At 47.8% G+C, this 141731-nt stretch overlaps 8 protein-coding genes, 1 long non-coding RNA gene and 6 pseudogenes across 12 annotated transcripts; 9 read left to right on the top strand and 6 right to left on the bottom strand.

Annotated features, from left to right (window-relative positions):
- Positions 1 to 11044, bottom strand: part of LOC136514301 (protein argonaute 1B-like) — an 11610-nt pseudogene extending 566 nt beyond the window's left edge.
- LOC136514303 (uncharacterized) lies at positions 956 to 2346 on the top strand (annotated as a pseudogene).
- On the top strand, positions 2348 to 4239 carry LOC136514302 (uncharacterized; annotated as a pseudogene).
- Positions 11045 to 13783: 2739 nt separating the features above from the next.
- Positions 13784 to 16289, top strand: LOC136512246 (ras-related protein RABA2a-like). The gene is made up of 2 exons (XM_066506222.1): positions 13784 to 14192; positions 15456 to 16289. Exons 1-2 carry the CDS (start codon positions 14025 to 14027, stop codon positions 15948 to 15950), a joined length of 663 nt encoding a protein of 220 aa, XP_066362319.1. The 5' UTR covers positions 13784 to 14024; the 3' UTR covers positions 15951 to 16289.
- Positions 16290 to 16429: 140 nt separating this feature from the next.
- LOC136512534 (ras-related protein RABD2c-like) lies at positions 16430 to 19906 on the bottom strand. Of its 3 annotated transcripts, none has more exons than XM_066506500.1 (8): positions 19570 to 19906; positions 19409 to 19481; positions 19254 to 19301; positions 19105 to 19152; positions 18420 to 18531; positions 18030 to 18166; positions 17540 to 17643; positions 16430 to 16945 (listed from the first exon to the last, which is right to left on the bottom strand). In XM_066506500.1, exons 1-8 carry the CDS (start codon positions 19587 to 19589, stop codon positions 16849 to 16851), a joined length of 639 nt encoding a protein of 212 aa, XP_066362597.1. In that variant the 5' UTR covers positions 19590 to 19906; the 3' UTR covers positions 16430 to 16848. The 3 variants fall into 3 exon arrangements, with proteins under 3 accessions (XP_066362597.1, XP_066362596.1, XP_066362595.1); XM_066506499.1 differs by having other exon boundaries at positions 16433 to 16945; positions 18030 to 18185; XM_066506498.1 differs by having other exon boundaries at positions 16435 to 16945; positions 18030 to 18185; positions 18420 to 18491.
- An 11261-nt stretch (positions 19907 to 31167) lies between these two features.
- LOC136510236 (cytochrome c-type biogenesis protein CcmE homolog, mitochondrial-like) lies at positions 31168 to 32390 on the top strand (annotated as a pseudogene).
- A 22860-nt stretch (positions 32391 to 55250) lies between these two features.
- On the bottom strand, positions 55251 to 59001 carry LOC136510235 (G-type lectin S-receptor-like serine/threonine-protein kinase At2g19130; annotated as a pseudogene).
- Positions 59002 to 59826: 825 nt separating this feature from the next.
- On the top strand, positions 59827 to 60860 carry LOC136511817 (uncharacterized). The gene is made up of 3 exons (XR_010772862.1): positions 59827 to 60069; positions 60180 to 60241; positions 60764 to 60860. It is a non-coding gene; the product is annotated as an uncharacterized lncRNA (long non-coding RNA).
- A 2735-nt stretch (positions 60861 to 63595) lies between these two features.
- On the top strand, positions 63596 to 66475 carry LOC136510234 (uncharacterized; annotated as a pseudogene).
- A 490-nt stretch (positions 66476 to 66965) lies between these two features.
- Positions 66966 to 105075, top strand: LOC136512555 (D-glycerate 3-kinase, chloroplastic-like). Its single transcript, XM_066506527.1, has 12 exons — positions 66966 to 67328; positions 67450 to 67808; positions 84939 to 85018; positions 85105 to 85156; positions 85281 to 85322; positions 85420 to 85498; positions 85666 to 85697; positions 85776 to 85844; positions 85927 to 86001; positions 86082 to 86198; positions 86289 to 86339; positions 104669 to 105075. Exons 1-12 carry the CDS (start codon positions 67172 to 67174, stop codon positions 104831 to 104833), a joined length of 1278 nt encoding a protein of 425 aa, XP_066362624.1. The 5' UTR covers positions 66966 to 67171; the 3' UTR covers positions 104834 to 105075.
- Positions 105076 to 105819: 744 nt separating this feature from the next.
- LOC136509973 (MACPF domain-containing protein At4g24290-like) lies at positions 105820 to 109899 on the top strand. Its single transcript, XM_066504554.1, has 7 exons — positions 105820 to 106665; positions 106804 to 107042; positions 107251 to 107452; positions 107647 to 107715; positions 107801 to 107990; positions 108445 to 108611; positions 108988 to 109899. Exons 1-7 carry the CDS (start codon positions 106399 to 106401, stop codon positions 109678 to 109680), a joined length of 1827 nt encoding a protein of 608 aa, XP_066360651.1. The 5' UTR covers positions 105820 to 106398; the 3' UTR covers positions 109681 to 109899.
- Positions 109900 to 110153: 254 nt separating this feature from the next.
- LOC136509972 (uncharacterized) lies at positions 110154 to 117556 on the bottom strand. 2 transcript variants are annotated; one of them, XM_066504553.1, is made up of 8 exons: positions 117074 to 117556; positions 114757 to 114871; positions 114591 to 114658; positions 113538 to 113936; positions 112547 to 113407; positions 111482 to 111694; positions 110845 to 111021; positions 110154 to 110469 (listed from the first exon to the last, which is right to left on the bottom strand). In XM_066504553.1, exons 2-8 carry the CDS (start codon positions 114869 to 114871, stop codon positions 110416 to 110418), a joined length of 1887 nt encoding a protein of 628 aa, XP_066360650.1. In that variant the 5' UTR covers positions 117074 to 117556; the 3' UTR covers positions 110154 to 110415. The 2 variants fall into 2 exon arrangements, with proteins under 2 accessions (XP_066360650.1, XP_066360649.1); XM_066504552.1 differs by lacking the exon at positions 117074 to 117556 and adding an exon at positions 115468 to 115538.
- Positions 117557 to 119565: 2009 nt separating this feature from the next.
- LOC136509974 (uncharacterized) lies at positions 119566 to 122637 on the bottom strand. Its single transcript, XM_066504556.1, has 3 exons — positions 121823 to 122637; positions 120363 to 120607; positions 119566 to 119965 (listed from the first exon to the last, which is right to left on the bottom strand). The coding sequence occupies exons 1-3, from the start codon at positions 122329 to 122331 to the stop codon at positions 119733 to 119735; spliced, it is 987 nt and encodes a 328-aa protein (XP_066360653.1). The 5' UTR covers positions 122332 to 122637; the 3' UTR covers positions 119566 to 119732.
- Positions 122638 to 127554: 4917 nt separating this feature from the next.
- On the top strand, positions 127555 to 128889 carry LOC136512170 (protein PHOTOSYSTEM I ASSEMBLY 2, chloroplastic-like). Its single transcript, XM_066506150.1, has 4 exons — positions 127555 to 127994; positions 128111 to 128173; positions 128307 to 128353; positions 128479 to 128889. The coding sequence occupies exons 1-4, from the start codon at positions 127827 to 127829 to the stop codon at positions 128564 to 128566; spliced, it is 366 nt and encodes a 121-aa protein (XP_066362247.1). The 5' UTR covers positions 127555 to 127826; the 3' UTR covers positions 128567 to 128889.
- A 184-nt stretch (positions 128890 to 129073) lies between these two features.
- Positions 129074 to 132087, bottom strand: LOC136512171 (transcription initiation factor IIA subunit 2). Its single transcript, XM_066506151.1, has 4 exons — positions 131902 to 132087; positions 131638 to 131773; positions 131493 to 131543; positions 129074 to 129546 (listed from the first exon to the last, which is right to left on the bottom strand). Exons 2-4 carry the CDS (start codon positions 131764 to 131766, stop codon positions 129406 to 129408), a joined length of 321 nt encoding a protein of 106 aa, XP_066362248.1. The 5' UTR covers positions 131767 to 131773; positions 131902 to 132087; the 3' UTR covers positions 129074 to 129405.
- Between the last annotated feature and the right edge of the window lie 9644 nt (positions 132088 to 141731).

Genomic DNA, 141731 nt, shown 5'->3' with positions numbered 1-141731 from the left:
TAAACTCAATGGCCCTGTTTGGATCCAGGGGCTAGAGCTAGTTTGTGCTAGTTTGAGCTCAACTAACCCAAAAGTATTCAAACAGGAGGGCTAGAGTGAGTTATTTGCAACTAGCCCACCCCAAAAAACTATCCCCCAAAAGAGGTGATTATTTGGTATAGTTCTGGTGGGGCCCCCTGGAAACTCTTATTTTTTTTTATTACTCCACCCGCACCGGATCCTCGCGACTCCCATCCCCCCATCGCGACTCACGCCGCCACCGGTCCCAACCGCGCCGCCGCCGCTTCAATCCGCCAAAAGAGCAGCGCCGGCGGCCCCCCGAAGGCGGATCTCGATCGCCCGCGCCGCCTCCCTCCCTCCCGCCGCGCCCTTCCCCTCCGTCTCCAAGGCCGCCGCCGCCGTAAGCTCCGGCCACAGCAGGTCGCCTCCACCGGGCCACTTGCTGCGCAGGTGAGAGTGAGCCACGTCTCCGTACCTCCAGATCGGCCCCGCTCTGCTGTGCTCTAATCTAGAGAAGTTCGCCATCGACGGAGACGGATTCGACGACTTGTGGAGCTCGCAGCCGTCGGCGAGCGGCCCTGCCCGCGCCGGTCTCGACCTCAACTCGTAAGCGCCGACGGCGGAGGGGTTCCCGAGGCTTCAGTTGTACGGAGACTTCCTCCAGGGCGACGACGTCGAGCTCCTTCCTGGACGCAGCAGGGGCTCCGACCTCCCTCCCTATCGCCCACCGCGTGCCGAAGCAGGAGACTCGTGGGCGACTCCGGCGCCCCAGCATGCCCGACAACTGCTCTTTGGCGGCTCCTCGGCGGCAGTCGGTCGCGGAGGAGGAAACGGTGGCGGCTACACCGGCAGGTCGTCGTCGGGGGCAGGCGGTGGTGTTCGGCAGCGCGCGAACTCGGCCGCCGCAGCAGCCGGCCAGCGTCCCCAGCGCACCAACACGGCTTCCCGTGGCAGCGGTGGCCAGGGCGTACCGCTTCCCCGAGCACCGAGGGCACCGAGGAGTGGCGTCCGTGGGCAAGCATCCGGCTCCGGCGCTACCTTCGACATTGACGATGAAGCAATGGAGGATAACGTGGAGGAGTTAGCGAGCTCCGGCGGTCCCTCGGTGAGCCATGCCAGTCGAGCCCAATGGAATGATGCAAATAATGCTTGCTTGTTAGAATTGTGCATAGAGCAACGTAGAGCAGGAACGTATAATGGTTCACAAATGAGTGGTGAAGGGTACCAAGCCGTTGTCGATGGCTTACTTGCTAGAAGAAGGTTGGTGTACACCCGTGGACAAGTGAAGAACCAAATAGGCGTACTCAAAAACACCCTACGCTTTCTGGCGCTACTTGCAAACGCACACAGGGTTGGGGAGGAGACCAGATGGATCCATTGATGCAGATCATGAATTTCTGGCTAACTCACACAGAGGTACAATATTCCTAGCATATTTTTGTGCTCTACATATCTTAACTAGTATTAACTAGTATGCTTGGTTACTCTATGCTTGCTTCAAATTTGATCAATGCAAGTCGTTGCACATAGGAACTTATCACTGTCTTCTGTTTTACTTGGTTGTACATGCTGTTATCCTTTCGTTTGGACTGTCTTCTGTTTTACTTGGCTGTACATTAGTGAGTGTGAAGTGCAGCAACAGCTAGTGCGTGTGAAAAAAATGATGCTTGTGCTATGTTGTGGTGCCTGATTATACATCTTTATTGTAAGCAGCTGATATTCTCCTGTCATAACTAGTTTCTAATCAACTTTTGTGCTCTCATATCTTAACAGAAAAAACCATACTTAAAGAAGTTGCTGACGAGTCCTCCAGCAAACGAGGACTTGCTTGATGAACTGTTCAGTGGGTACACTGTGGATGGAACCACAGCCTTTGTGCCTGGTGATGATTATGGTGACAATGAGGGGCAAGATGCAAGGACTAGAAGATGAAGAAGAAGAAGAGTTTGCACAAACACCTACAAGTAGAAGCAGCCAGAGGAGCCAGAGGGGCAGAGGGTATTGAACAGCACTACAAGCACTTTGACCAGTCCAGTGAAGAGGAGCAAGAGCCCAATGGTGAAGATTGTGAAGGACATAGCCAGTACCTTCAAAGAATCTAGTCGCAGCCAACACTAAGCAAATCCAGAAACGTGCAAATGACAAGGCTGCATTTTCTGTCAAGAGGTGTCAGGAGCTGGCATTTGAGTGTGGCAGTTGAGAAAACCGTTGAATCTGTCTATGCTATGTCCAAGATGTTCGAAACAGAGTACCAAAGGGAGTTCTTCTGTGGCCAGTTAACTCCTGAGCTTAGGTTGGGTTACTTCAAGAAATGGTGCAGGGACAACAATTTGGAGTAGTTAGGATCTTTTGGGTCCATGTGTGTTGAACCTATCATCTATGTGTGAGGTGTTGAACTATTATATGTGCGTGTGAACTATTATCTGTGTGGTGTAATGATCCTTTATGCTATGTGTTGAACCTATTTAAATTAATCTATGAGCTGTGATGTCAAGTGTTGAAGTATTAATTTGTTGAATTAATTTACTTACCCTGGTTCAAGTTTTATGCTATGTGCTGATAGTTTGTTACATGTGTTGAAGCAGGAAGATGATCATGGCCCCATGATTGAGGAAGAAGAAGATGATGGAGGCAGCTCAAGTGAGGATGAAATTATATCCATGTGCCGCAACAATTTGGTGCAGCAACAAAATTTGATTCTGCCAGTTGGTTCCTATCTTGGGTATGTACTCTAATAACTACTTCCTGAAACTACCTAAGAGGGTCACTGGAGATTCTGGTTTGGATTGGGTGCATGAGACACTAGCCCGAGAAACCCAATGTTACAACATGTTTAGGGTTGAGAGACCTTTATTTTACAGGTTGCATAATACTTTGGTCCAGAGGTATGGGTTGAAGTCCACTAAAAAATGACATCTGTAGAGGCTCTTGCTATGTTTTTATGGATTGTTGGTGCACCACAATCAGTTAGACAGGTAATCGTTTTAGGGTCTCTGGAGACAGTAAGCAGGACATTTAACAGAGTTATGAGGTGCCTCCTTAGGTTAGCACATAACAACATTAAACCCAAGGACCCAACATTTCCAGAAGTGCACCCAAACTTAGAAAATCCAGCATTCTGGCCACACTTCAACGAGTGCATAGAAGCTATAGATGGGACACATGTGAAGGTTGTGGTGGATAAGAGTAAGAGAGTTCTATACTTGAACATGCACAATGAGACCAGTCAGAATGTGCTTGTTGTTTGTGATTTCGACATGAGATTTACCTTTGTGTTGTCGGGATGGCCTGGTTCAGCACATGACATGAGAGTTTTCAAAGATGCCATAACTACTCATCATCACAAATTTCCACATCCACCACCAGGTTTGCTACTTGAACTTCTTGCAAAAAATTTTATCCAATTACACTTGTTCATCTAAGTCTCATTGTGTGCCTTTGAAAATATGTAGGGAAGTATTATGTGGTTGATGCGGGGTACCCAAACCGGCCGGGCTACCTTTCACCATGCAGATGTACAAGGTACCATGTGGAGCAATGGCAAAACGGCCCGCCGCCACAAGGTATGAAAGAAACCTTCAACCATGCACATGCCAAAGTTAGGAATGTCATAGAGCGAACTTTTGGAGTGTTGAAGATGAAGTTTAGAATTTTGTTGAACATGCCACGATTTCCAGAGGAGAAGCAAACTAGAATTATTGTTGCTTATATGGCTCTTCATAATTTTATTCGAGAGAGCAGAATTGCGGATAGAGAATTTAATGCCTGTGATGTGGATGAAAATTATAACCCAATGCCTAGTTCTTCGGCATCAGCATGGCCAGAAGATGAACCTCTTGTTGAAGATGTCAACATGAATACCTTCCGTGATGAATTAGCTCATGCTTTGTTTCATGGAGTGTAATTTTTTTGTTTAGCTTGATTGAGGACTTGTAAGTTTGAGTGACACATCTCATATGTATGGACAAATTAAAATTTATTGTGATTTGGATGCTTGATTTGTAAAAATAATGTATTTGTATCATTTGTGTGCGGGAGGAGGCCACACAAGAGCCTGCCACACCAAATCCGGCTAGGAAAGATGGTTTAAATGAGCCAAATGATTAGAAAAGTACATTTATTGTTAATCTAACCCTTGCATCCAAACATCTCTTAGGGCTATAGTTAGTTCAAGGGCTAGTCTAGAGCTAGAAACTAGCTCTAACCTCTAGCCGAGCTAGAGTATCCAAACAGGGCCAATGTCAAGTCGGGCTTACCAATTGATACTGAGCGAGTGCACCTAGCATACCTGAAAAGGTTGATCTTGAGTTTAGAAATTGGTGCTTAGAAAGAGCTAAAAAACTAAGGGATAGAGCAGTAAAATGTTACGTGTAACACAGGTTGTTGGTGAGAGTTTGCAACCCATCAGCGGTAAATTTGTTTTCATCCCACAGAACATGATAATGGGCAGGGCGGCTTGTTCCCTGAAAGTAACCCAAAAGGAATTCCATCGTTAGTGTAGAATAAAACAAATAACTGAAATTCAGCGATGAGACAGGGAAACCAGACCTGAATGCCAGCATGGCTACAGAGGTAGAAATCAAATTCAGTTGGATGGCAGATCTTTGAGTCCACCACAGTACCTATTATTTCAGAAAAGTTTAAGGGCATACAGATATTTCAGAAAAGATGAGGGCATACAGATTATACAAGATAGCCTATTCCAAAAACACAAGCTAAGCCCAAAGTGTAACAAAAGGCACATCAAGAACTTACCAGGCAGTATGTTTCCACTTTTATCAACAGCACGTGGGTCATTGTGATTATTAGCAAACAACCTAGTGTGATGACGCTTCTGGACCACAACAAAAGTAACCGGAGGCTGGTAATCCGACTCCAATGATGCACAGGCCTATATCCATAGTTTCGCTAGGGTGGTCAGAGAAAAATAAAGGTGAAGACAGTTACCAAACTAATGCACTCAAATCAAGTTTACCCTTCTAATGGCATCAAGTTCATACAACAGAACTTGGTAGAACTGTCCCTCACTGACACCATCCCTGAAAGTGATAAAAGTGTTTAATATACAGGGAATCACAGTCAGAAAAGGTGCTCATGAAGGGATACAAACCTGTAGAATATGATCCTCTTTGGTTTCTGTCCAGTTGCCCGCCAGAAAGAAATGAGAAGTTCCCTGCACAATCAACAAAAGTTATGCGTCTGGAGGAATCCAAACACGTAGAAGTGAATGCATCTCATTTATCTTAATAAAGATCATACCTGACCATGCCACCAGAGACAGATCCCCTTTGGGGATCTTGATATACTTTGAAAAGATCCTGTATCAATTCTTGGCGATGGGCTTGAGCACTCACTAATCCTGCATACTTGGTAACCTCAGGCCAGTCCTGAGAAGCAACAACCTAGGAGGAAAATACAGTGAGAAAAAAAGAGAGTAAAAACTTCTACTGAAAAAGATAACATATCTTCTGGTATTTCTTTGCCACAATAGGGCTTCACTTACAGCTGCAATGGAAGGACTAGAATCTTCCCCAGGATGGGGATGGGTCACATCAGCACCAAAGATAATAGTTGGTACGTCACTGACAAGGGGGATTCTCCTTGTCAAAGCATCAACAAGTACCGTATTCCTTCCCCCAGCCTGAAAAGTACGATAACTGTAAGAGACGAATCGGTGTTAAAATCAAAGATTAGAAGAGTTAGTGCAATTACAAACCTTCACGTTTATTTTCAGGGCAACATTTGCAAGATACTGCTGCTTGTTCGCCTTGAAAACATGTTTAGTCAGACAGCATTGGGAGACCAATCCAAGATCAGTCTCACAGATCCTTTTGAGATCCCCTGAAGAATGAAAAGAATACTAATAGCAAAGTTTGTTCATTGAGCAAATGCTCGAGAGCCTTTCGGAAGAAAACATACCGTAAAGAGAACCATTATTGTCAGGCAGTATTACAATCAGCAAGTCAAGTTCTCGGCCCTGAGGCCTGAGTATGTTCATGGCATCTTGATAGCAGTCCCTTTAATGCTCTTTCAACATGTTCAGGCCTCGCATAGCAAGGGCGCAGCACAGGTTCAAGTGCAAAATCCTAAAAGAGATATGTGAAGAGCAAATAACACAAACGAAAATATATTGAAGTTCTGAGACACACACATACCATTCCTGATACTTGGCACATCAAAGCCAGTTCATGACAGAAACTCCTGGCAGCACCATCTTGCACATTTCGTGAGAAGTTAATGCATGCCCAGCTGCTAACTCTACCACCATTGACCATTTTCTACCGCAATAAAAAACATTAAAAACAATCATGAGAAAAGTTACAAAATGCTTAATGACTAATCAAGGGAAAACAAAAGGGAATAGGTTGAAAACCGATTTAAGTTTATGTTACAATAATGTTAAAGGCATAGGAGTAAATGGCCAATTTCAGTGGCGAGGTGGCATAAATATTAGTCACGAATTAACTACCAGGGTGATTGAAAACGGAGGCAAGACAAGAGCAAAATTTCAGGTAAACCAGACGCTCACAATAGAATTTGGCAAGTAAATCATGCAAAATTTCTGAAAATATTTTCCACGTAAAACTACACAAGCACATGTAATTGTTAGATAAGGGGATGGCAGAAACAATATGAAGTTGTCTACCGAACCCAGAAAATGGAACTTCACTAGTCATTAGCAGCTATCAAGCTTACATAAAGAATCTCATTAATGTATTGTTCATGCAATGATCAGACAATGGCTTGGAAGCATGCTATCATGCTTCAAGGGTGGGAGGCTGGCATCTATATCATGGTTGCAGGTCTAAGTTCATTTTTTTGTGTAAAATAAATATAACTGACTACACCTAAAGGAATTCACAGAGTGATTTTGTCTTGGCGGCGTAGTCATAACGAGGCATACCTTATTCATCATATTCCACTGGCCAACTCTTGGCCATACATCCCTCTCTCTGCCACTATCATGGTATTTCAGCTATTACACAGAAAGAAGAATATACCAGGACACCAGGTTAAAGTATGCCCAAATATACAAATCAACTGTTATGTGCTGTTAAACTTAAAGCAAGGTGAAACTCACTGACCTTTGGGGGAGGCAGAACACGAGCTTCAACGGATGCAAGACGCTCATCAATCCTTATACCAAATTCCTGGGCATAAGGATCCTCAGAGTAGGCATTGTGATGAACAGTCTGATCAAATAGGTAAGGCAAACAAGAGATTTAGAATCAGTCAGTTCATTGGTTTACTTTTGTGAAGGCAAAAGCTAATTAATTAAACAAAAGAAACAGAATATACCATGTCACTTAATCATTATATATGCAACGACAACAACAACAATGATAATATATATTATATAAATAATAACAACAATAATATATTATTATATACATTAATTTTGCACAAACAATTTATTCATCAAGCAACTTCATTTTATGAATGTTATACGTATAAATGCCACGCTAGTGCTACTGCTGCTGCAACTACTAGTACTACTATTCCTTAGTCAAACCAAGAAATATGATCACAATCACCTGCAAGATGTCTTTCTCACGCGTCATGGGGACGCTGGCAATGTCACCTTCAGTAGAGCAGTGATCTGTTTCTCATTAAGCCGTTTTGAGTAACGCTGTCCCTCAACTATCTTACAGACCTGGTATTTCAATGCCATAGGCAACTTATGAAAACATGCGGAAGCTGGATATGGCATTTAGAAATCATATGAATAGATAAACATAGTGCAATAATTAATACAGCGATTGCAATACAGCTGGCAGAAGACACTAACCTCCATAGGCAGATAATTTGGTCTTTGCTGATTGCCCACTTGCAAGCAAGGTAAAGTGGTGTGCTGAATACTGAAGCCATAAGTCTCCAGGAAGTATTGCACCACAGTCTTAACAGTACCATGATCATCAATAGGGAATCTATCATAGGAAAACCATTGAAATCCTGTAAGCGCATTATACCTTATGATATCAACTGATATAAGCTAAGAAACGTGCACGTACGATAACTCCCTTGTTGCCTGTGAAGTAAGGCCAGATATCCGATATTTCCTACGCATGTTTCCACGGTGTGTGACCTCGACTTTCACACCTCGTAGGGCTTTTTTAATCTATATGTACAAAGGAGAGCAAATGGAAAGAGATGAAGCATAAACCAAAGTTTCTATGAAGAAAGGTAGGGTAATAAATCAAACCTTCACACGATCAGAATCAGACAATGGTCTAACTGAGATATCTCTGTTAAGAAGCTGAGCAACAAATTCAATCACAGGGAGGGGCTCAATAAATGCAGTAGAGGACATATCTGCGAAAAAAGAAATCGAGCAAACTCAAATTTTCAGATAAGACCAAATAGTGATTCCACAAACTATGTCCAAAGGCATCATGATCTAGAATGTAGTGTATGTAGTGTGTTACCTAACTGTCATGATCATGTATCAAGTTTGAAAACTAGAAGGTAGGAAAACATGAAAACAATGGTATCTAACCAATATTCAGAGAAAGACCCATCTGTGTGGGCCTTATGCTTTGGTAGAAACCTCGCCAAGTTTCCAAACCATCACCAAGATGCTGACGTCTCCCTAAGTTGGGAGAATAAAATGATCTACCAACAGGACAATACCTATACAGGGAAATGCAAATTACAATGGAGATTTTGCCACAGAAAAAAAAAACTCTTACCGAAATACCATTCACTCAAAGATTACCTGGCAGTAGGCAATTCACGTAGCACAATGTCAAGTACTTGAAGAGCTTCTTGAGGAGCATCTGATTGCCTCCCAGCTAGAAACATAGCCAGATGGTGGAGATCAGCGCGAGCAGCAAATTTGATCACCACCCGAAATACCCTCTGGCGCCTTAAAACAGAAGGAATGTCAGTAGGAAATTTTGGATACGTTTTAAGCACAGAGACAACAGCACAGCGTTACCTTTGGCCTCCACCAAGACTGTCTTCCTCATCTTGCAGAGTAATTTCGAATGTCTTCGAAGTAAACGGCAATGCTCCAGCTGTATAAAGACTCTTCCTTCCATCGTATGCAGGCAGACGCCCATCCAAATGGGAGTGTCTATAAAGGTTTACAAGCTCTCCCATGACAGCACGATTGACCCCGCGTGAAATAACCTCAGGCGTTATTGATACCTGATGACAATAGGCTGATTATCAAAAATCTCATATAAAAACTATGGTGACGAATTATGTCATATTATTGGCTTACATCGTATTGGTGAAGGTCTTTATTAGGCAGCTCAGCAAAGAAATGATTTGCCTTCACGATGCACCTGGACCCATGCGTACCCTTGCCAGGGCGCAATGGGAATCTAACCGCTTTGCTTGACGCTGGTGCCACCTGACCAGCTTGGCTGGCTGAACTTTGGTCATGAATCGCAAGTTGCTGAAGCTGTTGCTGGACTTGTCCAGTGCTCACCTCGGCCTTCCTAGGCTGCGAGGACGAGCCAGCTCCCGGTGGTGATGGTGTTGCCACCACAGGGGCCTTGATGTTGGACATCTGGGGCTTGGTGCAGCTCGGGAACTGGTCTAGATGGACCTGAAGGAACACTTGGTCCAACACTACCTCCCACATGCCCGCCACGGTATGGCTGCGGCATTCCCCCTCTGGGACGCGGACCACCACGTCCCTGGTAGTCATGCGGTTGAGACCCAGGTGGTGGCCCAGCACCAGGATGCTGTGAAGGTGGGCCGCCACGGCCCTGGTATCCACCACGTCCCTGATAGCCACGCGGTTGAGACTCAGGCGGCCCGCCAGCAGGAAGCTGTGAAGGTGGACCGCCACGTCCCTGATATCCAGCACGTCCCTGGTAGCCACGCGGTTGATACTGAGGTGGCCCACCGCCTGGTTGCTGTGAAGGCGGCGCTCCACGGCCCTGATATCCACCGCGGCCCTGGTGTTGCCCTCCACCACTGGCACCCTGTTGAGTTGCCTGAGGACGCTGTGAGGAGCCCTGCCCAGGCGCTCCAGAAGCCTCCCCAGAACTCTCTCCAGGGACGGTTCTTTTCTTCCTCACCATGATAGACAGACACTGGCATAAGAGATACAACAAGACTGTGAGACTAAAAGATTCTAATGTATCTAATGTATATAAATAAAAAAAATTAACATCGAAATGAGGTGAAAAAAACAAACAGAAGACAGGGGCAGGTTACGTTTATATATATCACTCAATAAAGGAAATAAAAGGCCTAGCATGGGCACAGCATTTGCAAACTATTCAGCCTTGCATACACATACATCGTTTATCAACAAGACCAACCGCAACAGAATAAAACGATAGAATTAAATTTGCATAAGAAATTAACTATGCCAAGTGGATGGAGGATGACTGCGTGAAAACACATTGTTAGTAGCAAATGATGCATGCTATGTTAAACACACAAACAGCAGCGGGCAACATGCAAAAGTAAAACGAACTCGTCCCGTCACGGAAGATACTATTCTAGGACAAGTAATGTGGCGATGAGAGTCTGGGTTGTGGTTTGTGGCTACTGATCTGATGTTACGCTTCCCTCTCATACCATGTAACAACAGATTGGAATAGTAACCTACCAGGATGGACGGGTAGATCAACGATTCACAGGAGGAGGCAACAGCGCAACTAGGGAAAGGCCTGAACGGAACGGTTGGGATCGGCAGAACGAGACGGGATAGATCCCATCCAATCCACGGGCAAATTAACCCTACCTCCCTACCTCCTCTCTCTCTATGGAGGTCATGCAGCAACGGCGGCGCGGCGCACGAGAGAGAGGGGAACCCAAAAATAACCGTACGAAAGCGACGGACAGACAGATCTATCTACAAGTAAGTAGGAACGGAGCAGCGGAGGAGGGAAGGGCGATGCCGATACCGGAGCAAGACGGGCGGCGCGGTGGCGAAGGAAACCCTAGCCTAGCCCTGGGGGGCTCCAATCCTCCAACTCCTCCGCTAAGCGCGCTTTGCTTTGCTTTGCGGCCGCCCCAGCGCTCGTGCTCCTCTCTCTCTCTCTCTCTGTTTGTTGGTTGCCTGCCTTCGAGGGGAAGGAAAGGCAGGGAAGTGGCCGAGTGAAAAAGATGACGCGACGCCACTGGGTGGGGCCCGCGTGTGTGTGTGTGTGCGCGCGCGCGACAGAGCGAGATCACGACGAGGAGGACTGGCTCTTTGTAGGCCTCATTGCCCGGCCCCTGATGCCTACGCCCTACGGCCCGCAAGCAGCTTTTCTTTTTCTTTTTTTTCCACTTTCCCTTCTCCTTATTAGAATGGACAATATCATGCGCCGTGGATGGTTCGCTAAACGAGATAAAACACAAACAAACTCCTTTTGTAAGACACGCATGCAAGCCGATTTCTATAGGCGCTTTGATCATCGCATGTGCCATTCTTTTATCTTCCAATACGCCCGTTCTAGCCTGCGGACACACACATCGGATTGATCCCAGCAACTATACTAGGTCGCTCAGGCTGCCACGGACAAAAAAAACGCAGCGAGGATCACACTTACTTGTTCAAAAACCAAGAGGTTTACGAGCAAATCACCGAAGGATAACCAACGTGCTTACGTGACGAAGAACCAACGTGCTTACGTGATGAAGAACCGCTAGTTTCCAGACAAACTAGCAAAAGAACCGTCAAAGCTCTCGCCCGAGAAGGACCACGTGGGGGCAAGGACGTCGTCGGGTTGCCTTAAGTCGGCCAACAAGACTAGAGCGCCATCCTTGGTCGTCGGATCAAGCGATGAACAACAATATGGGATTGGAATATGACATAAAGGAGTTGTAGATGTAAAAGACGATTGGATTGTTGGATACCCCAATCGGCCATGTACCCCCTATTTTACAGGGAGTAGGGGTGGTCTTATCCCATTGAAAAATCAATGTGGCACTATCGTTGTGTCGCTTTGTAGATTTTTTCTTATATCGTACCAAAACTGGTATGGGGCCTAATTGAAATGAGGCCCAATTTAAATGTCAACAGGTTTATTTTGGTAGGACTCTAGCTTCCCCTCACACGATTATGTCTAAGCTCATTTAGAGAAATAGTTATTTTATATGGAGCTGAGATCCTTTTTAAAAAGCATTTGCCACCAATAACTTATCTTATTTTATTTCATGGAATGTATAGAGGAGGTACGGTCAAATGTCAATTTGTAGTATGATTATTTGGAGTGAACAAAAATTAATGGTGCATAAATTAAATTTAAACGATAAATAATGGTTCCTTTGAAGTAGAGCAATGTTTACAAAAGTAATTATGACATAGCATTTAACCATACCTCCAAACATACATGATCATGAATTGGCTTTGCAATGTCTTCATCGAATTTATCCATAAACCAATCAGTGCAATAGTTTATTTATGTCAAAAAATACAGTAAGTTATAATAAGATAAAAAAAAGGTGGACCAGCCCACCCTCCTTCCAATATGCATAACCTCGAAAAGAAAATAAAACAAACAAAACAAAACAATAACAACTAAGGTCATGGGCGCAAGAGTTGATGGAGTGACATGGGACGCGGTAAAACCAGATGTATATTTTCTTACCGGATTATATGGGGATTTTAGTTGAGGTAGACCTAAAGAGACCATTATAATATGTTATATTATAGAATCCAATAGGGAAAAAGGAAAAATTGGTAAATCGATGTATATTTTTTAAGTCGCTGAAAAGTTACACGTTGGGTCTCTCCATCGTTTCTAATATCTCGCCCTTGAAAATCAAATATAATATTATAAAGCACACACATAGAAAAAAAATAAATGAAACGCATTCATTCCAGTCTCCGCACACATAGTTTTACCAATAGAACAACACTCGGATGCTATACTTGCTTTCTAAAAACTCAAGTTGTTATGTTCCAACACTCAGATATGTGGCCCTTTGCTTTCTCGCAGCCCGTAAGCGAAGGATGCCGACATCTTACATTTGGAAAGGCTAGGTGTTGACGTCGTCGACCTTGGAGCTGTGGCGCCGCGATCGCACTCCTTGTCGACATAGACATATCACCTAAGTGCGAAGTCACACGACTCACTGAAGGCAGAAGACGGCGACGCGGAGGTCCGCTGACCATGCGGAGGATGACGACGCCATCCTCCTCATGGACATATGGCTTGAGCTTGTCAGAGAGGAAGCTTCAAGGTGTAGTAGGCTAGTAGTTACGTGGAGGGTTGGGCACCGTGGTGACGGGAGAAGCAAGAAAACCTACAGGAGAAGTCGCCCTTCACGACGTATCTTTCGACACGTGTTCACTGATTTTTTTCTAAGGGCGTCTTTGGCAAGGCTCCTGTCCAAGCGGCTCCGGCTTCCGTGTGTTACTGTGCTACACTGTGGCACTAGCAAAAACATCTTTGGTTCATTCTGTTTTTGCCCATCAAACCGACGGAGGCAACGGAGCTGCGTTTATCGAGCTCCTTTGGTTCCTGTGCTATAGTGCACGACATTGTCGGAGGCGGTGAGGGTCCGGCCAAACGGGCCCTAGGTGCGAAAAGATTAGGATAAAAAAGTTATTGGAGATAGTTTTTATATACTATACTAAAATGCATTAAGATTATGACGTTTCCTCAGGCTTAGCTTTTACTTCTCTTGCTGCTAGTAACCCCAGCGTACTCTGTAATGGTGTCGTGGCTTTATAAAAGCAGAGTTAATTCTCGATTAAAAAATATGTATTAAGATTTTGGAAACTATGAAAGATACAGCTATATAAGCAATTGAATTAACGGCAGGGCGGGGGCAGTTGACCATGGAGCAGGAGACAGACATGTTAGCGGGCCGCGCGCTGGAGCGGAGAGCAGGGGCCCGAGGGAGGTCCTTTTTCCTTGCCGCAACCGCAAGCAGCAGACAGCAGACAGCAGACAGCAGACAGCAGAGTGAGGGGAGTGGGGTGGGATCCAGTGCAGCCAGCCGCCTAGGCTTCACATCACAGCCGCACAGGTCCCCTCCTCTCTGACTGAGATCGGAGGAGGAAGAAGAGGGAGAGCGAGAGAGCAAGGGGAGCGGAGGAAGCGGGCGTGGAAGGAAATTAAGGAATGGCTGGTCGGCGCGCGGAGGAGGAGTACGACTACCTGCTGAAGGTGGTGCTGATCGGGGACTCGGGCGTCGGCAAGTCCAACCTCCTCTCCCGATTCACCCGCAACGAGTTCTGCCTCGAGTCCAAGTCCACCATCGGCGTCGAGTTCGCCACACGAACACTTCATGTCAGTCACTCAGTCCCCTCTTCCCTTCGTCTCTATTGTTCTACTACTACTGCATCATATATTCGGATCAGATCTCCGATGATCCTCTCCTCTCTATACATCGTCAGACAGATCCAGCCTCCTTCCATTCCCGTTAAAGGTCCTGTTTTTTTTTATTATTAACAATTTATCGACCAATTAGCATCTATTACTAAACTGGCTGCTTCCTTGCCTGTAATTCGTTCGTTCGTCTATTCCATCACACTGTCAGCTACCTAGCTTGCTGGATGCTGGATCTGCGCGCGCTACCTTTCCAATTCATGACTCATTCTTCTCACTTCTCACCATCCATCCATCCATTCCGTAGCTACCTCAACTCAACACTCAGTTGATACATAACATACATACATACATACATCAACCAAATTAAAAGGCAAACAGTTGGGGGCAAGCTAAAAAAGTTACTGTCTTTCCTGCTAAGCAAATCAACGAGTGGCCTCGATTGAATTCAAGTCGCACTGCACATGGGATGGGTGGTAGCAGATCCGCACGTAAGTCGTCTCCGCCTCCGCCGGTGCCGCACGTGCTCATCTCATCCCATTACTATGTGCATGATGGATGATGATTCATGTCAGTATCATATAATAGTCATCGTCAACCAGCACCACCACTACCGCTAGTGGGGTACACTATTTTACTTGTGGATAAACGTTAGCTTCAACATAACCAGTGTCGCTGTCAGCTCCGTAAGCAAGTGGCAACTGTGATCTGTGCTGTGCCCCTAGTGCAGAGTTAGCTAACTACCCTCCTGCCCAACGACCCTCCATGCCCACCAGCCATAGAATGAGTATGGGCAGGTGCCTACCACACCACACTGAGCTCAGCTGTTTTATCTTGCTTGCTTGCTGTGTTGCCTGAGACTGGAAGACTTCCTGCTGTAAGCATCAGCAAGCTACTCATTGTGGAAACTACACCTCTTGTACAGCAACATTCTCAGTTAACCATATCTGTTCACCTGCTGAATTTTTCCTTCAGCTGCAGCCTCCAGATCAAGACCCTTTCCGAATTAAGGGCGCATTCTGCATTTTTCAGACAGTTGCCAGTTAGTGGACCTGATATAACTAACCTAATCTGCTTCCCCAGTTGTTCCTAAAAAAAGTTCTGTATATATCTAATTTTGCCTGTCTTGCCCTCTATCGCAATCTTTTCTGTCAATGTGTAAGCAGTCCAACTACAGACACTAATCCTCCAGTCCCTCACCTGTGCAACTTGGTAATATTGTAGGTTGAGGGCAAGATCATCAAGGCGCAGATCTGGGACACAGCAGGCCAAGAGCGGTACCGAGCAATCACAAGCGCCTACTACCGCGGGGCGCTCGGCGCGGTCCTGGTCTACGACGTGAGCAAGCCCACCACCTTCGAGAACATCAGCCGGTGGCTCAAGGAGCTGCGCGACCACGCCGACTCCAACATCAGAATCATGCTCGTCGGCAACAAGACCGACCTGAGGCACCTCCGAGCTGTCGCCACCGACGACGCGCAGAGCTTCGCCGAGGCAGAAGGCCTGTCCTACATCGAGACGTCCGCGCTGGAGGCGATCAACGTGGAGGAGGCGTTCCAGCTGATCCTGGGCGACATTTACCGGGCCATCAGCAAGAAGCCTGTGGCGTCGGATGAGGCTGAGCAGGGCGCTGCTGGAGGCGTCAAGGAAGGTAAGACCATCAATGTGGCGACGGGTGGTGATGCCGCTGCTGAGAAGAAGCAATGCTGCTCAGCTTAGAACCCATGGTGATCTCGTTCAGTGGCGTATGTGTTGTTGTGATGGTTCTTTTTTCTTAAAAAAAATCCCCTCGTCTGTACCACGCTAAAGCATAGGTCTAAGGACCGGTCCATTCTCGCATGGGCGACAGTGCCGTTGTGTAGGGTGGGGCAGAGGTTCGGGGGTTTTCTAGGCCTGCGTGAAGGGTATTCTTTTTAATGCAATGCCTGGGGTGGTCATACCCTCGCAGGTCCAGTTTTTTTTTCTTTTCTTTCAGGTCCAAAGTTTGTTGATTCATTTTGTCAGATAGTACCTTCGTTGGACCTCATGTTCACATATATTCTCTAAAGCAAGCAGTTATATATGATTATACCATCACCAAGTCAATTGTCTTCTAGTACCAACATGCCTACATATATTCTCTAATTGCATTCTCTAATTGAGATCTGCATTCCAAAATTCAAGTACAGAATTGTCTGAAGACACTGAGAGGCTCCGGCTGACAAAAAGATGAGGTAGATGACCTTAATCATCATGTTCAACAATCAAAACAACCAGCACTTTACACCGGTTATCATTCAATTAACTGCTAATTTAAAGATTGACTGATGGTACATTTTGCTAGGTTATACAAACTGTGGCAATTAATGCTGATCTGTATAAGCCAGAACTCACCATATATCATGCAATCAACTGCAGGTTTTAAGATTAACTGATGGTACACTTTGCTAGGTATAATAATACTGGCAATTTATGCTAATCTGTATAAAGATGAATAACTGACGCTGAAATGACACGCTTATAGTATCTTAGTATCCTCCGTTCCACCCAGTGCCTCCTCCAATATAATCTTGATTGGACAACATTCTGCGGCATCCATCTAACCACAAGCCAAATTTAAGTGCCCCCTGAACCCTGACTATGATGAGCAGCAGCTGCTCTTCTGCTGTATTGGCTGCCCTTTCATGTGAACATGGACGGTGGGTCTCCTCTCCACGGTTGGTTGGGTTGCCATCCTGCAGCAGTAGCACGGCATCAATAGTAATTTCAATCAGTCAGGACGCTCGGTCTAAAATCCAACTCAGAACAGCACAAAAAGACATTATATCACCTATACAACTGTCACATGGGGAGCATGCACACTCCATATTACTAGAGCACCGAAAAGAAACATAAAGCCACATCAATTGCACAACAACCCACCTACATCACTTGGGAAAGCTAACATTAATGTCAAGAGGATATCCTGAATTTTTTACCTAAAGAATTCGAAGTTTTAAAGCTTGAGTCTCAAGTAGTTTGAAAGGAAATCTACATGTGAATTTGTGGGAAAAGCTTCATCATCTGGCAGGCTCGCATATATGAATAATGTAACTTCACCCAAGAAAATATGTAATCAAGTAACGAGTGGAAGAGCAAAAATGCAAGCACTCAGTTGTGCATAATTTTCCTCCAAAGAAAGTGCATCAAGAAGCAGTAACAAATCACCAACAGAGTTTTATGTAGCTTGCATTTCTGCGCCATGCAGAAACTTCAGTAATTTACGGTGCTGAGTGTAGCAGATAAATGGGAACAAAATGGCTTCTAAAAAAGTTTACTTTTTTCCATACCTTTTCTTGATTTCTGATGACATGGTTAGGAAAGCTTCCTCCACGTTGATGGATTCCTTTGCACTTGTCTCAATAAAGGGAATTCCTAACGAATCTGCAAAAGCCTGCAATTGATTTGATTGTCAGGTTTAGGAAGAACATATAAACATGTACATCTAATTATCTATCAAGAATAAAACAGAATCGTAGTGATCACTTTCATTTTTTTTATCGAACACGGAATAGAGCTATGTATCATTGCATCAAGAAGAATGTATGAATACAACACACTCACACCACACCCACCCACCCGTACACACCCTCAGTTAAGCATACACGCCTTTGGATAAAAACAAATCATTGTACTTTCATAACAAACAGAGATTGCATTCTTCCCTTCGTTGTGTTAATTCTTGTTTGCTACTTGTAAAAGTTGTCTTAGTTAGCTGTTACCCAGCATCACAAATACGGCTAGTGTTTTAAAGAGCAAGATAAGAAAAAGGATCTTTACCTTCGCCTTTTCAGTGTCAACAACCTTACTGTCAACCAAATCACACTTGTTCCCAACTAGCAGCTTGCAAACGTTGTCACTGGCATACCTATCACTCTCACTCAGCCACTGCTTGATGTTATTGAAGCTCTCCATGTCTGTCACATCATACACGATCTGAGAAGAGCAATGCACAATATTACAAGTCCATACCAAGATTGGCACATTGTGTAAGGTCAAAAAGGACAATTAACTACTTCAGTTCAATAACTAAAAAGAGTGAACTGCAAATCTATTCAAGCCATCCTAGCTCGCTGTATTACATTGAATAAGTGAAACAGGAAAGCAGAAAATGATTGTGTGTAAATACAGATCAGCGCGAGCTGCAAATGACGAGTTAAGAGGAATTACAATGATTCCATGAGCTCCTCGGTAGTAACTGCTTGTAATTGTCCTGAACCTTTCCTGGCCTGCTGTGTCCCACTGAACAGGAAACACCGACACCATTATCAGCAACTGGTGTCTGAACAAACATGAGTATATTTTGTAAAGCAATGTGTGAGCTAACACATCAGTGTCACCAAATAATTAGTAATCAGTACCCCAATTTCCAATTTCTAGATGCAATCCATCATGAGCAATCTAAGTACTGAAGCTATCTGATGTAAATCATTAGTATTTAGAAATCTCCTACAAAGAAAAATCAGGTAAATTACGCGCCATAGTTCTAAGATTTCCTATCCATCACAGCCCTACAAACACATTATCCCCACTTTATTATGGCCTGATGTTATTCCTACATCCAAATTGTGTTTGAACAAATTTTGCGCAGGATAATAAGTGAAGGCACGGCAGAATGCATCAAATTGTGTTTGAACAATTCCTACATTCAAATTGCATTTGAACAAATTACGCACAGGATAACAAGTAAAGGCATGACAGAACGCATCAAGTTGCGTTTGAAAAATGCTTCGAGGCAATTGACTATGATCTAGTATGATGTATAAAACCACATATTTCTGATACCACAGGACATGAATGAATCCAATTGTCCTATGGCAAAAATAAATAAAAGGGTGTGAATGAATGAGCTTACAATCTGTAGCTTGACAGTCTTTCCATCAAGGTCGACAGTGCGGATTTTCTGAAAAGCAGGGCATGATCGCAGTAAGTTGATGATCCAGGAATAATGAGTAGAGGCGTAGAGCAGTATATAGTAAGGACAAAGAGAGAGGGTGTACTGACGAAATCAACGCCGATGGTACTGATGTAGGTGTCAACGAACGAATCATCCTGTGTATACATGGATCAAAATCAAAGGAAGCCGCTTTTGTCAGGAGCAGAAGCAATCGCGTACGGCGTACCCAATCAGTAATTTGCAGGAACGAGGGGAAGCTTACAGCGAATCGTAGGAGGAGGCAGGACTTGCCGACGGAGGAGTCGCCGATGAGGAGCAGCTTGAAGAGGTAGTCGCTGCAACAGGAGGCGAACTGTTTATGTATCCCAGGCACAGCAAAGTAAAGAAGAGAAAGAGTTGGATGGCGGAGAAGGCGGGACTTACTACTCGATGCCGCTGGCCATGGCGGCCTCGATTCGACGACGATGATGATGGAGTTTCGATGTGGGAGACGAAGAAGGGGAGGGGAGGGGTGATTGAGTTTGACACAACACAAGTGCGGAAGAAAGAAGGCAGGGACTCGGGGAGAACTGAGAAGCAAAGGAAAGGGGGCAAGTCTGCAGCTTTTCTTCCTCCGCTCGCCACGGCCACGGGTCGTCGGACGTCGGGTCAGCGGAGCTGGCCAAGTTAGGGCCGTTCTGGTTACGGCAGTGGCGCCGGCACCACCCGCACCCGCCGCACCCGCACAGGGGAGGGACCGGACGACCTCGGCGTCGGCTGCTGTGCCTCCTGCACAATCCAATGGGAGTGAAGACGAGATTATTTACATATTTACCATCCTTACGAGGTGAGTGGTATAAAAAATACCATGGTAGTGACTCATGTATTAGTGATATAGTGTAAGATGTTATCTGTAATAATGGTAAATATGTAAATACTTCGTGAAGACGGGGCGTGGCCCCTTTTTTTTAAAAAAAAATTATTAGGTAGCGTATCCGTGCGTTGCTACTGGATAACTAAATTTTTGTATTAGAAACACAAGGATCGCACGATAAAATAACAATACTGTAAGACATTAAACTGATATTTAATCTAAAAAATAAAGTTTGTGAAATTAACAGTCACTAAGAGCACGGCACCGTTGACCCACAAACTCTACTGTATAAACCTTTGGGTGATACGACTAAAATAATGTTTTATATCGGCATGAAGTCTTCGATATTACAAACTAAATGAAGCAATCAAATATATCATACAAACATTACCCAATCCATATATTTTGAACATGTTTGACCAATGAAAATGCACAAAATAACTATTATATTAAACTAAATTCATGTCCATCATCTATTCAAAGTGTATGTTACAAGCATGTAAATAATTTTAATCTATAAGACGCGATACGGTGTCCTTAGCAAATTCTTGAACTCGACAACGTCTGGCTTCATCAACAAGTAGACGATTGTGTAGGCCTATAAATAAATAAAAAAACTTTTGGGATCAGTGTTGTAGTCAATAAATTAAATCAATGAATTACCCAAAAGAACCCCACTTTGAAAATCATGTGCCTAATTACAAATAGGACTGAATACCAATTCGCTGAAATCGTCAGTAGTGGTCACTCCGCCTATCATACACGAGCAAAAAAATATAATAACTGATACTTTATTTAGTCAATACATATGAGGACATCAATGATACAATACCTCTTTTCTATTCATTTGTACAAAGAGACCAGCTAAAATGCGCAACTCTGATGTCGCTCGTCGCCATTTCCGATAAGTGACGGCATATGTGTGTATACTTGACGGTTATTATGATGCAGTGGTACCTACGAGTTACAAAATTGATTAGCATCAAACAATAAAAAATTGATAGCATGGAGCAATGATAAAATTTTCAATCTAAGTACCTTTCATTCATCAGCACCACATATCTATACGGTTGCATCCACACGTCATCCCTTCCTCAAATATTAGACACATGCACAACTATACCAATGACATCTACAAATACAAACGATAGTTATTGACGGAATAGGAGCATCAACAGTTAACTACTGTATTTTTAAATATAGGACATATGAGGTATACCTGCAAAAAAGTACTCAGCTTGAGCGTATACATCCTCGAATTCCATAAGGGTGAATTATGTACTTAGCACTGAAACAAATCAGTCTTCCACATTTGGCATTAAAAAATTTAAACTTTCTTATTTGGCACCAAGTTAAAATTTTCTTCCCTAGATAGCACTGCCGTCCATTTAGACTAGTAACGACGTCAAGTGGCTGGTAAAATGATATGAATGCCCTTCTTTATAGCAGAAATATATGATGCCAAATACAGAAATAATAGATGGCCAGGTTGTCAAATAAGAATATTATAAATATCACAAATATATTGTGAACTAAAACATGGGAATTTTGATAATCAGAGTCTACAAATAAATAAATAATAAATTTCAAATTCTAAGGCAAGAGTAGGTCCCGCTGGGTAGGCTTAGCGCGGGAGGGATTTGCCCTGTCTAATTAGCTTGGTTAGAAATTATTTGATGCAGTTTAGTGACGTGGCGCACTACCATTGGTTGCTGTGACGTGGATGGCCAGGTGCCTTTAGCCGTTCGTGATCGAGCCGTAGAGACCGGGTGTAGAGAGACGGAAGCCGTGGGTGGCAGCAGCGCGGCGTCCATCTCGGTGCCACGACGGCTTCCAGTGGCGGCGTGAGGGCGGCTTCGACGGCATTGGGTCGGCGGCCTGAGGCGTTGTGCTTCGCTCTGGTGGCACTAACTGATGTGCTCGTGCTCCACGCCAGCGGCGGCCTCGACTGTAGTCTAGCGAGCGACGGTGGTGGCTTCGAGGACGCCAAGTAGAGAGGCAGAGGGGCGGCGGCGGACGACCTCAGTAGCCTGGCGATGCGCTCTGGGTGAGCACGGCATCACTGGTGGTGCTTGGCTTCGGCATAGAGCGGTGTTCGGCTTTGAACGACGTCCGTGACTTCCCGTCTCCATAGTCCAGAGAGCAGAGGAGGGGAAGGAGCAGAGCGGTAGCATCGTGGCATAGGGCGACGGCAGTGCTCCTAGGCTCTGGCTCGAGTTGAGAAGGGAATCAGGCCGAGTACAGCGTTCGACGTCGTCGTCTTCGGTCTTCTCATCCACGCGCGGAATAGAGGGGAAAAGAGGAGCAGAGCAGAGAGCGCCGAACAGATAGAGAGAGCGGAGCAGAGCAACAACGGGGGCTTTGTCTCATTGGCAATTGGCGCTAGCGGCGTGGCACCGGTGCGAGCCAGCGGGATGCTCGTCTATGCGGCCGTTGCGACAAGTCAAGGCGCGGGCGGCTCCGGCAATGCTTAGCTCCAGCGTGGTGGCCGGCGGCGAGGTCAGGAAGCAGCTCCGACGGCGTGGCTTTGGCGAGCATGGCGTGGAGTGGTCGGCGGCTTCAGGCTCCAGCACGGAGATGGTTGAGGTAGCAGTGCGAGGACGCTCGACGCTCCTGCGAGCCATGGTAGCGGTGGCGCTCCAGCTCCCGAGCAGTAATGCTGCGATGGTGGTGTCATCCTGCGAGCACACGAGCTCCATGCTGGCTTGGCTCCGCGGGAGCCATGGTGGGATGCCTTGTGGCCTATGCGCCGGGAGCCGCCACCGCATCGCCTCTGCCACGCTGCTGGCTGGCCGGAGGGGCTGCGCCGCCTCCGCCACGCCACGGGCTGGCCAAAGCGTCGGCCCCGCCGCCGCGACCGCGCCATGGCCTGGCTCCGTCGGGTGAGGTCACCCCACTAGAGGGCACGTGCAGCTGGTGCTGGGCGCCACCGCTCGCAACATCCTCTGCTCCATCATCCTCTCCTCCTCGTTCCATCAATCTAGGGTTTGGTGTTTTTTTTCGGGGAAGAAGGTCACAAACTCACGGGAGATAGGAGCGCTCGGCCGCTCAGGAAGTCTAGGGAGAAATTGCATGCGTGAGTAACAGAGGGTACGTTGGTCACACTAAGAAAAAACAGACACGGTCAAAATAATCAACTAATAGATGAATGGATGAAATGGATGGTAGTGCCATATAGGGAAGGAAATTTTAACTTAGTGCCACATAAGAAAGTTCAAATTTTTAAGTGCTAAATACGAAAGACTGATTTGTTTCGGTGCCAAATACATAATTCTCTCATTCCATAAAGGTACGAGGACACTAACAAATCCATAGCTCTTTCGATGGTGCATTAGCCTTTGTGGAGATAGAACCACAAAGTAGTCGGCACATAAACGGAAGATGTAGCCCAATGGACCAACATGAGTAGGCGCGAAGCCAACTCTCATGAAGTCATAACATTCTCCTACACGAAGCAAACTGATCGAACCTCATGGTTTGGTCGCTGTACGCAACTACTTCCATTTTGGTTCCCTGTAAGAATATTAGATCCAACAGATAGATAACAATATTCTGTAGAAAAAAAATTAGACATTGTCCAAAAAGATGAGCTCAAAATGCACCTGCTCATCCTTCAAAATTACACGCAAATATGTATCACCATGGTGATGTCGTACGTTGCCTTTCCAAAAAACCATGGCACTCACATCCCATATAGAAGATATGTGTTCTATTCCTACTTCATGGAATTCAACCCATCTACAATCCCGTCATGTCAATCAAAATGATAAAACACACGAGTAAACCTATGTTGATAGAAAATGATTGCCTCGATCAATTACAAGATAAATGTAACATAGTTACCTGTAGATGTGTGTATCGGTGATTGTAGGCGGCGGGTCAGCGTACACCCTCTTTCTTTTGAGTGACCGACAGCCAGAACCCATATTGGCAACTGAGAAACCAAAATCATGAAAAATAAACAGGATGACATTAGTCAGTCTAAACATAATATACTATTATTCTATGGAGATCGGCAAGCAATTAAAGATTTAAAGTTGTCCGTGTGCTCTATGCCTCTATCCTGTTATCTTGATGACGTCATGTGAGGCCTTTGAAATAACTACAACACCTACATTGTTAATTTGTTAGCATACATGATCACAAATTTGATGCCCGTGCGTGGCCACGTGCCAACAAAATTTGAACTGTTGTATACGGTGATAGATCATGATGCAAATCAAACCACCAAAATAAGATCATGTTTTGGTTGCTATCATGATGCCTTAGAGATATTTTTTGGTTTATATGATTTATTATTGGAGTTGTGTAGCCTCCAGAAATCCAATCCAAGTAGGGCCATGAATTTTTTAGGATTTACATTCTCCAAGAAGTACAGGGAATAAATTTTATAAAGAGATAAAAGGAGCTAAGCCTTGCATTAGCTAGAGATCCCAACACACATCACATAGCCTCTGCACGTATCTATCCAAGACTCTTAAAGAGGCATGATTTCAGATCACACAAGCACCGGAGGCAATAATAAGTAAAGAAACACATCAGGGCAGGATGGGATTCACTAACAGAGTGGACGCATTCTATATAACAACCATATTTTGTTTATCCACATGCGCTGAGGGCGCGCGCATTCTACTATTTTTTTATTTCTTTCTTGCGCCGTGGGAAACAAACGGATTTGGGGGAAGGCGGACAGCGGGCGCCTCTGGTTTTCTTTCTTGGAGCATGGGAAAGAAGGACGCACGACCAGGGCAGGGACGGTCGGATGGGCTAGAAGGATCTAAAACTGTCCACAGTGGTTACATTTGGTCCTAAACACGACTACACGTGGGCTATACATTCGTTGCGGGCTTGCGGCAGCTCGTGGGCTCGTGGCAGGTCCACCGTTCATTGCCACGGCTGCAGCACAGCAGCAAGCAATGCGCTCGTTGTCTCATCGACGGTCGCAGATGCCGGTGAGCGCGTGCACAACCGAGATGAGACGCAGACGTCGAATTGTTGAAACGACTCACTAAAATTGGCTCCGGTCACTTTTGTAATGTGGTGTGTGTGCTTTGTTCTCTCGTTCAGTCGTTCCGGAGGTGGCGCTTGTGCAACGGTGCAAGTGACACGGTTGCTACTTTTTTCCCCCTTTTTTCCAGATGGCTTGTGTTGCTGCTCCAGCTATTGTTGCAGGTTTGTTAGCAGTTGTAACTTGCATCAACGGCATCAACCCAATGATGAACATCTCAAAAAATAAAACCAGTGATGCAACTGATGGTTACTGTAAAAGTGATTGTTTGCTGAAACTTTTACTCAATGGTAAAAGAAAGTTAAGCAAAGGAACTGTTGCTACGGTAGACTTGCAGAACCAGATCATGGAGCGATCGAGCCGGTGCTAATCATCATTCAATTAAATGGTCATAACAGGAATACTCAGCCATTTGAATCTATAAGGATCATGACAGCTCAATGGAAAGATGGAACACAGGCAATAAACATCAAATCAAAGTAACCAGAAGCACGAAAATCATGGCAAATGGCTGCGGTAACGATTCGATTTCATGCACAGATAGAGGTTCACAGTCTAAGAACTTGAAGCAAAAACAAAGAGGGTTCATGACGAATTACTGGACCAACCATTCCCAAACCACTACCATGACAACACGCATCACATAGCCTCTGCGCGTATCTATCCAAGACTCGAGGCATGATTTCAGATCACACAAGCACTGGAGGCAATAACAAATAAAGAAATGCATTAGGGTAGGATGGGATTCACTAACAGGGTGGACGTTTGTGGAAGACAGAAGATGTTGGAAGCTCCTTGTGGCAGTCTGCAGTCCTCCTCGAGGGCACAGCAAGATGGCAAAGGCGACGATGACGGCGACGCGCTATGGCGAAGCACAACCGGTGCGCAAGGGAGGATGTGAGGGCGGAGGTCGGTGCGAGCGAGGGCGAGCTCAGCTGGCGAGGGTGGGTGCTATGGCGAGGCCACATGATTTATAGCAGAGGATTGATAGCAGTCTCTCTCTTTTCTTTTGTCTTAATTCTCTTTCCTTCTGTGTTACTTCTCTTTCCTTGGAGCAAGGCGCAGGGAAGCCGGGAGAGGCTCGTTGCCATATATGCTGGTGCATGCAAATATGCAATGTGTATATGGATAGCCTAATAATTTTCTACTTCCTATTTTTGCCGTGATTCCATGTAAATTTTTTTGCAAGTGCTAGCTTTCTCCCATGATGCAAATATGCTAGTGCTAGCACCCTTCTTCATCCACGTTACAATTTTCAAACAACAAAATGTAAAAAAAAAAGATTATTTCTATAATTATATCACAATACTAAACAAAGTAGCATAGTAGCATGGCCAAATAAATTTGCTTATAAATTGCATTAAACACATAGTGTTTCCCTCCAAATTCATCGATCAAGATTGTGATTCATTCTAAATTAGAGAAGATATATATATAAATGTCACTTTACCGCAATGGCAACAAAAACAATATCATGATCTAGTTCTTACCATGACAACCGTATTCATTATGACAATCTATACTACCATGCCTTGTCTGTGATTCGCTTAAGATAGTCTTCTAATCCTATGTGTATGTAATTTCTTGTTTGCATTTGTAGTCATGCGTGTTTGTAGTCTCTTAAGGTCATTTTCACATTTGTAATAATTTCTTAATTCTCCATGACATGCTAATACCATAGTCCAACCCTTTCGATTCATTGATGTAAGTTTTCTTTGAAGTATCGCTAATCATTAACCATGGAAGCAAGGAAACACGTTATAAACAATAAACATCACGTTACAAATAAACACCAAGTATTGATCATTACAATGAAATTATAGTACAAACAATCATTGGTGATAATAGTATAATTACACCACCGTTGCCAAGTAGCACCACAAACTAAAAGCACTAGTATAGTACCCGTGCTAACGCTACGGTTTTATTTCAGGGATGTACATGAAAACAACCAAACAACGATTTTTGTTTCTAGAGTTCAACTTTCACACAATTGTATATGACCATGTATATACAATCCGAGAAACACTTACACGTAACAAGACATAATAAAGTTATTTCTCACATTAACCATATAATTTACAATCTGCCTAAGTCCTTAAATATTCTTGGAGATCTTCATGGCCACTTCATGCAAACTTCATCCCAAATAATCAAAGATGTCGTAGCAAGCTTTTTAAAGTAGATATATCTTCTTAAAGTAACTCTATAATTCACTTTTGATAAATGAAAGAAAAAAATGTATTTGATCTTTTTTAAAATTAAATAATAGATATAGTCGTAAATATATGTGCGCAACCGCGATGGATATTTATCTGGTTATTCCTTGGTTTCTCTCTCTCTCCCATCCTGTTTTTCTTTCTTTAGATGATTTTCGGGTATTAGAAAGCTAACTAATGAAAATTATTGGACAAAAGAAGAAAAAAGTATTTCTTCTTGGCATAATCAACTGATTTATCAAGTAAGTTTTAAGTACTCCATCTATTTTAAATTATAAGTCGTTCTAGCTTTTCTAGATACATACTCTATCCATTCCAAATTATAAGTCGCTTTGACTTTTTTGGTTCATTCATTTTGCTATGTATCTAGACATATTATTATATCTTAATGCATAACAAATTAGATGTACCAAAAAAATCAAAGCGACTTATAATTTGGAATGGATGAAGTAGTTTTTACTATGTATATAGACATAATATATATTTAGGTGCATAGCAAAAGCTATATATCTAAAAATTAGAACAAAACTAATTGTCTCTAGCTTGCGTGTTCTATTTTCATGAATGGCCTTTTATTTTCATAATCACGTGTCAAGTCGGTTCGTTTGTTTTGTAAACTCGGTCGGAGCGTGTAGTGTGTTACTTTTGTAACACAGTGGTCTAACTCCTCTCTTTGGAGGATAAAACCGGATATTTCTTCTATTTTTTTAAAAAAATAGGCAAAACCAAACGTGCTAAACCTCTTCATCGATCTTCTCTCTGTGGGCCCGGATTGTAAGTGACCCGTTTTGCTTCTTTGTTCGCCGTTGGTATTTTATGAGAAGAAAGGGGTAGACCTTTCCAGGTTTAGCGACGCTACAGACGCTCCACTGCTCCTTACTGACGCGTGGGGTCACCATACCAGGTCCCACAGTGTTCTTGACGGAAACATGCGAGTGGGTATGTTGACAGGCCTGTCGCCATTTCTTGCTGACGCAATACCAGAACTGACACGAAGAGTTTTGGAAGGGGCGCGTCAGATGGGGCCGAGGCTCGGCATGGGTTTTTCCATTATAATGATAATTCTGGAAATTGCCTTTATCGGAGTCACGGATCCCTCCTTCCTATTTGCCTTGACTGACTTCCATATTTGCTCTAATTGACTTTCATTGGTTTCCTATTTTACCGTAGACTGTAGGATGTGCTGGAAATTGCCTTGATCAGAGTCACGGATCCCTCCTTCATATTTGTCTTGACTGACTTCCATATTTGCCTTGATTGACTTCCATTGGTTTCTATTTTACCGTAGACTGCGGGATGTGTGAGGCGTGCGTTGAAGCCTGCGTGGGAGAGATCCAAATAACGTTGGCCATCGGATCAAGTCGAAGCCTGTGAGAAAGGATCAAGGGCCATAGATTTTAATGATACGGTAATCCTGAATACAATTTCATTGGTGCACAATGGTTGTAGTCTCTTAGCGGGGGACTTTTTTTGAGAGACCTAGTATAATTTTGATTGGTCGCTTATAGTAGAGATTAAGTTGTGTGAATAAACACCAATGTTCCAATAGCCACACAGACTGTACAGGAACGGTTGTAACTTACAGAATCAGGAGTGTTGAATTGCCGCGCAAGAGCATCTCCTCCAGCGACCATCTGAACCCGGGTGTGGTAATGGATAAACGTCGAGCTTGATGGTGTTACTGACCAACAGCCTGTTCGTTTGGCCGTGGCTTGTCGTAAACGATCGTAAATTTTTAGCCGGAACAGTATTTTACTCTTACACAAACCAGCCAGCAGTACTTCTTCACGAACCAACAACGATACGAACCAGCCAACCGAACAGGTTGCAAGATGCAGGATTTATTGATATAAAATCCCATCACGAAGTTAGAATGTTGCTTAGAAATTAAATTCTACAGCAGCAGCAGTATAATCTCCATGAGCAAGGGTGCCAGCAGAGCTCATCTCAGCGAGCAGAAGTAGCCCACTTCCTTTAGGCAAACCCTTCAAGGGCAGAACACAACAGTAACTTATATGCAACAGTAACTTATTCAAGTTATTATTAATAGTTGCAATGCAAGTAATATACATAAAGCACGGGCGAGGGTAAGGCTTGCCACTAACATCCTTTCTCAGACTCCACACAGAGCGGGAGCTCTCTGCGCACAGGGTACGACCTTTTATATTCAGCTTCAAGCCATCTATGTTTCCAGGTGTAGGTATTATATGCACATTAATAATATCGGCCTAGAATATGCAGAGTATTCCTCTGAACCAGATTAGAGGAAATTTCGTATGAAAGCGAGATTAATTCACCTATACCAGCAATAGTTGAGCTCGGCGCTGTCAATTCAAAAAGGATCTGTAAGCCATTGTTCCTCTGAAATCAGTTTGGGTGAAAATAGGAAAGATAAGTGGCTTCAATTCTTCATCTGAACTTGTCAGCTCATCTTCAGTTTAGAGCAATTTGATTGATGAGCTCGATGATGAAGAGGGCGATGATGTTGGTGAAGTACTGCCATTGGCAGTGTACTAGACGGGCGTGTTGAGGATCTGATCAGGGAGAAAGTGCCACTGGGGATGACCGCGCTGCTCCGATCTCTCGTCCGAGAGACCGGCGGCTGGGCAGGCAAGGCGTGGCGCAGGGCTGGTGAGCAGAGGACGCTGCTTCTCATGTTCCTGGCAACAGCAAACCAGGCGTATGCTCGGTGAGTGTGGGACGCTGCTTCTCGCATTTTTAGGAAGTGATATTTCTCTATTCTTAATCTGCATAGCAACAATGGAGAATTATGTTATGTCTGAACAGAACATAAGAAATGAGGCACAAGAAAGAAAACCAGAACTCACCCAACGTTGAAACAAAAAAGCTAACATTACCGGTCTTGTGTAAATTTCAAGAACTACACCTGCTGAGGCAATAAGAGGAGAATGAAAAAATATAACATTTTGAGGTTGATATTAGTTAACCGTTTTTTATATGAATGTGAATAAAGTATGACACAAATAACACTGAACGTTCCAATTTTTTCGTCATCTTTTGCTAGTGCCTACTCAAACACTGACGCATCAGATCAGGCAATGAAAAAAATCAATGTCAACCTTCTAAGCTGCTGGATTCAGAGGCTTCGCAGGTTTGTGCAGCAAAATGCAAATCAATAAATAGTTTAATGCAGCCAAAAAAAAGATTTGAGATTGTAATCCAGCTAGCTCAAACTGCAAAAAGGTGAAATTACATCTTTTCTATTGTTTGTACCATGTAGGATAAAGCATTGTCGCCGGTGTGTACCTAAGACTGAGAGATGGCAGGTTGTCTGAGCTGCAAACCAGCTCCAGGTGTAGCAGGTCAGGACGGTGCAGGGCAGGGGCATCCGCGGTAAAGGGGCAGGGAGGCCATCGGAGGGCTTCACCGGCGTCGTGGACGAGCTCCGATGAGGGCGGTGAATCGACTGCTGCGACCTTTGACCGCCGGCTCGGGGAAACGCGAGCAGGTAGCGACTCGGGGAACCGCTGGGGGGCGAAAGCGCGGGCCGGTGCGGGAAGCTTGAGCGGCCGGCGACGACGGTGAGGCGACGGCGCAGCGAGGCCCCAGCGACTCAGCGACCAAATGCGCGCGCCTGGCGGCGCCGCTCGATTCGCCGGATTCGAGCTCCGGTGCGACGGGGAATGGGCTTCCAGTCGGCTCGCGCGACGCGGCACCGGATCCGGCACACCGGCTGCTGCTGTGCTAAGGCGCAGCGAGACGATGGCGAAGCGCGGCGCGACAGCGAGACGACGTGTGTGACGAGGGCCTCATGGGGCGATTAATTAGGCGGTGATGACGCGGACGTAGCCGAGGGAATCCGCCACCACCGTGTCCGCCTTGCACGGATCTAGAGCGCAAGGGCGGCTGCCCGTCACCGACACCCGTGCACGCAAGGCCGTTGGGATGGGGAAGGGCGCAGTGGCCGCCGTCGGGAGGGGATGGGGAAGGGCACCGCCACCATGGTCGTGGAGAGCAGGGCCAGCAGCGCGGTGGCTTTGGTGTCGCATCCGGGGATGCATGGGAGCGAGCGGCTTTGGTGTCGCACCTATGACGTGCGCGGGTGGCGGCGGCGCGTCTTGCTGTGGGCGGGCACGGGCGCAGGGTGGGCGCGATGGGGGCGCGGCGGCGACGCAGCCAGAATCACGGGAGCGGGTTTTGTTTTCTTCCCGAAGCGACGTTTCTTTCCTTGGAAGGGAGATGGGCGTAAGGGGCGCAGAGAAAGATCGCATGGGCGACAGGCAGGACGATGGATGAATGTCGCACCAAAAAGTGTCCACGCTTTGTTCTTTTTAGTTGTAGGAGATTCAAAAATATGCCCTTGGAGGTATGCTTTCAAAATCTGGACCTTAGCTCGGCGCCATCGTTGGTGGCGCCGAGGTTACACATCTCAGCGCCAAAGGGTTTGATGCCTAGGTCGGAGCCACATTGGCGGCGTCGACGCTGACATGGCAGCCAGCTCGGCACCATGGATCTTGGCGCCAAGTTTGGCGCCGTGGTTATTGGCGTTGAGCTTGGCGCCGAGTTGATGTTTTAACCTAGCGCCCTCTCCACCCTCCTCCACACACCGGCACCCATCCCCACCCCACGCGCGACCGCGGTGGCCGTCGCCACCCCCACCCCCACCGCCACCCCGCTTGGCCCGTTCATGCTCACCATGCTCTCCACGTTCTAGGACCAGCTCGTCTTCTACGTCACGCCCACCGACGCACTCGCCAAGTTCACCGCCGACCCCTCCAAGCCCCGCGTCCGCCTCGGTGGCCTCGTCCTCGAGGGCTCCATCGCGCACCCCTCGCCGTCCTCCCCTGAGATTGAGTTCGTCGTCATGGACCTCATCATCGACGTGCTCGTCCGCTACGAGGACGCGCTGCCCGACCTCTTCCACGAGGGCCACTCCATCGTCGTCGAGGGCCTCCTCAAGCCCTTCACCGATGACCTCCGCCACCACGACGATGGGAGGAAGGTCACCGAGAAGGCGCGGGAGTGCGCGTGCTTCTTGCATGGCACCGAGGTGCTCGCCAAGCACGACAAGAAGTACATGCCCAAGGAGGTCGGCGAGGTGCTCGAGTGAAACGAGAAGTGGCTCGAGGCCAAGGCAGAGGCGGCCGCCGCTCAGGGGTCCATTGTGGCTGCGGCGGCGAAGGAAGCAAAGGCAAGCTCGTAAGATTTTGTCCGCCTTCTGGTTCGAGATTTTCTGGATCTTGAGTATGAGGCATCCGGCATAGGTACATTTGGATTTGATTTCACTCTAGCGCTGGGGAATATCTGCAGCGTGATTGAATTTGATTCTAAGCTGATGTGATTGTTGAGCTAGGAATCAAGCAATTTTTGTTAGGGGAATAATGACAAATGTTGATTGAACACAATATACAAACTCGTTCTGAAGTAATACTATTGGTATACTCCTTCCACTGAGTGGTACTATAAGTTTACTAGATCATAAGGGTGAGCTATAGGTGGATTTGAATTTGATTTCACACCAGAACTGGGGGTATCTGTGGCATGATTCGGTTTTAAGCTATTGTGATTGTAGTACTTTTGGCCAGGGGATAAAGCAATTTTTTTTGTTACGGGCTGATTGAGCGTGGCTTCATGTATTGTTTCTCAAGCATTATTATCAGTAATACTATTTCGACTGAGTAGTATGGTTTTTGTGTTATCCTTGAGTTTTTGTAGTTGGAAGTGAGAACCAAGTAGTCAATTATGCTGGTATTCATGCCTTCATGGACATGTGGTGCTCTAACGTGCCCTAAGTATTGGAGCGTATGTGTTGTGTAGCTTTAGAGTTCTAGAGCTATTGAGCTATTTGAGTCCTTAGGTCATCGAGTCCTCGAATTATCTAGCTTCTCTTTTCGGGGGAGAGCTAGAGCAAGCCAGAGAGAACGTCCCCTAGAGAGGAGAGAGAGCATCCCCTTTTATAGTTAAAGGGGATGGCCTTACAAGTGAGAGAAAGAGAGAATGGATACGTGTGCTACCTAGTCTTATTGCCCACGCTGTCAGGTACGTGACGGTCATCGGTGCCCACAATACTGTTTATGTCAGACACAGGTGGCAGGCTTTATCGTGTTCACTTGGTACGGCAAACGTCGGTGCCTACAATACTGTTTGTACTCTGACACGCCTGGAAGGTTGTATAGTGCTCGTCTGGCATGGCCTAGTGGCACCGTCCTAAAGGTGCGCAGGGCATGGTAGGGTACGGTCCTTGGTATTGCAGTTGACTTGAGCGCCTTACCTTATCTACTCTACCTGATCCCTGGGCCCTTACCGAGCGGGTGTCCCCGATCAGCCGTCCCTAGTTGGCCCCGACCGCATTGGTCAGTGAAGAACCGTGAGCAGATGTTCGGCGTATCTCTGGTCGAAAATGGAGGTCGGAGTTGGACCTCACCTCCACCTTGGCTAGGGCTTCCGGTCGGGAACCGGATCGTTGTCCTGGCCTATCATTATGTATATGGGCCAGCCCAGGAGGCAAGTGTTGTTGCTACGCCGTTTGTTGGGCCGAGTTTTTGTAAGGAAGCAGGTCCAATGGGGACCCTGGGTTTATGAACCTAATAGGAGACCCCGAGCCCTTTTGGGACTTCTGTGAAGTCATGAATGCGCTGTTTATACTCGTTTTGCGAGCACCTAGTGGGTGTAAGATTGTGGGTCGCCATTGGCCGAGATGGAGCGTGGACCCGAGGCGTCGGGTGAGACGAAGCACCAACCTGAGTGTCCGACGTGGCCAAGGGGTCAGGCAAGATGGAGCACAGACCCAAGTGTCAGGCACACCCAAGGGGTCGGGCAAGACAGAGCGCGGACCCAAGTGTCAGGCGTGATCGAGGTGTCAGGCAAGACGGAGCGCAGACACAAGTGTCAGGCGCGACTGAGGGGTCGGGCGAGACGAAGCACGGACCCAAGTGTTGGGTGTGGCCGAGGGGTTAAGTGAGACAGAGCACGGACACAAGTGTCGAGCGTGGCCGAGGGGTCGGGCGAGATGGAGTGCAGACCCAAGCGTTGGGCGCGGCCGAGGGGTCGGGCGAGACAGAGCGCGGACCCAAGTGTCAGGCGTGGCCAAGGGGTCAGGTGAGATGGAGCGCAGACCCAAGTGTCAAGCGCGACCGAGGGGTCGGGTGAGACGGAGCATGGACCCAAGTGTCGGGTGCGACCGATGGGTCAGGAGAGATAGAGCATGGACCCAATCATCGGGCATGGCCAAGGGTTTAGGCGAGACGGAGTGTGGACCCAAGTGTTGGGCACGGCCAAGGGGTTAGGCGAGACAGAGCGCCAACCCAAGTGTCAGGCGTGGCCGAGGGGTCGGGCGAGATGGAGCACCAACCCAAGTGTCAGGTGTTGTCGAGGGGTTAGTCTAGTTTCATGCGTTACCCCATCCATGGTTTCTACAACCGGAGGGGGCACTAACGTTGCTTGCCTCGATGGCTCGAGTGATGCGCTTGGTGAGCTTAATAACGGGCACGTCCGAGTGGAATCCTGATCCGTCGTTCGTAACGAGGTAGGCATAGCCCTCATGTGGCATTCTACTGCTCCTTAACCTGCCTCCTGGTAGATGCCCGAGCCATTCTAGAGACCAACTCAGGTGGCCCACTGGCCTCCCCTCAATGGAGATTCCGTGGGCATGGCTCGAGGTCAGGATCGAACAAGAAGGTCGAGATAACCCTGTTCGCTTCAGAGCAGATCAGGTGAGGGCCACTAGGGATCATTTGTGTTTTCTCCCTGGCTCTTTTTGACATGAGGCAGCCTTGAGCCCTTTGCGGGCTGGCCTTCGAACCCCGATCGGTCGTCGCTCATATCGAATGAGGCGACTACCGCTTCATGACGCAACACAAAACGTTGTGATGCATCAATTGCATATGCAATGCTTGGATGTATGGGATGAATGTATGCATGGATGTATGGATGAATGTATGAATGCATGCATGTGAAAGGATGAATGAATGATCATGCACTAGAAAAGAAAATAAAAAGGGGTTTGGTAAAGTTACCTCGATGACTCAAGTGACGGATCTGGGGAGCTCCTATCGGATATGTCCAAATGGGATCCGTGTCCATCGTTTGTGATGGAGTTGGCATAGTCTACATGGGGCATCCCACTGCTCCTTTCTTGTCTCTCGGTAGCCACCAAGGCCATGCGATCGACCTAGGTGACCCATTGGTCTATCCTCGATGGAGATCTTGTTGGTGGGCCCCTCTAGACCCTTCCTAGGAAGGTGGAGGGGTGTTTGCATGCGGTTGCACCTTATTTCCCATGCCCAGGTTGCAGTAGTGGTGGGCCATGCCCAAGCCACGTCCTGTTAACCAAGCGACGTTTCATCGGGTAGGGCACGTCCCATCAGCCAGGGCGTGTCCCACCGCACGCCTCTTCGCCTTAAATAGGGGGAACTGAGAGGGTTTTCGTCCCATTCTTTTGCCTTTCTCAAACTACTGCCTCTTCTCCTTCCTCCTTTTGCCAAGCCCGTTCATGCGCCACGGCGGTTTCTAGGAGAGAGGAGGGTAAAGCGAGGAGAGAAAAAACTCACATATTCTTCCGTAAATCCAAGGCGTGATGTCAAACTAGAGGCCTTCCAATGTGGATGAAGAGGTGCTGGCCGCCTTCATTGAGAAGGGGCTACTCCCATCAAAGGAGGTCACGCATTGGAGAGCCCCTGTGCTGAGGAGGTTGTTCCACAACCCCTTACCGACAAGGTCGTAACCTTCCTCGCCTTCCATGATCATGGGCTCAGGTATCCCACGCACTGGTTCCTGCGCGGGCTCCTCAATGAGTGGGGTCTGAAGTTGGAGCACCTCAACTCGACTAGGGTGCTGCACATCGCTGGCTTCATCACCGTCTATGAGGCCTTCCTCGAAATGGAGCCGCACGTGGACCTCTTCCGACAGATCTTTAGTGGGCAAGCCCTACCCGAGGGTAAGCCGCCTAGAATCACACCGGTTGGGGGATTCACTTTGTAGAAGAAGCTAAAGCCATTGGCCCCCTACCCTGCGTACTCCCCCTATGACTCCAATCGAGGGTGGCATGGTGAATGGTTCTACATCAGGAACCCGGTGGAGGTGCCATTCCCGACGTTTACTGAAAGAAGGCTGGAGAGGAGGGAGAGCTGGTCGTGGGGTCCCACTGATCGGCAGAACAAATTGGAGGTTATCGAGACGGAGCTTCAAAGGCTTGTGCAGCATGGCCTCGATGGGTTGCGGGTCTTCCATACCTTCTTCTGCCGTCGGGTCACCCTGTTGGCGGAGATAAGGCGGTCGATGTGGGAGTACTCCGGCCCGATGTATCCTAACCGTGCGTCACCGGAGGAGTTGCCAAAGGATGAAGTCTGGAGTCGACTCGATCAGGTGCTACAACTGAGGGATAAAGACTCCCTCGAAGGGATGCCCAAAATTCTTCACACCATGAAGCTGTCCAATCTGGTATGCCCCCTATTCCTGTGACCTTATCCTCCTTGTTTTGATGTTTTGATCGATTTCGAGTTGCCTATTTCGAAGGGACTCTCGAGCTATAAATCCCGACCGCATCTTCCGAGGGGGCCAGAGAGCGTAGCTCAACAAGCTGCCCAGAGGGAGGCGGTGCTTGCTAAGAAGAAGAAATCCAAGAAGGCCCAGAGGAGGTTCAAAAAGGAGAAGGAGATCAGCTGGTGGGTCCGGGAGTGAGAGCCGGAGCAACATGGAGGTAGAGCTCGAGTCGGAGGAGCCCACAAAGATGGGTGGCGACGCGAGTGCCTCTAAGGATGAAGGAGACAGGGGTGCTATCGTGACCTTAGTGGAGCACTGTGAGCCTATCGCCGCATCCATCAGCGAGCGAGCGTTATATGGAGGCACGCCGCGATGTTCCTAAATCAAGGAAGCGTGCCACGAGTGAAGACACCACATCGAACGAGAGGCAAAGTGAGCATGGTCACGCGCCCTTTGGAGGCGTCATTGGCTTCACACCAACCTACTCTAAGTGTGGTGGAGCACGTCGGTTGGTCGGGGGATGTGATCGTTCCCCTACATCTTTAGGGTCTGCGTGCGTGCGTGACCTCCATCGGAGAGATGCTCCCTCAGTTATCCGGTGGTTTTGCCACAAGCTGCGGGCGGTCATGACCATTCGTAGGATGATCGGGGACTAACCGGGTCGGCTCCTCCCTCGGTCGATATGAGGGGCACGGGTCGTGACCTACGAGCGGTCCTCATCTGGTCGGCTTGTCATCTGTCGGTTGGGGCTTTAGGACTCTGCCGCTTTTGTCTAGGTATGCATTCATGCTCCCTCCTGTTCTCATAGTTGAGTTTTTGAGTGTGACTAACCCATGCTTGTTGATAGCAGCCAGGGACTGGCAGGACTAGGAATATCCCTAGCTCCCATGCGAGGGAGTGGAGACCCAGCCAGTGGGTCTCGATGAGCGGCGGAGGAAGTAGGCTGGCGGTGTTGCGCGACCTTCACCTACGGGGGTTGCGTCTTCCTGAGAGGTCATGGAGTATGGTGGCAGTGGCGGGTAGTGATGGCGGTGATCCCCATGGTAATGGTGGAGGTTGAGTTAGAGGTGACTCTCATGGTCCCTCCCCTAATGGCTACGGAGTTGGAGAGAGAGAGGAAAACCGGGCTCCCTACCTCACCCGGTGGAGGAGCACACAGTTCGCCCGCTTGGTCAGAGCTAGAGGGGTCTGGAGGAGCCATGGCCAGGACAAAGGTAGTGCACCCACCAGCAAGTTGTGGAGTCCTAATGGTGGATATCCCCTTCTCCAGTGAGGAAGACACTGGGGTGGAGCCACCGGCCATCCCGCGTCGTGAGAGTTGGTGATGATCCGGTCATCGCATGATATTACGATGGCTGGATCATCTAGCAGGTTGGGGGCCACCCACAAGCTGGTGTGGCCTTGCCCTAGGGAGCTGGGAAAGGCCTAGTTCGTCCTTCATGATGATGAGGAGGCAAAGCTCTGGCACTTGCTCGGGGAGAGAGGACTGTTGATGGAGTCCGATCTTGCCCTTACCAAGGCAAGGCTCAAGGAGGCTTTGGAGATGGTTGAGCTCATCCATCAAGCCATGATAGTTGACCCGCCATGCATTGTAGAGGTAAGTTCTCTGCATTTTTAGTGTTGTCCTTGACTCCTTGGCCTTTCAATACTTGTCTTAGCATGTCTGCTTCTTGCCTCATAGGATTTAGAGATGATATCGATCCGTAAGTCTTGATTTCTTTGGGAGGAGCACCGTCAAATGGATCAAGAAACAATGGTGTCGCGGTAGGTCGATGAGCTCAGGCACTAGCTAGAGTCTACTCGCCGTGAGTCCTAAGACCGTGCGGCTGAGGTGATGGGAGCATGGGCGGTGGAAGTGCGCGTGGTTGAGCGGGCGACTACTACCAAGTGGGAACTCAATGCGGTGAACATCCACTTAGAGGCGACTAAGGCAGTGCTTTAGAAGTCCTTGGAGGCTCTAGAGGTAGAGCGGAAGGCCCGGTCGAACGCTGAACAAGAAGTGGTTGCGCTTCAGGGGTAGATGCTCGGGGCAGAGGAGTCGAACGCTCGACTGATCGAGAAGGTGACCCAGCAAGAGGAAGGGCTCTCCATTCTCAAAAGTGCTTGCCTTGGTACGTATCTGTTCCACCCTCGATTGAGCCTTGATTTCTCCTTTCCTTTGTGTCTAAATTTGTCATCTTTTTCTAGAACTAGGTGGAAAGATTGGCTCTCTAGAGTAAGAGCTAGAAATAGTCAAAGAGGCGGTCAGTTGGGGCACGGAGGTGCTAGCCCAATCCCTTGAGGAGCGATGTGTTCTCAAGGTAGAGCTCGACCAAATTCGCAACGTTGCGCAGTTGGTCATCCAGCTAGCGAAGGTCCCAAATGAAGTTTGGGCACTTATCTTCAACGGCATGTTCTACGAGACATCGGGGGTGCTGACCTCGGTGGCTACCCATGACCCCAATCTGGACTTCATGGCCATCTGCAGAGGGTATGCCGATGGGTGGAGCGCAGACTAAATCCATGCACTGGGGAAAGTTTGGTGCCACATGCATAGATGGTCACCGAGTAGGTCACCGCGCAGTGGGTGATGGAGGCTCGCCGTTTGAGCATGGCTGAAGACGTGCGCCAGGAAGAGGGAGTGGAGACCGGGTCAGAGGCAAGCGTCATCCTACCCCTAATAGAGCCAAATGTTGTCTCGACCGGAAGCGAGCTGCCTTCGTCCTCGTCGACCATACCATCAGCCGATGCCGTCGGGGGACCATAGTAGAGTTTAGAGTAGAAATAGTCAGTTTATGTAAAAATACGAGTTCATGGGGGAGCTCCTATATGAACAATTTTACATTCATGAATATTTTGAGTTCATTTTGTGCTGAAATCACTCGTGAGGGGAAGCTTGTCCCATCCACCCCTATTTTTACCCTTGTGTAGCTTTGTTTTTTGTCCTTTCTTTTTGCACCTGCCCGTTGACCCGTAGGCTGCAACCTTAAGAACCCAGGCATGACCCACGAGGCTTAGCTGGTCCTAACCGTAGGTCATGGTAGGGTGTGATCAGTTGGGAGGTTAAAATGTAAGTTACATAGGGTAATCAAAGGAACAGAATGCCCTTTCGTTTGGGCGATGCCCTTTTATTTGGGCAAAAATATTACTATATGATAGTAAAAAGGGAGGGTGGTACTGCACCCCTGTGGAGCCCCCGAGCGACCTAGGCTGAGAGTGCTCGGGTTGGGGTGCTGTAGGAGCAAACGTTGAATGGAAAGAAAAGGTAAGATCGAGCTTTAGGGGAAGAAATGGCGTAACTGTTCGATGTTCCATGTGTTGGTGAGAACGTTGCTGTTGTCGTTCTTCAGCCGGTTGGCGCCCGATCGGATCACTTTGGTCACCATGTAGGGTCCTTCCCATGGTGGAGAGAGTTTATGTTTCTCTTTGGTTGACTGGGTCCTTTGGAGTACAAGATCACCGACCTCAAGGATCCTCCCCCTGATTTTTCTTTCAAGGTACCTGCAGAGAGTTTGCTGGTAATGAGCGGAGCAGATGATGATCGTCTTACAAGCCTCCTTGAGTAGGTTGATCGCGTCCTACTGAGCCTCCATGACTCGGTCTTGATCGAAGGCCTTTACTCTTGGAGCGCCATGATCGTGGTCGGAGGGCAACACTGCTTTGGCTCCGTATGCGAGGAAGAAAGGGGAGAATCCTATGGACTGGTTTGGGGTCATTCTTAGGCTCTAGAGGATCGCTGGGACCTCTACAACCCATCGCCTGGCATACTTTTTGAGTTGGTCATAGATGTAGGGCTTGAGTCCTTGTAGGACCATGCCATTGGCCCGCTTGACTTGACCATTGGTACGCGGGTGTCCGACCAAGGCCCAATCGATGTTGATGCCATATCCATCATAGAAGTCTAGGAACTTCTTCCCGATGAAGTTTAATCCATGGTCGGTGATGATACAGTTTGGAACACCAAACCGATAGATGATGTCGAGAAAGAACTTGACCGCCTCTTCTGAGTGGATGTTGGTGATGGGCTTCACCTCTATCCACTTGGTGAATTTGTCCACCGCTACGAGTAGGTGAGTGAAGCCGCTCGGAGCATTTTTGAGGGGTTCGACCATGTTGAGGCCCTAGACCATGAATGGCCAGGTGATGGGGATGGTCTGAAGCTCCTATGCCGATAGATGAGTTTGCTGAGCATAGAACCGACATCCTTCACACCTGCGGATAACCTCCTCTGCATCTCATAGCGCGGAGGGCCAGTAAAAACCTTGGCGAAAAACTTTCCCGACCAGTGACCTTGAGGCCGCGTGATGTCCACAAATTTCAACATGGACTTCAAGGAGAAGTTGTTTCCCTTGGTCGGTCGGGATGCACTTCATGAGTACTCCTGATGGGCTCCACTTGTAAAGTTCATCACCAATGGCGACTAACGTCTTGGCGTATCGAGCGATTCATCGCGCTTCAGTCCTTTTCGGTGGGAGAACCTCCTCGAGGAGGTAGGCGAGCAGTGGTGCTCTCTAGTTGACCAGATCGAGTGCCATTATGGCGATGTCAGTGGGCGATGTTGCCATGAAGGCACTCGGGTTAGAGCCACCGAGCACATGGTTGGGGTCAGGGCATGTTGGGAGGTCGGAGCCCCCGCATGCCAGATTAATGTTGGAGTGCATCTGGATAGGATCCTCCAGAACGTAGGCAGATGGCTCATGGAGATTGTTGATGAAGACCCCATCTAGAGACGACACCCGCCTGGCAGCCAATTTTGCTAGGAAATCGGCGACATCATTGTCCTTTTGGGGGACATGATGCAGTTCGATCCCTCAGAATTTGTCCTCAAGCCTACACACCTCCTAGCAATATGCTGCCATGAGAGGGCTCTTATAGGAGGACTCCTTCATGACTTGGTCGATGACCAACTCCGAGTGGCCGCGGACATACAGCCGTGTGGCGCCGAGCTTGACAGCGATGCATAGTCCATTGATGAGGGTCTCATATTCCGCGGCATTGTTTGAGGCTGAAAATGGAGACAGATCATGTAGCGAAGCCTGCTCCCATCCAAGGAGATCAGAACCACTCTAGCCCCTGAGCCAGGTGCCATGATCGACCCATCGAAGTACATTGTCCAGTACTCATGGGTGACGTCTAGGGTCAGGAGCTAGACTTTCATCAATTCAGCGATGAAGTCGGCAAGAGCCTGAGACTTAATAGCAATGTGGGGGATATACCTGATGTCATGGCCCATGAGCTCAAGAGCCCACTTGGAGATCCATCCCGCTGCATCGTAGTTGCGAATGATGTCTCCTAGCGGGTATGAAGTGACGACCATGACTTTGTGGTCGGTGAAGTAGTGCAGGAGCTTCCGGGCTGCCATCAGCATGGCGTATAGAAGCTTCTAAACCTAGGGGTATCGAACCTTGGTGTTGGTGAGTACCTCACCGATGAAGTACACTGGTCGTTGGACCTTCAGGGGGTGTCTTGGCTCCTCCCTTTCAATGACCAGGGCGACGCTCACAACATGGTTGTTTGCCGTGATGTAGAGGAGGGGTTCTCCCTGTTCGGGACCGACGAGATTAGGGCCGACATTAGTGATGCTTTGGGGCTTTCCAAAGCCTGCTGTACCTCCTCAGTCCAAACAAATGCGTCTATCTTCTTGAGAAGTTTATAGAGAGGCATCCCCGCTCACCTAGTCGGGAGATGAACTGGCTCAGGGCGGCCAAACAGCCAGTGAGCCTCTATACGCCCTTGATGTTGCGTATAGGGCCCATGTTGGAGATGGTTGTGATTTTTTTGGGGTTGGCTTCGATGCCGCGTTCGGACACGATGTCTCCGAGCAGCTTCCCTTTTGAAACCCCAAAAACATATTTTTTAGGAATCAATTTGACGCTGAACCTTTGGAGGTTTGCGAATGTTGTAGCCAAGTTTGTGATCAGGTCACTAGCTTGAGCCATTTTCATCACTATGTCATCTACATAGACAACAATTGTTGGCTTCGGCCGCTTGACTTGGTTAGGTTGGTCGGGCGGGTCGATTTGGTCGGCAAAGCATCGCTGCATGCACCGTTGATAGGTGGTGCCAACGTTCTTTAGACTGAAAGGCATGGTTACATAGCCGTATGAACCATACGGGGTGATGAATGAACTTGCGAGCTGGTCAGACTCTTTCATCATGATCTGGTGATAGCTTGAGTAAGCATCCAGAAAGGAGAGGTTGTCACATCCTAAGGTGGAGTTGACTATGTGGTCTATGCGTGGCCAAGGAAAATGGTTCTTTGGACATGCCTTGTTGAGGCCAGTATAACCAACACACATTCTCTATTTCCTAGTCTTCTTTTTCACAAGAATAGTATTAGCTAGCCAGTTGGAGTGGTATACCTCATTGATGAATCTAGCTGCCAGGGAGTTTGGCTGATCTCCTCGCCTATGGCCATGCGCCTCTCATCATCAAAGCGACGCATGCGTTGCTTGGTGGGCTTTGAGCCAGGACAAAGCATAATGCGTGCTCGACGACCTCCCTTGGTATGCCCGACTTGTCAGAAGGTTTCCACGCGAACACATCGTGATTGGCGCATAGGAAGTCGGCGAGCTTGCTTTCCTATTTGGCTAGGAGCTTGGTCCCAATTCGCACCATCTTGGTCGGGTCGGTGGGGTCGATCCCCACCTCCTTGGTTTCCTCGATCGGGTGGAAGGCACTCGATAAGGTCGGCTCGTTGCAGTCTAGGGACTACTACAGTCGATGAATTCCGAGCTCGAGGAGCTCAGCGGAGTTGATGATGGCAGTGGCAAGCTCATAATGCTCATGGTCGCACATGTAGGCGTGCAAAAAGGTGCTACCCACAGGTGATGACTCCGTTCGGTCCTAGCATCTTCAACTTGAGGTAGGTGTAGTTGGGGATCGCCATGAACTTGACGTAGCATGGCCGCCCCAAGATGGCATGGTAGGACCCTAGAAAGTCCACCACCTCGAAGGTGAGGAACTATGAGCGAAAGTTAGCTCAGTCACCAAATGTGATGGGCAGGTTGATCTGCCCGAGTGGGTACACCTACATCCCTAGGATCATGCCATGGAAGGGAGAGCTCAGTGGGCAGAGATCCGACCAGAGGATGCGCATGGCGTCGAGGGTGTCAACATAGAGAATGTTGAGGCTGCTGCCTCCGTCCATCAGCACCTTGGTGAGATGCTTCTTATGGACGATGGGGTCAATGACAAGCGGGTAGTGACCCGGTCGGGTGATGTGGGAAGGATGGTCTCTCCGATCAAAAGTGATCCTGGCGTCCGACCAGCTAAGGAAAGAAGATGGCTGACTCGGCGGCGCATGCCTCTCTGTAGCGTACCTTGTGCTAGCGCTTGGAGTGGATGGCATCGGATCCCCCAAAGATCATGAGGCATTCCTCGGGGTCAGGGAAGCCATCATCATCCTTGCCCACCACACCTCTTTTCTTGGCCACCTCATCCTTGCCTTTCCCTTCCTTCGGCTTGCCGGCGTGCCACAAAAAGTGTTTGAGTAGCTCACAGTCCTTGTAGAGGTGCTTGATAGGGTAGGCGTGGTTGGTGCCTGGACTCTCCATGAGCTTGTCGAAGTGGTCGGGCTAGCCCTGCTGGGCCTGCTTGCCCGCATGATCGGTCGCAGCGACCAAGGCTGGGTTGGCCAGTCATCACCGATCCTTCTTGTTTTTCTTGCCCCTTTGTGTAGAGGGGCCTTCGCCTTAGTCCTCGCGTTTGGCCTTGCCCCTGTCTCGGCTGTCGCTAAAGACCACTCCGACCACCTCATCACCGAAGGCATGGTTTGTGGCGATGTCGAGCAGGTCATGGGTGGTATGGTGCTTCACATAGCCAAGCTTGTGGATCAAGGACTCACAAGTTGTCATAGAGAAAAACATGGTGATGATGTCTACGTCAATGACATCTAGAAGGGAGTTGCACCACTTTGAGAACCTACAGATGTAATCCCATAGGGACTCGCAGGGCTCCTGCTGGCAGCTCTTGAGGTCCCAGGAATTCCCGGGATGGACATATGTCCCCTAGAAATTCCCGACGAAGACCCTCTTGAGATCTGCCTAGTCATGGATGTTGTCGGGCGAAAGGAATTCAAGCCATGCTCGAACATGCTCCCCACACAGATGGGGAGATACTGGATGATGAAATGGTCATCATCCACTCCTTCAGCTCGGCAAGTGAGTCAGAAGTCTTTGAGCCATATATCGAGGTTCGTTTCCTCGATGTATCTAGTGATGTTGGTGGGTGGTCGGAAGCACTGTGGGAATGGTGCTTTCTAGATACGATAACTAAAGGCCCATGGTCTCGGGCCATCTTGGCTGAGACTCCGGCCGTTTGGTCGGCCACCATGCTTAGGGTGCATGTCCCCGCACTCCTCGATGGTCAGACCAAGGCCTGTATCGCCAGCTCTCGCCGCCACTCAATAGGCATCATCATCATGCCGGGCATGGCATCGATTGTTGATGATGCTACGAGCATCATGGTTTGGCCTAAGGCATTCACACATAGGTGGTTAGTGTGGGGCGGGCGCTGGGTCAGGCTGTGGTGCAGCTGCGGCCTCCTGCCCCACCCCCGATAATAGCAGTGGTGAGTGGACAGAACGATTCGACTGGTGCAGCCCTAGTCCTTCGGTTGGGCAAGAGGCCACAAGCCGGTGTCACAACGTGGAGCTCTCCGCCTATTGAACGGTGGTGGTCTCCACTAGTGCCTAGAGGTTCTGGTGGATTGCTTGTTCTTGGGGGTCGACCGTATTGGGGAGGCCGCGTAAAAGCATCGCCGTAGCAGCGATGTTCTGGCCAGCTCAAGCGAACTGAGGGGGGTTGTTCCCTCCATCCATGATGTTGTGTTGGACTTGATGGGCACGCCCTGGGCGCCACTCGTTGGGTTTCACATGCGTGGCATAGCGTGCTGCACCAAGCACGCCAGCGTAGGTGGCGGCTGGCTCTGTTGCCTTTGTCATAACTCCTCGTCGTGCTTCTGCGCATGCGCGAGGGCCTCCGCACGAGGGTCTAGAGGGGTGTGAATCTATAGAGACTCCGCTACCACTGGTGGCTATCCCGGAGCGTCTGCCATAGCGCACTCCTAGGACAGAGGGTGGCTAGGTGCCACAACATCGCCGATGCTGGAGCCGTTGCTTTCAACCTCGTCATCCACGAGGTCATGAAAGGAGGCAGGAGAGTAGCCCACCATCCCCACGTATTTGGATGTGAGACGGGGCAACATCAACATCCTTCAGAGCCCCTGCGCGTACGCATTCATGGGGGACGTAAAGCCATAGGGGAACCAGTCGCACGACGGTCGTGGTGGGGACAACGGGGTTCCTCCAGAGAGTCGGCGGAAGGTATTAAATAGCGAGCAAAGAATAACATGTACGTTACTAACCGTGTAGTTTGAGCCTAGTATGGGCTCAAGGCGAAGCGCGAGTGTCTCGACGTTGGGGTCATCGAGTGGCCTGGGGTCAGTGGAGAGCGCTCCTCCTCTAGTGGACGATGGGATGGGCACCTCTTCACGGAGGCACAGTACGCCGAGCTGGTCAACGACGAAGTCTAGACTCTCGAAGAGGACAGTCTAGAGCGGCTGGAAGACGGGAGTAAGCCACATCCCAACAGGTGAGAGCATAGGAAACTCCAATGAGCCGAAGCGAATCATATCGCTTGAGCCCGCCATGCCGAAGATGGTGGAAAGGTGGGCCATCTGATGACCAAAAGCGTAAACACATGACGTCCTCCCCACGGACGGCGCCAACTGTTGGTGCGAAAAGTGACCAACAAGTAAATATTTATAGTTTTACCGTGTGTTGTGATCAGATGTGGCCTAGCACTCAATGACACAGGATTTATACTGGTCCAGGCAACGTGCCCTACATCTAGTTTTAGTCGGTCAGTGACTTTATTCCTGAGCCCAGGTGCACAAAATTTGTTGTGGGGTTACAAACGAGTAGGAATGAAAAGGGGTGTTAAAGGCCCGGTCGGACCCTAAACCGAACGACAGAGAATGACGTGTGCTCCAACATGCGCTAAGTATTGGAGCGTATGCGTAGTTCTAGAGCTATTGAGTTGTTCAAGTCCTCAAGTCGTCGAGTCCTCGAATCGTCTAGCTTCTCTTTTTGGGGGAGAGCCAGAGCAAGCCAGAGAGAACGTCCCCCAGAGAGGAGAGAGAGCGTATCGCCTTTTATAGTTGAAGGGGATAGCTTTACAAGTCAGAGAAAGAGAGAATGGATACATGTGATACCTAGTCTTGTTGCCCACGCTGTTGGGTGCGTGACGGTCGTCAGCGCCCATAATACTGTTTATGTCAGATGCATGTGGCAGGCTCTATCGTGTTCGCCTGGTACGACAAACGTTGGCACCTACAATACTGTTTGTACTCTGACACGTCTGGAAGGTTGCATAGTGCCCGTCTGGCATGGCCTAGTGGCACCGTCCTAAAAGTGCGCAGGCATGCCAGGGTACGGTCCTCGGTATTACAGTTGACTTGAGCGCCTTACCTTATCTGCTCTGCCTGATCCCTGGGCCCTTACCGAGCGAGCGTCTCCGGTCGGTCGTCCCTAGTTGGCCCCGACCACGTTGGTTGGGGAAGAACCGTGAGCAGAGGTCCGGCGTATCTCTGGTCGGAAAAGGAGGTCGGAGTCGGACCTCACCTCCACCTTGGCCAGGGCTTCCGGTCGGGGACCGGATCGTTGTCCCGACCTGTCATTATGTATATGGGCCGGCCCGGGAGACGAGCGTTGTTGCTTCACCGTCTGCTAGGCCGAGTTTTTGCAAGAAAGCAGGTCCATTGGGGACCCCGGGTTTATAAACCCGACACATCTCGAGGCCATTTTAGTGCCTGAACAAAAAAGGTTAATCTTAGCCAATACCCCCATCCAAGTAGGTCCTGAGATGCGGCTATACTTCAGGGACTTTCTAGGCTTGTAAACATAAATGATATAGCATAACAAATATGCATTTGAACCTCCTACATCAACTCCTTTGAGATAACTTTCTCGAGTTAGCTGTAAAGGGATAAATAAAAATGATTTCTCACATCCTATGATGCTAACTGAAGATAACCTTGTATTCAGTTACCTGACAATATGAATACCATAAGGAGTGCATCATACCTTTTTGGCAATGGTCCTTGGGCTTTGAGAACACACGAGAGAGGAGTTTGAGACTCTGGGAATTTACAGCTTCCTGATCTCAACTGTGCTTTGAGGATGACTTATCGTAGTTACAGAATTTTGAGGATGACAAGGATATGTGGAGCATGCCGAAATAAATCCATTTATTATTTACTACTAAGTTGTTTTGTGCAGTGCCACACTATAGTTGCAAAATTTGAATAAGCTGGATATACAAGACGCTGCTTGCTTCCAAATTTGAATAGGCAGTTACCTAATAATATGTATATAATGTATTAGTATTGTGGTGTTACTGAATGAAAAAGCATCGAGAACGTGAAAATTCAGCAGTGCAGACTGCGGATCCCTTTTGTCAAAACACTTGGATCTCCTCAGACTCCAATAGAACTGCACGGATGGCAAAGAAAAAAAAAGGTTGGATGCCTCTAATGGATATACGGTAAGTGAATTTATGTAATATAATGTGCCTGTGAGTTTATAAGTTCTTCCCTTGCAAATAAGAATTAGTACAAATAGGTAAAGCGGAGGAACTGAATTTGTTTCTTTGCTGTTTCTTCGTGGATGCCCCTTCTTTCTTATGAGTTGTAATCTAACAAATGCAATGAGGTTTTGCAGCCTGTTCGCTTGCTCGTATAGGATCGTGGATTATAAGCTAAAACAATATTTTTCTCTCACACCAAACCAGCCAGCAGTAAATAATCTACGATCGTTTACGACGAAACGAACATGCTGTTGATCATTCTGTTAAGAAAATGAGATGGCTCTAGAATTCAAGGCAGCCTGAAATTAAATTATTTTTCATCAGGAGCACGTCTTTCTAAGTTGATTACATGTTCATTTTACACAAGCGACAAATTTCATTTAGCTATACATGTGGTGTGCATTAAAAGTTTGAAGTAGGTTGTCAATTGTGACTTGTGACCCCTTACGAGAACAACTCCCTCTATTGACAAAGCTGGAACTGCTAGAGGGATTTCTAAACAAATTCTGTAGATGAAGACTCACCAGATTACATTAGAAAAATAATAAAAAGGATCAAGGGGTGAAAGCAATTTTTTAACAGGTGATAAAGATTCCTTTTTTTCTTTGCATATCTCTCAAACTTTTTGCCATTTTTGGAAAATGTATTGAGTACTAATGTCTATCCTTTCAAAATGTCCCTGAAATGATCAAGATGCCCAAAAGGAGGTGAATTGGGCTAATTCTAAATTTCTTTACAATAATTAAGTCCTAAGGTTAGCCCAATTAACCCTTTGTGTCTAGAAAGTGTTTCTATTGATCTACCGCACAAAAATTTAGCAACCTAAGTTCTGATTCTACTCTAGCATGGTAATTCTATGAATGTAAATGACAAGAATTGAATTGCTCAAAGTAAATACTCATAGTAAAGTGAGAATGAGGAACACGGCGATGTTTTGCCGAGGTATCGGAGAGTCGTTACTCACCACTAGTCCTCGTTGGAGCACCCGCGCAAGGGTGTAGCTCCCCCTTGATCCGCGCAAGGATCAAGTGCTCTCTACGGATTGATTCTTCGACACTCCGTCGCGGTGAATCACCCACAACCGCTCACAATTTGAGTTGGGTCATCCACAAGCTCCGTCGGATGATCACCAAACTCCCAATCACCACCAAACCGTCTAGGTGATGGTGATCACCAAGAGTAACAAGCACGAACTCTCACTTCACCACGACAAGCCTAATGAGAAGGGTGGATGCACACTTTGCTACTCTTGATCTCACTAATGAGGGCTCTCTTTGGGATTCTGAAATCTCAATCACCTCACTAGGGCATTGCTCTTCTTAGCACTCACAAAGGTGTTTCTCAGCTGTTGGAATGAGCAAAAGTACCCCCACACACGAATGAAGTATTTATAACCATGGCTGAAAAATGAACCGTTATGTGCCTCTGCAGGGTGACCGGACGCTCCGGTCATGTTGACCGGACGCTCCGGTCAGTTCTCCCCGAGCTCCAGTGTTTAAGTGTTGACCGGCGTCCGGTCGTGATTTTCCCTCTCTAGAACCTTACTGGAGTCGACCGGACGCTGGGACTCAGCGAGCGTCCAGTCACTTCACCTCTCAGCGTCCGGTCACTTCCAGACGACTTCACCTTGATCAAATGAACTGACCGAACTCTGCGCCAGCGTCCGGTCACACCGAAGCCAGCGTCCGGTCAGCATTTGACCCTCAATTCACTTCCAACTTTCGATTATACGTGAATGAAGTTTGCTCCAATGAATCTAAGGGCTTTTTAGGAGCTACCTAGCGCTAGATTTAGCAGGTGTGCACCACACCTAACCCACTAGACTCACCTAGGTCAAGCTACCCGTCCATACCCCCCTTAATAGTACGGCCAAAGGAAAAACAAAGTCCTAAACTACTCTAAGTGTCTCTTCAACTCCAATCGACACTTAGAACTAGTCTATCCTTAACCTTGTCGTCCATCTTTTGAAAACCGAAACGATTTCCATCGTAGGGGCATGACCACCATGATAGCCCAATAGATCTCCATTACCATGACCTAACTTAATTGCCTCTGCAAAACACACGTTAGCTATAGTAATCACGTATTGTCATTAATCACCGAAACCCAACTAGGAACCTAGATGCTTTCAGTCCCTACAAGAAATACATGCATTGCTTTTTTCTGAAACAGTTTAATGCAAGAATAGCGAGGGATACACAATATATCATACTTGAACAATGTTACCTGCTAACTGCACAATATTTGACCCTTGATGAAAGCTAGAAATGTTAAATGCTATGTAGCTAATGCAGGCAGATGGGAAGTGCAAGAGCAGGACATTAGATTTAGGAAATATTTGAAACAATACAAGGATACAGATGGAATCGACTAATCAAAGGAGCAAACCAGAAGCTTAATGCTGAAGACAACGGACTTTGTTAGATCTTAAAAAAGAAAGGGGCTATGTCTTGCATACAATCAAGAATGCTCATAGGGCAACACTTTTTTCCCATTGTGTGCTGACTTGTAACAATGATTAACATAATATTTAAGGGGCATAAGTGAGCTGAAACACATCCTTACACACGTCATTATGGTTCACAAGAATATGAAAGTCAGAATTACAAAAGAGATGCAAGCAAAAACAGGAAACCTGAGTTTACTATGTATCAATAAAACACAAATAAAAACCATATCCGGAGGCAACTACTCAGTGTCATTGCAGGTAAAAAAAAAAAGCATCAAACATACAGCATGAGTCTTAACAAAAATGTAGCAAAAAAAGATTAAGCACTGTGGTTCGAACCCAGGCCTTTGAGCTAAGTCATGCATGTCCTAACTAGCTAAACCGCAATAGTGTTGTTGTATGTTCTTCGGAACAATTATACTTGTTTCATTTCAAATGCCAAGAGCTATAGGGTAACAGCTCGGCGCCAAGATCTACGGCGCCGAACTTGGTGCCAAGATCTATGGCGCCGAGGCCTTGTCCATGTCAGCGCCAAGTCACCGTCACGTCCGACGCCTCGTCAAGACCTCGGCGCCATTAGGACGTGTTTCCTCGGCGCCAAAAGCCATGTCGCCGAGATCATGGTCCATAAACGAAAATCAAACCAATAGGGGTCTATTTGTGAATATTTTCCAAAAAAAGGCCGAAAAATAAAAAATTCGGATCCAACGGTGAATTGGGTATCACCGGCCCGGCCCAGCCCAGACCAGACCAGCTTAGGCCACTGGTGGGAATTGGACGAATTGGACCAAACAAAGCACGGTTAAGCCAAGAGCAATGGGCCTCCACCAACCGACCGACGGCCTGATGCCCTCCCAGTGTGCTCGCCGCCTTTACTCTTTTGCTGTGTGCTTAAACCTTTGGTGAAGAACTTATCCCAGAGCTTTGTTGCCTCCTTTGCTCTGGTTCCCTCCAAAACCCTGGAAGCAATATTCTGCTGCAAAGATGGCATCAGTGCCATGCCAACCACAATGTTCTGCTCATCTGATTCTGGTATAATCTGCTGATCCTGGACCTGGACAGGCCCATTGTTTATGTTAATAGAGCCTTCAGACAGTTGATTCTCATTCATTTGATTAATAGGTCCCTGTGGCTGCTGTTCATCAATCATCTGAATATCTTCATCAGCATGCTCAGACTGCTCAGGTTGTTCAGGAGAACCCTCATCTTCAGATCCCATCAGTTGGTCTAGTGGGATCTCATCATCAAGATAGTTGATAGGTGAGACTGGTGGCCCTGCATTGATGTTGATGTTGAGATCTGGAGCCTCCAGCTGCATCTCCTCATCAACTATCTGCATGAGTTCTTCCTCAAGAGGGTTCAGGATATAGACCTCTCCCTGTGGTTGCAACAGATGCGGTCAATCTGAAGTCCATTCGCATTTTCTTTAGGCATGACTGGGATAAAGATAACTGGGTGCAAATCTTGATTGATGTCCTGTTCTGGAGGAGGCAGATTAAGATTTAACTGTCCTTGCTGAATGTTTTCAGGCACTTCATTTAGATCCTGAACCATGAATGGACCATCTTGCACGAGCTGTTGTTGGGCCTGAATCTCAGCTGGCCACGGATCCCAGGCATCTTGCTGCTGGATACCATTCTTCTCTTCCTAATCATTGAGCCCAATCACAGGCTGTCCAAGGCCAAAGAAGTCGGAAGGGACTCCCACCTCCATATCCACATCTTCTGGAACCGGATCTTCAACTGGGGGCCCCTGCTGCTGAGGATGATGCTGTAAAAATCTTGCATTGCACTGTCCAGGACTCACCATCAATTGTGTTAGGGTCTGAGTACACAATAAACTGAGGCACCTTTTCGAAATCGGTAACTCTGGCCCGCACAAGCAGTCGACAGCGGAAGCGATCATCAGCCTCCCAGAGAAGAACCCTTACAAACTCTCCGACTACACTGTGAATGTGTCTCTCAGTCCAGTAGTCGTTTGGCAATCCGAACAAGAGCAACCAACATTCATGATTGAACATGGCTCTACGCCAGTTGCGCCCTTCGTTATGCTTGGAGAAAGAGACCGTGACATCTCCAAAGACGTGAGGGCTCTCCGCAACAATGGTTTCCCGATCATAGGCCTTAAATAAAGCGAACCAGAGCTTGCCCCAAATGCGTGGGTTGGATATCAAGAAATGCAGTAGGACGCTCAAATCGCAGAAAGTCTCTGAGGACGGCCCTTACCGCAGCGAACTGCATCTCGTTGGCCGGCAGCGGATTGAAGGTGGTGATAGCAAGGTCCTCGTCCCTTGCCGGCGGCCTCGTCAGAGCAACCGCGCGCACCATGAACACGCGATTGGGGGATGTCTTCATGCTGCATTCCTTCGGGAGCAAAAGGAAGCGGAGGCGTAGAGCGAGGAGGTGGAGGACGGTTTTCAGATAGCACTGTTGCCGCGCTTGGATTAGTACGGCAGGAAGACGAAGAGCCAAGCGTCCAAGAAGCAGGGTCGACAGCCAAATAAGAAGTAGAGTCAGAGATGGGCCATGACCAAGGAATAGTAACGGGCGGCACCGAATTCACACTTGCCCAGGCTAGGCCCAAAGAAATGGATTTGAAAAGCTCCCCAAAGGAATTAAACACCGGCGGCTCAGATGCTGATGAAGGCCTATCAGCGCAAAGCGATTTGAAGAGCCCGGCGTTATTAGGGGCGGCAACTTTGAAGATTGCTGTCTCAGGATGCCAGATTGCTGCCGTTGGTCTATTAGAGGCGCGACAAAGCGCAGCGATATGCCCCCAACCCATGAACGCGCGACATCTGATTGGGCGACGACATTTGACACTGGGATGACCCGCCGTGAGGCAGCGCAGGCAGGCCACAACCAACCGAGGAGAGCCGGCGTGCTGCTGGTTGAGAGGGCTAGAATTAATGTGGGCGACGCGTCCAAAGACCGGACGCCGAGGAAAGAGGAGGCGGTCCCTCATGGTTTTTGAAATTTTTGGCTTTCCAAGGGGTTCACGATTGGCACCACATCAGCAAAAGATTTTCTGGCCGCAGTGCTTCGGGCAGCCGTCCAGGAAACCCGCTCCTCTTCTTGGAACGAACGAAACTCCATCTTCTAGCTCGGGCCGCCACTGCCCCAGAGGTGGAAGAAGAGGGAGAAAAGATCACAGGAGAACGATCGCAAGTTGTGAATAAAGAAACCCACAGACTTGGATGAAACGAAGAATTTGAAGGTACGATCGCTAAGACACGAGACTTTGAAATGGGGGGCAGAGTTGCCAATGGTGGCCTGAAGAATGAGACTAACAGAAACAGGGCAAAGCTTGAACTTGCAACGGCCGAAGGAGACCACAAGCGCAAACGAATCAGGGCCTAAATCCGGCCAAGAGATCGGCCGTTGCAAACTACTCCAAACATCCGATTGAACTTTACGACCCGGATCAAACGAGAGCCCCGGGAGACATCCCCATGGAGGACAAACACAAGAAGAAGGCGAGAGCGGAGCTCCAGAGCTCAAGGGCAGGACTCACCGAAAGCGCTAGGTCCCGGCCAAGGGCCCCATCCTTGGCAAAGGGACGGGCGACGGCCGCCAAACAAGCACTAGGCCATCAACACCGGTAGCCGCTCAGCAAGGGCCCGCCTGCCAGGCATGGACGCCGCCCCCAGGCCCGAACAGCAACAGAGGTCGTCGGCGTCAGGCTCCAGAACCGGCCTGACCAGCAGCAGGATGACGACGAGGGCCGGGCGCGGAGGAGGGGCAGGGCTTAGAAGAGCTTCGTCCGCACTTCCAAACCCACGGACGGAACAACCGCCGGCGAAGACTGAGGAGTGATCGGCGTGGTCAGAAGGACCAACGGCGATGGCTGGGGTGGACGCCGGGGCCGGAGTGGCCACCGGCGGGAGGGAGCGGAGGGCTCAGCGGGAGCACGAGAAGAGGGAAGCACAGGTGCCCACTCGGAGCTTAGTTTCCTCGGAATGAGGTCGCGGCCCTATATATGTCCAGTTTTTCATCTCATCTTCATCCATCCAACATGAAGGTGTTTTTGGATTATTCTTTCCAACATTTTTACGATTTTGTACAGCTAACACTATCTTCCTCTCTTATCTAGCCCCATACATAAACAAAAGTCTGTGCAAGGGTTCGATACACTGCGGTAAAGGATGGAAACATGTGCTATTAGTAAACTATATGTATGTTCAGGCCTAGAGCTACGGCTACCCAAGAGCGTCTCACTAAGCACACGCTTATACGATGCAAGAACATGCATGCTCTACCACTCAAAACTCCAAGAAAACTAGGAACAAGCCACTGTCAACCATTATATTGCACAACGGGAATATAAGGCAATGGGGGTAACAAACAATACATGTCCCCCCATCTCTGTTTCAACCAACTGGACAACTGGTGACAGAGTTTCTCTACAGGTTCACAGAAGTACACTCAACCAAAGAACCTCAAATGAGTATACAGTGAAGGCATTGCTTACGACTGTATGTAGTATATATACACATCATGTGTGTTACGGAGCCCAGAAATAGAAAAATAAATAAATAAAAGGCTCACATTGAACTAAAAAGAGACTCTCAGAAACTGTCCACATCTGTTGAATCCTCCATTCCCACATAGTTTTGCAGTGACCTGGGAACAGGTGGGACATCGACGCCCATGGCACCCTCCAGTATGTGAACAACCTGCCCCATCATCGGCCTGTGATCTTCAGCATCCTGAATGCACCAGCATGCGACTCTACAGGCTCTCTTTAGCTGCTCCTCATCAGCATCGCCCTCCAGCCTACTATCTAACAGACACATGACATCTCCTTCACTCACCTTAACTGCAGCATAGGTTGGAAAGTAAGTGAACATCCCTTCCTTGATTTTCTCCGAATTCCTTCGCCCTGATACGATTTCTAGAAGCATCATTCCATAGCTGTAAACGTCAGCCTTGTGTGTAATTGGTAGCCCTGAGATCTACTCCGGCGCGAGGTACCCGATGGTCCCTCGCATTGTCGTCAGGGCCCTGCTGAAATCTCGACCAAGAAGCTTTGCCATCCCAAAATCTGCGATCTTGGGACAGAGACCTGCGTCAAGAAGTACATTATCTGGCTTCATGTCACAGTGCACAATACAATCCTTGCATCCCTCATGCAGATAAGCCAAGTCGCGTGCAATTCCAAGAGCGATCGAGTACCACTGCTCTCAGCTTAGCTTAGAGGAACTCCTGGAGAATAGGTGGTTACTCAAAGAACCATTTGCCATATATTCATACACCAGGAACCTTCCACTGTCTTTGGCGCAAAACCCAAGTAGACGAATAATATTGGCATGCTGAATCATACCTATGGTCTGCACCTCTGCTCGGAATTGTTTGTCTTCCTGTCTCAGGCATTTTAGCTTCTTGACAGCCACTACAGTGCAGTCTGGCAACACCCCTTTGAAAACGCAGCCAAAGCCTCCTTCTCCAAGTTTCTCGGAGAATGTTTTGGTTGATTTCCTTATTTGTACAAACGAGAATACCATGAGACTTCCATTGCCACCAATTGTTGTAGCCTTGAAAAGCTTTCTTCTGCATCTCAATAAAAGAATCAAACTAACAGCAAATACAGCTATCACACCAATCGCAGATCCAAGAACCAGTCTTCTCCTGAAAGAAAACAGTGGAGCAGTTCTAGAACCTGACTGTTGGTTGGTTGCTATGCGTATGTACATACGGTTGCCGTTTGGACCAGAGTCAAGCACTACTGTATTCCGCAGCTCCCAAAACCATAGTAAGCAACTTGTATTGTAAGCAAAGGCAGTACAGGTACAGTCCCTTAAGCAAGAGGATTGGCACTCACTCATGTTTGCAGCTTCCAACTTCAAAGCATTCTGAGGATATGTATGGATGCCATCTATTGGATGAAATGCTACTTCGACACTCCTGCAGTTTAGAGGGACCTTTCTTGAACAACCAGCAGCAATCCATGCACTGGTCAATGGTGGATCAAAACCAACAGGGCGTACACAAGAGCCTGATGTTGTGCAGAGGCCGTAAGGTCCACAATATGAATCAAAGTTGCATAAGCTATCTGGGGCAGACCATAAAATAGAATCACATTCCCCTTGTTTAAGAAATCTAATAAACCCGGATCTATTTAAGTGTAGGTATGTGTTTGCGTCGTTGAATGTTAGGGCATAGTCTAATTCTTCATGAATGTCCATCCATCCAGGGAAGGTACCAGCAAATGTCAGACCATTAGGATTCTGGTGGATAATAAAACTGTTGGCCCACAGGATCATCGGCTCAGGTGAGTGAACCACTCATCAGTCTTGTCGAGCACCCGCTAGTGTTGCCAAGCACCCACTAGCCGTGCCGACCACGAACAAGCGTTGTCCGTCCCCACACACTATGACTGGAGCTAGAAGAAGAAGGGAGAACAGAGCATGCACACACAATACAAGACACCAGCGTTGGCTGAAGCCCTGTCTGTGAGATGGCAAATCTGAGCTCTCTTTACTGAGTTGCCGTGGTAGTCTATTTATACAATTCTATCTATCTAATCCTAGTACAACACACATGCTGTAACAGTAACTAGATAACATACATGGCTAACTCTGCGTCGGCCACTGCATGTGCCTACAGTGCTGCAGATGAGCCGTGCGGCGCTTGCACTTGCAGCGGCTACAGTATCACAGCAGGGGGCCTTTTCGACGCCGTCTTCCCTTGCTGTGTTCACACAAGGTAGCAGTAGATTATCTAACAAAAAACCTCTCCTTCTACTTGCATCCAGTGACACGGTATATGTAAGTACACTCATGCCAAAAGAATAGGAATTAATAGTAAGCGTAGCATTCTTGCCGGTTATCCTATTGAATCCCAGGTATCCTCCAGGGAGCAGTATAGAAGTTGGGCAATCGAAACTCTGCCAAATCACTTTGGAACTGTTTTCTTTGTCTCTTGCCACAAGATTTCCATTGTCAAGAAGCACTGCAACAGCAGAGATAGAAGCAGTCGTCATGTAGGATGATGAGGACCAAGACAAATAACCACCCGTGATCTGTAGCAATCCTTCCTCTGAGACTGAGAGGTTATATGGTGATGAGAAATAAGTACCAGGACCATAAGTATCCAGATCAGGATGCCAAACTGGAATATGATCAGATCTGCAAGATGATGAGTTAGCAAACCAGATGCCGAAACCACAGAAGTAATCAATATCATCTCCAGGGTTGGTGCAGTCAACACCCAACTTGAAGGCTCCATTTTTGGAGACTAAACTCTGGTTAGCATTCAGGAATTGTCCTGGAAGGAGGGTTTCTGTTGCACATACAAGGCTGATCATCAGGGAGGGAAGTAGTAAAACGAAGGGAGATGGGAGCAAGGACCTCCAATTGCTTGCCTTCTCCATTTCAGGGATACTCGGTCCTTGGGAGGCAGGCAACCGAATGACCAAATCATCGATGCATATATCTGCAAACCAAAGTAAGTCCTCTGCTCATAAGTCAAAGACTCAAGAGTGTGGTCACCTATTTTCTAATGTGGTGGCAGTGAGCCAGTGACATATGTGGATTGTTTCAGACACACACAGCACCAAAAGAAAAAAAAACACTTACGTGAGAATCTGGCATTACCTTATCATGATGGCAGTAGTAAGTCAAAGCTCGGGCGTATATCTCCTACAACTAAAAAGAACAAAGCGTTGACATTTTTTTTTTTTTGCGACATTTGTTTTGGTTCGTCCGTCTGCCCACGACCGTGCGATACCTCGCTTGCTTCGCCACTCTGCCTTCGCCCGTGCGAAAAAAAAATTCTGCCTCATCGCTCGCGTAAGTCACGCCTCCAATCGCTCTCTCCCCCTCGCGAGATCCCTCTCCACCGTGCGGTCGTGCCCCTCGCCGTGCGCATCGGCCACCGCATCGGCGCGAGCGGACGGCCTGGACCAGGCGTGGCGGACGACGTGGCTGAGGCGGAGAAGGTCGCCGGGGACCGCCGGTTTCTCTGGCGCTCGCCGGGGCACGGTGCAGCCAGGACGGATCCGGTCGGCGCTTGATCGGAGACGGCGTAGCTGAGGCGGAAAAGGTCGGCCAGGAAGGGAAGAAGGCCGCCGGCGGCGGCGGCGTTCCTTGCGGTGGTGCGGCGACCAATCAGCACCTGCTCGAAAGCTACCTTCGGCCATGGCTCAGAACGCTCTCCGTATCTGTTGTTGCAGCTGAACTCGACCTTGCGCTCCCCGCGCGGTGGACAGGCCCGATGGCTCGACGAGCTTGCTATGTCCGAGCTGTGCCTCCGCTGCGTTTGGCGGGGTTGCGGGTAGGCGCGGACGTAGAGGTGTCGCTGCTGGGAAGACGGATACATACAGATGCGTCTGCGGCTGCCGATCGCGGATAAGGAGCCGTCGAAAGTCGCGAGTGGCCGCGGCCGCCGCCGGTGATCACGGAGGAGCAGCCGGGGGTCACGTGCGGCCGCGGCTACCGCTGCCGGGACATGCGTGGAGGCGCCTGGGAGGGCAAGCAAGGGTGGCGCGGAGGTACGGAAATGTCCTGTGGCCGTGACAACGGCGCTTCCACGCCATGTGCGAGAACGGGAGGTGCGAGGCCGATACGCAAATCGATCTGGTTCATCATCTACGATTCTTATGTCTCCAGATCTATTTGGTTCTTCATCTTGTGTTATTACAAATCAATTTGGTTCTTCATCTAGGGTTCAGCTATTATGGCTCCAACTTGATGCCCGACACCATTGAGGTGTTTGGAGTACATGTCGAGGGGAGCATCATCGCTGCGCGTTTGCATACGATGGCGACGGCCTTTACTGGTCCTCGCCATGTCCTCTGTTTATCACACATTCCAGTTCTCATGTCGGCTTGCTAAAATATAAAACATGTTCCCAAGTTCTTCTTCAGACTTTATATTCGGATATGCCAGTTCGTTTTTCTGTAATGTATGCAAATGATATCCGTGTTTTGACGGTCCAAGAAAACACAGAGATCAGTTGCAGATCGATTTTGCTAAATTAGGATCTCATAAATAAACTGTGTTAATTTTCAGAGTTGTTTACTTTGCTCATTATGATGTCGCCTTTCGTATTCCAGTGGTGCTTCACTCTTACTATCATGTATTCATATATGCAAATATTCCTATACAATTATACACAGTTATGAGAAAACAGAGCTCTGCAGGTCAGTTGTACTTCGGCTTGGCTAAATTTGGATCCGAATAAATAAATTATGGAATGCATGATATCTGTTAATTTTCATAGTTGTTTGCTTTGTTCATTGCGATGTGGTCTTTTATATTCCAGTGGTGCTTCACTTTTACCATCATGTATTCATACATACAGATATTCCTATACAGTTATACGCTGACAACCTCAAAGTACAGTATGCACAGGTTTGAGGCTCTTGCATATGGTGATTTCTCAAATGTAAGGTGCAATTGGTGGCTTCTTAACCACAGTTATATCACTTGATATACTTCCCTCCTTTATTTCTTTTTTCTTTGTTCTCAAACTAATGTTGTGTGCCTTTCCCTCAGTATGACCCAGAGCTGTTCCGTTGCTTAATAGGCCTCATTTCAGTGACAAACTATATATGCAGGTGAGGTTCATATATAGCTTTTGTTCTCATTCATATCGTACAACATATATCAGTTCCTTGGAGTGATCAGGCAACATAGGACTGCATGCCTGCATCAATATATCATGGTTTCCCAAGTGTTCTGAGTTTATGTTTTTAGAACTTCCATCGCACTCCCTATTTTTTTGTTTGTTATTAAATTTTTAGCCATATTCATTCTGGCAGCCTCAGATATTTAGGCTGCTTCTCATATTGCTTACATCAATTGTCTGATAGTGAGCTTGGCTTTGAGATCGAACCTGAATGTCTCATTTAGTTAGGTATAGGTTACTTGGATGCATCTTACAAAGTTTAATAGATTCATGGTCTATTTTTTTTTGGGTGCAGTTCCATTTTATTTTATTTGTATTTTTGATGCTCCTATAAGAAAACTTACAAGATTCAGTTGCTTTATAGCTGGCTGTTTCCGTCACCTATTATTGTACATGTCAGTCTGTCTACCACAACTCTGAGTGCCTTCCACATTGAACTTCTGATGTGCAGGTATAGGTATATGTGCATTGGATGAATGATTACATTCTATGAACTTGTGATTCACATGTGCTCTATGCTCAGCACACCAATGCTTTTTGTACACTAGGATAGGATAAGACTTATTACAAAGAGATAAAATAAGCAGGTATAGTGAACTCAACTCCAGACCCACTTACCATGGTCCTTAGATTTCAATGTGACATTTTTAGATTATATGCGCCTTCTCTATTTATCATATGGAATATCAGCTGGTTTTGAAATTAACATTTTGCATTTTGGTTTATTCTAATTTCATATCAAAGGTTGTTTTGCATTTCAGTTTATTGTAATTTTACGCCTATCACTTTAATTGGACACCATGTATACTATATGACTCCCATACATTTCTTTCTTTAATTAAACGTTATTTTCTTTTCGCACTTACTTTGAGGTTTAAGGTCCTATCGATCATCTTCCTGGTAGTTTTTGTCATGCAATCTACATGTCGTTGCTCAAAATACAAATTAAGTCCACCTTTACAGTGGTATAGGAAGTTAATCTAAGTGATTTTTTTGTTTCCTTGCAGCCTTGTGATCTGATTTCTTCAACTCAAGATTCCTAAAATTTCATGTTCATTTTCTTCAACTCGGCTTCCAAAACTTGGAGATTTATGACATTCCACAGTAGGTGAATTGTACAATCATGACAGTTGCAGTTTGCCAATGTTACCTACGTTGCCACCGCTACAAATAAATAGATTGTACAATACACTTGATTATATATTTTGTTTTCCTGATATATAAAACAATAAACTTGGCTTCAATGTATAATAGTTACTTAAAAAGGCTCTTGAAATGAGTTACCCTACTGTCTATGGTCACTTTTGCGACTACTGCTTATGATTGGCTAAACGCTTGGCATGTAATTCAAAACATCAGATTTATTGTGCTACCTAAGCTGAATCTCAGCTATTACACATTGATTACAGGTTAATCTTAATTACTGATTGATCGTGCCATTCTCCTTGATTAAATATTATCTGTCATGTGATAGAGGAATCACGACAAAATAGGAAGTAGAAAATTATTGTGCTATCCATATACACATTGCATGTTTGCATGCACCAGCATACATGGCAACGAGCAAAAGAAAAGAGAATTAACACAGAAGGGAAGAGAATTAAGACAAGGAAAGAGAGAGACTGCTATCAATCCTCTGCTATAAATCTTGTGGCCTTGCCATAGCGCCCACCCTCGCCAGCTGAGCTCACCCTCGCTCGCACCGGCCTCCACCCTCGCGCCCTCCCTCACGCACCGACTGTGCTTCACCATAGCGCGTCGCCATCATCGTCGCCTTCCGCCATCGCCTTCGCCGTCTTGCTATGCCCTCGAGGAGGACCGCGGACTGCATAAAAATACTTTCTGCTCATCCAAGCGGTGAACGCATCCAGGTGACCATCACCATCCCCTTTTTCTGCTCTTTATTTACTTTCCTGCGCATCGGCACAAGCAAGGCAACAAGGAAAATGATTATTTTCAATACTTGCTAATTGAAAGAGTGAAAAATACTCAAAACCGAACTGAACTGCTGCTATGCCAAACCGAAATGAACTGCTGCTATATAGCGACACATATATGAGCTGAAACACATGCATATATTTTTAATCGGCAAGAGCAAACAAGGATCAGTACAGAGATTAACTTAAAACTTAACAAGGTATACACATAATACGATGCAATATCTATCAACAAGCAACACCATTAAATATGATATAGAATTTGATGTCAAAATGTAACTGCCATAAGAATAGTTGAGGAAAGCAATGTTCAGAACATAAACAAACATGGTTTCTAGCATAGTATTTTTTGCAAATTTGGTTCATTGCCCAGAATCCTTATAAGGCTGCAGCCTTGACAGTTACCATACAACATAGATAAAACTCTGAATTTTAATGCAGCCTGTACCTCTAGAGTACATCAATATATGTAAATCTGAACTTACATGCCAAAAAAAGTTGAACACAATAATTAGCAGCAAGCTAATGAACGCAGCAGAAAAAAAGAAATATTATAAAACTCACTTGAATCGTCTATGGATGATACTAGCTGCAAGCTATTTAAAGCAGCGCTTTCAGAGAACATCCAAATAACCAATTCTAGTTAGTAACTGAATTTTGGTTTCTCAGTTGCCGGTATGGTTTCTGGGCAGCCTGCTATCTGCCTTCCCCCAAATCAGTTTGTTTCCCATGGCGCAAGAAAGAAATAAAAAATTAGTAGAATGCGCGTGCCCTCCGTGCACGTGGATAAACAAAATATGGATGTTATATAAACACATGCAGAATATGGCTGTTATATAGAAACCTTTAAATTATTACTCTGTATGTTATCCTACTAATTATTGTTCTTTTCTTTTTATTCTTTGGAATGCAGAATCAACGACAAAAGGCCAGGTGCTCAGGGTGTGACTTCAAATACATTCTTTACTGTGTGGTTAGATCATATACTGATTTATGTGATAGACTTTCTTTACTGTGTGGTTATTCATACACTGATTTATGTGATAGACTGATAATGAAGTACATCTTTTAGATCTCGATGGATAGTTTAGATGCAAATGTTTCGAAGGAAAATAGAGGCCCCTTAGATGATATTGTACAAACAAAAAATTCCAGTGAGCCTATGGATAATTCTAGATAGTTGTAAGAAAGTATGAGTACAGAAGTTACCCACGAAGCTCTACCAGTTGACCAGGGCTTTAGCACGACCCATGATGAAAAAGCCCTATCAACTTCTGGGGTAGATCCGACGGGAGAAAAAGGACTTTCGGAAATCATAATCGTACAAAATAAACCCAAAAAAATCTATGTCTTCACTGGTTACTCCAGAAGGTATTGATATTTTCTTTTTGATGGATTAACCTAGAAAAACTACTAACTATTATTGTATACTTTAATTTAATCCTCTTTTTCAGATTATATTTGTACCAATACTGATATAGCCATAATTAAATCTGTCAAAAAAATTCCATCTTCACTTGGGAATGAGGAGCTTGTGCTCATAGATGATGTTCTGGTGTCGAGAAACCATATAGAATATCTTTTTCAGCCATATGAATACTTGTCTGATGAGGTAACAGATGCAAGTCATAATACTCAATCAAACATTGCCAACGTCAATGCTCTTTCTCTCTAATGGCAAAATGTATGCAGGTCATAGATGCTTATATTAAACTGCTGAAGGTTCAGGAGGATTTGAAAAAGAGGCCAGGAGGTACAGTCTATCTTAAAACTGTGTGCTTAGTTGCAATCATGAAGCGGGCTAGAGAGAAGGATGAGACCATTAAAGCCAATTACCCTAACCGTGGCACTTCACAAGGTCCTGGTTTAGTTCAAATTGTGCTAGCTTACTTGAAGCATGATATGGTAGTAATTTTTTTAAACGATCTATTGGTCTTTCATTATCAATTTTTATGCCTGACAAAATGTTTATTATTTGATTTTATAGATGTTCCTTCTGATAAATGTTACAAATACACATTGGTACCTTGCTGTTATAAACGCCGTCAAACATGAGGTTCAGGTGCTAGACTCTTTGGGCGAGATGTTCGGACGTATTGATCTCAATAAAATTATGGGTATTTTCTAACATAGCTATTTGTACACATTTTATATTTTAGAAATGATGATTGATTCGTTCTTCTATGAATAAATAGGGAGCTGGATTGCGGAAATAGATAGATTTCATATTGGAGGAGACAGGTCCGAAAGAGCACAAATAGCTAGATGTTGAGGTTGATACCTGGCCGGTTAGGGAGATTTTTTGCGGGAAATTATTACAAACAGATGGGTACGGTAGAAATAATGACATGTCATATAAGTTGAATTTTATGCATCTTTGCCTTTTCGATCTAATGTGAGCCTGAACCTCTATTAATGTTGTATATAGTTTTTTATGTGGTTTATTCTTAATAAACTTTATGGAGTATTGGACTGGGAACGATTTGTCAGATGAGTTTAATCAGGTAAACTATGCGTCTTACCATAAGTTATGAGTGTGCACTAGCTGTGGGTTTTTAATTAATAATTAATTAGGTTCATACTATCGTGAAGGATGATATGAAAGAATTTAGATTGAAGCTTGCGACGATCTTACTATCGTCAGAGTTAAACAAACGAAAGGGTGCTCCATATCTTGATAGGGATGAAAATATTGGAAGCCCACGCGACTGTGCCTTAATAGATAATCTAAAGATGGCTGATCAAGTGTCCACAAAAAAAGAGAAAATATTACGAGGAGGTCGAATGCTTAGTGGTTCAAACGGGCACCCCTCAACACATACAAACTCAGAACAAATCCCCATAAGTCCATGCCGATCAAGATCCTGATGAGTTTTGAGCATTTGAGGCCATGAAAGACATGTTAATGAACAAGGAAGAGATGACTGAGTTACTGTGTGATTACGTCATGGTAATTCAGGATGAAGCGACATTGAAGTAAGCTACACGCTTATTTTAATTACTTTATTTACTAATAATAGTGTGCTATCTTATATGACGAAAATCATCATCTGTGTCTAATGCTTTGTAGAAAGCCTTGGGTTAAAGGTTTTCATTCTTCCATGATTGCCCTAAGTGTCAAGGACCTACAAGAGTTGTTAATGAACAATCGAGACATCTCTGAGAACTGTTTCAACTTATATGTCCGTTTTCAGACAGCTCAAGAGTATAATACAATAAAAAATACAATAGTATTATGAAGCATCACATGGACATGAGATTCTGTGTAAGCATATTTTTAAAATTCTTATCGTGCTATATTATATTGTCTTATTTGTTGTTCTCCTAATCGTATAAAGTAGGCCAAGTTATACTAATCCTGACTCTCGATATCCTTCTCTTTCAGAAAATATGTGCTTTAACAAAAATGCCAGAATACCATAAAAATACACTAAGAGAGAAATTACTGCTGCGATTGGTGTATGTGAGGATATGGAATATAGCTTAGCACAATGCAGATATTAAAGTCGCTTATTCCTGCTTTTATTACTTGTTTCCTATATACTATTCTAAACGCTACCATGTTTGTAGTTTCTTTTACCATGGCTACACGTTCGAAAGTATATGCTTTATGTTTTTGATCAGAAGGAGAAGATGCTTATCATGATTAATCCTAGACCTATTGAAGACTGGTGTAAAGACACACCAGCGCTGATGTATGTCACGTACACTCTTGGATTTACCTTGCAGTACACGGACACAGTGAATGTATATATTCTTGGATGGAATGAGGATGTCTTCAAATGAAAATTTAGACGAGAAGAAAACATTGTGGAGGACATAGATGGGTAACTAACGTAGAGTCACTATAGCCTGTAATAATAATACCTACGATTTAACTATTTTTATATATCATTGATCGTGAATCTTGCCACAGACACTTAAGTGGATATCTTATTCTACAGTATATGTCTGCGTGTAATAGACCAAAAGCCACACTTATTTATATGGTGAGTATAACACTTTGTTTTAAGTTTTGTGGAAGATTTTTCAAGAGACGCAGTATTACCCATGCAACAAGCACTAATATTGACATATATAATCGAGCTTGTGTACAGGATGGTACGAAGATACGACGAAACTTATTCGTAGATTTATTAGCGCACGAAAGAAATGGATATCGGAGATTTCTTCCTGCCGATATAAAACATTATCTTAGGCGTGTCACAAAAAGGTCTATAAAGTAGAGTTTGTAAGACTGTGACGCCACGCTCTCCGTGACTGTTAATTTCACAAACTTTGCTTTTGTATTTATTAACTGTAACTTTAATATTGATATTTAATTTTATAGTATTATTATCTTATCGTACGATCCGTATATTTTTAGTATAAAAGTTTAGTTGTTCGTAGTAACGTATGGACACACTGCCTAGTTAATAGCAAAAATAACAAGGCGCTTTTGCGGGCGGCGAGGCATTTCGCCGAACACTTTCCGCTCGCTCGTCAGCTTCCCTGGCGCGTCTCGTCTGACTGACTGACGCCGCTGCCAGTAAACCGTACCAACCAGTGAACCATCTCGCCTCGCCTGATTTTTTTTTTTTTTTTTTGGACTCTTTCGCCATCTTCTGTGGCCAGCCGGCATCCATGGAGCCGCCAGCACCAGCAGGCCACGGCGCCCTGTTTGAGCTGACAGCTGACTAGCTGAGCGTGTTGCCTTGCCGTGTCGGGGAGCTGAGCTGAGAGACGCCAAACGGAATGGCGAAAGCGACCGGCCGCGCGGCGGGCAGCAGGAGCTGCATCTAGAGGCTGCCTGCGCCCCGCGCCCAATCCTCTTCGGGCCTAATCCCCTCCGCCTCGTCCCCCTTCAACCCCACGTCTCTCTCGCCGAAGGCTCCGGCCTTGGCCTCGGCCTCGGGAGCTGGTGCTGGTACTGGATCGACAAAATGGCGCCGCTCCACGCCGCGCTGCCGCCGCCCTCCGCCGCCGCCGCTCACCACCACGCGGCAGTCCCGCCTGTCTTCCTCGCCCGCTCGCCGTACCACCCCCGCAGGGCGGCGGCCTCCTGCTCGCTCGCCGCCGCCGTTCCCTCGTCGAGAAAAGGTATTCTTTCTTCTCCTCTCTTCGGCACAGCGATGATGATTACATATATATAGACAAGAAGAAAGGAACTTGGTGTTCTCCTGATTTCTTGCCTCGTCGCGCTGCCCGGCCCGCCGCCCAGCGTTCCTGTCATGCCCGCCGGACCACTGGACCACGGCCGCGCCGCCGCGCGCCATCCCGTCGTCGTCGTCGTCCCCGGCGCTCATCGCGTCCGTGCAGGACCTGTACGACTTCATCTACAGCGGCCCGCTGGTTGACAGGATCGGCTACACCGATGAGAAGATCGCCGAGTCCATCGACCGCTGGCTTCTCGCCGGGGCTCGGTTGGCGCGTCTCTTCCGCCTCAACGAGCTCCAGCTGTCGGAGGCCGAGAAGACCCGGATATACCACTTCTACATCCCCGTCTTCCTCTGGTGCGAGGACCAGGTCATGGAGCACAGAGCCAAGTACAACGACGGTGATGACATCCCACCATTGGTGGTACGCACTCCACCTCCTGTCCTCATCAAAATTTGCTTTTTTTTCATCCCATATCAGTTAGAACTATGCAATCGAGCTCATCAGAGCAGCAACAACGTAGTAACGTAGGCAGCATGAAACGTTGGCCTCAACAAAAAGCTACAGACTAGAGTCCACGTAGAAACAGATGAATCGAGGGCAATGGCAAACGCAGGCAACAACTTCCAGCTTTATGGCGGTCCCACCGCTCTCTCCTTTCTCTGTCTCCCATGCTCTGCTTTTCGGAGGAATTCTTCGCCACAACGCACTCTGGCTGCTGCTGCTGCTTTGCGAAACCACAACGTACATAGTTGTTGGCTGCTGCTGCTGCTTTGCGAAACCACAACGTACATAGTTGTTGGTGAATACACTAACTACCTATAACCAGAGTATAAGAGTACATCAACTACCTACTCCTAAAGTACAAAACTTAGCTTAGCCATCTTCACTCTACATGACTGAAGTAAACCACTACTACCCTACAGCTACAGGAGTTAGTTGGCAGAGCCGATTAAACTCCAACTCCCAACAGGGAGTGGTCGGCCGAGCCGACCATTCTCCAACAATGGAGAAACGGGAGCAGTAGATTATGTCTTGTAATTTTTTTTCCTAATCCTGCTGCTAACCCAATGTCTTGACCTCATCTATGCCAATCATCTTCTTCAGCTTCATGAACCACAGGCGTCCGAGTGACTTGGTGAGGATGTCAGCGAGCTGTCTGCCGGTCTCGACGAACTCGATGACGATCTGTCCTCCATCGATGCAGTCCCGGAGAAAGTGGAACTTGATGTCAATGTGCTTGCTCCGGTCGTAGAGGACAGGGTTCTTGACGATGGCGATGGTGGGTTGGTTGTCCACCATCAGAGCTGGCGGATGAGCTTCCTCGCCGGTCAGCTCGCCCAGCAGTCGGCGCAGCCAAATAGCCTGGCACGCCGCCGTGGCCGCTGCGACGTACTCCGCCTCACGTCGACAACGCCACGATCTTTTGCTTCAACGACTGCTAAGCAATGGGGGCCGCTCCAAAGAAGACGAGCACGCCGAAGGTGCTCCGTCACCCATCAATGTCGCCCGCCATGTCGGCATCGCTGAAGACAGTGAGCTCCGGCTCACCTTCCTTTGCCCTGGGGGGTGCCTCACTGAAGACCGTGAGCCGCAACCCACCCTTGACGCCACTGGTGGGGAAGATCATCGCTTGATCGAGCGTCCCATTGACGTAGCACAACAACCTTTTCACTACCGACCAGTGATCTTCGCACGGATCCTCCATGAAACGGCTGACGTACCCAACCGCGAACGCAATGTCCGGTCAGGTATGAGTGAGGTAGCGCAGCCCGCCAACGATGCTCCGGTAGCGCGTCACGTCCACCTTCGCAGCAGTGTTGTGCTTGCTCAGCTTCAGCCGCTCCATCGGAGTTGTGCATGGCTTGCACTCCGCCATGCCACCGTGCTCCAACAGCTTCTCCGTGTAGGCGCGCTGACCCATGGAGATGCTCTGCTTCCCCTGCCTCACCTCGATGCCGAGGTAGTAGGAGAGCGCGCCGAGATCGCTCATCTTGAAATGAGCCGCTATCTCGCGCTCAAAACCATCGATGTCCTATGCTCGTGCTCCGGTGATGATTAACTCATCCACGTACACACCGACGACGAGCTCCTCCTTCCCCCGTCGCCGCGTGTAGAGCGCGTGCTCTGTAGCGCAGCGAGTGAACCCAAGCTCGCCCAAGGTGGCGTCGAGCTTGGCGTTCCACACCCGAGGGGCCTACCACAGCCCGTAGAGCGCCTTGCGCAGCTTGAGCACCTTGTGCTCAGCGCCCTTGACGGCAAAGCCCGGAGCTTGCTTGACGAAGACCATCTCCACGAGCTCGTCGTTGAGGAACGTAGACTTGATGTCGAGGTGGTGGACGCGCCAATCCTTCGCTGCTGCCATGGCGAACAGCAAGCGAACGGACTCTATTCGTGCCACCGGAGCAAAGACTTCCTCGAAGTCGATGCCCTCACGTTGCACGAAGTCATGGGCGACGAGCCAAGCCCTGTACTTGACAATGGCGCCGCGCTCATCCCGCTTCACCTTGTAGACCCACTTCAAGCCAATCGGCCTACAGCCCACCGGTGGGTCTACCAGCTCTCATGTGCCATTGTCCTCGATGGCTTTCATCTCTTCCAACATCGCCCATCGCTAATTGGCGTCGCGTTCAGACACTGCAAACGTTGGTGGCTCCTCGGCACTAATAAGGAGTAGCTCTGGATCGTCGAGCAGCCGACTCGCTAGGCCTGTGGCCCCTACATTGCTGACGATGTTGTCCAGCCTATGGAACCGCACCTTCTCGCCATCGTGGAAGGCTAAAAGGACCTAGGATGCCGCCTAGAGGGGAGGTGAATAGGCGTTTCTAAAAATTAACACCTTTAAATGCGGAAATGATTAGTAAAGGGAATTTCGAAAATGGAAACTCAAAATAAAGAGTAATACCACCCCTCATAAGTTAAACAAAGAGTATACAAGGTATAAAGAATATATATAGAAGCTACAACCCGGCAACACAAAGTTAAAACAGAGAATAAATATTTTCAGCACATGTAGAAAATACCGGACGTGTCCAGTATACACGATTTCTGGAGAGCAATCCCAAACTTGCTCCTTTTGATTTCTATCTTCAAATCAAACTGCAGGTATCGACTGGAGATGACAATATACATAGAGAACCTGCACAAGAGCTAGAGCAACACAAATATCGAATGAAATGCGAATTGAGACACGATATTTGTTTTATCGAAGTTCGGACTCGTTCGAGTCCTACTCTTCGTTGAGGGGGGTGTGGGCGACCCAGCGAAGGTCAGCCCTAGAGGGTACCACGAAGGTCACTCTAGCCAGAGTCTTTTTCAACTTCTTTTCCTCCTTCTACTAGTTGATTCCGAGGCGACGGAATCGACTGTTACAAACTTTCCGAGGCACACCACAATCTCTCGGGTGCTCTCCGACGACGCCTAACCATTTAGGACCGAAGAGTCCAAGAGTAACAAATACAAATCAAAAGATTGATAATATGTACAAGTGCTCAAGTGGTGGCTTACTCTGTTTTTCAAATTCTCTCTTAACCCACAAATGGATTTTGCGATTTTGATCACACACTCACTAAGAGAGGGTTTAGGAGAGTTGGCAAGGCTAAAAAACGTGTATAGCAACCAGCAGGATCAGCAGCCTCCAAAGGTGGAGACTTGGGGGTATTTATAGCCCCCTTGGAAAAACTAGTCATTTTATAGCCGTTGCGATACCAGATGCATATCGGACGTCCGGTATGACTTACACTGCGCCAACGGTAACAGAGTTACAGAGACGTTGTGAGGCATCGGAACTCCCGATGAATGCCGGAACTTCCGACCGTCGGAACTCCTGACTCACGTCGGAACTCTCGACCCTCAGCACATTTGAAAACTATGGTAACTGAGTTAAAGTATGTGAGGTGTCGGAACTCCCGACTTATACCGGAACTTCCGACCGTCGGAACTCCCGACTCACGTTGGAACTTCCGACCCTCAAGGCATTTGAAAACTAGCTATTGGCCTCTGGCCGTCCATACCGGACACGTCCGGTATGACCACCACAGTGAACGCTCCAAGTCAGTTAAGCACGAGATGTCGAAACTCCCGACCATTGCCGGAACTCCCGACGAACCAACCCAAGATCAACAATATTACCATTGCTGGGCAAATATCGGACATGTCCGGTATCAATACCGGTATTGCCAGACCAGAAAAAAATAGATTAGCTCTTTTGTCTCTAAAACACTCAAAACTCACATGGGTTGGCTTGAGCACTTATGAAACATTATCTATCAACATGATACATCTCTCTTAATAGTACGGTATTCCTATTAACTTAAATTTAAAGAGTACAACGAATTTAAACCTTTTGAGTTGATCTCTTTTAATCGAAGCCGTGTATTCCAATCTTCATCAAGTGAGGGTGCCAACATGTCAACTTTGATCCTTTTCACTTGAGCATAGCCATCTTGAGCATGTGACTTGATTCCATTCACTAAATATGAATAACTCCAAATGCATCAAGTCACTTCCAACACTTTGTCCAATATAGATTTGATCCTCCACATCAATATGACCATCATAGCTTGATTAATACCTCAACTAAATGCAAGTACTTTCATCTTCACCCTAGCTAGGTTCTTCGGCCGTCAAGCCGTCGCTTGCCCGTCACCCTTGCTTAGTACCTCGAAGCCTTTCCTTGCTATTTTCACCATCTCAAGGCATCAAGTCACATCTTGTGTTGAATCATCCATTCATTTGTATTGTTATCTTTTTCATTTCAATTTAGCAAGCTTCAAATATGAGACCATTCCATATGCAATCCCTCATGTCTCATCAACTAATTTTTATCAGGCTTGCTTTCACATAGTATATTGAAATTCCACAATAAATAAGCCGTTGCATGAATTCTATTTACATTGTTGTCTTGTGCTTGAACTAGATTGTTTATACAACAACACATTATTTTGGCTTTCATTAAGTACCTATGAGATAACCTATTACATGTCCACACTTAGCAAACGGGTTAGACCATTAATCACGTTGTCATTCAATCATCCAAAACCCACTAAAGGCCTAGATGCACTTTCAATCTTCCCCTTTTTGATGATTAATGACAACTTTATTAAAGCTTACAAAAGAATATAAACATTTAAGCTTTTGAGTTCAATGATTTATGAGAGGCTCCTGCTTAATATGTGCTTATGATTAGAATTCACAAAATGACCTCAAATGTCAATTGCACATACTAAAATATATAGGAGACTCGCCCTAAATCATTGCATCCATGGGGTGCTTGTGTGTGTGACAAAGTAAACCGTGATGCATATGACAAGATATATCACACAAGAATAAATATGAAGGCATCACATTAAATATTTTCATTCTAGCATGCATAGTCCTTATGAAAATAAATATAATACATGTATGCCACACATAGCACTCATTACACATTTTCTCAAGTCCACAAGCCACTAATATGTAAATAAAGATCATGTCTCAAGAGATACATAGATAAAGCATAGTAAGTAAATCTCATCTCTCACATGATATAATCTATCTCAAACTTAAGATACATCAATAAAGCTAAAAAACTACAGCCTGCAGTACATATCTTCAGGTATAAAGATAAGCAAATAAAACAAATATCCTGAAGCTTTAATCAGTCCCTCTCCCCCTTTGTCATCTATCACCACAAAGGGGCTGCAAGCTGTGATCACTCATCATCATCTTCATCTCCACCAACATCCTCATCATCTGAGCGTGGAGCACCGGCTAGCCGAAAACCACCCGCACCAGACGGGTCATAGCCACCAGACCCGTAGTAGCTGAAACTACCTGTGAGGTCACTCCACCAGTCTGAAGCATACTCATCTGCTGCACTGGGATGTGGCTGAGAGTGAGTAGGCACATGAGCCTATAGTGGTAAATGTCAGGGTGCTCTGGTGTCTGCTGCTGCTGCTGTCGCTGAAGGAACTCAGCAAACTCTGTGTCGTACCTGCCCTGCTGCTGCTCTTCAGTCTCAGGCTCACTAGCTGCCTCATCTGATAGTGGAGATCTAGGGGGATCAAGCTCAAGTCTAGCAGCAATCTGCTTTAGAGTCCGAGTGTCCTTCCTCCTAGCCTCCCTCTCCTTCTACTAACAGGTCCGTATGTCCTTGCACATCCTAAAGATAACACTAAACATCGTATGAATAGGAGGACTACGGCAATGTGAAGAAGAACGTGAAGAAGCATGTGGTAGAGGGGAAGCTCCTCCTACTACTGCACCACCTGTAGGTGCATCTGCCTTTGGTGCTGCTGCTGCTCCTCCTAGTCCTGCTGGAGGTACACCAATCTCAGGTACATCTGCAACAATCTTTAGGGCCTTATGTACCTTGTCATACTCAAAGGTATGCCCTGTGACCTGCTCAATCATGTGCATGATGTAGGGAGCAAAACCAGAGCCCTTGAGGGGCCTCTCTCCGACAATCCTGATCTTGCACCAAATGAAGTCAAAGACACTGAAGGGCCATGCACCTGGAGCCATCCTGTGGAGCAAGTTCCTAGAGTAATCTGCAATGTTGCCCTTGTCTCCACCCTTGCAGTCAATGGTCTTCCTAAACATCCTGTCCAGGTATTTATAGGTAGGGTGAAGACCTAGAACCTTCCCCACCGCTCCTCTTTCACCTCCTGGTGGATACATATAGGCGAGCTGCTCTGGAGGCAACACCTGCTCTGTGTGGATCCTATCTTTCTGAAGATCATCATCTAAGAAGCCAAGTAGAGCTGCAAAAGCATCATAATCAACACTGTACCACTGGCCCTCAAGCATCCAGTACATACGCCTCTCATCCTCCTCAACATACAGAGTGGCATAGAATTGGGCAATCACCTCTATGTTCCAGTCATGCTAGAACTACATGATCTCATATACCCCTGTATGCTCACAAATAGCAATAGCATGATCAATGGAGGACTTCTGCAAATCTCTGATGTACTGCTAGTCAATCCACTGAGATTTGGCAATCACTGGGATCTTGGTGAGGATCACACTGGTGTAGAAGTCCATATGAAAAGCTGTCTGAAATCGATGATCAAACTAAATCCTAGACAAGCCCCTTGGATCAATTCTCCTCTCATCTCTGGCTCTTCTGGTCATGCCTTTCCTTCAATAGTCAACTCTAGAAATATAAGAGGGTACACTAGGTGGATGTGTCTCAAGTAAACCATAGTGCATACCCTGACCTGGCTGGTGCTGAGCTAGAGGTACTGGCTGCTCCTCCTCAATCTCCTGCTCATCATCTGAGCTATCACCATCTGAACCTCTGTCAGTGCTCTTCCTCTTTCTAGTACTGGGCTCCACTCTATACTCCTCTCTATCTGTGTCAGAGGAAGAACTGTTGTCTCCATCTTTGTGCTGTGGAGCACCCCTAGTAGCCCTAGAGAGTCCCCTGCTGCTGCCCTGCTCCTGTTGACTATATCTAGGATGCATTTCATGTCTTGCCTTCTTGTATTTCTCAAGTTCTGGATCATGCCTATGCTTGGACATAGACTCCTGTCTTTCACTCATGGCTGTTGTCCTGTATCCAAAGATTTGCAAGGAATTTTAGATACATGACCAAAACTTAATCTCAAATTGCAATTTGATGTAGAATCTTTTATCCATGGTTTTATAATCACCTTGACTTGCCACTGTCATTAGGTTTGCAAAACATAGATACAAAAGAAGCTAAGCCTAATAAACAATTCTCAAATTAGATTGAATCAAAGGGAAGTAGAGGGCCTGCTCTGCTGGGTCATATCAGACATGTCCAGTAGGCATACCGGACACGTCCGGTGTGCACGCCCAGCAACCCTAACCAGGGTCCCTGGATTCAAACCTTCACGGATCAATTCCAAACTTTGGGCATTGCTTCTAGACAGGTAATGTAGCATCTCTACCGAACGAATTCCAAAATCATGCCCTAACTGCTTAGATCGGATGAGGTCTGGGATTAGGGTACCTTGAGAGAGAGAATGAAGATGCGATTGGAAATCCAAGTCCCGGAGCCATCAATCTTGATGCAAAACTCCTTCGATCCAATCTCCCTCACTCCCTTTTCATGGTGGAAACTCGAAATCGCCAATGAAGGTCGAGGAGAGGCGGCTGGGTTGGCTGGACGAGAGGAAAAACTAACTTGGCCGAAGGGGTACCAGCCATTTTATAACCCCGCTTGCATACCGGACACGTCTGGTATTTATGGGCTGACTGTTCTTGTTCTAAATTTCATTCACTTAATTCCAATCCCCTTCTCTATCATTTCTTGATCCAAAAACATGTATGTCCTTGATCCAAATAAGGTGTAATTACTTTTCTTATCCAAATGCCATGAGTATCACTTCTTTTTTTTCAATTATTTGGCATATATAGATTTTGATTACATGAGAGAGAGATTGAGAGACATAGTAGATTGTGGACTTAAGAAAGCCATGTCATGTGTAATTAACCAATCAAACAATCAAGGAGAGTTATAATTATCATATGACAAGGCTAGGTCACAAAGACCAAGATTCAAATAGTTTTTCAAATTCACACCACCTACACATGCTAGCTATGGGTTTTGAAAATCATCTCTCCTATATCACATAAATGCACATTCTAACATATAAAGGGCTTTAGATGCACTTACAATGCATGTAAGTAAAAACATACCTTTGCCTTGAGCCCACAAGAATACCACTAAGAAGATACATAGCATGATAATCTTTATGTTGACCTTAATTGCCAAATAATCATGCTAGATACGAAATCAATTTTTCATCCAAAGGACTACAAAGAATGCTAGATAAATTTGTTAGTCCACGAGGTGCAAAATAGAAACTGAGCTCCCCCTAAATAAGTGTTTTAAGTAATTTAAATGACTTTCAACTAGCACTTTATTCTATTAAGAATTTGGGAGTCAATTTTCTATTTTGAACGGCAAGCAAATAATTTGCCATATTTAAACTTGAGTTCAAGAGATGCTCACAATTCACTTAGATTTGGTAAATCACAAGCTTCTGAGTAAATTAATGATATATGAAAATATATGGATTAAAGACTCAGTTGCAATCTAATTAGTGTTCTAGTTCCTGCAATACTAGACACGTCATGCAGGTATACCGGACACGTCCGGAATACGCAGAACAGAAACATTTTCTTTCTGTCGCTAGCCATACCAGACACGTCCGATAGTAATACCGGACACATCCGATAGGTGCAGGACAGAAATAATTAATTCGCTGCTTGTGATTCTTCGTTTAGCTCTATTATTTATTGTATACCTGCATCTCAACAAATGAATTGCTCTACTAGAGAGTTATTAAAAGCATCATACGGCAAACATGATAATTATCAAGTAAAACTAATTAGCCACTTTCAACTTTTTCACAAAAATGCCTATTTGTGAGTCATTGAGCACAAAACAAATAAAGTGGCTATCCTATAACGGTTTAAGTACTTGTTACCAATGGTGAAGATGAAGTAAATGATATATTCATTAAATTATCTTCGAGTCAACCATATAGGAGATTATGATGAGAATTGATTGATAGATTGAGTGAATATTTTCAATTTACTTGCTCAACCACCCTAAAGCCTTCATCTCATCACCAAGTCCCTACATCATTAACCTAAGCACACTTTGATACCCAACTCTTATTGGATCCTTTTGAGTTAGTCAACAAGTGCTTAGGCACCCAAATGGCTTTAGCACTAGTTTGTGGTGAACACATCACCTTGCTAGTGCTAACTCTATTTGTGGTCTTCCTAAGCATATCATTATAAACAAATATGTTCGGCTTAGGAGCATTACCATTTGGGCATTCATAGCTTAGATGCCCCTTTCTTCTACAAGCATAGCATATGCGGCCTTTTTTACTCTATGCTTGTTTTGCTTGTATGGACATCTATCAACCTTGTCGCCCATCTCATTGCATCCATAGCATCTTCTTGTTGCAACTTGGGCTTCCTTTCTTGCCTCTTTGTACATTGGGCATTTCTTGGTAGGATGCCCCAATTTCTTGCTCATGAGACAAGCGTTTTGTCCATCACTTTTCTTTTGGTTGACCAACTTGTTTGAGGCCTTTTGTTCGGCCGCTTCACACTTGTCGGCCCAACTCTTATGTGGACACATTGCCCACTCATGTCCATATAATCCACAACCATAGCATAACATTTTTTCATATTTCTTGCTCTTGGTTGTGTTGGCCTTGCTTGAAATGTGATTATTTTATTGGGCTTTGGAGGAAGTAAGGTTTGAACCCTTCTCAAGCTTCTTCACCATGTTATCACGGTTATCTTGAGAAGGTTGTGCTTTCTCCTTACCCTTCAACCGAATCACATCTTTCTTTATCCTTTTTACCTCTTCTTTGAGCTCTATGTTTTCTATAAGATTTAGCTCAATCGAAGATTGGCTTGCTTGAGGAGCACACTCATTAGTACAAGAAATATTTAATTGAGATGGTGTACTAGTGAGTGAATGTGTAAGAGGTTGAGAAAATTTTACCGATGTGATCACAACCTCATGAGCTACCTCAAGTATGATGCTTGATTCTACTACTTCCTCATGAGAGCACTTTAGATGAACATAGTTTGCTTGTAGCATATTATACTTGCTTGATAGTTCATCTAGCCTTGCCTTGAGCTCAAAGTTTTCCTTCTCTAGTTGTGAAACACTAGAAGAGGAGTTAGTAACTAAAGCATGCTTAATTGACAATTTTTCATACTTTTCACTTAGAGCCTTTAGTTCTTTCATCTTGGAAATGAGAAACAATTCTTACTTTTGAAGTGATTGCTCTTGCTTCTCAATTTCTTCTTCAAGCTCATTATTCTTTTCAACTATCTTCATGATGATGAACTTGTCCTTACGGTTGAGATGATGAAGGTTGTAGTTGTCTTTAACTTCAACATCACTCTCATCTTGATCATCTACTTGTGCTTTCTCCTTTTCTTGATGTTTCATGTTACTCTTCTTCTTGCTTTTCATGGCCATGAGACACAAGTGATGAGTGTCATGAGATACTGAGGTTGGCTCATCACTTGGTCGTCACTGGGCTTGAGCCTCATCATCACAGATAGCCTGCTGTCCTACTGCCACGGCCATACCGGACACGTCCGGTAGGCATGTGCAGGCAGACAACAGGTAATGCGCTGCTTGCACTTCTTGCTCTGCCTCGGTGCTCTTGAGGTCTTGTGAGGCTTCTTCGCTGCATGAAGACACAATGGACAAATTTTCCATTGACTCGATCTCAAGTGCATCATCACATTTGGATTTTCCATATAACTCAACAAGCCTAGTCCAAATGAGATGAGCACTCTCCGGAGGTGGTTGTCCATTAAAGATTGCCTCATCTTGAACCTCTACACTTAATGTACTCAAAATGACATTAATAGCTTGAGCATTGAGTTGCACACATATCTCTCTCTTTTGACAAATTTTTGTACTTACTCCAATCAACTATAGGAAGAGGTATGCTTGCATCCACAATATGCTCAACAAGAGGACTAATATCCCTAAAAGCATTGAGTACATGAATTGACCAAGGTAAGAACTTTGAACCATCATTTTGGAGAAGCACCGGCTCCAACTCGATAGGCGTCGACATCCTTTTCTCACGGCGGTGAAGCTTTAGGTGAGAACCTCTCTCTGATATCAATTGAAAGAACCTAGGATGCCGTCTAGAGGGAGGGTGAATAGGCATTTCTAAAAATTAACACATTTAAATGCGAAAATGATTAGTAAAGGGAGTTTCCAAAATGGAAACTCAAAATAAAGAGTAATACCACCCTTCACAAGTTAAACAAAGAGTATACAAGGTATAAATAATATATATAGAAGCTACAACCCTGCAACACAAAGTTAGAACAGAGAATAAATATTTTCAGCACAGGTAAGAAATACCGGACGTGTCCGGTATACATGATTTTTGTAGAGCAATCCCAAACTTGCTCCTTTCAATTTCTATCTTCAAATCAAACTGCAGGTATCGACTGGAGATGACAATATACACAAAGAACCTGCACAAGAGCTAGAGCAACAAATATCGAATGAAATGCGAATTGAGATACGATATTTATTTTACCAAAGTTCGTACTCGTTCGAGTCCTACTCTCCGTTGAGGGGCTGCGGGCGACCCAGCGAAGGTCAGCCCTAAAGGGTACCACGAAGGTCACTCTAGCTGGAGTCTTTTCCAACTCCTTTTCCTCCTTCTACTAGTTGATTCTGGGGCGGTGGAATCGACCGTTATAAACTTTTCGAGGCACACCACAATCTCTCGGGTGCTCTCCGGTGACGCCTATCCATCTAGAACCGAAGAGTCAAAGAGTAACAAATGCAAATCACAAGATTGACAATATGCACAAGTGCTCAAGTGGTGGCTTGCACTCTTTTTCAAATTCTCTCTTAACCCACAAATGGATTTTGCGATTTGGATCACACACTCACTAAGAGAGGGTTTATGAGAGTTGGCAAGGCTCAAAAACGTGTATAGCAACCAGCAGGATCAGCAGCCTCCAAAGGTGGAGGCTTGGGGGTATTTATAGCCCCCTTGGAAAAACTAGCCGTTTTTATAGCCGTTGCCGACTTACACTGCGCCAACGGTAACAGAGTTATAGAGATGTTGTGAGGCGTCGAAACTCCCAATGAATGCCGGAACTCCCGACCCTCAGCACATTTGAAAACTACGGTAACTGAGTTAAAGTATGTGAGGTGTCAGAACTCCCGACTCATGTCGGAACTTTCGACCATCGGAACTCCCGACTCACGTCGGAACTTCCGACCGTCGGAACTCCCGACCCTCAAGGCATTTGAAAACTAACCGTTGGCCTCTGGCCGTCCTATGACCACCACAGTGAAGGCTCCAAGTCAGTTAAGCACGAGACGTCGGAACTCCTGACTGTTGCTAGAACTCCCGACCATCGGAACTCCCGATGAACCAACCTGATATCAACAATATTACCATTGCTGGGCAAATACCGGACATGTCCGGTATCAATACCGGTATTGCCAGACCAGAAAAAAACAGATTAGCTCTTTTGTCTCTAAAACACTCAAAACTCACATGGGTTGGCTTGAGCACTTATGAAACATTATCTATCAACATGACGCATCTCTCTTAATACTACGACATTCCTATTAACTTAAATTTAAAGAGTACAACGAATTTAAACCTTTTGAGTTGATCTCTTTCAACCGAAGCCGTGTATTCCAATCTTTATCAAGTGAGGGTGCCAACATGTCAACTTTGATCCTTTTCACTTGAGCATAGCCATCTTGAGCACGTGACTTGATTCCATTCACTAAATATGAATAAATCCAAATGCATCAAGTCACTTACAACACTTTGTCCAAAATAGATTTGATCCTCCACATCAATATGACCATCATAGCTTGATTAATACCTCAACTAAATGCAAGTACTTTCTTTTTCACCCTAGCTAGGTTCTTCGAGCGCCAAGCCATCGCTTGCCCTTCACCCTTGCTTAGTACCTCGAAACCTTTCCTTGCTATCTTCACCATCTCAAGCCATCAAGTCACATCTTGTGTTGAATCATCCATTCATTTGTATTGTTATCTTTTTCATTTCAATTTAGCAAGCTTCAAATATGAAACCATTCCATATGCAATCCCTCATGTCTCATCAACTATTTTTTACCGGGCTTGCTTTCACATAGTACATGAAAATCCCACAATAAATAAACCTTTGCATGAATTCCATTTGCATTGTTGTCTTGTGCTTGAACTAGATTGTTTATACAACAACATATCATTTTGGTTTTCATTAAATACCTATGAGATAACCTATTACCTGTCCACACTTAGCAAACGGGTTAGACCTTTAATCACGTTGTCATTCAATCATCCAAAACCCAATAAAGGGCTAGATGCACTTTCAAATGCATCCAGGAACTCATTGATGTCGCTTGGAGGGGAGGTGAACTCGATCGGTGGTCCCCGGCCTCCCTGTTCTGCCGGAGTGGTCGGCATCGCTGCTGGACCGCTCGGCACCACTGTCGGAGTGGTCAGCATCACTGCTGGACTGATTGGCACCACTGCCGAAGTGGTCGGATCCACTGTTGGAGCGGTCGGCACCACTCTTGGAGTGGTTGGCTCCACTGCTGGAGCGCTCGGCACTGCTGCTGAAGTGCTCGGCACCCCCTCTGGAGTGGTTGGCATTGCTGCTAGACCGCTCGGCACCACTTCTGGGGTGGTCGGCAACTCTTCTCCAGCGTCTCCACCACCGTGGATGACTAAGTGTTCAACGACGAAGGTGCTGCTCAAGCTGCCAGCTTCCCCCATGCTCGGACCCTCTTAGTCCCAGACCGCCATCTCATCAAACACCACATCCCTAGGGATCACCACCTTGCCTCTCTTAGGATCATAAAGCCGATAGGCCTTGCTGCCCTCCTCGTAGCCTAGGAGCACCATCGGTGTGCTCTTGTCTTCTAGCTTGCCAAGGTGAGGCTTGGTGTTCTTCACATGGCCGACGCAGCCAAATGTCCTGAGGAAGGACACATTCGGCTTGCGTCCATGCCAAACCTCGAACGGCGTCTTGCCCTTCAGGGTCTTGGTGGGCGCGCGGTTGAGGATAAACACCGCCGTGGTCACCGCCTCTCCCCAAAACTCTGTCGGCATCTTCTTAGCCTTCATCATGGATTGAGCCATGCCGACCACTGTCTGGTTCCACCGCTCCACCACGCCATTCTGTTGTGGCGAGTATGGCGCGATGTGATGTCGCACCACGCCCTGATCCGCATAGTACACAGCGAACTCCACCAAAGTGAATTCGCCGCCGCGATCAGTCCGCAGCACGCTCAGCTTCTTGCTGCTCTCCGCCTTTGCGCGCGCCTTGAACTTCTTGACCGCTTCTGCCGCCTCGGTCTTGCTGGTCAGAAGCTGCAGCCACATGTACCGGCTGCAGTCATCCACCACCAAGATGAAGTACTTGCGCTCGCCGGGCGTCGCCGGAGTGATCGGCCCGCAGAGGTCACCATGGACCAGCTCGAGGGCCTATGCCGCGCGGTACTTCGCCATCTTCGGGAATGACAACATTTTTTGCTTCTCGGCCAGGCAGCTGTCACATAGCTCGCCTACGTGCTCGATGTGAGGCAGCCCAGTCACCATCTTTTCCAGCCGACCAAGTGCATCGAAGCTGAGATGTCCATATTGGGCATGCTAGAGCCATGGCTCCTCTGTGCGCCATGCAGCCAAGCAAATGGGCTGCTCTACCTTCAGGTTGAGCAGATACAGCCGGTTCCGGGACCTCTTCACCTTGGCAAAAAGCCACTGCTCCCGGTCCCTGATCCTGAGGACGCCGTCCTTGATCAGTACCTCGCTGCAACGCTCATCCAGCTGGCCAATGCTGATGATGCTTGAACGTAGCTGTGGGATATAATATACATCTGTCAATGCGCGGTGCTCGCCGTTCTAACACCTGAAGATGATGGTGTCGCGCCCTCGGATCGCCACCCTTGAGCCGTCACCGAACTTCACCGTGCCGGTCACGTTGCCTTCGAGCTCGAAGAAAGCTGCCTTGGAGCCCGTCATGTGGTTGCTGGCGCCGGAGTCCAGGTACCATCGTTGCTTCCGCTCGCCGCCCACATGTCCAAGGTGGACTTGGGCGCACGGTTCATCGAGGTTGACAGCCTTTAGAGTCTTCCCGTGCTCCTCCACCGCCGTCACATCTCCCTTCTCCTTGGCCTCAACATCGTGCAGTGCACATAACGTAGCCATTTGGAGAGTGGACTCATCATCATCATCAACTTGCGCCAGATGAGCCTCAGCCTTCTTCTCCTGCTTGCGATTTGGGCACTCCTTTGCACAATGGCCCATCTTCTCGCAGCGCCGGCAGGTGTTGGGGGTCGACCTTCTTCTTCTTCTTCTTCTCCGAAGAAGCCTTGCCGCGGCGCTTACCATCGCCACCACGGCTAGAGGAGGCTTCCCCGGACTTCTTCTCCTTCATCTGGGTAGCCCACTCCTTCTTTGTCAGCAGTAGCTTGCCGCTGTCCGTCGTTGCTGTGGCCTGCTCCATGTGCTCGTCCACCGTCCGCAGACAGCCTGTCACATCCTCAATGGTGAGGGTGGACAAGTTCAGCATCGTCTCTATGGAGAGAGCAATCTGGATGTACTTTGCCGGCACGGAGTGGAGGTACTTGGAGACCGCCTCTTCTTCGTTGATGGTGACACCGTGGCTCCTCAGCTTGCTGATGAGCGTTTACAGGCGGAGGGAGAAGTCCTCCAACAACTCACCATCCTTGAACTTGAGGTTGGCGTACTCCTGCTTCAGCAGCTGGGCCGTCGCCTTCTTTGTGTGGTCGGAACCGACGCGCTCGCTGCAATGGCCTCCCACGCCTCCTTAGCAGAGCTCTTCGCCCCCAACTGCTCCCTGTACTCCGCTGGCACAGTAGTGAGGATGGCTTCCAACGCCGACATGTAGTCGTCTTCGTTGTCGGTGCCCTTGTCAATGGCATTCCAGAGCCGTTGGGCTCTGAGCTTGACCTTCATGGTCACCGTCCATTCGCCATAGTTGGTGCGAGTCAGCGTCGGCCAACTGGTGCCGCTGACCTCCCGTATCGTGCGCACAACGACCTCCTATCGTGGCTAGGCAGCCACAGCAGCGCCGTTGCTGTCGCCCGTCTCCAAACCGTCCGTCATCGCCAGCGGTTAGTTCGGCGACGGTGCTTGTACGGCTCTGATACCATTTGTTGATCCCTCGGCTGCCCTGCACAGGTAAGCAGTAAGCTTACCAGCACACTCACTCAGTATGGCTAGAGATAGAAGAAGATATTGAGAACAACTCATACACACACAGCACAAGACAAGCGCTGGCCGAAAGCTCTACTTCTGGATGTGGCAAACTGAACTGATTTGTTGTATCGTCTTTGGATAGAATATATACAACTCTAGCTGTACCTCTATTAGGTACATAGTTGTTGGTGAGTACACCAACTACCTACTCCTAAGGTTCAAGAGTACACTAACTACCTACTCCTAAGGTATAAGGGTACACCAACTACCTACTCCTAAGGTATAAAGCTTAGCTCAGCCATCTCCACTCTACATGACTGAAGTAAACCACTACTACCTTACTGTTATAGCTACAGGAGCTAGTCGGCAGAGCTGATCAATCTCCAACTCCCAACAGGGAGTGGTCGGCCGAGCCGACCATTCTCCAACAATGGAGAAACGGGAACAGCAGATTATGTCTTACAGCCTCAGCACACATTTCTTTACCAATGAGGATAGAATCCAAAGGGCTCATATCATGTTCCACTACACTATCCGTGCACAAGAGAACATGCATGTTCTTCTGAATTATGCGTCCACCACACACATGACACACTGGATGCTGCAAAATGTATATATAATGAAAAAGAGCATATACTGCCCATGAGACGTACTTAATAATGAAGAAATGTACGCCTGATCCCACACCTGATGGATCGAGAAAATCACTAAAGGAGATACTTTATACAAAACAAGATGAGATGGGAAGTCTGATTACAGAGTTTACAAGAATGAACAGCTTAGCAATTTCAGTTCACATTTGATAAATTAGTCATCTTTATGTAACGCAGATTGGGGTCAGCGCTCCCCAAGGAAGTGGAAAGACGACTCTTGTCTTCGCACTTGATTATCTTTTTCGGGTTGCTGGTAGGTGAGTTCTTCTTATCGAAGCTGATCATAGTGCGTCCGTTTGCTTGTATGTATTGGATCTAATAGCCAAACTTCTGTGTGACACAGGAATTCTGTCACTTTGTCTATAGATGACCTCTATTTGACAGCAAAAGAACAGGTGTGAAGCTTCTAGTAAATACAGAAAAAATGTCGGCCATATATTCAGAAATATTCTTTTGTTTTTTCGTGAGAGAGAGTGTTGAAATAGCTGACACTTATGTTTTTTTTTTTTCTATGTCCAGAATGAACTGAGGGACAGAAATCCTGGAAATGCTCTTTTAGAGGTACAAGCTCCCTCACTCTAGTAGGCTGCTAGGTTGTGATTTAATTTGAATTTTGTAAGAGAAGGTGAACTGAGAATTACTGACGAAAACTTTCCAGCTCCGTGGAAACGCTGGAAGCCACGATCTCCAGTTCTCAGTTGAAACACTTGAGTCACTGATCAAACTAACAAAGGAAGGTACCAGTTCAGACAAGTATTTCAACCTTCTTCGAGCTATTTCTGTTTCTTCTTGATGAGTTGTTCATCGGGCCTCTCTTCTTTGCCTTTTTGGAAATTGTTATAATGTTTTGCATCCTTGTAAAATAGATTTTAGTGAACTGACAGTTGTTTTCACAATATCCTAGGTATGAAGATGAAGGTTCCACGGTATGACAAGGTAAAAGGTTGCAGTTAACGTTCCTCTAGCTGATGTTTATAGCTGATCAGCTGCATGATACATGTCATGTCCATGTAGTCTACTTTTGGGGGAAGGGGTGACCGGGCTGATCCTTCTGTATGGCCAGAGGTTGAAGGGCCCTTAGAGGTAATATAATATTTAATTGAGGAGCATTAGTTTGAGAAATATGTGATTCTCAACTTATAGCGTATCTTCTTTGATGTCCTAGGTTGTTCTGTTTGAAGGATGGATGCTCGGATTTAAACCTCTTCCAAATGAAGAAGTGAAAAAAGTGGATCCACAGGCAAGTTTCTAATCTGATTTTGTTGTTTTTGTTTATTTTACCTGCAGTAATAGTATGACACTAATTTTGTGATCTTTCAGCTTGAGGTGGTTAACAAGAACCTTGAAGCATACTATGGTGCTTGGGGCAGGTTCATCCAATCATGGATTGTTATTAAAATAAGAGAACCCAGTTGTGTATGCCAGTGGAGGCTGCAGGTCATTACTCGAATAATCTGACAAAGTGGCACTGTTGAACTCATAACAAATCATGAGTTGAAGTTTCTGAGTTTGGTATGTGATTTGCAGGCAGAGGTAGCTATGAGAGCAGATGGAAAACCTGGAATGTCTGATGAGGAGGTGTGTTATCTGACAAAGCTATTCACTCCTTAGAATAACCCCTCTGTTATGGTAGTGACGTTCTTTGTTGGAGCCTTACTGATGGTTGTGTGATGTGGTTTCTTCGGTAAATTATTTTATGTGACATTCATTATATCTACACATGCCAAAGGATGGCTAGTCCGTTAGCTGAGATATGCTAGTCACTCCGACGGTACCCTCCAGGTTCTGAGTTCGATTACCAGTGGGAGCGAATTTCAGGCTGGGGGTTAAAAAATCCCCTCGCCGGTTCCGGGTGCCAAAGCACTGGTTTAAAGGAGCCGGCCTATCTCACGAGTTACGTCTCCCAGTGTCGGGCCGGGGCCGGGGTTCGAGGGTTTTCTCGGCCTGTGTGAGAAGACCTTCCTCTTACGTATAATGCCTGGGGGCGGCTTGCCCCTCGCAGGTCGAGTTTTTTTTATATCTACACATTTATCCAGTGACTAACTTTAGTTTTTTTCCAGAGCTATTGATAATATCTACAACTCCGCCTATGTTGTCTCAACATAGCAGGTCCCAAGCCCTGGTAAATGAGGAGGGTTGTGATAGGCGTGGCGAGCCAACGTTAAATCTACACATTCTAATGGAGATGTAACCCGAAAAAAACCGTTGGGGCGTAACCCTCTTAGCGACGTGCCATATCGGAACCCGGGTATGGTGTTAAATGGGCAAGGGCCGGGTCGGTACCCCCTTGGTGATGCGCCGTGTCGTGATCTGGGCATGGTGTCAAGTGAGCAAGGATCGGGTCGTCGCTTCCTTAGTGGCACGCTACATCGGCGCCCGGGTGTAGTGAAAAATGAGTAAGGGTCTTCACATCTGAGTCGACGGGTGCGAAGGGTAAGGAAGCTAGTCGAACCAACTAGGATCCGTTTAGGTAGTTAGAATGTAGGGTCGCTTACATGTAAGTTAAGAGAATTAGTTAATACCGCGACTAGGAGGCGTGTAAATATATTATGCGTTCAAGAGACTAAATGGAAGGGTCAGAAGGTGAAGGAGGTGGACAATACAGGTTTCAAGTTTTGGTACACATGGACAGTCGCGAATAGAAATAGAGTAGGAGTATTGATTGATAAGAGCCTCAAGAATGATGTGGTGGGAGTGAGAAGGCAAGGAGATAGGATTATCTTAGTCAAGCTTGTCATTGGTGATATGGTCTTGAACGTAATTAGTGCGTATGTGTCGGGTAGCATAAAACGGGGTACCCCGAGCGTATATCGAAAGAACCACTTAAACCCCATGAAAAACAAAGCCAGAAGGTAAGCCATTGGTTAACCATCGGCCCCGTCCGAGCCCACCGGCTCTCCGCCTCGCCTTTGGCCTCGCACGGGAGGTCTCGATGGCCTGCCAAATCTCCGCCTCGCACGAGGCCTCGCACGAGAGGCCTCGACGGGGAACCGATTCTCCGTCTCACCCGAGGCCCCGCGCGTAAGGCCTCGGACACAGATTCTCCGTATCGCTCGAGGCCGGCTCGGCAATAACCCGTCGTTCCTGCCTCGACCAGTCTTCCCGACAGCGCGTCGCGTTTCATTAATGCGTCAACCACTCCCGCAATCTCAGTTGGACGAGGGCTCGACACCGCGGAGTGGCCGACGGGACAAGAAATCGCACCAACGCCATACCATCCAGGACAGGACGGGGTAGGGGTTACCGGGCACTGTGCACTGGTACTGTGCCCACGATCAGCACCTGAACTACACTGTGCCACCTAATCCCTGCCCTAGGAACAACGCGGCATGGGGAGTCAAGTCCAGGTCACCATAGCCTCGGAATCAGCATATAAGCCCAACCGCTCCCTCCGAGCCGCGGTAATCTACTTCAGGGTCTCAGCAACCTCGAGATACACGTCTGCCAAGCCACCCATGATGGCTCGACCTCGGCACCCGCTGAGCCTCGGCTTCTCACACAGTCAGCACACGGAGACCGGTGCGTCGACCGCCACGCCCCGCTTCAAGCAAACACTGGAGCCCCCATGACGCATAGGAACGGATGTGACCGGCGCATCGCCCCAATACTTTAAGGACAGGACCACTCCGTCGACCACGCCGCCATAGCAACAGGCTATAGGGCTCGGACATGCCGCCTCTGTTCGCACGACGCCATGTAACTAGCGCATGTATCACCCTTGTCCCCTCTTCAACTATAAAAGGGAGGGACCAGGGCCGTTTCAAAGGGGACGGGTGATTAGACCTGGGCTCACGCAACGAACTCACGCATAAACGCACGAACGAACACCAAGCTCCCCCACGGCTTGAGATCAATATCTCAAGCAATCCACGCCGCACCACGAAGAGACCTGGGACTAAGCCCCCTCTCTCGCCCTACTTGTAACCCCCTACTACGAGCATTTTGGTGCAAGGAATACAAGATCGAACTCTCAAACTAGACGTAGGGTACTCATTACCCGAACCAGTATAAACCTTATGTCTCTTTGCATCACCATCCAGGATTGGGAACATGTAGTACAAATTTACTAGTTGGTTGAGGGCTCGCCGGTCCAAAACACCGATAGTTGGCGCGCTAGGTAGGGGCCTCTGCGTGTCAGCTTCGTCATCCCAACAAGTTCCGGATGGCAGACCCCGTACGACCACTATGTCTCGGCACAGTGATCTGGTTCGGGAGTCTAGAGTTCATGTCTCTGGGATCTAAGTATGACATGGTGCTCCTCACACCCCGAGCCCCATCGACCGATGACGATGTCACACACCGGCAGCCTAGGCGCAGGCGGCGCCAGGGCCGCTGTCCCCGTCACGCTAATCAAGCGCGACGCGGACGGGACCACCCCGACACTGTGCGAACCCAGGGCGACGCGCCACGCCCCGCCAGTATCCCACGCCCAGCTATTGGCACAAGGTCCCTGGTCGGGGACCTGTCTAGCCTAAGCTTGGACAAGGGGAAAACGCTGGCGGCGTGCGGTGATGCCCCGTCATCAAGCTCCGCTCCACCACGTCCTAAGGAGCCAACTCCGGTGGTGCAGAGCCCGGCGATGGCACCATCCCTATACCCCTTCGGGTTGAGAAATGTCGCCGTTTCCTACGCTTACGCCTACGCTTCCGCTCTCGCGGATCCCCCGGGACGCCGCCAACGCTTCACCCTCGACTTCGACACCACCGCATCGACCCACGCCCATGCTGACTCTTCGGAGGAGGACGAGGCGTGGGCCGGAGCAGATTTCTCTGGACTCCACGACCCTAAAACCATGCGCCACTTCTTGGCCACAAGCGACTACTGCTTCGGCTACTCCGACTCCGACGACGAAGGTGCTTACGACCCCACTAGCGAGTGTTTCCACATCGGGCTCGGGATGCCGAGGGCGGGCGAGGAGGACAAGGGGGCAGGTAGCCGTTCTTCGATTCGCCCAGGAGCAGGCGCTGCCACACCTCCGCGTGTTGTCCTGTCGGCAGCGCGGAACGAGAACCTTGCCCCCGCACGACCTCAACGCCCGGACCTAGAACAGCTCCGTGAGCTCTAGGCCAAGGTCCAACAAGACCGACTCATCCTACAGCAGCTCCGAGACACTCTCGAGCAGGAGCAGCGAGGTCACGGTGAAGGCGGAGGAGCCCGATAGAGGGCCCGCGACGTGCATCACCGCATCAACGACGACGAAGGGAGTGAGCAACCCCTAATCTTCAATCGCGCTAGCCAGAACGTCATGGCTGCGGCGATGCTAGTCCGCACGATGCCCGAGCCCTCCACCACGGAAGGGCGACGGGTCCGCGGCAAGCTCCGGGATCTCCTCGAGACCACCGCGGTGCAGCAAGCCGAGAGTTCCGCCTCTCGATGACGCGGAGGCGCCTCGGACCTACCCATGGCACCGCCTCGGCAAAATAGGGAGGCCTCGGTACGTCCCGAGCCCACTCGGGCGCCGATAGCCCACAGGGTCCCCTTGCTGCTTGACCACCTCAGCAACAAACGCGAGGTGCAGGGAGACCATGAGGTGGTCAGCAGGCGACGACGCCACGACAATGAGGGGCTCGCCCGGGGCTACCATCCACACCGAGGTGGCCATTATGACAGTGAGGAGGACCGCAGTCCTTCTCCTGAACCGCCTGGCCCTTGAGTCTTCAGCAGAGCCATCCACGCTGCTCATTTCCCAGCCTGGTTTCGCCAACCAGCCAACCTCACGAAGTATAGCGGCGAGACCAATCCCGAACTTTGGCTTGCCGATTACCGCCTGGCTTGTTAGCTAGGTGGCACAGACGATGACCTGCTCATCATCCGCAACCTCCCCTTGCTCTTGTTAGACTTGGCGTGAGCCTGGCTTGAGCACCTTCCTCCCTCACAGATCCACGACTGACGCGAATTGGTTAGGATCTTCATCGGGAATTTCCAAGGCACATACGTGCGCCCTAGAAACTCTTGGGACCTCAAGAGCTATCGCCAGAAACTGGACGAGTCTCTCTGAGACTTCATCCGGCGCTTCTCCAAATAGTGCACCGAGTTGCCCAACGTCGGTGACTCAGAAATCGTCTAGGCTTTCCTCTCTGGCACCACCTGCCGAGACTTGGTCCGAGAGTTAGGCCGAAACATGCCGCGCTCGATCGCCGCGCTCCTCGACATTGCCACCAACTTTGCCTCAGGCGAAGAGGCTGTTGGGGCCATTTTCCCCGACAACGACGCCAAAGGGAAGCGGAGAGACGAGACCTCCGAGGCCTCGGCTCCCCATCTCTCTAAGAAAAAGAAAAAGGGTCGCCAGGGGAAGCAGGAGGTCCTCGAGACCGATCTGGTCATGGCCATAGAGCGCCAGAATCCCCAAGGCCCCAAGGGCCCCAGGCTCTTCGACGACATGCTTAGGAAACCCTGCCCTTACCACCAGGGCCCGGTAAAGCACGCCATCGAGGATTGCTCCATGCTCTAGCGTTACTACGCCAGGCTTGGGCTCCCCGACGACGACGCCAAGTAGAAAGGCGCCGGCAACCGAGACGATGACAAGGACGACGGGTTCCCCGAGGTGCACAATGCCTTCATGATCTTTGGCGGACCCTCGGCGTGCCTTATGGCACGCCAGCGAAAGAGGGAACGCCGAGAGGTCTTCTCGGTCAAGGTGGCCACTCCCCGATACCTCGACTGGTCTCAGGAGGCAATCACCTTTGATCGAGATGACCATCCCAACCATGTCCCGAATCTCGGGCAGTACCCACTCATTGTCGACCTAATCGTGGGCAACACCCGACTCACCAAGGTGTTGATGGACGGAGGCAGCGGCCTCAACATCCTCTACGCCAGCACCCTGGAGCTCCTAGAGATCGACCGGTCACGGTTCCGAGGTGACACCGCGCCTTTCCATGGCATTGTGCCGAGGAAATGCATGCGACCCATCGGACGCATCGACCTTCCCGTTTGCTTCGTCACCCCCTCCAACTACCGCAAGGAGGTCCTTACCTTCGAGGTGGTCAGATTCAGGGGAACCTACCACGCCGTCCTGGGGCGACCGTGCTACGCCAAGTTCATGGCAGTCCCCAACTACACCTACCTCAAGCTCAAGATGCCGGGTCCCAACGGCGTCATCACAATTGAGTCCACGTATGAACATGCATATGACTACGACGTCGAGTGCATCGAGTACGCCGAGGTTCTCGTGGAGGCCAAGACCCTCATCGCCAACCTCGACCGGCTCGGTGGTGAGGCGCCTGACTCCAAGCGTCGCACCGGGACGTTTGAGCCCGCGGAGGCCATCAAGCTCGTCCCAGTTGACCCCGCCTGCCCCGACGACCAGGCGCTGAGGATCAGCGCCACCCTCAACATCAAATAGGAAGCCGTGCTTGTCGACTTTCTCTGAGCAAATGCCGATATGTTCGCATGGAGTCCCTTAGACATGCCGGGCATACCGAGGGAGGTCGCCGAGCATGCCTTGGACATCCGGGCCGGCTCTAGACCGGTGAAGCAACGCCTACGCCGATTCGACGAGGAAAGGCATAGGACCATCAGCGAGTAGGTGCAGAAACTCTTGGCGGTCGGGTTCATCAAGGAAGTATCCCATCCAGAGTGGTTGGCTAACCTTGTGTTAGTTAAGAAGAAAAATGGGAAATGGAGGATGTGCGTAGACTACACCGGTTTGAATAAAGCCTGTCCAAAAGTCCCCTTCCCATTACCTCGAATCGATCAAATCGTTGACTCCACTGCGGGGTGCGAGACCCTGTCTTTCCTTGATGTGTATTCTGGTTACCATCAAATCAAGATGAAAGAGTCCGACCAGCTCGCGACTTCTTTCATCACTCCATTCGGCATGTACTGCTATGTGACTATGCCTTTCGGCCTTAGAAACGCAGGGGCCACATACCAGCGGTGCATGACCTAGGTCTTTGGCGACCATATTGGGCGAACCATCGAGACCTATGTGGACGACATCATGGTCAAGTCCAAAAAGGCTGGGGATCTCATCGACGACCTGAAGATAGCCTTCAAATGCCTTAGAGAGAAGGGCATCAAGCTCAACCCCGAGAAGTGTGTGTTCGGGGTCCCCCGAGGCATGCTCTTGGGATTCATAGTCTCGGAACACGGCATCGAGGCCAACCTGGAGAAGGTCTCGGCCGTGACCAGCATGGGACCAATCCGAGACATCAAGGGAGTGCAGAGGGTCAGGGGATGCCTTGCGGCCCTAAGCCGCTTCATCTCGCGCCTTGGCGAAAAAGGCTTACCTCTATACCGCCTCTTGAGAAAATCCGAGCGCTTTTCTTGGACCCCCGAGGCCGAAGGGGCCCTCACCAAGCTCAAAGCGCTGCTCACCAATCCTCCTGTCCTAGTACCGACGGCCAAGGATGAGGCCCTCTTACTCTACGTCGCCGCAATGACCCAAGTAGTCAGCGCGGCCGTGGTAGTGGAGAGGCAGGAAGAAGGGCACGCTCTGCCCGTCCAACGACCAGTTTACTTCATCAGCGAAGTGCTCTCCAAGATCAAAACATGCTACCCCCACATCCAAAAGCTAATCTACGATGTAGTCTTGGCTCGATGCAAGCTGCGCCACTACTTCGAGTCCCACCCGGTGACTGTGGTGTCGTCTTTCCCCCTGGGAGAGATAATCCATAACTAGGAGGCCTCGGGTAGGATAGCCAAGTGGGCCATTGAACTCATGGGGGAGGCCATGACCTTTGCGCCTCGAAAAGCAATAAAATCCCAGGTCTTGGCCGGTTTTGTGGCTGAGTGGACCGACACCCAATTGCCACCTGCTCAAATTCAGACAGAGTGCTGGACCATGTACTTCGATGGGTCACTGATGAAGACCGGGGCAGGCGTGGGTCTGCTCTTCATCTCGCCCCTCGGAGTACATATGCGCTACATGGTTTGGCTCCACTTTGCCACCTCCAATAACGCAGCCGAGTACGAAGCCCTCGTCAACGGCTTGCAGATCGCCATCGAACATGGAGTACGGCATCTCAACATCCGGGGCGACTCGCAGCTCGTCGTTGATTAAGTCATGAAGGAGTCAAACTGCCTTGACCCCAAAATGGAGGCGTACTGCAAGTTGGTACGTCACCTAGAAGACAAGTTCGACGGTCTCGAACTCAACCACATCGCGCGGAAATACAACGAGGCCGCGGACGAACTGGCAAAGATGGCCCCGACACGGGCTCTGGTCCCCCCGAACGTCTTTGCCAGGGACCTCCACAAGCCTTCCATTGACTACGCCTCGGCGGCAGAAGAGGGCCCACCGGCTGAACCCACCACGGGCTCGACGCCCCCTCTGCTGCCGAGACTCCTTCGACCGAGCCCGAGGTCATGGAAGTCGACACCGGGCCTCCCCAGACTGACCAGGACACGGACTGGCGAGTCCTGTTCTTTGATTGGCTTGCTTAGGGAGAGCTTCCTAGTGACAGGACCAAAGCTCGACGGCTTGCGCGACAAGCCAAAACTTACGTCCTCTGCAATGGCGAATTATACAAGCGAAGTCCCTCTGGTGTCCTCCAACGATGCATCACCACCGAGGCAGGCCAAGCCCTACTTTGGGACTTGCACGCAGGGGCCTACGGGCACCATGCGATGCCTCGAACGCTCGTCGGAAACGCCTTCCGCCAAGGGTTCTACTAGCCGACGGCGGTTGCCGACGCCACCAAGTTAGTATGCTCCTGCGAGGGATGCCAGTACTATGCTCGGCAGACGCACCTCCTGGCCCTGGCCCTCCAAACAATCTCCATTACATGGTCGTTTGCTGTGTGGGGGCTCGACATGGTCGGGCCTCTGCAAAAGGCCCCCGGGGGCTACACCAATCTACTGGTAGCAATCGATAAGTTCTCCAAATGGATCGAGGCTTGTCCGATCAATCAAATCAAATCAAATCCGAGCAAGTAGTGCTATTCTTCACTGACATTATCCACAGGTTCGGGGTCCCGAACACCATCATCACCGACAACGGGACATAGTTCACCAGCAAAAAATTCTTGACATTCTGCGATGACCACCACATCTGTGTGGCCTAGTCAGCTGTAGGACACCCAAGGACAAACGGCCAAGTAGAACGTGCCAACGGCATGATCCTACAAGGCCTCAAGCCAAGAATTTACAACCGGTTGAAGAAGTTCGGCAAGAAATGGCTCACCGAACTCCCATCGGTCATCTAGAGCCTGAGAAACACACCAAGCCGAGCCCTAGGGTTTACACCTTTCTTCCTGGTCTATGGAGCTGAGGCTATCCTCCCCACTGACTTGCAATATGGTTCCCTGAGGCTACAGGCCTACAACGAGCAAAGCAACTGCACCACCTGCAAGGACGCCCTTGACCAACTAGAGGAAGCCTGAGACATCGCGCTACTGCATTCGGCCAAGTACCAGCAAGCCCTATGGTGCTATCAGGCCCGGCGCATTCGAAGCCGAGACTTAAAGGTAGGCGACCTGGTGTTGAGGCTGACACAGAGCAACAAGGGCCGCCACAAGCTAACCCCACCATGGGAAGGACCGTACATCGTCGCCCAAGTGCTGAAGCCCAGGACCTACAAGCTAGCCAACGAGAAGGGCGAAATCCTCACCAACGCTTGGAACATAGAACAGCTACGTCGCTTTTACCCTTAAATTTCCAAGCATTGTATATATTATTTCTCGGAATACAATTGAGAAGCGTTCTTTAGTTGTTCTAATTTTCGAGAAACCCCCCCCCCCCCGAGCCCATCGCGGGTCTCGGCAATACGATAACACTATAAGGGAGACTCGGCTCTGCCTCTGTAGAACCGAGCCTCCCTCGGGGGATAGATGGGGGACTCCCCCCTAAGTCCCACGCACCATTTTTTTAAGTCATTTTTTGAAAAAAATTCCTATGCCAAATTCTCTAGCACGCTCTGACAAATCGGTTGTAAAAAACCCAAGGACTGAAAAGTCTGTTCTAGGGATAGAAGGTCGGTAGAGTCGCGAGACGGCCTACGCCCCTAGGCTACGGCACTCCCTCACCACCTTTCGCCTAAGGGGCGGCTTAGGTTCCAAGGAGGTTTTTTGCAAAAGAAATCTGATTAGAGACAACAGAGGGCAGAGGCTCAGAAATACAAGAAAAACAATTAAGAAACACGAGTACTTTAAAAAGAGGCCTCGACGGCCACAAGTGTTACGATACAAAGTTAATCCCTATTCTATTTACATGGCCTCTGGGGGGCCCAGGTCAAGGCTCAGGGCCTCCAGCATTGGCAGACGGTGGGGGAGGGACCACCTCCTCTTCGAATAGCTTGGCCATCACCGTGCCAGGGCCCTCCGCCGCCTCTATCAGCTTCACCACCACCTCATCAGCCTCCTCGTCATCATCGGGCAGGATGTAGCCATCGCTGATGGCTTGGAGGTCAACGCCGATGTAGTGCGAGGCAATGACGGCCAGCGCGCGCTTGATGCCCGTATGCAACGCTCCTTGGAGCCGCTCGCGCACTTGGCCGCTCAATGCAATCAGACGACTCCCAAGAGAGCTGCCTGACTGAACCCCCTTGACCTCCAGGGCCTCGCAGGCGGTACGGGCGGCACCTTTCAGCGCGTCGTGCTCCCCGATCTCGGTCTCAAGCATCGCCTGCACCGCGACGGAAGCCTCGACTGCCCGGGTGACCTCCGCCTCCAACTCTACGCCAAAGGAAACGGAGTGGGGTTGAGCACAAAGAAAAACAAGCCAAAAAGGGACGGAAGCCTGCGGGACTCACCCCTGGCCTTCTGCTCCCAACATCGGGCCTCGACCCGAGAGGCCTCGGCTTTCTCTCCCCAGCGCTGGGCCTCGGCCTGGGAAGCCTCGGCCTTTTCTTTCAGGTGCTGGGCCTCGACCCGAGAAGCCTCGGTTGCCCTGGAAGCCTCTCTCCCTAGCTCTGCATCACACCAGGGAGTTTGGAGGCGAACACAAGAAAAGCGAATAAAACGAGGGGAATAGGACTCACCCTCGGCCTTTCCCCTCCAGACCACGGCCTCGGTCCGAGAGGCCTCAACCACCGTAAGGGCCTCATCCAAGGCGCCTTTCGTCAGCTGGTGCGCACTCTGCTCTGCCCCTAGCTGCCCAGCAAGGACCTTGCCTGAGGCCGTCGCTTCTTTAGCCCGGGACCTGAAGGCATCCCGATTACCGGTGACGCGGGTCAGCTCCTCCTCCAATTCCTTGACCCGCGCCACCAAAGGGGTGACCTGCTCCTGGGCCGTGGTCGCCTTGACCTTCGCATCGGCACAACGAAGATGAAGGTCCTCCACCATCGTGCTCCGTGCCGCTAGAAGCTCGTTGGCGCCCGCAAGAAGGCCCTTTTGCCGCTGGAGTTGGTCCCAAACGTCCCTCTCCCGCCGGAGAAAGACCGACTTCCCAAGGGACCGGGTCTCGAGCTCCTGGGGAAGCAAAATAGGGGTCATTCACTACAAGAAATCTCAGAAAAAGACAACACCGCACGAGAAAGGAAAGCGCGAACCTGGGCGACTCCGGGCAGATCATCGGCCACCACGGATAGTGCCGTCCATAGTGACCGCTCCGCTAGCTCGTGGTATTGCTCGAAGGTGTCCCAGCGCCCACCCTCGGCCGCGTCCTCGAGGGCGAACAGAGGCTCCCCCTCAGGATCGTCCCGGCTCTACCATAGGACATGTGGGTGGTCCCACCCGCGGGGCTCAGGTCGTACCCGCACGAGGGCCGAGCTTCCCTCGCCTAGGGTCAGAACTGGCTGTTCCACGGCACCGGCCACCTCAGCGTCGACCACCTCCTGGGCCCGGGAAGTATCATCGGAGGAGATCGGATGGACCTCCACCTCCCGGGCGCTCTCCCGCAATGACGACGGGCCTTGCACCAAGGGTGCTACCGAGGGCTCCGCCGCCTTCATCTCCACTTCCTAGGCCGACGGCCTCACCGCCATCACGTCGACCTCGGTGGTCCCGGGGGCTCCGGCCTCCGCCATCGTGGCCTTGGTGGTCGCAGAGACTCCGACCCCCGCCGCTGTGGCCTCGGTGGTCTCGGGCGCCCCGGCCTCCGTCGCCTCAGCCTTAGTGACCCTGGGGGCCTCGACCTCAGAGGCCTCAGCAACTGAGGGCACCTTGGCCCTATCCGACTCATGAGCCTCACCCTCGTGGGGCGGAGGCGCTCCCTCCCCCATCTGTGTCGAGGTCGCCTCGATAGCCCCTCCTTGGGTGGCCGGCTCCTTCGGGTCGGCCCTCACCGACACCGCGCCACGCTGTATGGTGGCTTACGCCTCCGCCACCCAGTGGGCGGTGGAGCCGGGGTTCACCTTGAGCGCCTTAAGGGGCGCCAAGGTAGGCACCTCCACAGGTCACTTCCGACTAAGGACAAAACACTTGCAGGGTCAGCATGAGACCGAAGAACGAACGAAAAAGCGTTACGGCTCTGCCAAAAATACGCTTACCTCGAGCAAGGCTGCAACCACTTCGGCACGGCAACCCTCATCTGCAATGGCGGCGGCGGTGGCAGAGGCACGGCCTTTGTATCCATCGGCGCTGGCCGGTCCTCGATGGACCCTGGTGCCCCCTCGGTCCTCTGCGGGGGCAGTTGCGTCGCCCCCACCGCCACCTGCTCCACTGCTGTCGTCGAGCCCACCGGGCTGACGGCACGCTTGCCTAGCACCCGTGCCTCGGGCGTGTTGGCCTCAGCCCCGGGGCGGGCGATTGCTGACCCTAGGATAGCTCCTCCTCCTAGGAGCACCGGGCTGCTTGCCGACGCCCCGGGCACCGTCTCCCCGATGTTAGGGAGATGGTCCAGGGGACCCTGCCCCATCTCCCCCTTGTCGTCTCCATCCGAGGCATCCGTCGATAGCAACGGTGAAGGGGACTCCTCCAACGGGAGACTGTCCTTCCTTTGCTACCGATGGCGCTTGTCTAGTTCCTCGCGCGCAAGGATCTTCTTTGTGCGCTTCGCCACCTTGGCGTCCTTTCGCTTTTTCTGCGCCTCGACGTGCACTCGATTGATCGCTCGCCGCCTCGCGTCCTCGGGAATGGGTGGTGGGGAGGCTCACACGTCCCTCATCCCCTGTAGGAACGGCGAACGTGGATAAGGGAACGAGAAATAATGAGAAACCGAGAGGGCTCAGGGGCTGCAGCGGCGCGTGACTTACCAGCGAGAGGAACCCCCGCGACGGACGCATTGTGAGGGTGGTCAGACCACTGCTCCTCAGCTTTGCATCCACCATCTCCCTCACCCGATGAAGAATTTCCTCGTCGGAGAGGACAGAGGCAGACATCCAGATGCCCGCGATCGGCTCATCCGGCCTCATCTCGAACAGGCACCGCCGCCGAGCCATCAGCGGTAGCACCCTCCGGCGGTGGAAGGCGGCCACGACCACAGTCGTAGTAAGGCCGCGGTCCCACAGTCTCTCCAGCCCCTCTAGGAGCGGCTGCAGCTTGGGCTGATCCTCCCTCGGGACGCCATGCTTCCACCTCTCCGGGCAGCTCCCCACAATCCGCCTAGTGTAGGGGGAAGTCCGCCGTCGTCGTTGCGGAGATAGAACCAGCTCGTGTACCATCGGTGATTGGTCGACGCGAGCTAGGCCAGGATGTAGAGGTGCTAGCGGTCCTGGCGCACTTGGAGAGTGCAGCCACCGGTCCTCACCGCCTTCCTCGTGCCTGACGTACCTGTCGGCTTGGTGGTATGCCCCGCCCAAAAGAGATGGAGCCATAACTCCCAATGGGGAGTAATCCCCAAATACCCCTCGTAGACAGCGACGAAGATGGCCGCCTGCGTGATGGAATTGGGGTTGAAGTTGTGGAGCTCCACGCCATAGTAATGTGGGAGCGCCCGCATGAACCGATCCGCCGAGAGGCCGAGGCCGCGCTTGTGAAAGGACACGAAGCTCACAACATAACCGTCGTGGGGCCTCGGCTCTAGCTCGCCCGACGGAGCGATCCACTCCGGCCTGTTGGGGTCGGTAACCGAACGAAGGAGTCTGCCATCAACGAGCGACTGAAGCATCTCCACGGTGATGTCGGATGGATCCCAAGGGGGCTCTTCCTGCAACCTTGCCGAGACCCAGCGACCCAGGCTCGCACCCGAGTGGGCTCGGTAAACAACCCCTCCGTTCGAGCAAAAAGGATGTGTGAGGGTCAAACAAAAAAGTCAGGGGGGCCCTGACCGCCCTCTCGCTCCGTGCGGAGGCTCGGGGGCTCCTCCTACACCCAAGACAAAGACAAACGACCAAAGCCCGCACTCGAAAACTCAGAAAAATGCGATAAAGGGCATCGAGCCTGTTACGGTCCAGGGGTTCGAAGGCTGGGCCCCCGAGGGTTTTGACAGCCGCCCCAGGGCAATAGAGTTAGGGACGACTATGGGTGAGCCCGCGTATGGCCAAGACCCGAGCAAATGATCGCTCAGGACGTCCTAAGTCATGTCCGAGACTAGCAGGGAGGTCTCCGAATGGGATCCCACCGTAGGGAGGCACCGAGCCACCGGGGCCCAGCGAATGGCCCCGACACCCACTAGAGAAACCCTCTGGTACTCTTGGAGTGCGTCTCTAGACCGCTAGCCGACCCCTAACAAACGGGGCACGAGCCTCCACTCGGACTACCCGATAACAGCTCACCGAAAGTGTCACTGCTCACGCCCACCGAGGGTAGCCTGGCATATTCCACCCCTCCTTCCGAGCGAAAAGGAAGCATGAGGGTTGTACAAAAAGTTATGGGAGCTCCTGATCGCCCTCTCGCTCTGTGCAGAGGCTCGGGGGCTCTTCCTGCGACCTTGCCGAAACCCCGCGACCCGAACTCGCACTTGTGAGCTCGGCAAATGCGATAAAATCTCTCGCTCAACATGAGAAAAAGACCCTGGGAGAATGAATCCACTCCCCCAGGGCCTCGGGGGCTACACCCGGTGGGTGCGCTCGCGCGCACCCATCGAGGCCTCGAAGTACAAAACACCGTCCCACCAGGAGCTACCATAAGTCAAGCCTCGTCAAAACCTCAAGGAGAGCGCTCACGCTCTCCCTAAGGCTCGGGGGCTACTGTCGGGTACCATAAAACAGGGTACCCCAAGCGTATATCGAAAGAACCACTTAAACTCCATGAAAAACAAAGCCAGAAGGTAAGCCATTGGTTAACCACCGGCCCTGTCCGAGCCCACCGGCTCTCCGCCTCGCCTTTGGCCTCGCACGGGAGGTCTCGATGGCCTGCCAAATCTCCGCCTCACGCGAGGCCTTGCACGAGAGGCCTCGACGGGGAACCGATTCTCCGTCTCGCCCGAGGCCCCGCACGTAAGGCCTCGGACACAGATTCTCCGTATCGCTCGAGGCCGGCTCGGCAATAACCCATCGTTCCTACCTCGACTAGTCTTCCCGACAACACGTCGTGTCTCATTAATGCATCAACCACTCCTGCAATCTCAGTCGGACGAGGGCTCGACACCACGGAGTGGCCGACGGGACAAGAAATCACACCAATGCCATACCATCCAGGACAGGACGGGGTAGGGGTTACCGGGCACTATGCACTAGTATTGTGCCCACAATCAGCACCTGAACTACACTATGCCACCTAATCTCTGCCCCAGGAACAACGCGGCATGGGGAGTCAAGTCCAGGTCACCATAGCCTCGGAATCAGCATACAAGCCCAACCGCTCCCTCCGAGCCGCGGTAATCTACTTCAGGGTCTCAACAACCTTGAGATACACATCTGCTGAGCCTCCAACAATGGCTCGGCCTTGGCACCCGCTGAGCCTCGACTTCTCACACAGTCAGCACACGGAGATCGATGCGTCAACCGCCACGCCCCGCTTCAAGCAAACACTGGAGCCCCCATGATGCACAGGAACGGATGTGACCGGCGCGTCGCCCTAATACTTCAAGGACAGGACCACTCCGTCGACCACGCTGCCACAGCAACAGGCTACAGGGCTCGGACATGCCGCCTCTGTTCGCACGATGCCATGTAACTAGCGCATGTATCACCCTTGTCCCCTCTTCAACTATAAAAGGGAGGGACCAGGGCCGTTTCAAAGGGGACGGGCGATTAGACCTGGGCTCACGCAACGAACTCACGCATAAACGCACGGACGAACACCCGAGCTCCCCCACGGCTTGAGATCAACATCTCAAGCAATCCATGCCGCACCACGAAGAGACCTGGGACTAAGCCCCCTCTCTCGCCCTACTTGTAACCCCCTACTACGAGTATTTCGGTGCAAGGAATACAAGATCGAACTCTCAAACTGGACATAGGGTACTCATTACCCGAACTAGTATAAACCTTGTGTCTCTTTGCATCACCATTCGGGATTGGGAACACGCAGTACAAATTTACTAGTTGGTTGAGGGCTCGCCGGTCCAAAACACCGATAGTATGCCCCCCAAGTAGGCCTCGACGAGAGTGCTAAGAGATAGTTCTAGGAAGACTTAGATGGCCTGATTAGAGCTGTACCTGGTAATAAGAAGCTTTTTATAGAAGGAGATCTTAATGGGCATGTAGGTACTACAAAGTGCAGGTTTTGAGATAGTTCATAGAGGTTTTGGGTATGGTAGTAGGAATCAGGAGGGGAAGGAAGTTTTGGACTTCACAGCCAACACTTTCTTTAGAAAGAGAGAATCTCATCTAGTGACCTTCAGTAGCGGACAACACTCTAGCCAGATTGACTTTGTCTTCGCAAGAAGAAAGAACAAACGAGCATGCTTAGGTTGCAAGGTGATACTAGGGGAGTGTGTTGTTTCTCAACATAAGCTTTTGGTGGTAGACTTTTGTTTTCAGGTACGAGCCCATCGGGATAAACGAGCTAAGAGTGAAAGAACAAAGTGGCGGAAACTGAAAGGGGAGACGTCAGAGATATTCAAGGAAAGGGTTATCAAAGAGGGCTCTTGGAAGGAAGAAGAGGACATAAACAACATGTGGGAGAAGATGGCAACCAATATTCGGAAGGTGGCCTCAGAGGTGTGTGGAGTAATCAAAGAAAGTGGAGGCGAGGCTAAAGATACCTGGTGGTAGAACGAGGAAGTCTAGAGGGCTATTAAGGAGAAGAAAGAATGCTATAGACACTTGTACCATGATAGGAGTGTAGACAACATAGAGAAGTACAATATGGCAAAGAAGACTACAAAGCGAGCTGTGTGGCAAATAGTAGAGCGTATGAGGATCTTTACCAACATTTAAGTACGAAGGAAGGAGAGAAGAACATTTTATAGGATGGTTAAGGTTCGTGAGAGAAAGACAAGGGACTTCAACCAAGTTAAGTGCATTAAGGATGAAAGGGAGCATCTCTTGGTGAAGGAGGATGAGATCAGACATCGATGGCAAGAGTATTTTGACAAATTATTCAATGGTGAGAATATAGACACAACCTTTCAGTTGGATGACTCTTTTGATGACACCAATAGGCGCTTTGTGCGGAAAATCCAAGAATCTGAGGTCAGAGATGCGTTGAAAAGGATGAAAGGAGGTAAGACGATGGAACCGGATGGTATCCCAATCAAGGTGTGGAGATGCCTCGGGGACATAGCTATAGTATAGCTAACCAAGTTGTTCAACCATATTTTTCGATCGAACAAGATGCCTGACGAGTGGAGAAGTATATTGGTATCGATCTATAAGAATAAAGGGGATATTCAAAGTTGTACTAATTACCAGAGAATTAAGTTGATGAGCCATACTAGAAAGCTATGGGAGAGAGTTATCGAGCATCGCTTGAGAGCAATAACGCGGGTCTCTATGAACCAATTTGGTTTCATGCCCGGAAGGTAAACCATGGAAGCCATTTTCTTAATAAGACAAGTTATGGAGCGGTATACGGAGAAGAAGAAGGACCTACACATGGTTTTTATTGACTTGGAGAAGACTTATGATAAAATACCAAGGAATGTTATGTGGTGGCCTTTGGACAAACATAAAGTCCCAACGAAGTACGTCGGGCTCATTAAGGACATGTACAACAATGTTGTGACTAGTGTTCAAACAAGTGATGGAGACACGGATGGCTTCCCGATTATGATAGGACTACATCAAGGGTCAGCTTTGAGCCCTTATCTGTTTGCCTTAGTGATGGATGAGGTCACAAGGGACATACAAGGGGACATCCCTTGGTGTATGCTTTTCGCGGACGATGTAGTGCTAGTTGATAAAAACCGGACATGAGTGAATCAGAAACTGAAGTTATGGCGGGAGACTTTGGAGTCCAAAGGTTCTAGACTCGGTAGAACTAAAACTGAGTATATGAGATGTGACTTCGACACTACTACTCGGAGGAAGATATTAGTTTGGAAGGTCAAGTAGTGCCTAGGAATGATACCTTTCGATATTTAGGATCAATGCTACAGAGAGACGGAGATATTGATAAAGATGTTAGCCATAGAATCAAAGCAGGGTGGATGAAGTGGCACCAAGCATCTAGTGTCTTATGTGATAAAAGGGTACCACAGAAGCTAAAAGGCAAGTTTTATAGGACGACGATTAGACCTGCTATATTGTATGGTGCAGAATGCTGGCCTATGAAAAGATGACATGTTCAACCGATAAGTGTCGCGGAAATGCGTATGTTGTGTTGGATTTACGGTCATACAAGAAGGGATCGGGTTCGGAACGATGATATACGTGATAGATTAGGGGTAGCACAAATTAAAGAAAAGCTTGTCTAACACCGGTTGAGATGGTTTGGACATGTCCAACGGAGACCTCTAGAGGCACCGGTGCGTAGTGAAATCCTAAGCCAGGATAGTAACATGAAGAGAGGCAGAGGAAGACCGAAATTGACTTGGGTAGAGGCAATAAAAGGATATTTAAAAGGATGAAATATACCCAAAAACTTAGGCTTAGATAGGAGTGTTTGAAAAATACTATTCACATGCCTGAACCTTGATTGTTTTTGCTGGGTTTCAAACTCTAATCTATCCCAACTTATTTAGGACTTAAAGGCTTTGTTGTTGTTGTCGTCGTTGTATTGATAATCTCTACGGAACTATAACAGTGGTAATTCTTGCAGGTTATGGATTTCGTATCACGGTACCTACCAGCATACCAAGCATATTTGCCCACACTATACAAAGAGGGACCAAATGGTTCGAATCCAGACCATCTGCTGGTCATCGACATAGATGAAAATAGGAATCCTATTTGTGGTGGATCATGGGATGTCGCATGTTTGTGAAACTACTTTTATGCCCATCAATAAACACCACTGGCCTCTTCTTTCCCACACTCTAGTTTAAATCTGTGAATTTCATGTAAATTGATGTCTATTAAAGGGAATCAGCATTCTGTTTTTGCTCCCTTGTTACCCAATTGTAAATATATGGCCTATGCTTGGCCTGCATTTTAAGTCAGTGACTCAATTCAGCATGTAAATAAATTTCGCTCCTATCTGGTGAGGTACTCTCTCCATTCACAAAGCTTAAGCACTTTTTAATCTGGCATGGTTTTTAACTTAACTTTGACCATAAGTTTCTTATGATATATTGTTCCTAATTACAGAAATCGCATCATATAATTAGACCTCGGGAGGGGCGTCCTCTCTGTAATTCTGTTGTGAGATGTGTATTTCTGAATTTGCAAAGTCTGGATAGGAGTAGTAAATAAAGTTTGGAGCACAAGGGCCACGGAGCACTGTGCACAACGGTCAGCAGGTCAGGTAAAATTCTCCATAGATACTGTACATGTTTGTAGGAATTCAGAGAGAATAGTAAGAAGCATGTCATTGAGAATGTTAAGCAAGGTCTCCCTGCGTTCCAAATGGAGTCCACATCCACAGTAAAGGACGAAGCTGTGGGCCTATATCCCCCAGGCTCAAAACCTAGCAAAGCAAGTCTCTGCATGTGGCAGCAGTAGCATCTGCAGCGAAATTTCAGTTGATCATTCATAGCAATCTGTCCAGCTTGGGAACAATAATGCCCTCTTCGGCTGGGCGAAAAAATAATGCTGATTTATCGTAAAAGAAAAACACTATTATTTAGATAAAACAGCTGATAAGTTGGAGCGAACGGAGCCGACGGTGTGGAAAGAAAGAGAGGCAACATCTTTAACAAGTTTTCCTGCTAAAAACAGCACAAAAGGCGCCAAAACCAGAGGGAACGGAATGGAAAAAGGCGTGACCCTGACTAGGCTCCTGGCGACCAACCACTCTTTCGGTCTTCTCTTTCCTCTCCAACAAACCCCTTTTTTTGTGCTTGTGTTTGACCCAACCAAATCCCAAAACCAGCAGGCAGCAGATGGACACAAAGCACAGCACACCACAGCGCAGCACACCAACTTTTATTGCTTGTCCCGTCCTGCTCCTCCTCTTCCACCTCTTCCCTCTTCCTCTTGCGCGTCGCCGCCACCAAATTCCAAACCGCAATCCGCTCCCTGTGCGCGAAATCGGCTCACGCGTCCTCCGCTTTTCGGCACACGGGTCGCTGAATTGCTCGCCCTGCTCGCTCGCTGACTTCCACTCAACTGCTCGCCGGGCCTGCTGCTGCTGCTTCAATCAATCCACAGAGTAGGGGACGTCGGCTCGCTCAAGGCTGCTGGAAGCTCGGCCCCTTCCGCTCGCTGCTAGCTGGCTGCACAGATCTTCCTCCCAAGGTTCCTCTTCCTCCCGTCGAATCGAATTCTTCCTCAAATTCCGAGTCTTTGGCCGCCCGGAGCTGCTCCGTCCGGTCCGGGTTCGTCAAGATCGAGGCAGACTCGGCAGCGAAGCGCTTTAGGGTTCCCGCGAGCGCCCTGTGATGTTCGGGAATGGCGCTTAAGGCCACGGCGCAGGGCGCCGCGGAGGCGGCCGTAGCGGCCATCGGCCGGGGCTACGACGTTGTCTCCGACGTCCGCCTCAAGTACTGCAAGGGCAAGCTCGCGGACCCGGACGCGCGCCTCATTGACGTCTCCCGCGATGAGGTCCAGGACGTCCTGCTCCCCGGCGGGATCAGGGTCGCCGCCGTCCCCAAGTCCATCAAGTGCGACAAGGGCGAGCGCACGCGCTTCCGCTCCGATGTCCTCTCGTTCCAGCAGGTTGATTCTGATTTGATTCTTCTATCTACTATAAAGCGTTGAACATACTACTGTCATTGCTTTGGTTCATGGATGGCCACTACTTTGTTCAGGAGAAAATTCTGAACCAACCAAGAAATGTACCTTTTTTTTCTGCAGATGTCAGAGCAGTTCAACCGGGAGCTATCATTGACTGGGAAAATTCCTTCCGGCATGTTCAATAGCATGTTTGATTTTTCCGGGTGCTGGCAGAAAGATGCAGCTAACACCAAGTCACTTGCTTTTGATGGTTGGTACATTTCGCTATACACCGTGGCGCTATCAAAATCTCGGATCCTACTGCGCGATCATGTTACTCAGGCAGTTCCTTCAACCTGGGATCCTGCTGCTTTGGCAAGGTTAGACACTTACTCTTACCCTCCTATGATGATGCCATAAGACCATATTGTGATTGTGTTTAGGACCCTACCTATACCTACATTCATATATCTTTTTTGTCCTTTGGAGTTTCTCAGCTAAATGTTTAATTGTACAAGTCGACATTGCAAAGGAATATACCAGTTATAATGCACCTGAACTTTTGATTCTTGCTGCTTCACTTTCCAGGTTTATTGACAAGTTTGGAACGCACATAGTTGTTGGTGTCAAAATGGGAGGGAAAGATGTTATCTATTTGAAACAACAACATTCATCAAGCTTGCAACCAGCTGCTGTCCAGAAACGACTCAAGGATATGTCGGACAGGAGATTTCTGGATGCAAACGGACAGTATGACATGAGTAACAAGGATGCGTATGGGAAGGACAAGGTACTCTCCTACTCTGCATTTTGTTGTTGTTGTGTGTATTCCAAGCAATCAGCAAATATGCAGAAATCTGCTTGTAAACCTTACTATTGTAGTTTTGATAAATGATTGTTAAGTCTGTGAAAACTGCATGATGATCAGTGTTTCCTGTCTTTCAAAGACGAGTCTTCAGTAATTTGATGTAATGTCCTGTGCAGCACGATGTGAGAGACCAACGGCTAAGATTTGTGGAATCAAGCCCATCAAGTTCATACTGTTCGAAGGAGGTATTGAGTTTTTCTTTTCTTTTCTTTTCTAGGAAGTGTGCTTATCACTTTTCCTATTCATGTAACTCCTCTCTTGGTATTTCAGGACTTGGTGATGGTGGTTAAGCGGAGAGGTGGAAAGGAATGGGACAAAGATATGCCTCACAGTGAATGGATAAACACTGTTCAATCAGAACCTGATGTTATCTCAATGTCCTTTTTACCTATTACGTCATTGTTGAACGGAGTACCTGGCTGTGGGTTTCTGAACCATGCAATTAATCTATACCTACGCTGTAAGTTTGTCTTTCACTTCCCATTCATGTGACTGAGCATCCCTTTGTTAATTCATTTTCTATACAGCTAATCGCTCATGCCCATTAATTTTATCAAATTGCTAGTATTCGGCACAATCTAGATGCTGTTACATGAGGAAGCTTAGACCATTGGCAATGTATATGGTTGTATGTCATGCATGCTTTCTGATCTTTGGATTGCCTTGTTTAGAGCTACTGCTTGCTCAGTGTGTCACTTGATGCTTGGTATAGGTGGAAAGTTATGACGTAGCATGCCTTCGTTGATGCTTGAAAGACTGTAATGTCTGTGAAAGGGGAAAAACACCATTAAATTCAACAAGCTGCACAGGAATTTGCTACATAACATGTTGATTTGTCTAGTAGATTCATATTATGTGTTGCATGCAGTTTACAAACATAAAAGTGGATGATAGATTTATTCAATGTGTTGCAGATAAGCCTCCGATTGAAGAACTACATCAATTTTTGGAGTTCCAGCTACCAAGACAATGGGCACCTGTGTACAGTGACCACCCTCTTGGCCCTCAGAGGAAGAAACAGAGCAGTGCATCTTTGCCCTTAAGTTTTATGGGACCGAGGCTCTATGTCTGCACTAATATGGTACCATTATTCTTGTGGCTTCATCAGTTTATACTTCATACATTGTCACTCTGCATGATTCTATTGTTTATACTTACAAGTAGCCATGAAGTGCTTCTATGTAATGTAACGAGGAAAAAAAACAAATACCTTCGTTAGCATTACAAAATTAGGTTCTAAAAAAATGTGTGGAAATAATCTCTAGTAAGTAGTTCCATGTCATATTTCTGCTAAAGAAATGACAATTCAGTAGAGAAATGTAAGCTGTTACTTTGTATGGGTTGTTGACTGACTCCACGTTGTCAGACCTCACGTACAGTCATTTAAGAAGCTTTGGTGTCTGGTTAGAAGTTTTATTCATGCTGTTTCCTTGCATGTTTCGTGGTATTTGATACAGGTTGATGTGGGTGAAAGACCTGTTACTGGAATTCGGTTATATCTTGAGGGGAAGAAGAGCAACATGCTGGCCATCCACCTTCAGCATCTATGTTCGCTGCCTCAAATCCTGCAGCTCCAGGATGATCCATACAACCACCGAACTCCAGAACCATATGACCACAAGTACCTGGAACCATTTGGATCCTGGAAGCGTTTCTCTCATGTTTACACGGCGCCAGTGGAGTCAGACGACGACTCCTCAATCGTGACCGGGGCACAGCTACATGTGAGCAGCCATGGGTTGAGGAAGGTCCTCTTCCTCCGCCTCAATTTCTCCAAAGTCAGCAATGCTGCACTTGTCAAAAACCCCGAGTGGGAAGGGTCGCCGAATCTGGGGCAGAAATCTGGTCTCATCTCAACGCTCATCAGCACGCATTTCTCTACGGCGGCTCAGAAGCCTGCCCCTCGCCCTGCAGATGTGAACATCAACTCGGCTGTGTACCCAGGTGGTCCGCCAGCACCTGCGCAGGTACCAAAGCTTCTCAAGTATGTGGACACAGCAGAGATGGTGCGCGGACCGCAGGACACGCCAGGATACTGGGTGGTCTCTGGTGCCAAGCTGCAGCTGGAGAGGGGCAAGATATCGCTGCGGGTGAAGTATTCACTCTTGACAGCCATGGTACCTGACGATGAGTATCCACTTGATGAATGAACAGAGTTGAAGCTCATTGCCTCAAAAGGGGGCTAAGCTAATGTGCATTTGATCATGTGGTGCATTGCAAGTAAAGAGTTTCAGCATGCTTCTTAGGAAACCTGACTTGTATGTACATCGCTTGTCTTTCAATTATGACCATTTTCTCGGCAGATCCGGCGGCTGTCCGTAGTACAATCTTTGAAATTAAATTTGTTTTGCAAAAAGGAGTACACTACATTTTTTTGTATATAAACATGTATTCGCAACGCAACGAGGTGAAAACAATGGTCGCCTTGCTTGCTCTGACATTCTTTTGAACAACATTCTTAAACATTACATTGCCCTCATTGGTTACCTCACCAGGCTACCATTTCGTTCTGCAGCAACATAGCTATTCTCGGGTTCCTGTTTCTAACAGGCTCGCTCTAAGATTGACTCTAGCATGGATCACCAAAAGAACAAACTCTGGAATCCGAACTCTTACACAATAATAACTGGATCTCAGGAATATATCAAAGTAACCATGTTTCAGGAAACATATGGTGTTAAAATCGCATGAGGCTGTATTTACCAGCACATCTATGCTTCTACGCAAACACTTTATAACAATTATAAGTAGTTTCAGTTGACCCCATATATAGACACATGTCAGATGCAAATCGTTCTGTGAAGGACTGTCAGTGCCTTCAGCTAGTTCACTGACTCATCTTGATCTTTATTTCAGTTGTGCAGTGCAGTCATCTATATTTTGTATTACTCCCAATTCTCGAACAAACTCCAACTCTCCATGCTTCCCTCCAAGTTTTCCTGCAAATTAGGAATATCAGAAAATAACATATAGCAAAAATATTAGAGTAGGTGCTACACACACAGGATGAGGGTAATACAGACAGCAGAGTTCAGATTCCTGGCACCTGGCCCTCTGGCTTCAGGACCAGATGATTTCTGACAGAATTTGAACCTGCGTGCTTATTTTCTTTATTTCGGATAGACCGCCAGCGGCTGCATACAGGCTGCGTCTTTCTAAGAAAAGGGGTGTGCAAATCATCTATTTCATATTCAAAGATGCTACGCAATGCTACACATGATTTGCAGAATGCATCCAGTTCTATTATAAGGAACTCAGGTAGCAGAAGGTGCCCTTTGTCACAGCTTCACAGCTCTAAACACAAATATACATACCATAGGTTTCAAGTCATCAGAGAATCGAGCTTCATATGTCGACTCTGAATTTCCTCTCTTTTCAGCACGGCGTGCATTAGCTTTTTCTTCATAAAAATCAAAATCATCCAGAATTGATGTTCCCTGAGGATGATCCTTGAAAATTTTCAACATTTGCACACCTTGTGGCAGCCCGATCTACATAAAAAAAAAGAGTGTGCCTAAAATGGTACAAAATTATGCCCTAAAAACATATGATGAGAAAGCTTTTGATGTCTATTAGAGCATTCATAATCAAAAATGGGAAAACCTTAGAGCATTTCTATAAACCTTCTACTATCCTGCTTGAAAATAATATTAGTTAATGCTTTTAATGTAAAATCACCAAATAATTCATTACTTTTCATAAAACAGATTCTTTTTAGCTTCTATGTTCTCCCAATCCCCAACGTTTCCTGCTTGAAAATAATATTAGTTAATGCTTTTACTGTAAAATCACCAAATAATTCATTACTTTTCATAAAACAGATTCTTTTTAGCTTCTATGTTCTCCCAATCCCCAATGTGTTAATATAAGAAAATAACCTCATTTGCAATCTTTATTTTTCTTAGAACAGGGGTATCAGAAATTCAGAACGATAAGCTAGAAGCTTGATACCTCCTGCGTGTCCCTGCTAAAAGTAACCTGCCTGTTGTCATTGTTTTCAAGAATTATATGTTTGAACAACCGATTTGGAACATCTTTTATAATATGCCATTTTATAGGGAAAAAGGCATTCCATTTATCTTCTTCCCAAAAGTCCATGGTCTTCTTGAAATCAACAGGACCAAACATTTCAGCCAAACCTACGAACTGGCCGCTGGTGTTGACCTGAAAAAAAAGGGAACATGGGGAACATAAATGTATTGAAATTTACAAATTAATAAAATAGTCATGGAACTGCTTCACTTATTCTAATGGCAGGACAGTCTGGGCAAGAATCAGGTTAAAGTGGTCCGCTAAGATAATCGACTACAATTTGAAATAATGGCCACAATTGATACAGAAACCAAACAATAAATAGCAACAAATATCATAAAAAAGTAGCATGAAGCAATCTTTTCATGCTCGTAAGTAGCAACTAGCCAACAGCAATCCTTTTTTTCTTTAATTAGTCCTCAAATTACACAGGTCAAGCAAGCATCACCTCATACATGTCTTGGTCAAACCAGCGTGTATGATCAGAAGTTTATTCAACCTTTTGAGTCCTATGTTTATGTGAAAAAAAAACTAAACAATTATCCTAAGAAACCTTCAATAGGGTACAAATTCGAAAGGAAAAGAAAAATGAAGCAGGTTGTCTATAGAATCTAGATTACAGTTTTCTTTAATATTGTCACAAGTGCCCATTAGTAATCTGTAACAATAGTGAACTCCTAGCATGCCTTCTTTTATCCTTATGTAGCATCGTAGTGGGCCACTAAAGAGTAGAGACAACAACCAATCATCTAAAACTTTGTAACTTAAGACAAAACCAGTCTTAGAATCCCCTCACAGAGAAGCAGTGATATCTTAATTATCTTCTCAAACATTGATTTTACAAGATATTAGGACCACTGGCCTCTAAAAAATACAAGGCAGAGTAGTCTTTGCTACTATAAACTGTCATTTACAACTGTTACAACCTACAAACAGGCAAAAAGGTAATAAACAATTTGAAGAAAGCATTTGATCCTTACTGACCGAGAAGAATAGGAAGACAGGGCACCTTTCACCATTGTCCTTCATTAAATTTTGAGCTTCATGGTATGCAGCATCCAGCTTATTGTTCCCATTTGGTGTACTCGCCCAAACATTATATTTGATACCTTTATGAATGTCATCTTCACCATATGACTTTATCATAAAAAACTTGGCCTGTTTATACTCAACTGAAAAATCTGATCTATTATACTGATTTCTACGGATCAATGGACTTATGATATCTTTCACAGTGGATGACACTAAAGCATTGTTCAATTTATTTGCCCTCAGCCCATGAACTTGGTCCCTTAAATCCTCAGAATTCCTCCAGCGATTACCTTTCATACTGATCATATGGTGGCTGCTACTGTTTACAACTCTGTTAACCACCCTAGGTTTTGCAAAAGAATGTTTGCTTGTGATAACTTTGGCTTGCTCATTGGTATTAATCCTGGCAAAATTTTGCCTCGAGTGATTATTCCCATGAGAAGTACCTTGCTGGTATCTTGACAGTACACGTGCCTCAGCATCATGGCACCAATGACCAGAACGCAAAGGGATCCTATCTCGGTAACCATGGTGAAGAGACAGTGACGGGATCTCATCACCATAGCCAAGTCTCCCTGAGGACAGTGCGGTTTGAGGACCAAAGTGCCACTGACTTGAGCGTGAAGGTGCCTCATCATACTTCTTTCTAGATAAAGAAGGGATCTCATCGCCATACTGCAGGCCTCTTGGTACTGAAGGTGCCTCATCATACTTCTTTCTAGATAAAGAAGGGATCTCATCCTCAAAGCACCATTGACATGGAACAGGATTGATCTCATCTGCATAGCGGGACCCTCTGGCATATCCAACCATCTGTTTCAATGAGAACTTGTCATGATGAATTATGGATACACAGAAAAAGGTTAATTGCTATACTTGCGTCAGATAAAAACACAGGCATAAGTTGCCATTTTAGTACAGTCAGGATGATCAACAGAAGTACCTCGTTGCAATGTTCTACAGATCGACCATTGCGGCTTGAAAAGGAAGTAAGGTCTGATCTTCTGTAGCAATGTTCTGAATGATCTAAACCATAATCAAGTTCAACTGCTCCTGGACACTTCCGCATGTGAGGAGCACTAGTAGGATACGAAGCAAGATAATCTGGCCTTGCACTGATGGTGTTGGTTTTGGTTCTCATTGTCCCCAATGCATGCCCTAATGCATCTGGGCTACTTGATGCCACTTCTAATGCAGAAGACTTCTCCCAAGAACAGGCTGAAGTAGGAAAGTGTGGCTTCTGTGTATGATAATCTCTTCCCAGTGGCAGTGGATCCTTCGAACATGCATGTGACCCAAGTTCAGTAACATATTTGGTGTCGACAAACTGTGCTTGATAATCCTGAGAATGGAGGATTTGTTCAAGTAGAGAGTGAACAAGGGTTTAATATAGATCCCGAGAACTTTATCCACAAATTGCATGGTTGAATTTAAAACATACACATCATGGTACATAGCTCTTTGAGTAACAATTTTATTCACTGATCTATCTAAACCACAGATATTGGCTGAGTAGCCTGGACTTTGGACGTATGACATAGAAAATGCAACTAGTAAGGAATGATATTCAACAAGCGAACATAAGAAGTGCACCAAGAATACAAGAAATCGTTCAGATGCGCGGGTTCGAAGCAACCTCTCCGCAGATTTTGCGGGGGGGAAGGCTTGCCTTGGTTTTTCCCTTCCCCAGACCCCACTCATGTGGGAGCCTCCGGCACTGGGTCTGCCCTTTTGTTCAGATGTGAATGTAACTGTTTATCTTTTTCTTAAAACCAAGTTGATCTTTTGAGCATATGCGAACAAGCTGAAGTGTTTGAACCCATCCAGAAATATCTAGTAAATGTTTTATTCAGCATTTTTGCTGAACTATTTCATATTTAAACCTTGAATTGGTTACTCAGTTAATAATTTGTATGGCTAGGCAAGATGTCATAAGGATGCAAGCATTGTAACAGAAAAAAGGAAAGGATAGATATAATCAAGAGAGAGCCTGTACCAAATGTGACAAATCCCTCTTTGCCTGGGACAGCAAATGACCATCTTCTTCAAATTTCATACTGCCCCCTACAGAATGAAAGCAAAATTGGGTGGCGAATAAACACAAACCCAACGGAACCTCGCTAACAGAATTTGGTTTCTTTGGGAACTACCAGGACACATACATAATTGATATGAAGAACATGAATCTTGCTCGAAAATCATATCCTTCCTAATGGTTGTACCAATTTTTGTTTCTGCTTTCCTTTCTGTTTCTGGTGGATCAAAAACTTCCTGCATCTGTCAAGCAAAAGACAAGTACATGTGAGAACCGACAAATAAAATGGCTAGTCCTGAATGTGCTATTACTTCTCAACTATCACAAGCTAACATGTAAGGTAAAAAAAAACGAGCCATGAAAACAGCATTAACCGGACTGGTTACTTCTCAACTATCACACGCCAACATTTAAGGTAAAAAAAAACTGAGCCATGGAATCAGCATGTAATCGGACCGGTTACTTCTCAACTATCACACACAAACATTTGAGGTAAAAAACGAGCTGTGGAATCGGCATGCGATCAGACCAGTAACTTCTCAACTATCACAAGCCAACATTTAAGGTCAAAAAACCGAGCCGTGGAATCGGCATGTAATCAGACTGATTACTTCTCAGCTATCACAAGCCAACCCTTAAGATAAAAAAACCAAGCCATGGACTCAGCATGTAATCAGATCGTTGTCTACCTTTCAGTCTGTGTTTGGTTTCAAGGATGGGATGAGTCGATCCAAAAATTGGTGGTGTTTGGATGAGGATGGGATCACCCCATTTGAGGAATATACCTCGTAGATGCGGGATGGAGCCAGCCCTCGGAATCGAGGGCACGGGGACATACCTCTTGGTCCTTGTCAAACATCGTCGCCCTTCTATTCCTTCACGCGTGCGGGCGAGACACGGGTAGTGCGGGGTTGGGGGAGGGGATGGCTCCGGCGTGGTGTGGCAGCAGTGTGGATCCACGATGGGGAGGCGCGAGTGGTGCGGCTCCACGATTGGTCGGCGTGCTTCGGGTTTCGGCGTGGACGCGTAGTTCTCCAGCACGGCACAATAGGGAGGCAGCGCCACTGCGGAGAGGGACGAGCGGTGGAGAAGAGGTGTGGCTGAGGATGATAGGTTGGGCCCATTAATGACAGGCAGGGTCTATGGAAACTGTAGCTGAAGGCGTTAAAAACTCCATCCATCCCTTTTCACTCAATCACTCCAACCAAACATAAAACAAGGATGGATCAATCCATCCCTCTAAACCAAACACTTGTTGGGACGATCCCATCCCTCTAAATAGGAATGGAACCATTCCATTTCACGTCGACCCGAAACCAAACACATGCTACTACAATGACATGGAGCTCTTTTGATTACTGGAGAAAAAGAAAGCATTTAAGGTCAAAGTATCAATATTTCAAAAGCTGAAGTCTGTCTAAAGTAGGAGAAAATAATCAATGTTGCTGCAGAGGATGGGCACTTTCATTTCTCTCTCAAAACTGCCCATGTACACGAGGGCACATGCATTCCATGCAGTTGCCGCTCATGTACCTGTAGTTATGGCAATAACCTGGTTTCTCATGCAATACACACACAGAATAACGAGATGTTTTATCTAGAAAGAGGCAAGGTTTCAAGCAACAACCGATATATTCTCTAGGTTCGAGAAAATGAATCAATAAGGCGACTTTCCCCCCTCAAAATCCATGCATCAAATATATCTTATGTGCTATGGAAGCAGCTTCTGTTTTTTACTAAAAAGCTACTTACTGGCCCATAGGTTGTTATGGCTGCCTCAACAAAGTTTGTTTGTGAGTTTCCACGGTTTTTCAGAGACGGGAGTAGATAATTATGAGGGAAATGGGGAGAGATGCCTCCAAAAAAAAAACGGTACAGTTGGATTGGATGCGGGAGGCCATCACTCCACTGATCAGTGAGGCAGGGAGGATGGACAGGCAAAGAAACAAAACAGGGGGAATAAAACAGTTACTAGTAGTGTATTAAATAAGCAGCCATTTGCTTAAAAGGCATCCTCATTTCTTTTCTCTTTGAATAAAATATAGATAGACGCGGTAGATGTAACAGATTCTCCTACATGGCCAACATTTATGTAAAAATCCAGATCGTATTGTCTTACAACAGGCGCCACATGACCTGGCGAAGGCAGAAAAGGACAAGAAGGAAGTCACACTTATATCCCGTGTGCTCTATTCTATTCATATATATAAAATCAACAAGCACACATGGCGAAATACATATGTAGAATAAAGAAAGACATGCAGGCACCGGCAGACCCAATTAAGGACATGGGTGTACATCAAATTCAAGTTAGTATACCCTTGCGATTCGATCAGATCGGCATACAAGTAGCCATATAGCTCCATTTAGGGTTCGGGTGCTACATTTTGCACGGCAGGAAGGGAAGGGAAGGGAAGGGAAGGGAAAAGAAGGGGCGGGCATACCTGGTGGTGTGGTGGTGGGTTCTTGTCGTCGTCGTCGCCGGCAGAGGGCCCGAAGAAGAAGAAGACCTTGGGCAGCTGGGCGTCGGGCGGCGGCGGTCGCCCTAGCTGTTGTCGTTGTCGCGCACGCGAGGGCGAGGTGAACGGGACAAGCAAAACAGGTGTGTGAACGCAACTCTTCCTCCTTCCTCCTCCCTCCTGCCTACCTGGTGGGCGCAAGTCGCTGGTTCAGGTTGCTGTCTAGGGATAGGGGATAGGGGCGCGGCGGGGCGGAATCAACCTGACTAGTGTAAGATGCAGGTGCAGCGACGGCGTCAGGAGTCGTTGCTGTCTGCTGCTGGTGTAGGACGGATACTGGTCGCCGGATCCGAACGAAGAAGAGAGAGGTAGTAGCAGTCGGTGGAGATCAGATCAGCATGGCCGGCACGAGTTGCAAGTCATGCGGCGATGACAGCGGAGTTGTTGCTTGGGACTTGGGAGTGGATATTTTTTTTAGAGAGAGACGGGGGGCGGTCCGCTGCGCCGGCCTGGGTCCGGAAGAAAGGACACCCGTGGCCAAGCATTGCCCTTTTCAATTCGGTAGCAGCAAAGGCTATTGCTGCCTCAGTTTTTGTAAGAAAAAAAATGGGCAAAAAAAATTCATTCCTTACTACCTATATTCACCATACAATACATTATGGAAACCCTTAAGTAAAATAGGAACCTATATAAAAACCTTTGAAAAGAGAATAAAGTATAATTACATTTGACAAAGTTTTCTTCTATGGTTAACTAACTGTAAGATAGAACATGGCCCAAGAAAGAACTTACGTGATGAGCCAAAAATCACACTTGCTAGACTTAGGATACAACCAATGATCTCTCAAGTTCTGAAGTATATAACTCTAAGGTGATTGCAGACATGATCTTCCCTGGTCTTTAATATCCTTCACTGTCACTTCATTCAACGGTCAATAGTCCACACACATAAGGAGACTATCATCTTTCTTCTTCACGAACAACACCGAGCAACCCATGGTGATGAACTAGGATGATTTTACCCTTTATCCAATAAATCAGTTAACCGCCTTTTTAACTCATTATGCTATATTCTCTAATCACCGACGGGCCTCAACTTCGTCACAGATGGGAATTTGCATGTCTGTGATGATAGTAATCATGTACATGGATTTTTTTTCGTCTCTGACGTGGGTCATTAGATAGCCAACACGCTGACAGTCATTAAAGATGCATTTTGGCTACACCCATCTCTCATGTGGGTCATAAGAGACGTGGGTTTGGCTACATCCATATGTGACGATCAGTTAAATAAACAAACAAAAAAAAAATCTCAATGCATTAGCAATTAAAGATATATTACACACGCAGGTCTTCGCTGGACAAGATGGCATTGCATATTAGGGAGTATGTATATTAACTAGTTTCTAGCCTGAACATCAACGTTTCTCGAAACTCTCTCAAGGTAATCTGGGCATAGGTTACATTGTCTACTAGTATATTGCATCTGAACATGATAGGCATTGCATCTGTAAGTCCAAACAAAAGGGCATTAGTGAGCAGGATTTAGCTCTTGTTGATAGCAGTGTGTGTACTATAGTGGGCATGCCTTCCCAATACACCGAAGTTGGGTGTAGCCTCCGTCAGTTGTTTTGTTTCTTCTTCAATAAAAATAAAGGAAACCTTTTGTCTGGGAGAAAAGAGTTGTCTCTCAGCTCTCGTCTGGGGATGCTCTCTCTGTCCTCTCCCACCACCCCCCCCCCCCCCCCCCCCCCCCCCCCCCCACACACACACACACACACACACCCATAAAAGAAAACTTAAGTCATGGTTCTACACATGGTATAATAAGTCTCCCTGTTTGTTGGTGTTAGCTGTTGGGTGAAGGACTGAACTTACTGTAAGTCTGTGAGACTTGTCCTGTTGCATTGCATTGTTCATTGCTAATGGATGGAGGAGCCAGTTTGTTGGTGTTAGCACACAGAGACCCACTGGCTATGGCTGGTGTCTACTTCTCTGAATTCTCTCTTGAAAGGGAGCAGTAGAATAGAACGCCCAGGGTGCAAGGTATGATGCATGCTGAACCATCCATCAGACTGTCTCAGATTGGATGAATATTTTTGAAAGACCCAGATGGATGACCATTATTTGTTGTTTTCCATGTATATGTATATATGTATCCTCTGCCATCGCAACACAGTCACAGATATATATATGTAGGGCAGGGCACACCCAGTGTCGGAGGCTCCCACATGAGTGGAGTCTGGAGAAGGGAAAAACCGAGGTTAAGCCTTCCCCCGCAAAATCTGCGAAGAAGCTGCTTCGAAAATGAAACGATGTGTGAATTAATGATGCAGGGCAGCAGCAAGAACGACAACATTTTCGAGAGATGGAAAGAAAGGAAAAGAAAAAAAAAGAGTGATTCCATGACTCGCAAATTTTCAGTGTTCTCAGAAAAGAGAAACGATAAAGTTACAGGCGAGCACAAACCTTGCGCAGATGAAACAACAGCATTCAGCCATACCTGGATCTTCAGGAAGCATATAACAACTTAATATCAAAGCATACAGTCTACAACTGTCCTAAAAACTGGAGTGTAATTTCCTATCAACTTTTGTCATCAGCTAATCCTTACACTCACCTATTCTATGATTCTGTTTGCCTATCACACGCAAAGCCTTGCAAAGGTTAAGTACCCAGTGTGCCCTTTAGCAGTGCTGCATGGCCTAACCAAAATGGAGGAGCTCCTTTGTGGGAAATCTGTGTTTTCACCTGGGGCTGTCAACATTCTTCTTTTCTGCGGAAGAGGCCCCACACATGCATCCTCAGAGGTGACACTCTTCAGAGCAACGTCTCGTACTTCATACGTGCGAAGAAGAATCTCAAAGGTTCTAATATCTGTGAAACACGGTTGATTTTCGTTAGCCCCTTGAGCAAGGCAATTTGAAAGCATGTGAAATAGTGTTGGAGTTCCATATAAAAGATCCTCGATTAGTACCAACATAAGTAAGACTCTGTAAGGTAAATGTATGCAATATGACTTAGGAGAACTTATTATGTAGTCCATTCAGGACACTTGAAAATGATATGAAATCACCTACTGTTGGACACAAATTTTATTTATTTATGCTCATGAAACAAAGCTGCAGTTAGGCAGCTAGTACTCTTCATGCTACAATAACACTGGGAGCAAGTATATAATAATAATCAAAGTTACTCTTTTAACATGTTTTACGAAAGTAAGAAACATTATCAATTCTATCTAGATGAAGCATAGTAAGAGAATGTACCATACCTGTGAAACATGTTTTCATGGCTTCACAAGCACGCTGCACTTGCTCAATACAAGGCGAAAAGGAGCATAGAACACCGTCTTTCTTTAGCATCAACCCAACAGATGGTATTGCAAGCCAAGGCTGGGGCAAGTCCAGGAAGACAGCATCAGCAGCACCACAATGTTCCTCTGGGAATCCTAACCCTTGTACATCCCTCACATTGACTGTGATGAGGCTGCTCAAGCCATTCTTCTCAAAGTCTTCCCTATTTGCCAGACGGAACTGAAACTATAATTGCACAAATAATAACTAACAACAACAATAATAAAGCCTGTCAGTCCCAAGCAAGTTGGGGTAGGCTAGAGTTAAAACCCACCAAGAGCCCCTAGTCACAGTTCAGGCACACAAATAATAACTAAAAAAAAGTAAAAATCCATTATATTCCTCGAAAAAACTGTTCTTTCTACAACAGAAGCTTTAATTTGTCACCCATACTCGAAAAACCTGTTCTTTCTACAACAGAAGCTTTAATTTGTCACCCATATTTCTATAGAGTTAACATAGATATCTATCCACCCAAAGAAAGAGTGCGGACTGAAATTGCTGTTGCATCCTCACTTGAGTAAATTTTCCTACATGTATAAGCTGCACTTCACCAATACCGATATCCTTAAAATGCTTCTAACAAAATGGTGTTCCTGTATCTTGTATTTTGCGTCGTCTATCTCATTTCGAACACAGCTGCGAAATGCTGGATCACTAAGTCCTATACGTGCTGCAAAGGCACAGGTTATGAAAACTTGTTTACTATAACCACATTTTTACATAAAACCTTCCAAGTTCTACATGTCCATATACTATAGAGGCATTTAATGGACGCCGTTATGCATCTTTGATGTTATAAATAACTAATTGTACTGCAGGGATTTCAATATTGAAGCATGGATTTTGCTGTTCTAGCTTTCATGCAGCCTCAGCAAAGACCAGACCCAACCCTCACAGAGCTTAAGGGCTGTCCACAGTTCCAGGTACAAAATTCAATGTCGAGGCACATGGAAGTCTTCCACGTTTATTACATGGAATTTTCTCACACCAAACCCAGCTTTAACTCCTTTGATGGAAGGTGTGCAAGTTCAATGTGTTATCATTAGTTCTGAATTTGTCATCAAAACTGACAACACTTAGGACCCTGGTTCTTCAAGCAAAACTACAAAGCACAAAATTTTCACCAAATTTATTCTCCTATGAAGATCAAATTTTATTTCACTTATTATGCTATATGAGTGCGTAAGGTATTATTGTATTCCAGGAAAATTAATTCACATGCTTTATGGGGATTGTATCAGTAATATCCGACAATCATACATTATATGCTGATGACACAAGGGTTGCGAAAATCTAATGTATCCTTATTAGAGGCTAAGATGTTTGACACCAATTTAAAGCCTTGGCCACAAAAAGAAAGCAGAGTGTTCCTTACCTAGCTGAGGCGGCCCTCTGCTCGTGGAAATCAAAGGTGTGGACACGGCCATGCGGCGCGACGGCGCGTGCCAGCGAAGTGGTGAGCGATCCACTTCCCGTACCCGACTCGAGAACGACGCAGCCGGGTACAAGCTCGAGGTAGGCGACGACGAGGCTGATGTCGGCGATGTAAAGGATCTGGGTGCGGTGGCTGAGCACAAGAGTCCAGAGCTCCGGGCTGGGCGCCAGGAGGTGCACGAACCCACCGCCGCCTGCCTTGGCCTTGCCTCCGCCGCCGCCGCCGCCCTTATTACTACCTCCGCCGCAACCGAATACCTTGGATCCGAAGGGGCGGCCGATCCAGTCGTCGTGGCGGAAGACGCCGAACCGGTTCTGGAGCACGCCGCCGGGGCGCACCGCGACGGCGCGCATCGCGTCGTGGTGCTCGTACACCACCACGGTGTCGCCCTCCGCGATGCGACGCTGCGAGGTGGGCTTGGACGAGGGATCGAGGGGGACCATCGTCATGGTTGTGGAAGGATCACGGCGACCGGCCGGGCGGGGAGACGGGTTGGGAAGAGTCGCGGGCGGCCTCACAAAGCGCGGCGGCGGGGGGGTTTGGGTATAGTTGGCTGGATTTGAGGAATCGATAATGCTGGGGTGAGACAGTTTCCTCAGCGGTTGTGACGATGGCGCGGGCGGGGGCGCGGGGTTGGAAGGAGGAGGGAGGAGCGACAGGCTCGGTGGCGGCGCCGACGCGGCCAGGCCAGAAGCGGCGCGGGGGTGAGAGGAATTAGCAGTGCGGTGCGGGGCCGGAGATTAGCGGTGGGTAGGGTTTTGAGCCTTTTCCCCCCTGAAAAGATGTCCAATTTCTGCATGACAATAAAAAGTTCACACGGGCTCTGGTGTCATAACGCTAAACTCTTTTATGCAACACGTCTTTCTGATGGCGTTCGGCTGGTCATGTCCCGGCTTGTTCCTGCTTGTTTCAGCTTGTTCCCTCTCACAGAATACTATTCAATCATCCAAAACCATCCAAAATCAGCCCAAAGGCTACCAGCCGAACGCCCTGTCTGTCTCCATTCTGTTTGGTTTTGACCGTTTGGCAGCTCATACATGTGACACTGGGCAGGAAAAATGTCCATGTTGCCCTTTTAGTCACGGGCATATGTGGAGGCTGTGTTGACCGATTTTGACCGGTATCTCCTTCAGTCTCTCACTCTCTCTTCTTGCTTGACTCCCTCAGTTCCCTAACCCTAGCGGCGGTGGATCCGGTGGCCGAGGCTGTAGCGGCGGCTGGGAGAAAAGACGACAAATCCCCCATGCTTGTGGCGGCGCATGGGGTAGTGGAGCGTGGATTCGACCGTAGATCCAGAGGATAGGCGTAGCATGGCGGGGAACAAGGGCGTGGCGAGCGACCGGATTGGCTTCCGGACGAGTGAGTTCACTGCTTCCCCCTTGGTTTCATGATGCCCCGTGTTTGTAGTGTTGATTGGTATTTAGTGCCCTGCGTTTGTGCCCCGTGTTTGTAGTGTTGATTGCGTGCTCCTTGTTCATCTGTAGGATGGACGCAGAAAGTAGCTACAACTTAGAAATCTGGATTGTTGCTCCCAATTCTCGTGCGCGGTGGTTTTCATTGAACAAAGTTGTGGATGCTGACCGCACTAACTTCACAGACCTGGTTGCTGAAGTTGTCAACAAGTATTCTCGTAACTACGGTGACATAGTGAGATTGTTTTATTTCTGCATGGATAGTAAAGTGAACATCCAAGTCTGCACTGACCAAGATTTGGTTGAAATGTTTGCAAAACATAAGGCTTCTAAATGTTGCTTGTTGACTGTTGTATATCATAGCCCAAGTAGTGAGCCCCCTGTGATTCCTGATTGGGATTTTGGTAGCACTGTAAACTCTGTTGAACCCACATTCACCCTTTCAATTGCTTGTCCAAGCTTAGCAGAACCAAGCCATGCCACACACACTCAATCTACTGAACCTAAATACCTGGCCAACCCAAACCCAATGAATGAGCATGTGGGTGTTGATGAGAAAGGATTGTATATTGACCTTGGTCTCCAATACCCCCACCTCCTCCTAATCCTCAGAGCCAAGGTGGGAGTAAAGAATGGGAAGGTGAGAGTTCTGGTGTTGATAAATCCTCTGAGACAGTCTGATGATGAATCCTCTGATGATGAAGTAGAAGACATAGATGATATGGTTAAAGATAGAGAGCCTGAACATATGCCTGATGTTGATTATGACAAGAAGGACCCTCCTATGTTAGTAGGAACAGTGTATTCAAACATGGATGCTTTTAAGATTGCTTTAGCTACTCATGATGTTAAACATGAGTTCAACTATGGCATTGAGAAGAGTGATATAGGGTGAACTGCTCACAGCAGAGTGAGGGCTATAGTTGGAGACTTCATGCCTCAACTCTAAGGGATGGGCACACTATTAAGGTAATATGTTAGTACATTGTTTTCATTGACTGCTCCCTGTTTTTCTTGTATTGTGTGGCTTGTAATAAGTGCATTACTTGACTGTTTTGCAGGTGAAAAGGAACCCTTACCCTCATGAGTGTCAGAGCACTAGGAGGCAAGAAATTTGTGTAGGGGTAACACAGTTCTAGGTGTGCAGTTAGGTGATTAATTGGCTGAAGGAAGATGAAACTCTAGGTGCTCAAAGGAGGTTGAAGGATGCACACAAAATTGTGGTGCTCTACAAAAGACTGTATAAAGGTAAAAATCTTACCATGGATAAGATTTATGGGCCTTGGAACAAAAGTTTTGATAACTTGTATAGGCTTAAGGCCGAGTTAGAAGAATCAAGTCCTGAATCATTTCTTGTCATTGATAATCACACCATCAACAATAAGATCAAGTTCAATAGGCTATTCTTTGCATTGAAACCATGTGTTGATGGATTTCTTAGAGGCTATAGACCATATATTGAATTAGATAGCACATTTTTAACAGAAAGATTTATGGGACAGTTGTGCATTGCTTGTGCAGTAGATGGGCACAACTGGATGTATCCAATAGCTGTTGGTGTAATTGACTTAGAAACCAATGAGAATTGAGTGTGGTTCATGGAGACTAGCATTGAGGTTGCTACTCTATCCCAGATGGTGTTCCCACATAATGAGGTAGTGGTCAATGCTACACATAAGAAAAGGAAGAGGAAATCTTCTTCTTCTTCTGGTGCTAAGAAGAGCAAGGGGGCAGCTACCACCACTACTTCAATGACTGCTAATAGGTATGTTTACCAGCTCTTCAATTGATCACAACACTTCTATTATGACTGCTAATGCTAAAGCACACTCTGCTTTTTTGCCACAATGTCTAGAATTGGTTTCAATGACCTAGTTCCAATCCAACTGTGCACCTAGCCCGTTTCCATAAAGACTCCATTACAATAGAGACAGAGCCACTAGAGACTGTGCTGCCCCAGACTTCACCAAGGAGGAAGATAGGGATCAAGAAGAAGCTTACACCAAAGAAGCTCCATGTTGCAGCAGCTAGCCCATCCAGCCCAGGCAGCCCTGCTTCACGTACCAGAAGCAAGAAGAAGCTCCAGCTACAGTGAAAGGTGCCTGCTCAATGTTCTTTTGGTGATGTGGTTCTGGAAAAACACCTGCTATGTGATGGCACGACTGTTCTTTTGCTCTGTGATGAATGTTCTGTGATGGTATGACAGTACTTAGCTGTAGATGAAAACCAATAACTTAGCTACTATGTGATGAATGTTGGTGACATGTTGGTGCCATGAAACCTTTGTGATGAAAAACAATAAGGTAGCTGCTGTTATGTGATGAATGTTTGTTTACTGTTGCAATATTCTAATTATTGTTATATTGTTCTCACATTTTGTTGCATTCTGGACAAATGAACAATCTTCATATTCATCATTTAACATTAATTCATTCATTCGTCCATCCATCCATGCATCCATTCATCCATGACTACTCACACATACATAGGCACCTACTTCTTCAAAATAGCATACAAAGCAAGAGGAGGAGCTCCCGTTTCGCGACGGATAGGGCTGAGGACCTATATATAGGAGGAGAAGCCCAGGGGCTCAATTGGCGCCAACAACCCTGGCTTTGGCACCAAAATGCTCGGCCTGGGGCTGGCTTGGGAATGACACAGAAGCAAACCAACTAGTTCACAGAGCCTCTCAAGCCTAAAGGCATCTAAGTCATTTGGCTGCGTCGTTACCTACCGTTAGGAGCAAAACTGGACGGAATGACGTGTTGGACAAAAGAGTTTAGCGTCATGGCACCAGGGTTCGTGTGAACTTTTTGGTGGCATGTAGGAATGGAGCATCTTTCATAATGGCACACAGGGAAAAGGCTCTAGGGTTTTGGACCTAGGTTTGTTATTTCTTTCTCTCCTTTTTTCTGATAAATGTTGTGCGTAGTGCGTCTATTTTGTCTGGACGCACGATGGTGGACCTTGATGCTCGAACGGCCCAACATAAAACACTACCATCTGCACGAAAATAAAAATAAAAAATCACCGCTCTCACCTTCTTCTCGAATGGCTGTTGTTTCCCCATCCATTCTCGAACCAACCCTCCGCGCCTGCATTGCCGTGGCTTGCTCCACCACGACTGCGCTGCAGCGCCCACACCACGCGCACCCGTAATGTAGCGGCGTGCTACACCACGCCCGAGTGTCGCCGACTGCTTTCCTATCTCCCTACCGCCACTCACCACTCGTCGTCGAGTTCTTCGAGCCGACGCGGCGTGGTCCACGACGACTGCTCCCACGCAGCGCACCACGCCCAGCCGCTTACCTGCTGCCATCCTCTCTCTCCACTGCACCGAGCGTCGCTTGCTGGCTACCGTTGTTCCCCACCAGGTAGGCCATGGCTACCGGCGACGCCATGTTTTGTTTCAGGTGTGTTTCAGACGTTATTTCCATGTGTTTCATCTGTATGTTGCGTATGTTGCAATGGCTATATACGTATGTTGCAAGTATATTTTTCAAGTGTTTCAATTGTTTTATACATATGTTTCACGTGTTTCATCTATATGTTTCATGTGTTTCATCTTGATGTTGCAAAACGATCTTATTTTGCATATGTTGCAATGGCTACACACGTATGTTTCAAGTGTACGTTCCACTTGTTTCATCTGGTTTAGACGTATGTTGCAAATGTATGTTCCAAATATTTTATCTGTTTTAGACGTATGTTTCATGTGTTTCATCTTGATGTTGCAATGACTATACAAGTATGTTTCAATAGTATATTGCATATATGTTGCAATGGTCGGATGGTTGTTGCAGAGGAGATGAGATGTTAGGCCACGGAAAGGGGTGTGGCTGAGACAGAGCGCGGCGGATAACGAGGGCGCGACGGGGATGGCGTTGCGGCGAGGGGAGGAGCGCGGCGTGGCGGGGGAAGGAGCGTGGCGGGCTTTACGTCTGGGGCGCAACCAAGATGGGGATTGAGTTGTGGATGGTCTGACATGGTCACTGGCGCGGGATCGGTCGCGGGTGGTCGGACAGGATTTGTTGGCACGGAATCTGATGCGAGTGCGGGGGCGTCTGATACGAAGCAGCTGCAGGTGTCGGAGCTGCGTCCAAACGCGGGGCTGAGGCCAGACGTGCGGACACTAGCCCTGCTTTCTCCCTCTCCCTCTTTTCCGCCTTGGCACCTTGCGGTGTTTCCAGGGAGGGGACGGAGGCCTATCCCTCGTCCTATTGTGACCATACAAACTCCCAGCAGAGGGACCTGATGATAAAATAAAGGGATAAAATGCTGAATACAGACAACAGATAGAAAACCAACTACAGGCAATGCAAATTTGATTCTGTGGCTACAAAAGCTCTCCACCATCAGTTGCTTTCTTTCTTCCTTGCATTGGTTTTTTCTTCATCGTCATTCATCAGAGCCAGAGGAGAGGAGAGGAGGGGGCTGCCTGATACAGTGCTGTCTTGCTGCAGGTTAACCATCTTCGATTCGCAGACGGCAGGCCAAAGAGGAGCTGCTAGTCCACGTTGAGGTTAGTTGTCATGGAGCTTGCCATTGCCACTGGCAGCAGAAGCAGCAGCTTGGTCACCGGCTTGAGGTGCAGGACAGGTGCAGCGGCAGCGGCATTCAGATTCAGTAGTGGGGATCGCCGCCGCAGCTGGAGGACGACCCCAGTGACGGCGTCCGGCCGTGGAGCCCGCAGGCTGACGGTATGTACGTATGCCTTACATCACATCACTAGTTGTTGTTCTTCGAATCCGACCAATTCAGTGATACATGCTACTTGTCTGAAATCTCTCTTGTTCTTTCTTTCATTTTTCTGCAGGTCTCTGCAGCAGCCTGCAAGACATGTAAGGGAAAGGGCGCAGTAGAATGCCCAGGGTGCAAGGTATGATAGATGCATGGTGAACCTTCCATCCACCAGACTGTCTCAGATGGATGAATATACTACATGCTATCATAATTTGTTGTTTTTGCAACACAAGGTCACAGATATACTGAAATGAAACTGAATGATGCAGGGAACCGGCAAGAACAAGAAGAACGGCAACATTTTCGAGAGATGGAAGTAGGCTTTTTAAATACCATCATGTTACATTACATTAGCTACCTACTAGGGGCCATTTATTATATATACAAGTACCAGATTGAAATTGGTATGTTCAGTTGAATTCCATCTCCATCTCCATCCAGGTGCTTTGACTGCCAGGGGTTCGGGCTCAAGAGCTGCCCAACCTGTGGCAAAGGAGGTCTCACACCCGAACAGCGAGGAGAGAGATGAATCAACCAACCATACAACTACAAAAAAATGCATACTACCAGGCTACAAGGCAGGCATGCAGCATTGGGATTTTCAATACATACACTGGACACCTGATGTATATGTACAAACTGCTTTCCATGCCTTAGTGCATTGCTGCCGCTGTACTGTACATCTAGAAACACCACCACTATTTTTCTCATATACTGCTGTCTGTGTATGCGCGTGGCCTACTGGCCTTGCCTTTGGATTCGTGAATGTTATGGTTGGTTTGCCAAAACAGAGACAGAAATCAAACTCTGAATGTTATATATGTTTGGATTAGTGAGTATTGTTCTGCTAAATCCGACAGGCAGATTGGATTGGTGAATGTTATGGATCTGCTAAACAGAGACAGAAATAAAAAACATACCAAGAGACAAATCCAACAATCTTATGCTGTTGTTGTCAACCAACCCAACATGACCAAGTGGATAATAAGCTTCGGAGATACTGTTCCATGTCACATGCAGGATAAGAGTCATCAGAGACGGCCTGAACATCTACTACTTACTCTTCCTTTAGTCATTTCGTCAATTACAGTGCCGTATTAGTATCAGCAACACATCAAGCAAGAGCGAGTCAGAAAATTGTTACACAGGCGCTACCAAGTAGTAAAACAAGTTTGCAGCTGCTTGCTGTCATACCATGCCATACTCTGGCCAGTATAACAGCAACAGATTGTATACAAGATACACATACAGTACGAAAAAGGCAATGAAAATGCTGCAGTGGAGTCCAGTTCGGGCAGTAGCTAGGCATGTGGCGGAAGAGTACGACTGATGCCCAGACAGACCACACCACACTTGAGGTACGCAAGTCTATTGTCCGAGCAATTTGGAATCGCATGCCACAATCTTCACCTTGCCCACCTGCTCTGTTGTCTCCTCATTCTTCAAACTTGCGTCTGTCAAGATGAAGGTCCACACATTGTCACAGAACCTGTACGTGTGCAGATGGCCCTGAAAATACAAGAGACCGGGCATCAGTGGCTGAGAAAAGCTAAAAGTGAAGTACAAATGCAATGGCAAACATGTCAATGAGAACAAGCCCCAGGTCTCAACCAGAGCTGCATTTAGTCGCAAACTGCCAGTATTACAAGCTGGGGAATGGGGACCGTCAAAATCATTAGAGCCTCTCATGCACTTCTCATCACAATACTTACTGGAGAAGTGCATGGTTTCTCAAGTTCCATTGGCAGATTATTTTATTTTTTTTAAAAGAAATGCATTGATGCCATTTTCAATTACATTTTTTTCCACAACAGGAAAACCTGAATCTATTACCTACTCATCTAAAACCAGAACAGAGAAACGCTAATGCAGGGCTTAACATGTACAGTGACCAAAACAACAGCAACCAAAGTACTTATTAGGCACAAACCCCCAAACACCAGCACAGTTCCACTTCCACCAACTATCAATGCAAAACAAAAAGATGAAACTGACGCATTACATTCCCTTCCTGGACAGACATCAAAGCACTCAGGATATATGATATAGATACAATTCCTTCCAAAACTGCATTTTAGTGTGGAGTTATTACTTATTAGGCAAAAAGGTTTCACATCCCATGCATCACAAGTTCTGCATGTTATTAACTAAGCCCATTATCATAAAGATAGCAGTTACATCCATCACATATTTATAGGCATCAAGATAAAGGAGCGAGGTTAATATATAGATTTTACAAGTAGTGATGAAAATTGCCTACTGCAAGCAGGAAAAGTTAGCAATCGAAGTTCAAACATGCAAGACTGAGGTCTGGTCAAGCAGCAATCAAGAAGAGAAAATTGCCAGGATTGTTGCAGAAACCATATGCTGGTCATTTTGGAAATGCATAAAGGTACTATTGACCTACTTTTCCACCTATGAGATCTTCTAAAACTTTGGGGTCTGCAAATCCTAAAAATATGAGGGGCAGAGACAGGTTCAGGGAGGGGACAGCAGCTGAAACATGAATGGTTCACATGGTTGGGCACCAGCAACATGTGAACTGGAAGGGCAGCCAAGTTGCTGTGACCTGTGATGTCTCCAGATCAGGTGTGCATCTGCACACCACCTAGCATGTTCAGCGTTTTCAAGCATGTTAATTCATGTTCTCCATTAAGAACATGTCATCCATAGGAGCATCATAGCCTTTTGTTATCCATACTCCAGATAAGCCCAGGTGCCAACCTCAATAGTTTTGCATAAGAGAGAACTACAATTGGACACAGGAAAACGGGATTCAAATTCTCATTACTCTTGCCACACAAAGGGTCAGCTATCTAACAATGACAATAGAAGGCATTTGACCCTACTGTTAGCGTAAAGTTTCATTTCAGAAGATTAATTTGGCTAAAGGAAGTGTTGACATGGATCATCCCAGAATCCACTTTACTAGTTTGTCTATTAAGCAGGCCAAGCAGGGGAAATAAAGCATTTAAAGGCTAGATCCCTATTCACAAGGTACTTTATTTCCTTGTTTTCTAAATCATGGTTACCATTCCATCTCATCATATTTACGGCTACTTATGCCACGTGTCACATACTCAAAGCACAAATTGGTCTAGCTTTCAAGTTGACAATATGAATCATGCCTTGAAAGGATATAACTATGTAATCAGACAAAATACTACTTGATACTAACTGCAAAACAATCTTGAAGCATACAAATGACAAACTGCCACGAAATCAGCTACAGTACACAGATTCAAGGTTAGTCGTATGCTACAATAGCAAGTGTGAATCCTTGCACTGGCCTGGACATGACGCCATGTGCTTTTTGCATCGTGTTACATTAATTACTAGTCTAGAACCCAAATTTATTCCCTCTCAACCCAAAGGAACGTGTGAAGTTGTGTACGGTGAAAGAACCACTTGATAAACCACTAGTGCACGAAAGAGGGAAGAAAATCATATCATACCTTGATGTTAACCTTGCTCTTGACTTGGTTCTCCAGAGCATCCGTCATGGACTAGACGAACAGCACAGAAGGGCAAATATCAATGACTAGATTTGCCGTTGGGAAACCACACACCGAGATAAAATTAGACGAGGAGCATTTCCACCTTGTCGAACTGGATGAGGACCTGGATGGCGAGCTCCGGGCTGAGGGTGCCGTTGGAGACCATCTCGTCGAGCGTCTCGGTGAGGCACATGCCGATGGTGGACCTCCGGTACAACTCGAAGGTGGCCATAGCCGGCCTGCGGGGGGGCACGCACGCGGCGATTAGATCAGATCCGAACACGGATGGCTTGCGCTAGGGTTTGGGTGCTCGGTCTCGCACAGTAGGAAGGGAAGGGAAGGGGAGAGAGAGGAGGGGTGGGCATACCTCCTGGTGGACGCACGTTGCCGGCGGAGAGCCCGACGAAGACCGGCACCTGGAGTAGGGAGTCGGCGGCGCTTGCGCAGTCGTCGCCGCGGGAAAGAAAGGGCACGAGAGAGGGGGAGAGAGAGAGAGAGCAGGCGAGACCGCGAGAGAGAAGAAAATGGCAGATTCAGGGCCGCTCACTCCCTTTTTTCCGGATATGCTACAAGCATCGAAGGTTTTTTTTATGAGAGTTTTAGCTGTGTACCATTAAAAAAGATGGCCCTTACCTGCAGGCCACTAAAAAGTTTGGGCGCATCTAGGTGCCATGCACGTAAGTTTTTTTTGCCTTTCAAATCATTCCGTCCACTTTCATCTCTAACGGTGTCAAACTGCTGCATAAAAAGTCCAAACTGACCTTAGTTCTGAGCACCACGCAAAAATTTGTCGTTCCTCTTGTGCCACTGACTTCTGCAGAACCTGAACGTGGACTCCGGCTGCTGATGCGCATGCCACTGACATGTGAGCCCTGCATGCCTTAGGCCACTGACCCGTGAGCCCTCCACGTAGTCCGCTAGCCAGAAGAGTAGACGACTGAGAAGATAGCTAGCAGAGTCACTCACTCACGTTAACTTGCATCTCAAACTTGCACAAATTTACAATCCATCTTACATAATTCAACAAAATCTTAAAAAAATTTGAAAATAAAAAACATGACAATAACATTTCTAGTGACAAATAAAAAATCTGAAAAAAACAGCAACGAGCTCGCCTCCGGGCGTCGACGGCGCGCACGGCATATTCGTGTCCAGCGGCATCAGTGGGTTCGGCTACGGCGTCGTCGTGTCCAGCGATCCTCCTTGTGATCACCACCGTCGCGCTCGCCATCTACTTCTGCACCCGCACGATGCCTGTGTCCACTGCCGCGCCACGGCCATGACATGGAGCGGGCCAGCGGGGCATCGACGAGGCGACGTTCCCGGCGGTGGCCCAGCGCGGCCACCACGAGCGGCTCGGACGCCTCGGTGCCACACTTGTCGAGGGCCCACGCGGCGTCCACCGCATCGGAGACGGTGGCCTCGGCAGCTCCTACGACGGCGCCCACCCCTCGGGCGACATCGAGCGGGAGGTCAAGCTCAGCAACTACCGCGGCGTGACGCTGGCTGTCCCTTCGCACAACTAGGAACAGGTGTTCGCCTTCTCAAGGGAGACCATCCAGTTGTCATTCGTCGAGGTGTATGTGCACGGCGCAAGCTGTCAGTGACCCCGGCCACGATCTTCGCCGGGTTGCTGCAAGGTCTTCGCTGCGCCGAGAATCCCGGGCGGGATGAGGAGCTGCTGTTGCAGGTACGGCGCTGCGCTGCGAGCGCCCGCCTATACCGCGCCTGCTACCAGGGCGCAGGCCACGACAACGCCGAAGGCGGCCCCCGACGCGAGGATGTAGACCAAGGCGAGCGGGGTGCCCTTGGGCCCGCGCACCGAACGGCATGCCGACGACGAGTCTGAGCTAGATGCAGGCGAGCACGGGCAGCGCCTTCACCGAGAGCGCGACGCCGAGGAACACGCAGAGCGGGAGGAAGGCTGCGCGGCTAGGAGCCGGCCACGGGACGGCAAGCTCCAACAGCAGCACGAAGCCCGGCGCCGCGAGGAACGACGGCCACGCTGCACGGCCTCGCAACACCGCCCCTGCGCTAGCTCCCTTCGCGACGGCCAGGCCTCACCCTGCACCATACCGTCCACGCGACGCCATCGCCCTTCCCGGCCTCGCCCGGCCTGCTCCATCCCTGCCCTAGCTTCGCCTCGCCCCTCTCTAGCACAGCGCCGTCGTCGGCCATCTCATCCCCTCCGCCATCGACCCCGCTCATCCCCTCCGCCATCGACCCCGCTCATCCCCTCCGCCGGATTTGCTCACGGCGCTCCTTGGGCGAGCGCGAGCCCAGCCACCGCCCGACGCGCGCCCCAGCCACCGCCACTTGGGCGAGCGCACGGCAAGCATGGAGAGGGGCAGGCGGACGTGCAGAGGTATTGGGAGAGAGAGGGGTAGTTTGGACATCTTCACTGACCGGGCCCACACGTCAAGGTAGCTAAACGGTGAAAATTGGATGGGAGGTGGATGGAATGGTCTAGGAGGAAAAAAAAGTTACGTGTATGACACCTGGGTGCGCCTAAACTTTTTAGTAGCCTGTAGGTAAGGGCCATTTTTTTAATGGTACACAGGTAAAACTCTCTTTTTTTATAGGGATTTTTTTTACACATGCCATTACAATTCTTCGAGTCTGGAGAAACGCCGTTACAATTCACCTATTTGAACATCGGCCATTATAATTTCAATTCTTCTCCATCTATACCATTTTCTACGTCTGCAGTGTATAAGGGCCCACTGTCAGGCACGTATTCTACCGGATTGCATACGGGCGTCGAGTTCCCGTCTCCTCCGTCAGACCGACCCGCCCACGGATGACCCGCCGTGCTCGCATCGTCGTGCCTCGGACCTTCCGCCTCGCCGCGCCCCTTCGCCGTGTAGATGGCGACCGCCGTGGGGTTGGCCACGAGGCGCCCCTTCGCCGCCACCAGCTCGTACGGAACGCCACCCTCCCAGAGGCAGAGCACGCAGTCGCCCCAGGCAGAGCACGCAACCGCCCCCAGCGCAGCACCGAGAAGGGGCCCCGGTGCGTGAACAACCACGATGCGCCGCCCGCGTCGTGCTCCTCCCGCTTCGTCGTCGTCTCCACGTACCGTGCGGAGTATGGTGCCGCGCCATCAGCGCCGAAGTGGAACGAGCCAAGGTAGCCATGGCCGTCGAGCAGGTGCACGGTAGACCCGTGGTCGTCGGCGAACATCCCAGGACCGACGAGGCGGGTGCACGGTGGCGGTCGCCGCGCGGTGCCAGCCGGCGTCACCATCGCCACCACCTGTCAATGGGCGTCCGGCCGGTGTCGTGGCTGTCTGCCAAGTCCAAAATCATCGTCGTGCCGCGGCCGTGGTTCGTCGCTGGCGAACCGCTAAGGCTGGGTGTCGGTCGTCGTGCAGAACGCGTTCGTTTCCGTGTATATGCGCTGCAGAGACGTGGTCGCGGACTCACGGTGGAGGCAGAGTTCGGCGCGCTGCAGAGATGAACAACCGTGTCGTTCTGAGATGCTGCCATGCTGGTGACCAGTGAAGCACAGCCTAATGCTGTGACCATGGCACATCTGTTATCAGTTGTTTAAGCAAATGATTGCAGAATTAGTGCGTCTAGATTCTGCAACAATGGCAAGCGTCATCTCAGCTTACGCAGAGTCTGCGGACCTGGTACAGACGAAGAACATCCACTGCCATGGAGGAGATGGTGGCGCTGCTGCAGGTGGCCATGGCGTGCATGTCCACCGCGCCCGATGCGCTCCTCTATTGTGGCAGGCCGCCGCGGGTGAGCACGGCCGCTCCACGCTCGCGCGCCATGGTGGTGGTGCACGGCCTTGCCGCGCTCACGCGCAAGCCGCCGCTCCACCTCCGCCCCCACGAGCAGGTGCCAGCACGGGAGAGGTGAGCGTCATTCGCGTGCGCCGTTCTTCTTCTAGCCCACCGACGCCACGGAGTGCGCCGCGTACGTGTGTGCCCAGCGCCGGGGTGGTGGAGGTAGTGTCCGTGGCGGATCGGCGCCATCGGCCACGGCGTCGCGCTGGCCAACCCCACAGCGGTTGCCATCTACACGGCGAAGGGGAACGGCGAGGCGGAAGGTCCGAGGCACGGCGGCGCGAGCGCGGCGGGTCGTCCGTGGGCGGGTCGGTCTGACGGAGGAGACGGGAACTCAACGCCCGTATGCAATCCAGTAGAATACGTGCCTGACAGTGGGCCCTCATACACTGTAGACGTAGAAAATGGCGTAGATGGGGAAGAATTGAAATTATAATGGCAGATGTTCAAATAGGTGAATTGTAATGGCGTTTCGCCAAACTCAAAGAATTATAATGGCATAGATCCAAAAATCCCTTTTTATTACAGCGTTGAAGGTTGATTCTTCAAGTAAAATGCACCAACGACACTTAAACATAAAAGTGGATGTCCAATAAAAAAACATAACAGTGGATGTCCATGAACTTCTAAAATACACATCCACATATATGAGAAATAGCTACAGACACCAATAGACGAGTTTAGACAAACATGCCTACCTAAGGACTCATAAACACAATTTCACGCCAACATCCGCGTCGTGCTCCTCCCGCTTCGCTGTCGTCTCCACGTACAACGTGGAGTACTGCACCGCACCATCAGTGCTGAAGCAGAACGAGCCAAGGTAGCCATGGCCGTCGAGCAGGTGCACGGTGGACTCGTGTGATAGGAATTCTAGAACCTCTAGTTGCAGATCAGTGGGTAAATGCATAACTTAGATTGGCTTAGTGATGTATCTCGCCCTAGGGCAATTGCGGCCATGGCGCCGCTGACGAGGGAGCAGCCTATGGAGACGTAGTGCTGGCGCGGTGTAGTGACGGCGATCGATGGCGATGTGAGGTGCCGCGGTCCGGTGGTGGCACTCCCCGCCGCTTCAGCACTCCCTAGATCGGTAGGGTTAGAGCAGTAAGTGGGGATCATGGTGAACCTCGTGTCTGTGCCCTGGCCCCCACCTCCCTCTAAATAGTGCTACGCGACAGGGGCCCACCAACCTTAGTTTGGATGGATGCCCCCGATCAGGGCACTGGATCAAGGCCCGACTCGACCGTTGGGCTGAGTCAGATGAGATCAACACTAACACCATGGTCGTCGGCGAACATCCCAGGACCGATGAGGCGGGTGCACGGTGGCGGCCGCCGCGCGGGCGTCACCATCGCCACCACCTATCCGTGGGTGTCCGGCTGGTGCCGTGGCTGTCTACCAAGTCCAAAATCATTGTCGTGCCACGGCCGTGGTCCATCATCGACGAACCGCTAAGGCTAGGCGTCAGTCGTCGTGCAGAACGCGTTCGTTTCCATGTATATGCGCTGCAAAGATGTGGTTGTGGACTCATGGCGGAGGCAGTGTTCGGCGCGCTGCAGAGCCAGACAACCGTGTCATTCTGAGATGCTGCCATGCTGGTGACCAGTGAAGCACAGCCTAATGCTATGACCATGGCGCATCTGCTGTCTGCTGTTTAAGCATATGATTGCAGAATTAGTGCGTCTAGATTCTGCAACAATGGCAAGCGTCATCTCAGCTTATGTAGAGTCTGCGAACCTAGTATAGACGAAGAACATCCACTGCCGTGGAGGAGATGGTGGCGCTTTTGTAGGTGGCCATGGTGTGCGTGTCCACCATGCCCGACGCGCTCCTCCGTTGTGGCAGGCCGCCGTGGGCGAGTGCAGCCGCTCTGTGCTGACGCACCATGGTGGTGGTGCACGGCCTTGCTGAGCTCGCGCGTAGGCCATCGCGCTCCGCCACTCCACCTCTGCCCCCCACGGGCAGGCGCCAGCACGGGAGAGGTGAGCATCATTCACGTGCGCCATTCTTCTTCTAGCCCGTCGACGCCGCGAAGTGCGCCGTGCACATGCGCGGCCGGCGTCAGGGTGGTAGAGGTAGTGTCTGTGGTGGATTGGCGCCATCGGCCACGGCGTCGCGCTGGCCAACCCCACGGCGGTCGCCATCTACATGGCGAAGGGACGTGGCGAGGCAGAAGGTCCGAGGCACGGCGACACAAGCGCGGTGGGTTGGTCTGACGGAGGAGACAGGAACTCAACGCCCGTATGCAATCCGGTAGAATAGGTGCCTGACAGTGGGCCCTTATACACTGCAGACGTAGAAAATGGCATAGATGGGGAAGAATTGAAATCATAATGGCAAATGTCCAAATAGGTGAATTGTAATAGCATTTCTCCAGACTCGAAGAATTGTAATGGCCTGGATCCAAAAATCCCTTTTTTTTATAACAGCGTTGAAGGTTGATTCTTCGAGTAAAATGCACCAACAACACTTAAACATAAAAGTGGATGTCCAATAAAAAACATAACAGTGGATGTCCATGAACTTCTAAAATACACATCCACGTATATGAGAAATAGCTACAGACACCAATAGACAAGTTTAGACAAGCATGCCTACCTAAGGACTCATAAACACAATTTCACGCCAACGTGTGAACATTACCATTGAAACTACACCCCTCGTGAACAATCTCCGCCGATGTAAAATTCTCCTAAGTCACCTTGATGTCCTTGATCACCAGTCCATAAGACCTCATCCCAACTCCACGTATACTTTTGACAAGGTTGGCACAATCGCTCGCCAGTGTGAAACTCTGAGGGCGTGTTTGGTACACGGCCTGAAGGGAGCTCAACCCACAGGCTAGGCCTAGGCCAGCCACAGCTAGGCCAAAGTGGTGCAAGTCCCCTTGTTTGGTTGCCTGGCCTAGAGGAGATTGTGTTTTATTCAACATCAAGGAGCCAGGCCCAACACCAACTAACTCCAACTGCCATAGGGAGATCATGTTTGATTCCCGGCCAGGCTAGCAACCAGGGAGAAAGACCACACAAATGAACAACCGATAGGATATAGGTAAGAGGAATCCAACATCACAAATAAAATTAGTGTTGTCAAAATTAATAGGCCTTAGATTAATTAATTAATTATCCATAGAGTCACAGCTGCTCTAACTTTACAAAATACCAACGAAACAAGGAAAAATACCAACATGATTAACTTCAGCAGTAAGCACCAGTACTTGAACATCAAGATATGAGATAGGTAACAAAAATGGATAAAACAAATTAGTAAGACACTGAGGTAGCTCATCCATCATCTAATTGTAGTCATCACAAGCCTAAGTGTGGTAGTTGCACTGCCCAGTCATGCTCACCCTCATCCATAGTCCAAACACCACAATAACAAGTGAGATGATTAACACATTCTTTCAGCAAGCATCCTTACCATTAGCAAGAGGAATGCCTTAACAACAAGCATCTTGGGGCAGCTTAGAGGGGAGGGGAGTTGCTGCTCCTAGAGATGCATTGAAATCTCTCAGTGCCTCCTCATAATTCTTGTACTTAAAAAATCTAGCATTAGAGAAGCTAAGAACTTGCTCACCACACTCATGGCAGCTATGATAAATCTATCCCAAGTTTCTTTCTATTGAAAACCACATAGTAAGGGGCCATTTGCTGTGAAATCATAAATTGAATTAGCCTCAGTCAAATGCAAAACATGAAACAAGCGATGAGCGCAGCATTATTGAAGATCTTGGGATGGACAGAAGAAACAACCCATGGTCCTAAATGCCACACCGATGAGTTGGATCATCATGATAAACTCAAAATGTTGACATCACATGCTAGATAAAAGTGTGGCCTCAGCTTTTAGAATTTGCTGCTTGAATTCATGAAAGTTAAATCATAGGTGGCTGCATATGTACCAAATAACTCTAGAAAAAACAGCAAGTTTTAGAATGCAAATAAGTAGGAACCCAACATCAAGGCTGCCATGGAACCCATCTGGCCATCCATTCTCTGCCATCAGCCTTGTGGTGTTGCTAGAGAATGGATGGTTCAGGTAGATTTGATGACAGTCATGAAAACCAGCAACAAGAAGCCATGAAAACCAACAACAGCATACTCAAATGTGCATCCACCTCATTTTTTTGTTGACACTTTGCATCATAGGCTAGTTCAGAACCCACAGTAGGCACCAACTCATTGAAACAAAGCCAACAAATCCAAGAAATGACAAAAGTAGATGAAAGCATGAATAGTAGCCAATAGAGCAACTAACAGAGGCCACAAATATAGCATTACAAATAGCAGTTCAGCTCAACAGATCTAGACTCAAATAAGGTCCATCGAGCTCATGGTTACCTATAGTTAGCCACCCTCCAACTAAACTAACCCAAAAGGATAGGTGTGAATCAGCCAACTAACCTACATAAAAGCTACACCAAGCTGTCTACAAAAGGTGAGAGAGAGTGGGTGAGGGAGGTGAAGGAACTATGTATCTCAACTGTTATCCTTCTCTTTGGCCCAACATGTAGTGCACCTACATGTAGTAATTCTTGGTTAGGTAGTTCCTAAGCCAAATGTCTCTATGGCCATCACTCATCCCAATAAAGCCCCTGCCCTGGGCCTTATTGTCCAGTAGGTAGGTGTAGGCCACTATGAGAGCTTCCTCATAAAAGCCAGGGGGCTACATAAGCCAGGGGTCTCCGTAACAGCAAGGTACATGTAAGCATCAACATGGGCTGGTCTAGTCTCCCTAAGTGCAATGACAATATTGTTCACAGCATCAGACATGTTGGCCAGATATGTTGGTCAGCATGGGCATCTCATCCTCAGTGAAGTTCTCTCTCTTCCTCTTTCCACTCAAAGTAGATGTCCTCAGCTCTGTGGCCTTGCTGTCCTCACCAACCTTAGTGTTGGTTTTCTCCTCACACAAAGGGTTAAAGGTAGAGCCTTCAACCTTAGCAGCTGCATTGTTAGCCTGGTTTACCCCAAGGGTGTGGCAAACCCGTCTAACGTAACTAAATCCCAAGCGTACTCACCATTCATTTGGCACTAAGTACCCAAGAGACCTAGTCAAGTAAGCAAGTCCGTCGAGAACACCACCATAGGAGAACTTGAAACAATCCACGATTTACCCAGATTCATAACAAGTGAATAAAACTTACAACATAGGAATATTTCATACATAACTTGGGTCCATTTATTTATTACAAACCAGTTCGAAGTTCAAAGCAAAAGCATAAAGTTCATCAACTCATACAGGGGACGAATGTAAAAGTGTTTTGCCCCTGTATGCAACAACATTATTCAAATTAAAAATAACTAAATGACGATAGACATGACACCCTCACTGTGCCCACTGGGAGAGTACCACCAAGCATCATAACACTACTCCTCGCTCCCACCTGCAACATTGGGAATAAAACCCTGAGTACTAAAGTATACTCAACAAGACTTACCCGTCAAATATGGGAGTAGTCTCCCGACTCTCAAAGATATGCAGGGGCTTTTGGTTTGCTGGTTCTTTTATATTTGCAAAAGCTTACTAGAGGTAACTCCTTATATTCAAGTTTTAGCAGTCAAGTGTAGGTTTATTACTTAACCATTCTAAGTTTGCACCTGAAACTACTTTCAAGCATGTGGTAAGCAATCAGAATTGTATCCATCATCATCATCATCAACTCCATCATCCTCCATGTTCAAGTTGCATTAACTATGAATGGTAGACAGTGGCAAAGTGGTATCCATATCCGAGGAGCGACGACGATTGCAATCGATTTACATCCAGTTGGGCAAACCCAAACACATGCCCGTATGTACCTGATCGAGGGTCCACATAGGGCTACCGTTCCCTACCCATGAACCAAAGTCTAGTACCGACCTAGTCTGCCCTAGGGACCCGACCCATCGGCCATGCACAATGCAAGCTCAATGCGTGGTTACAGCCACGGCCCCCACCTCCTGACTACTCCCGAGAGACCGGCGTAGCGGCTGACAAACCCCATGGGTTCCCTTAGCACAAGAGAGGTAATAGGTTTCGTGGTCATCCATACACGGGACCTTGCTATGTGTTGGTACTTTCAAACTCCACCAGCAATCTAACATCGGACGGTCCTTAATCGACACAGGCGGGACTAATACAAATAGAGCCTTACTCTGTTACCCAAGTCCACAATCATGCCCGGTCTCCAATTATTATCCTCCCGAGTTCCATATTATAGGTAAGAAGTGTATAACCTATTATGAGCAACGACATGTTGCTCACATCTACCAAGTCCCTAAGCAATAGCACCTACACGAGCCTATTTGCTAGTATGACTCATAGGTTAGGATCTTTATCCAGGGAGGGTTCACACAACTTCTATACTTAATGCACATTAAACAGAAAAGTGATTAAAACATAGGTTGTGCACCGGG

This window comes from Miscanthus floridulus, chromosome 16, assembly GCF_019320115.1.
Source record: "Miscanthus floridulus cultivar M001 chromosome 16, ASM1932011v1, whole genome shotgun sequence".
NCBI classification, from domain to species: Eukaryota; Viridiplantae; Streptophyta; class Magnoliopsida; order Poales; family Poaceae; genus Miscanthus; species Miscanthus floridulus.
This window is presented reverse-complemented; position numbering and strand designations above follow the sequence as displayed.

Bases quoted from the DNA above. Each gene is read 5' to 3' on its own strand.
- LOC136512171 (XM_066506151.1), bottom strand. From the start codon at position 131,766: ATGGCCACCTTCGAGTTGTACCGGAGGTCCACCATCGGCATGTGCCTC. The intron at 131,544-131,637 runs GTGGAAATGCTC...CTGTTCGTCTAG, and splicing joins TCCTCATCCAGTTCGACAAG to TCCATGACGGATGCTCTGGA. The intron at 129,547-131,492 runs GTATGATATGAT...TTGTATTTTCAG, and splicing joins AGAGCAAGGTTAACATCAAG to GGCCATCTGCACACGTACAG.
- LOC136509973 (XM_066504554.1), top strand. From the start codon at position 106,399: ATGGCGCTTAAGGCCACGGCGCAGGGCGCCGCGGAGGCGGCCGTAGCG. The intron at 107,716-107,800 runs GTATTGAGTTTT...TTGGTATTTCAG, and splicing joins GTTCATACTGTTCGAAGGAG to GACTTGGTGATGGTGGTTAA. The intron at 108,612-108,987 runs GTACCATTATTC...TATTTGATACAG, and splicing joins TCTATGTCTGCACTAATATG to GTTGATGTGGGTGAAAGACC.
- LOC136512555 (XM_066506527.1), top strand. From the start codon at position 67,172: ATGGCGCCGCTCCACGCCGCGCTGCCGCCGCCCTCCGCCGCCGCCGCT. The intron at 85,323-85,419 runs GTACAAGCTCCC...AAAACTTTCCAG, and splicing joins CTGGAAATGCTCTTTTAGAG to CTCCGTGGAAACGCTGGAAG. The intron at 86,002-86,081 runs GCAAGTTTCTAA...GTGATCTTTCAG, and splicing joins TGAAAAAAGTGGATCCACAG to CTTGAGGTGGTTAACAAGAA.
- LOC136509974 (XM_066504556.1), bottom strand. From the start codon at position 122,331: ATGACGATGGTCCCCCTCGATCCCTCGTCCAAGCCCACCTCGCAGCGT. The intron at 120,608-121,822 runs GTAAGGAACACT...TCTGGCAAATAG, and splicing joins CAGAGGGCCGCCTCAGCTAG to GGAAGACTTTGAGAAGAATG. The intron at 119,966-120,362 runs GTATGGTACATT...CGTGTTTCACAG, and splicing joins CATGAAAACATGTTTCACAG to ATATTAGAACCTTTGAGATT.
- LOC136512246 (XM_066506222.1), top strand. From the start codon at position 14,025: ATGGCTGGTCGGCGCGCGGAGGAGGAGTACGACTACCTGCTGAAGGTG. The intron at 14,193-15,455 runs GTCAGTCACTCA...GTAATATTGTAG, and splicing joins TCGCCACACGAACACTTCAT to GTTGAGGGCAAGATCATCAA.
- LOC136509972 (XM_066504552.1), bottom strand. From the start codon at position 115,488: ATGTTTGACAAGGACCAAGAG. The intron at 114,659-114,756 runs GTATGTGTCCTG...TTCATTCTGTAG, and splicing joins ATGTTCTTCATATCAATTAT to GGGGCAGTATGAAATTTGAA. The intron at 111,695-112,546 runs GTCAGTAAGGAT...CTTTTTTTTCAG, and splicing joins CTGTCTTCCTATTCTTCTCG to GTCAACACCAGCGGCCAGTT.
- LOC136512170 (XM_066506150.1), top strand. From the start codon at position 127,827: ATGGAGCTTGCCATTGCCACTGGCAGCAGAAGCAGCAGCTTGGTCACC. The intron at 127,995-128,110 runs GTATGTACGTAT...ATTTTTCTGCAG, and splicing joins GTGGAGCCCGCAGGCTGACG to GTCTCTGCAGCAGCCTGCAA. The intron at 128,174-128,306 runs GTATGATAGATG...TGAATGATGCAG, and splicing joins TAGAATGCCCAGGGTGCAAG to GGAACCGGCAAGAACAAGAA.
- LOC136512534 (XM_066506500.1), bottom strand. From the start codon at position 19,589: ATGGCCAGCGGCATCGAGTA. The intron at 19,482-19,569 runs GTAAGTCCCGCC...CTCCTGTTGCAG, and splicing joins ATGGCCAGCGGCATCGAGTA to CGACTACCTCTTCAAGCTGC. The intron at 16,946-17,539 runs GTATGGAAAAAA...CTACTGCTGCAG, and splicing joins TCATCAGAAATCAAGAAAAG to GATGGCAACCCAACCAACCG.